Source organism: Acomys minous (assembly GCF_964271855.1).
Source record: "Acomys minous genome assembly, chromosome: 4".
Classification (NCBI taxonomy): Eukaryota; Metazoa; Chordata; class Mammalia; order Rodentia; family Muridae; genus Acomys; species Acomys minous.
Window position 1 is genome coordinate 44,782,942 of NC_140486.1, and position 144,179 is coordinate 44,927,120.

Sequence of the window (144,179 nt, forward strand, 5' to 3'; positions counted from 1 at the left end):
GACACAGGACACTGAAGCTTTGAGCTGGGTCTAACAAGAAAGTCTCCTTCCTGTGGTCTAAATTTCCATATGAGAAAATATGGAAGGAGACAATGTATGCTCTTATCCATCTTTAATGCTTATGAACCGCAGCCATGAGAAGCTTTGTATGATAGCCCTAAAGGTTTGCTAGTAGCTTACAAGTTGGTGGTAGCCAGCAGCTATCTAAGTGGACCTCAGGTCCACTAAACAGGAGGGAAATCATGCATGACACCAGAAGCCTACCTAACAACCCAGAGCTAGTGAGGGCCGTGGATCGCAGAAGAAATCTACTATTACCACCTTACCAGACCAGTATAATTGCCTTCTCATTGTTATACCACAGACAAAAGCAGCTTTCACCCTTCATCAAAGAAACCATGGTGTGTGTGTGTGTGTGTGTGTGTGTGTGTGTGTGTGTGTGTGTGTGTTTAACAACAAGCACAGCGAAAGAGACCATAAATTTGAGAAGGAATGAAGCATGGAAGTGATTGGAGGGAGGAATGGGAAGGGACATAGTAATATAATTATATTTTAATTAAAAATAAATGATTAGAACTTTAAAATAGAACTAATTTCTCTTAAACAAGTAATAAAATTCAGAGAATTAGAAGGATGAGTTATAGCCACTCCACACCAATCTTCTATAAAGTTTTAAAATGAAGGGTCTCTTTCGCATTTAGTTTTTTTCAACATTTAATGTATTGCTATTGGTAGGAATTGTGATTATACATATAAAAATTAAAAATATGAAGTATGTAACTTAGTGTACTGTAGCACCCCCCTTTCTCTTACACCGATGCCTCTATAGAATTAACCTTTGAAAAGTTATTGTTAATAAGGTGCCTAACATAGCATTAATAACAAGACTATGTAGTAAACAATTACTAAATTTGTTATATTCTTTCAATAACATTTAGGTTACTTGCTGTAGGGATAATCTGAAAGTAGACTCAGGCATTTTCATAGTTTTGATGTATTTCAAAGTAGTTCGTGCCAATTTATCCTTCCTGCATTAATGTCTGATCACAGCATTCTTTCTTCTGTCACATTGAGCTTTCCTACATAGAATCTTAGGTACAAGTTTAAAATGACTGTGAAGATTCATGCTAGGCAGTAAGTTGCAAATGTTCATCTCTGAGCTACCTTTGGGAGGCACTTGGGCTGTTACAGACAGCTGCACTTTCTTTGGGTGGCCTGAGCTTTTCCAGCATAATAGACAGCAAATTCTGAGGTCCCTTCACAAAGTAGAAATTGTGGAAATGTTGCTGATAGATGACTGATGTCATTGAGCTCATGGTAATAAAAAAAAAAACAAGAAGATACACACACACACACACACACACACACACACACACACACACACACACACACACACAGAGAGAGAGAGAGAGAGAGAGAGAGAGAGAGAGAGAGAGAGAGAGAGAGAGAGAGAGAGAGAGAAACAGACACAGAGACAGAGAGACAGAGAGAGAAAGGCCGGAAAGGAGAGATCGAGGGAAGGAGATATTCCTTTACTTTAGCCATATCTTCTCTGTGTTTGAAAGCTTATGCTGTATTTCCATTGAAAATGAGGTATTTTGACTATATATGAATGCCCATGCAGGAAATGCCCCAACAGGATAAAATAACTATCAGGCACAATAGATATCATTATTGCAAAGAATGTTAGTCTCTCTCTCTCTCTCTCTCTCTCTCTCTCTCTCTCTATATATATATATATATATATATATATATATATATATATATATATATATATATATATACACTAACTCTGACTCAACCGTAGTAAATTTTAAAATGCATGTCCAGTTTCCTGCAATTTATACAAAAATGAAACTCTTTGGGGAGATAACTCCTGAATGTCCATATGATTTCATGCTTCTATCTCAAACTTAGATCTAATGTTAGTATCAGTGCCTCATACCATCTCCAGGGGAGATGACAACAGGCTGTGCCAGCTCAGAATGAATGAGTCCCCTTGCCTGCTGTTGCCGATGGACCCCACTGTGCTTCTGCATTCAGAAATTACCACTCCTGTGATCACAAGAAATAAAAAATGTGATAAATAATTTTTTGTTCATTGAGCACCGCTTCTTAAAAATTTATGTTCAAATTTTATTAGTTAATATTTATGCCACACAGGGGTTGAATGTATGCTGTTCACCAAACATGCCATGGAAGCTAATGGAATGCATTTGACACCTGGAGATTTCAAACCAAATATTGACTTTACCCTTCTGGTCTCCTGCATTTGCTTCTCCCAGGATTTTAACATTTAGGAGTGGAGATGTATACTTGGAGGCACTACATGTTGACAGCCACACATACTAAGTGTAGAGCAGAAAGTGTAGAGCCTTTGTCTGTGAATGTCAGTTTAAAAGGCCTTGACATTGCTATTTGGATATGTACAACTTATGAGAGAATTATGGATGATACTATTTGTCTTCAAAACAAAGGAGTGTGGCCGAGGGAATACATGAAACCATCTATGTTTCACATTCATAGAAGGAATGAACATCTCAGAGTCAGCTCACTGTTCTGAGACCAACTTCTTGACTCTTTCTTCTGCAGCTGTAGTCTGCAGTAGTTGAATGTGCTGGTTTTATGGTACCCCAGGACTAAGAACATGACTTTGAACCACTCCTCTTACTTTACCTCTCCTCAGTGCCTATCTTTCCCTTGCTCTGAACCCTGATATCTCCACATCACATTAGAGAAAACACTTATTGCCTTCAGTAGCTGCATGAGGCTGGATGGTCTTGTTCAGTCTCCTCTTCTGTAGCACGTTCTGGCCCCTTCATTTTATGTCTGCTACAATGGGGTTCTTTGGAGGAAGAGAAAACCAAGCATCTACGTAATTTTAGGCTGCAGTCTGTGGAATGTCTCATTTTTCAAACTTCAGCCATTCTTTTCTTTTGGTTGAAATTGCCTTTCCTTTTTTTTAGTATTGTCTCTCCCTCCTGCATTTTTTCAACGTCTGTTTTCCCGTAGACTCCATCTCTCCTGTCCAGGTTATGACTGTTGGTTATCAGTTATAGCGATGTCACTGGCTCTAGTGTTATTTTTTAGTAAGTATCTGCACAATGCCTGTTTCACCCCTGTGGTTCCCCTTGCCCCTCCCTTGCCTGAACACTGTTTGGAGGACAAGATTGTTTCTTTTATCCACTACTATACTGTAGCACCAAGTTTTCATTCACTGAGCTATTGCCAAAACTACACACATTAAGATGTTCACTTAATTAATAAATATCTGTTAAATGGGGGGATGAGTAGAAAATACAAGGAGTTCTATCTTCTTTGCAGAGTCTAGTAGGGATCCAGGAACAGACATGACTGAGGTAACCAGAGAATGAAGAAAAGACAGACAGAAAGCTGGGATTGGGTGGTTTGGGCTCCTGGCTTAAGAAACCTTAGCCTCTTGAAAAAAGCTCAGCCTGTTTTATTATATAGAATTGAAAAGAGGAAGTAAAGCTACTGCACACTACTGAGCAAAGAGATAGGGTTATTACAGAGAGATGAAAAAAAGAAGGCAAGGTTTATGGTATAAATGAGACAGGTCTTGGTAGGACCACTTTGTGGAGGGGAACAGATTTCCTGCTGCAAATATTCAGAGAAAAAATGGTATGGATACTTTCTACACATACTATCAACACTTGCTCTTAGTCCCCTGAGGAAGGTATTTCCAGCCCTCTGATACTAACACACACACACACACACACACACACACACCTGGGGGAGGGGACACTGACATTTTTCCATGTTTCTGAGGCTAGGGCCCTTGACATGGCGGTTCGTGTAAACTTTAAACCTCTACCCAGATCTAACCAATGGGCAGAACATTCTCCACAGTTGAGTGGAGAGTGGGGTATGACTTTCATACCTACTCTGGTGCCTCATATTTGACCATGTCCCCTGGAGGGAGAGACCTGGCCGCACTCAGAGGAAGGATAGCAGGTTACCAAGAAAAGACTTGATACCCTATGAGCATATACAGGGGGAGGAAATCCCCCTCAGGAACAGTCATAGATAGGTGAGGGGAATAAGGGGAAAATGGGAGGGAGGGAAGAAGGGGAGGATACAAGGGATGGGATAACCATTGAGATGTAACAAGAATAAATTAATAAAAAATTAAAAAAAAAAAAGAACACCACTCACTCAGGGTTCCTTCTGCTCTCCACATTTCCTTCTCTGTAAAAACTTTAACACTGAAAATAATTAGAGGATAAATTAAGTTGTCTTTATAAGGGAATATTTTATCTTTTCCTAAAGATATTAGTGTATAAATAATTAAATTTGTATTTATTAATTATTTGGGAAGTTCAATATATTTTGATCACATTCACTCTCTTCCTCTCACCAACTTTCTATTCTCTTAATAATAAAAAAAAATAACCCATCAAGTCCAGTTTGTGCTGCCCATATGTTCCCGGGTATGCAACCATCCCTTAGATTATGGTTGACCTACTAGGAGTCACAACCTTAAATAAATAGACCACTAGCCTCGAGAAACTATCAGCGGCACACAGTTCCTCAGCTTTGGATGAGGGATGTGAGCTCTTGCTTGCCTCACGATGGAATGTTGATTGCATCTTCTGCAGGCAGCAGGTGCTGTGGGTCACGAGTGCAGTGGTCCTGTCATGTACAGAAGATACTGGTTATCTTCAATCCTTCCTAAGCTCTGGCACTTACACTATCTCCACCCTTTCTTCTCTGATGGCCACTGATCATTGGGGTAGGCTGTGATATAGATGCTCCATTTATCACTGATCGGTGTGTAGACATTTAATCTTTGTAATTTTATCAGTAGTGTGTTTCTGTGTAAGCCACTACAGTTTTCCATCCCTCTTTCAATAATATATTTCTTGGTAAGACCATTGCAGCAGCATATGAAACATCAAGTAAGCTAACTAGTCTATGCCTTTTAGATATTCTCTCAAGTCCAACAACTCTTTCCGTACCTCTGTCAGGAGCTGTTCTTGTTGGTTTTGAGACAGGTTTCTCTGTTTGAGTCCTGGCTGTTCTGTAACTCACTTTGTAAACCAGGCTGGCCTCAAACTCGTAGAGATCAGCCTGTCTCTGCCTCCTGAGTGCTGGGATTAAAAGCATGTGCCACAACTGCCCAGCCTTCTGTCAGTTTTTAAAACTCACTTCATTATTGTTCAATGGAATTTCTGTTTTAAATTTTTCATTATTTTTATTTTATGTACATTGGTGTTTTTGAGTGCATGTATATCTGTGAGAGGGTGTCAGATCTTCTGGAACAGAAGTTACATACAGTTGTGAGCTCCCCTGTGGGTGCTGGGAATTGAACCTGGGTCCTCTAGAAGAGCAGTCAGTGCTCTTAACTGCTGAGCCATTGCTCCAGCCTCAATAGAATGTTTCTTTCTATCACTAAATTATCATTATAGCCTGTGTACATTTTATTTTATTTCCTCAATCCCTGGATAACCTAATTAATATCAAATAGATATTTAAATTGTAATGTTATGACCAATAAGTCTCCTGGCAATCATTTATAAGAAAATCAAAATATTTATTCTAAAAGTTTATAAGAAAAACTATGCTTATTTACACTTCCAAAGTATTTTTGGCATTTTTGTCGTAGCCAGATCACCTCCTATTTCTGGATACTGATGAAAAAAAAGTATTGACCTCAGTTTAGCCTCAAATCACTCTAGTATTTTTCTTTACCAACTAAGCTTAAGTCCTTCCTAAGCTCTAAAACATCCATTTACAGATATTGATGTATTCAGAGTGACAGTCATCCCAGAGCTTTTCACACCCTTTGGTCAATGTCCTCTAAAACTCCCAAAGTCAGACTAAGAGAAAGTGTGGCCAAGCAGAATGCCAGAGCAAGGCATTAAGAGTGCTGCTGGTCTTTGCTTAGAAAGCACAGGTGTAAAGTGAAAACTACCCAAAGGCTTTCTTGTACACAGATCCATGTAAATCTGACAACATTATTGAAGCCTTGTAAGAATAGTCTTGTACCGTGCCATACAGTAATAACTTTAAGGTATCATAAACTATTTTGTCCTTGGCCCTAGACCCAAGATGTTTATTTGACTGCAACAGGAAGTTCAGAGGATTCGGATGCTTTATACAAAGTTCCATGTAGTAAATGCTAGTGCTTGGTTTGTACATCAGGGTTTATGAACATCTGAAGTACAGCCATCATCATCCTGTTTGAGTAATTGTTTCACTCACTGCTCCCCTCTCTGAACTCTGGCTTCAAACATTGCCATCAACACTCAGCTGCACCTAATTGTGATATCCTCTGCATCAGTGTCTGCACACTTACTGTGTGCTTGTTTGATTTCTCCAGTTCCATACCTCTCCTGTGATAGGACATTACTTTCAGCTATGCCATGCTCCTGCCTGAGAGTTTTATGCTAAATGGAAACAATACGGCTGATCCCCTAGGAACTGGGAGAAATCATATGGGCTTCTCTTTATGATGCAAAGGATGTTCCTAGAAACAAATTCCACACTGGGGGCTGTTTGATAAAGCTTTTATTCTATATTTTTAATCTTATATTACACTTATCTATCATTTATTTATTTATACCTATCTATGTGTATATTTATATGATACTTTGCCTCTGTCTCTTTCTGCCTGTTTATCTGTCTATATCTCTGTCTCTGTCTCTCTGTCTCTGTCTCTGTCTCTGTCTCTCTGTCTCTCTGTCTCTCTGTCTCTCTCTGTCTCTCTCTGTCTCTCTGTCTCTCTCTCTCTCTCTCTCTCTCTCTCTCTCTCTCTCTCTCTCTCTCTCTGTGTGTGTGTATGTGTGTGTAGAATGTGTGTGCATTTGGACATCTTTGTGCACATCAAAAGGCAACTTTTGGATGTCAGTTTTCTCCTTCAAACATGTGGAACTTGGGAATCAAACTGAGGACACCCAACTCAGTAGCAAAAGCAAGAACCTTTTATTCCCTGAGCCCTGGTAGAAATATTTTGAGGGACAATATAGCAAAAGGTAATTGCCAATCTAATATGTGGAATATCACAACTTTTTACCTAGTTCTTAACCTCTGTGTGATGGCTAGCTTTAGATAGATTACTGTGTTCTTTTTAAGCCTGGTTTTCCTCATCTGTAAAATAAAAATGTTATACTTCAATGACTTTCTGTGAAACTTTTTGATAAGGCATCAAGAAGTTCAATGAGCTACAAGGTTGTACTTACATACAAGGGAGCTGAACATTCAGTTCTAATAATATTGCTATTAATATTAACCTTCAATCAATGATATATTTCTGTGATTTCATTTTTTCCATGAGAAAAAGATGGGGTAGCATACGCAAAGTTTCTTATCATCTTAACTCCCTGTGAGTTTCTCTTTATGCTAATGACAAGGCTGTGTGGGATTGTCTGAGGGGGCTGTGTAGGCCAGACCTTCTAAAGTGAGAATTGAAGCCTCACTTCAAAGGGCTTCTCTGCCACACACTGTTTGCCAGTGCGCAGACTCACTGCCCACATGCGAGCTGCTTACGTCTTCAGAAAGGGATGGTGTGATTCTAGGAAAGGCGTCAGTGCAGATGGAGAAATGTCACTCTCTCTGAGTTTATGGTTCCAACAACTTTGTCTTCTGCCTGCCATAAATCAACACACAGCTGTATGCTTATCTTTGGACATTTAGTCCAAAAGGGGAGAAAATAAAGTCTATAAGCAAAATATTATCCCACTTTCTTTTAAAGTACAAATTGGCTTATTTCTCCTCCAAATATCTTGCTATACATGGGATGTAGCATACCTTGGCATTTAGCTCCTTTCTTGAGAAAGGTAGTAGAAATGGCAGTGTGATTAACAGAGGGGGAAGTGGAGTAGACATAGTCCCAGCATGACTCCTAAGATGTAGCTTTATTGAATAGCTGTGGAAGTTCCCAGAGTACTAAACGAGTCCAAGAACTTTTCACAGAGGTATTAGATATAAACACAAAGGAGGGTCTGTTTCTCTGTCTCATGACGTTTCCACAGTTCCATATTAAGCAAAGGAAAGTAAAGGAGGTCATGGGATCTCTGAGGCTGGGCTGGATTTCTCAAAACAAACAAACAAACAAACAAACAAACAAACAAGCAAAACCCCAAAACACCCAACAACCACCACCCCCACCACTTCCACATAAAACCTGTGGCAATCTCACACCATTTTACTACTAAAGTGTCCAAACTCTGAACTTCTTTTTTCTTCTGAGAAAATGATTTTTAAATGTTGACTATCTGATTTCTTTTCAGCTGTTGCGTTTTGTTAGCATTCCTTAAGACCCCACTGAAAGCTCAGTGCTTCTGCAGCACCTGAACTTCCAAGTGAAAATTTCACCTCCGTGTTAGACGTTTATGTACTTTATTGTTATGTTATTATTGAATATTTTCACTCCCATTTGATTAGAAATCACAAAATACCTATTTAGTCATGAGGAATTCAGTATTATTTGGTTTTAAGTTTGTTCATTGCTTTGAAGTACTGAATGCCCATCATGATGTTCTTCTTGTAGGTTTCTAGGACCCTCTGGATCCTTCTCTTTCCCCATTCTCCCATGCTTCTCTCACCTAGAATCCCAATAGGATGTTCTCCCCTCTGTCCCACTTTCCTGGTAAGTGAAGACTTTCATGGGACATGCCGCTTGGGCTAGTGTCCAGGTATAAGTGAGTATATACCATTTGACTTTTTTTGCTTCTGGGTTAACTTGCTCAGTATGATCAGCCAAGGACAACACCTGCAGTAAATTTTGAGTCCCTACCCAGATCTAGCCAATAGACAGGACATTTTCTGCAGTTGAGTGGAGAGTGGGATCTGACTTTCACACATACTCTAGTGCCCCATATTTGACTACATCCCCTGGATGGGGAGGCTGGTGGCACTCAGAGGAAGGATAGCAGGCTACCAAGAAGAGACTTGATACCCTATGAGCATATACAGGGGGAGGAGGTCCCCCTCAGTCACAGTCATAGAGGAGGGGAGTAAGGGGAAAATGGGAGGGAGGGAGGAATGGGAGGATACAAGGGATGGCATGACAATTGAGATGTAATATGAATAAATTAATAAGATATATTTTAAAAAGTAAACAAAAAAAGTACTGAATGCTAGATCCAGGCATGGTGGCGCATGCCTTTAATTCCAACACTCAGGGAGGCAGAGGAGGGCAGATCACTCTGAGTTCAAGGCCAGCCTGGTCTACAAAGTGAGTCCAGGACAGCAAAGGCTACACAGAGAACCCCATCTTGAAAAACCAACCAACCAACAAACAAACAAAACAAAACAAAAGAAGTACTGAATGCTTCCCAAACGTGCACCAGATGCATGAATAAACAGGTAGGATGAAGGAGTAGCACTTTCAGGAGCTGATGGAATAAATTGTGAACTCAAAAGATATATTTAAAGCCTTGTCTTTACCTACCTTCAGATGTGTGTTTAATACAGTTGAATGTGAATGTGAATGTGTGTCTATGTGTGTATGAGTCTACTTATTCCAACTTATATGCATAAGCTTTGGACATCTGCTCATTTTATTAATGTTATGTATCACACAATTCTTCATTTAAAGAATGTGATCTTAATTATTCTACAGTAACTGATTAGCAACCTCTAAAACTATGGTGGCCAATGAGACTCAGGTGACCATTACTTATTCCTCAGCTGTGGCAATTGACCCAAGCCTAAGGGAGAATTGTGTTCACTGAGGTCTAGGTATTGATCCAAGGTTGGACAAATGATACAAGTTGGAATAAGAAGACTTTTTTTCTAAGACATTAAGCAACAAAGGAGACTCTTCCTATTATAGGAAATAATAATCAATTCAAACTCACTTTTATTTGAAAACAAGAAAATTATCATCAACATTGCTATATTAAGAAAGTATCCTAATATTGTCACTTTTTCTGAATAATTGATTGCATATCAGGAACATTTTATTAGTTTAAAAACTAGTCATCTCAAGTCTTCCAAGATGGCATCAGCCAGGTAGTACCTTATTTGAGTGGCAGAAGTTCAGAGACTACAGTTCCAAAACCAGATATTGGAGACAGCACCTCAACCTCCAATCCATGATCCCACTGGGTCCTGAGCAGAAACTGAACAGACAGTAGGAGCAGAAAGAGTCCCAAGTCCAAGACGGCAAAGCCCAGCCAAAACTGAGTGCTAGGAGCACAGTGTCTGCTCTGCTGGAAACTCACTTTACAGCTGACTCCGAAATGCACAATTCATGTTCTTCCAAACTTTCCCCGCCATTATGAAGAGGATGATGGACTCCAGAGATGTGCAGATCTAGTTGATTCAAATCTACTAGCTGTCTTGAGGAGACCAACAGGACACCATTGGATCACAAAATCCCAAGAACCTAGCAGGTTCTGGGAACAAACAACCAATGTCATGGACAACCAGATGGCTAAAGGCCAGCATAAAAACACAGTCAACAAATATCAGAGCAATATAGCTTCATCAGAACACCCCACCACACAGACACACAGACACATAGACACACACAGACACACAGACACATAGACACACACATACACACACACACACACACACACACACACACACACACACACACACACACCAAACACTTATGTTTCAGTGCAGTGGAATCACAGAAAATAAGCTTAAATCTGTGTTTATGAAGATGTTAGAGACATATAAAGAGGAAATGACTAAATCTCTCAAGAAAATTCAATTAAACAAATAGAAGCCTTTAAAGAGGAAATGAAATTCCTCAAAAAATACAGAAAAATACAATAAAACAAATAAAGGCCATCAAAGACATACAGGAAGTACAATGGAGGTGAAAGAAATGAATAAAATGGTTTAAGACTTGAAAATGGAAATAGAATCAATAAAGAAAACAAACAAAGAAAATCCTGGAGATGGAAAGCGTAGAAAAGAGAACAGGAACCACAGAGGTAAGCATATCCACAGAATACAAGAGATGGAGGAGAGAATCTCAGGTGCAAAAGATAGAGTGGATGAAATTGATACATATGTCAATGAAAATATTAAACAGAAAAATTCCTCACACAAAACACTCAAGAAATCAAGGACATCATGAAAAAGAAAAAGATTTCAGTCTCCAAGGACCAGAAAATATTTTCAAGAGAATCATAGAAGAAAATTTCCCCAACCTAAAGAAAGAGATGCCTTTAAACATAAAAGACGTTTATGAGCTCCAAATAGGCTAAACCATAAAAGAAATTCCTCCTGCCAAATAACATTAAAAAATGGCTAAATCTACAGAACAAATTAAAAGTATTAAAAGAAGCAAATGAAAAAGGCCAAATGACTTATAAAGGCTGATCAACCAAAACCACACATGAATTCCCAGCAGAGACTGTGAAAGCCAGAAGCATCTGGGCAGATGTCATGCAGAAACTAAGAGACCACAGATGCCAGTTGAGACTAGTGTACCCAACAAAGCTTTAAATCACCATAAAAAAAGAAAGCAAGATATTCCATGACAAAACCAAATTTAAACAATATCTATGTACCAGACCAGTCCTTCAGAAGATATTAGAAGGAAAACTTCAACCCAATAAGGTCAATGATATCCAAGAAAACACAGGATATAAATAACTTCACAACAGGAAAACCAAAAGAATAAATAACACAAACACACTAGCACCACCAACACCACAATAAAAGGAACTACCAATCTTTGGTCACTAATATCTATCAACATCAATGGACTCAACTCTCCAATAAAAAGATACAAGCTAACAACAAGGATATATAAACAGGATTGGAATTTCCTTGAGTATCTCACCATTTAATTTGATTTTGGCTATTGGCTTGCTGTGTATAGCCTTTATTATTTTGAGAAAAGTGCATTGTATCCCTGATCTCTCTAAAACTTTAAACATGAATGGGTGTTGGATTTTATCAAATGCTTTCTCTGCATCTAAGGAGATGATCATGTGGTTTTTTATTTTCAGTTTGTTTATATAATGTATTACACTGATGGATATCCATATATTAAACCATCCCTGCATGCCTGGAATGAAGCCTACTTGGTCATGCTGAATGATATCTTTGATGTATTCTTGTATTTGTTTTGCAAGTATTTTATTTAGTATTTTTGCATCGATGTTCATAAGAGAAATTGGTCTGAAATTCTCTTTCTTTGTTGAGTCTTTGTGTGGTTTAGGTATCAATGTGACTATGGCCTCATAGAATGAATTTGGTAATGTTCCATCCATTTCTATCTTTTGGAGTAGCTTGAAGAGTATTGGTATTAGCTTGCCCTTGAAGGTCTGGTAGAATTCTGCACTGAAACTATCTGGCCCTGGGCTTTTTTTTGGTTGGGAGACTATCAATGATTGCTTCTATTTCTGTAGGGGAAATGGGACTATTTAGCTTGTTTATCTGTTCTTCACTCAACTTTGGCAAGTGAAATTCATCAAGAAAGTCGTCCATTTCCCTTAGATTTTCAAATTTTGTGGCATATATGCCTTCTGCTGCATATAGGAAACACACCTCAGAAGCAAAGATAGACATTACTTTGGAGTAAAGATCTGGTAAAATGTTTCTAAGCAAACATACCCAGGGAGCAAGCTGGAGTAGTCATCCTGATATCTAATAAAATAGACTTTAAACCAAAATTAATAAAAACAAATGGAAAAGGACACTTCATTCTCATCAAAGAAAAAATCCAGCAAGAAGACATATCAATCCTAAACATCTGTGCTCCAAATCAAGGGCGCCCACATTTGTTAAAGAAACATTGAAACTTACATTGCACATCGGTCCCCACACATTAATAGTTGGAGACTTCAACATCCCACTCTCACCAGTGGACAGATCATCAAAACAGAAACTAAGTTAAGAATTAATGGAACTAACAGAGGTTATGAATCAAATAGACCTAATGGATCTCTATAGAATTTTCACCCAAACAAAAAAGAATATGCTTTCTTCTCAGCACCAAACAGAATTTTCTCCAAAATCAGCTATAGAGTCAGTCACAAAGCAAACCATAACAGATACAAGAAAGCTGAATTAACATACTGTTCTTTACCAGATCACCATGGATTAAAGATGGATATCAACAGCAGGAGAAATAACAACATACATGGAAACTGAAAACTTCCTGCTCAATGACTACTGTGTCAGGGGAAAAAGAAAGAAATTAAAGACATCTGAAAATTCGATGAAAATGGAGGCACTACATACCCAAACTAATAGGACACCTTGAAAGTAGTGTTAAGAGAAAAGTTCATAGTACTAAGTGCCTTTATAAAGAAATTGTAAATATTCCATACTAGCAACTTCAGCTCATCTGAAATCTTTACAGAAAAAAAGCAAGCACACCCAAAAGAAGTAGACAGCAGGAAATAATCAACCTCAGGGCTGAAACCAATAAATTAGAAACAAAGAGAACAGTACAAAGGATCAAAAAAATCAAGAACTAGTTCTTTGAGAAAATCAACAAGGCAGACAAACCCATACTCTAACTAAAAGGCAGAGAGACAATATGTAAAGTAACAAAATCATAAGTGAAAAGGGGCCATAACAACAGACACTGAGGAAATCCAAAGAATCATTAGGTCTTGGCAGATTTGGGCACAAGGGCCCCGCTCAAACTAAGGCACCAGCCAAGGACAATACAGGTGGTAAACCTTAAACCCCTACCCAGATCTAGCCAATGGACAGAACACTCTTCACAGTAGAGTGGAGAGTGGGATATTACTTTCTCACATACTCTGGTGCCTCCCCTTTGACCATGTCCCCTGGAGGGGAAGACCTGGTGGCACTCAGAGGAAGGACAGCAGGTTACCAAGAAGAGGCTTGCTACCCTATGAACATATACAGGGGGAGGTAATTCCCCTCAGGAACAGTCATAGGGGAGGGGAATAAGGGGAAAATGGGAGGGAGGGAAGAATGGGAGGATACAAGGGATGGGATAACCATTGAGATGTAACAAGAATAAATTAATAAAGGAGAAAAAGAAAGAAAAAAAAGAATCATTAGGTCTTATTTCAAAAGCCTGTATTCCACAAAATTGGAAAATTGAAAGGAAATTGATGATTTCCACATACCAAAGTTAAATCAACATCAGGATAACAGTTTAAATAGTACTATAACCCCAAAGGAAGTTGAAGTAGTCATCAAAAGTTACTCAACATAAAAAGCCAATGGCCAGATGGTTTTAGTGAAAAATTCTACCAGACTTTCAAAGAAGAGCTAATAACAATATTCCTCAAAATAGAAACAAAAGAAACACTGACAAACTCATTCTATGAGGCCACAGACACCCTAATACCTAAATCATACAAAGCCTCAACAAAGAAAGAGAAATTCAGACCAATTTTACTTATGAATATTGATGCAAACATACTTAATAAAAGACTCACAAACAGAAATCCAAAAATGCATCAAATACATCATCCATGATAATAAAATTGGCTTCATCCCAGGGATGCAGGGAGGGTTAAACACACAAAATCCATCAATGTAATCCACCATATAAAAAAACTGAAAGAAAGCAACCACATGATCATTTGATAAAGGCAAAATCTACACCTCTTCATGATAAAACTCTCGGAGAGATCAAGGAAACAAGGTCCATACCTATTTGTAATAAAGGCTTATATACAGCAAGCCAATAAGCAGAATCAAATTAAAGAAATTCCACTAAAATCAGGGATGATACAAGACTGACCAGTCTTTCCATATCTCTTCAACACAGTACTAGAAGTTTTAATAACTTCTATTCAATAAGACAATGAAAACAGATCAAGGGATGCAAATTGGATAGGAAGAAGTGAAAGTATTGCTATGCACAGAGGATATGATGGTACACTTAAGTGCTCCCCAAACCCTCCAGAGAACTCCTACAACTAATAAAGAACTTCAGCAAATAGGTTGGATATGAGACTAATTTAAAATCTTGGTAGCCATTCTGCACACAACTGACAAACAGGTAGAGAAAAAAACTATGGAAGCTATATATGTCATAATAACCACTAATAATATAAAGTATATTGGTGTAACTACTGTACTTTTTGGACCATAAGACACACCGGACCATAAGATGTACCCAGTTTTTAGAGCATTAAAACAAGAAAAACAGTAAAAACAGCAATTGGACCATAAGGCGCACTCTAATAATTCCGACACAAACTTTTTGTGGGAGAAAGTGCATCTTATGGTCTGAAAAATATGGTACAACGAAGCAAACAAAAACCAAGTATGACAACAAGTATCTAGAGAAAGAAATTGAAGAAGATATCAGAAGATGGAAAGATCTCACATGCTTATGGATCAGAAGAGTCAACATAGTAAAAATGGCCATCTTACAAAAAACAATCTACATATTCAGTGCAACCCCATCAAAATACCAACATGATTCTTTATAGACCTTGAAAGGACAATTCTAAACTTGATATGGAAAAATGAAAAAGCCAGAATATCAAAGTAATCCTATACAATAAAAGAACTTCTGGTGGTATCTCCATCCCTGACTTCAAGATATTCTACAGAGCAATAGTAATAACAACTTCATGGTTCTGGCATAGAAATATACTAGTTGATCAATGGAATCATATTGAGACCCAGAAATGAACCCACCACACATATGACACCTGATTTTTTTTACAAAGGATTTAAAACCCAACAGTGGAAAAGAGACAGAATCTTCAGCAAATGGTGCTGTCTAACTGAATGTCTACATGTAGAAAAATACAAATACACCCGTATTTATTACCCTTCACAAAATTCAAGTCCAAGTGGATCAAAGACCTCAACATCAAATGAGATACACTAAATCTATTAGAAGAGAAAGTGGGGGAAGAGCCTTGAACAAGGCTCTTCTAAATCTATTAGAAGAGAAAGTGGGGGAAGAGCACAGGAACAACTTCCTGAACATCAGCAGTACAGGCTCTAAACCAACACTTAATAAATGGAACTTCATGAAACTGAAAAATCTCTGTAATGCCAAAGTCACTGTTAATAGAATGAAAGGACAATCTGTGTACTGGGAAAAGATCGTTACTAATCCTGCATCTCACAAAGGGATACTTTCCAAAATATATAAAGAACTCAAAACATTAAACACCAACAAACACAATAACCCAATTAAAAAATGGGGCACAGAGCTAAAGAGAATTCGCAACAGAGGAATCTCAAATGACCAAGAAACATTAAAGAAATGCTCAGTGTACTTAGTCATCAAGGAATTGCAAATCAAAATGATTCTCGGAGTCCATCTTACACTCTTCAGAATGGCTAACATCCAAAACTCAAGTACAGCACATGCTGGTGATGATGTAGAGAAAGGGGAATATACACCCATTACCGGTGGGAGTGCAAACTTGTATAACCACTTTTGAAATCAATCTGGCACCATCTCAGAAAACCTGGAACATCTGTACCTCAAGACCTAGCTGTACTACTTCTTGGTATATACTCAAAAGATGCTCCGCGATACAGCAAGGAAACTTACTCAACTATGCTCATAACAGCCTTATTCATAATTGCCAGAATCTGTAAACAACCTAGATGTCTCTCAACTAAAGAATAGATAAAGCAACTCTGTCCTTTTACAGAATAGAATACAAAAACAAAGAAATCACCAACATTTCAGGCAAATGGCGGAACTAGAAAAGATCATGCTGAGTAATGTAACACGGACCCTGAAAGACACATATGGTTTGTACTCACTTATAAGTGAATTTTAGTCATATAGTACAGGATCAACATACTACAATGCACAGACCCAAAGAAGATAAATAACAAGGAGTACCCAATGGAGGTTGCTTAAATCTCACTCAGAAGAGGAAATGGAATAGACAGAGGTAGTGGTTGAAGAGAGGGAAGAAGGATTGGAGAGGAAGTGCAGAGAGATATGAGGGAAGAGATCAGACCTGGGGAAAGTTGGGACAGGAGGACAGAATACCTGTAGAGAAAAAAGAAACTGTGAGTAGGGGCATCTCTGTGACAAGATGGAGACCTAACTCAGAGTAGGCTCTTGGGATGATGTGAAGGTTACTCTAGCAGAGACTCCTAGTAACAGGGACCATAGATACTGAAGAGGACTCTTCTTGACTCGACCAGACTCCTAGTAGAGAGTAGAACACAAAACCACCTACAGAAACTTTAACCCAGTATTTACCCAGCTCATTAGATATGCATGGATAAAGAAAAAACAGATAGAGCAGAGCGTGAGGGAATGTACAACTAATACCTTGCCCAAGCCAAGACCCACCCCATGGGAGAGAACCAACCCCTGACACTATTAAAGATATCCTGCTAGGCTTGCAGACAGGAGTCTAGCAGAGTTGTCCTCCGAGAGGCTCCAGCCAGCAGTGCTTTTGAAGCAGATACTGAGGCTCACAGCCAAATATTGGGCCATTTTAGGAAGTCTTATGGAAAAATTGGGGTCAGGGTAGAGAAAAAGAGCTGGAGGAGACAAGAGCTCCACAGTAAGAACAACAGAACGAACTAACCATGGCTAGAGGAGCTTGCTGAAACTGAAGCACCAACCAAGTACCATGCATGCCCTGGACCTAAGCCCCCTACACAGATGTAGCTGATGGGCATCTCAGGCTTCATGTGGGTCCTCTAGTAATGGGAGCAGGGACTGTCTCTGACATGGACTCTGTTCCTAGATTTTGATGACTTTCCCTTGTCCGGACTGCTTTGCCGGGGGAAGAGGGACATGTTCAGTCCTGATGTGACTTGATGAGCTGGGGTGGGTGGCAATGGTGGCTGAAGAATAGGGGATGGGAGATGAGAGGAAGAGAGAGTGGAACTAGGAAGAGAGGAGGGATGAGGCTATGACCAGGATGTGAAGTCAATAAACACGTAAAGAAAAAAGTCCTAGTCATCTACTGGGATAATTTGCCCATTATTTTCAAAACCTACACCTCCACATCTTCCTGGAATACCTACAGGTCATTGTCGGTGGGATTACTTTTTACACTATGCAGGATTGTCTCTTTCATTATTGTGTACTTAAGGCCTATCAACATGCCCAGTTAGGTACACATTTTTCATAAGCATAGGCATGTTTTTAATTCTTCCTATCTTATTCTCTTCTGCCTTTTGTTACCTCATTCTCTGGACACATTGTAGACTTGGTAATGGCTTTTATTACTGAACTGTGTTGTTGGTTGTAGCGCTGCCAATCAACCATGCTTTTTTCTGCTAAAGAATCTACAACTTGGAGCTGGAAAACAGTGAAGAACATTTGCTAGTCTTTGGGAGGACCCAAGTTCAGTCCCAAATACGTGCAAGCTGCTCACAACTGGCTCTCTGACTTCACGTCTAAGAAACCTAATGTCTTCTTTCGCCCCTGTGGGAAGCAGGCACACTCACATAAATACATGCCAACAAACACTCATACACACAAAACAAAATTAAATAAATCAGGACAGGCAGTGGTGGCTCTCACCTGTAATCCCAGCCCTTCAGAGGCAGTGGCAGGTAGATCTCCGAGTTTGTGGTCAGTTTGGTCTGTAGTGTGACTTCCATGACAGCTAAGGATACATAGAGAAACCTTGTCTTAGTAAAATAACACCAACATAAACCAAAAAATGTATGTAAATCTTTAAAGGGTGTGCAACTTGTCCATTTGTAGAGCTTCTCATATTCTGCATTTCATTTTCATGAAAAATCCCTACGATCAGTACTTGGTCAGTCTTCTTTTGTTTTTCCCCCATTTTACAGGTAAAGTGACAGGACGTGAAAATGTAACCAAAAGGTTAACATTCTCTCCTAAAACACCAGAACTGCAGAAGAAATTTAGCCCACCATAAACCATTTAAACAAAACACTTTAAATATCCTCATGATTGATAATGCAGCAGTGGTTAAGAAAATGTAAGAATGCTAATGGGAGATTGGGGGAATTGAGATTGTCATAAAGGCATAAGCCCCAGGAGAATCTCAACTGATAGCACACATCCATAATGGTCAGATAAATCCATACAGGGGTTTGTGTTTCTTTTCAGATATGCCCAACTTCAGCGGGAACATATCAGACCACAAGGGGAAAAACAGGAGTAGATTTTATAAAAACTAGAGTCATAAAAGGTCTGGAGTGTGCATACTTTTCTTGAATGTAATAGGAGGAAATGCAAATGTGACTCCTGATGAGTTAGCTATCTACTAAAGCCAAGGGACTGGATGATATTGAATGATGCTCAGAGAGCTCTGGGAATGGAGAGGTAGTCAGTGCAGAGCAATATCCAACACAAAAATCTCACCTGGAAGAGTGTTCTGGTTAGCTTTTTCAACTTGTCCCACACTAGAATAATTTGAGAAGAGATAGGCTCAATTGAGAAGATGCCTCTATGATATGGACCTGTAGACAAGTTCAGGGTGGCTTTTTCTTGATTATGTTTCATGTAGGACGGCCCAGGTCTATTGCTGGGCAGATGGTTCTTGGTATATAAGACAGCAATCCAAGCATGGAAAGCAAATCAGTACACATTATTTTCCTTCCTAAACCCCATTTTCTGACTTTAGTTCTTTCTCCAACCTCCTTCATGAAATACTTGAAACTCTAAGCCAACATAAACCTTCTCCTCTCCAATTTTCTTTTGGTCATGGTGGTTATCACAGCAGTAGAAAGCAAACTAGAGCAAGGGTTATTTGGAGTCACACTTGTGATTTCCAAGGTTCTCTTGAAATAATAAATTATTTAATCATTTATGAGTGAATGTAAATACACACATACACACACACACATACATGGGGGATGGTGCAGAGAGAAGAAAAACTACTATCGCCATTAGTAAGAATGAAATATAAAATATATTGTGTCAAAATTGTATTTTCTCTAGGAATGGAAAACTACAAGACAGCATGCGCTGTAAACTGGTTCACTTGGAGGAGAAGAATCCCCACACAGCTCTGTTCCATGTGGAATGTTCTACGACTAAACACACAGCCCGATTTGCAGTTATATTTACTTGCCTCAAATCTTGGATCATTGCTTACTTATCCATTCAGTCGCAGTGATCATGAGCAGGTCACTCTGTTTTCCACGTCTCATAAGCCTCATACATAAAACATATAGAAATAATACCCACAGTTCTTAGGGGTGTCTGTGAAGGTAAAAGGAATCATGTAAATGATGTATGACAGCCATAGCACACAAGAAGAGTTTTGCAAAAGTAAACTTTTACTTCTAATGTCAACGTTTGTGAATTCAGCCATAAAAGAAAATTGAAATTCTTGACATGAAATTATTATTCATTGATTTAGCAATCCAAATAGATCAGCAGCAAAATATAAAGTGAAAATAGTGGAGGGTTTTTTTATTCCAATGGGGCACTAAAAGCAAACAGTGACCTATTTCAGCACTTTAAGTGCTTTAAAAATCCTAAAATAAAAGCAACCAACTCACCATCTACAAAAGAAACAAGAAAATAATTTGCTAATGCGTTTCATTGTGTGGTTAGGACGATTCTGTTTTATGCATGTGTGCATATGTGCTTCCCTACTGGCACAAACGTGATATCAGACATCATTGTTCAAATGTTATTTGCATGAGACCAAAGCTTCAGCTAGTTATACACTTTGGGGGCATTGAATTTCTCCAGTAATGCATTCAATGTAGGCATCACCTTACAGGATGAAGTCGCAAGTTTGTATGGTCACTGTAAATCTGTCCATTTTTGGATGATGTTAAGAATAATAGAGATCACTCGATAACTAAAATGTTTTATAATGTTCAGCATTCCGCTGAATCTACAGGTGAAAAATCAGATTGAGTTGTTTGAAAGCTGACATCTAAAGAAGGAAAAAAAAATGCTATCCAGACATAGTGGTACTGGCTTATAGTTTTTGTACTTGGGATGTGGAGGCAAGAAAACCAGGACTTCAAGACCAGACTCAGCAGCATAGTAAGCTAAAGGTAAGTCTGAGCTACATGAGACTTTGTCTTAAGGAAATCCTGGAGGGAGAGATTATTTAAGTGAATATCTGTTGAGGTGGCTTCCTTATTAGCTATAACAGATGAGAGACTCATTAAGCATTAAATGAGCGTGTGTGCGAATATGTGCAGACATTGTCATGAGTACAGGTCTACTTAATCCTCAAAATAAGGCTCTGAGGTATGTGACACGGTGGTGATGAGAGAGTGTGCTTTTTGTGTCCAGTTAGGCTGGAGCTCCAGGCCTAACTCTATTGTCTTATAGCTACATAATATGGACAAAATATGCCTTCATTATACGGTGTATAAAATGAGCTTAATAAACCTGTCTTCTGAGTTTCCTCTCAGTATTTTGTAAAGCAATAAATATAAGGATCCTAGTATATTGATTTTATATGAATTTTTAAATGACCTTTAGTGCTAGTTGTTCCTCCCATATTCTCTCCTGTTCCTTGTCCTCCTGTCTCCCTCCCTACTTTCCCGTTTATGAGACTATATTCTACATACATGGCATATAGTAATTGGCCAGTAAGAGGTTGTTACTCCTGTAGTTAGCCTTTTGTGTAGCAGAGGAACCTTTGGAACAGGAAAAAGCAGAAGCTCTGAATCCAGAAGTCTTCCCTAATAGGGGTATTTACAGGGGCTGCTACAATCCTCAGGGCTACACCCACAAGCCACAATTTCAGGGAGTTTTCCTCTAGAATCCAGACAAGTGTGGATTCTGCTGTCACTCAGCATTCTGTTTCCTGATGAAAAGTCTGAGAATTACTTTCACCCCTGTGATTTGCCAGATGGCTTGAAAAAGTCAATTCAAAACCACTGCCTAACAAACACACATATCTCTTTACCTAAAGCAAGTTGGAAGATGCAAAGTGCTGATGTAAGGAATGCTATGCTTTGTCCAGCCATAGAGGGCCTCACTTCCCTATGAACTCAGCACATACACAGAAAGAGACACAGCTTGGAGATCCTCCAGGGACATTTTATAATCAGGCCACAGGATGACGTTCTTTCTCTATTTCACTTATCCCAGTTCTTAGTCCTTGCAAGGAAAGATAGGAAAGTCGTATCATGCTGAATGTCCAACCTGATTATTGTTGCAAATGCAATTAGTGTTTCCACAGTAGATCTCCTTCACACAGGCACAGGCACCTATGCTTGCTTCCATGGGGCTGATCTGAATGAAGGGGGCAGGATTAGCCACAACGTGTACAATGAAAAGTTAAAAGCCAGTCTAACAGTTAAAAAAAAAAAAACATAGCATGAGTTGTTGTACACTTAAGCAGGAGAAAAGAAATATGTATCAATTTCAGATGTAAATGGCTTTTTATTCATTGATTTCCTTTTAGGGTACTTATCTGAAGTAAATAAGTAGAAATGCACAGAGATTTATGTAAGAGAATACTCATCACAGTATTCCTGGAATAGAAGAATAGATTAAAATGTACATCAGTAGAGGATTCAGTGAGTAAATTACGGTGCGTTTGTAAGAAGCGGCACTCTATAGCCTTTGGATATAATAAAGTATTTCCACATACATTGGCAGTTGTATGATAAGTTGCAGAATTATAAATCTAATAAGTAAAAAGCACTCATCAGCATCACTGTGAACACCATTCTGTGAGAGGTATTCTCCGTAAAGCTGAACAGCACAGCTGTCCTGGCAACATCTGTTTCTATGCTTATATGCAGTTTCTTCTTTTTCTATCTGGTGCCTCTACAGACTGCATTTGTTAACACAGTCACATCGTGTTTCTTTTTTACTGAAGTTGCTACTGGAGAAGCATCAACACACTTTAGTTGCAAGAAGCTCAGAACCTATTTCGTGGTGATCTTCTCTTCCTCTGAATAATGTGAGGAAATTGGAAGCATTGCGCTGCACAGAGATGAAGATGTGTGGAGAAAGAAGGAACAAATCAGCTTGACTTCTTTTCCCTCACTCAGGCAAACTACAGTACACGCTATCCTGTGGAGCAAGTGAAAACAGCCATTCAGGCTTTGAAAGATGCTCTGATGCTAACGTGGCATTCTGCATATACCCATCAATATGAAGCCCTAGGGATATGCCTACTTGCCTCACAGGTTATCCTCTTTATGCCAAAAGTTAGCCAGTTTTCTTTGAATTTTCAAAGCAAACACTTTCAGCAAAGTGGCAGGTTACAAAATTAGTAACCACCAAATCAGTAGTCTTCCTATATACAAATGACAAGCATACTGAGGAAGCAATTGTGAAATAGTACCTTTTACAGTAGTCTCAGTAATATCTTGGAATGACTCCAACCAAGCAAATGAAAGTTTTGTGTAATAAAAACATTGAAAGATCTCAGTCTATGCTCTTGGATCATTGAGATTAGTATTTTGAGAATGGTTGTCCTAACAAAAACAATGCATAGACTCCCTATCAAAATTCCAACACAATTCTTCATAAAAATTTAAAAGAACAATATTAAACTGCATATGGAAACACAAAAATGAAGGATAGCCAAAATAATCCTGGATGATAAAAAGAACCTCTGGGGACATTACCATCCTAGATATTAAGTAACAATGTAGAGCTGTAGTAATAGAAACACCAAGGTGTTGGCATAAAAACAGACAGTCAGTGGAAGAGAATTAAAGACCTGGACCTAACTCCACACATCTGCATACACCTGATTTTTGACAAAGCAAAAAATATACCATGGAGAGCAGATGGTGCTAGCAATGCCGGACAGCTGCTCACAGAATGGTAAATAGATCCATATCTATCAACCTACACAAAGCAACTCCAAATAGATCAATGACCTTAACATAAGAGCAAACACATTCAATCTGACTGACTAAAAAGTAGAAAATACATTTTAATTCATTGGTAAATGAAAGACTCTGAACAAGACAGCAATTACTAAATGAGACCTCATAAAACTAAGTTTCCCATAGCAAAAACATGATTATTCAAGCAAAATGGCAGCTTACAAAATGGGAAATAACTGTGCCAATTATGTATTTGATAGAGGGTTACAATCTAGAATATTCAAACAACTAAAGCAAACAAAGAAAAGCAAAACAGAACAAAAACTGGAACATCGAGGAAACCAATAATGCCTTATAGAATTAAAGTTCTCAAAATATGAAACACAAATGACTGAGAAACAGTTAAAGACTTGCTCAACATCCTTGGTCACCAGGGAAATACAAATTGAAACTATTTTAAGCTTTCATTTTATCCTAGTGGGAATAACTAAGATCAATATGACAAACAGCAGCTCATGCTAGGCCAAATGGGACATTAGGAGAACAGCAATCCATTGCTAGAGGGAGTGCAAACTTGTACAACTGCAGTAGAAATCAGTAAGGGGTTTCTCAGGAAGCTGGGGATTGACCTACTCCATGATCCAGCTACACACACAGATACACAGACAGACAGACACACAAACACACAGACAGAAAGACAGATAGACAGACAGACAGACAGACAGACAGACACACACACACACACACACACACACACACACACAGGTATGAACTCTACATCTTTCTATCACAGAGAGTAGTTGCTCATCCAATTTCATTGCTAGTCTATTCTTTTTTCCCTCTTTTTAAAAATTAATTTATTGATATTACATCTCAATTGTTAGCCCTTCCCTTGTATCCTCCTATTCCTCCCTCCCTCCTGATTCCCCCCTTCTCCCCTCCCCTATGTCTGTGGTAACTTGCTATCCTTGCTCTGAGTGCCGCCAGGCCTCCCCATCCAGGGGATGTGGTCTGAAAAGGGGGCACCATAGTTCGTGTGAGAGTCAGATCTCACTTTCCACTCAACGGTGGAGAATGTCCTGTTCATCGGCTAGGTCTGGGTAGGGGTTCAAAGTTTACTGCCTATATTCTTCTTGGCTGGTGCCTTAGTTTGAGGAGGACCCCAGGACCCAGAATAGGCCTGAAAAGAAAATCTTCCTGCCACATAATAATAAAAACACAAAATATACAGAACAAAGAAAAATATTAAAAGAGGCTAGAGAAAAAGGCTGAGTAACATATGATGGCAAACCTATCAGAAGTACTCCTGATTTCTCAGCAGAAACCATGAAAGCCAGAAGGGCCTCGACAGAGGTCTTGCAAACCCTAAGAGAACACAGATGCCAGGCAAGATTACTATATCCAGCGAAACTATCAATAGCCATTGATGGAGAAAACAAGATATTCCATGACAAAAACAAATTCAAACAGTACCTAGCCACAAATCTGGCTTTACAGAAGTTACTAGAAGGCTAGTCTATTCTTAATAGCTTCTCCGGCTATTAGAAACAGCCAAGGTGTCCATCAACTGATGAACGAATGATGAAAATATGCTACATTTATACAACGGAGTATTAGTCAGCTGTTACACAAATACATTTATGGAATTTAGCGGTAAATGTATGGAACTATAAACCATCATCCTGAGTGAGGTAACCCAGGCCCAAACAGACAGATATCGCATGTTTCCTCTTATTTGTGCATGTTAGTTTTTACATTTTAAATATGTGTGTTTAATATGGAATAATCAAAATTTTTAGGTAGCTAGTGAGGGAGTAGGGGGGTTAAGAGGATCTTTCAAGGAAGCTGATTTAGAACATAGAGTTATAAAGGACAAAGGAGAATAGAAAAATTTGGTGGGGATGGACATGGGAAGGCAAGGAACAGTAAGAAATATGGAGAGGGACAACCAACACTAAAAGCCATTTAAATGGTGATATAAAAACCTACTACCATATATATAATTTAGATGGATTTACCATATAATAGAGGGGACAATGGCCCATATAAGCATCCTATGCTACTAAGTAAAACCTCCATTGCCAAGAATTGGTTACATCTTGTTGAATCATTGGCAAAAGGGTCTGCATAGAACCCTACAAATATTGCCCATGCTACTGGCTACCATCCACAATATGACAATAATGCTGTTTCTGAAGACATCACTTAAATGATCCAACATAGAGAAATCAAACATGATTAGGTGTAAAACTAGAAGCTACATCTGTACTGATTAGAGTTCATAGTTCTATCAAACCTATGATGAACAACACAGATCCTCCTGCAAGGTGCACTGGTGCAACTGTGGCGTAGGTGTTATGGAAGTAACTAGTTACATTATGATTGGACTTAAGGTCCATTCCACAATATGGAGTTCACATCTGACACTGTTAATGAGGCCGTCATTAACCAACTACTATTATTCTGCTAAATGAATACAGCAAAAAATGACTCCTAATGACGTATTGCTATACTTACAGATGAGGGTATTGATCAACCTTCATCAGAGAAGTTTCTACTTGCAGTAGATGGTGATTAACACAGAGACTCAAGTTTGCAAAGGGTAAGACACTTTCAATCACTCATCCTTAAATGAGATGTGTATATATCAAACCTCTTCAAGGTTCAATGATCTGTGAGAAGAGGAGGGAGAAAAAATTTAAAAGCCAGAAGGAGTAGATGACTCCAAGGAAATAACATTTTCCAGACACAACAAGGCTGATGCACATATAAACTCATAGAGACTGTAACTGTATTCACAAGATCTACATCCTCAAGCCATACAAAATCTCAGTACAGAGGAAAGGAAGGGAACACTGCTAACTCAGACACTATATATATCAACCATACTCGGGGGCAGACCAAGTACTCAGGAGTATTGGACAAACATAAAATGGACCCCATGATTTTTTGTGTACTTTTCTGTTGTTATTATGTTTTGTTTTGTGTGTTATTCATTTTATATTCTGGTATTTTTGTTTTGGGTTTTTTATTTGTTTATTTTTGAAAGGGAATAAGAACATGAAATTGAGTGAATAGGGAAGTGCACTTCAGAGGACTTGGAAAGAGATGAAAGAACAAGATCAAATGGTAATTTATGAAAAAAAATTAAAAGCAAAAAAATGTAAGATTGCATCACCTCTTATGAGTTTCATCATTCCCCGGTTCTTCTGAGGGACTGTTCCCTCAGTGCCGACACCTGCAGACATTTCATCCAACATGAAAAGCTAACAGTGGGATTTCAAGACATACATACTCAGATGGGTATCAGCTCGGTGAGAAGAATGAAAAATTTCCTGTGATAATAAAGTAACCAGCAACTACATAGCCTAGAGCCCAAAAGTAAATATAGGTAAAGATTTAGGTTAGGAGTTTCTGGGACAAGTTATCATTGCTTTATGTCCCTTGCAAGGCCTGAAAGTGCATACACAGGGTAGTTTCTCAAAGACTGTTTGTTCATCTTAATTGACCCAAATTACCTAATTATAATTTAATCTGAGTGTTTTGAAGTCTGTAAAGTATCACAGTATTTTCTTTTTGAACAAATGTTCAAACTATTTTGAACAAAATTAAGGCCTCACATAAGAAAACTTGGCAGCGTTAATACACATGAAGCAGCAGAAGAAGTCAAAGGGCTCCCCTTGGTTCTGGGATGGTTTCACAAAAGGGAAAAATCATCTTAGCAAGAATTCCATGGTGAGCTGAGGAACAAGTGCAGTGCTCTTTAGAGGAAGGCTTCAGTGAGCCTGAAAGATGCCAATAGATTCTGCCTGACAGGCATTCCCAAGAGAGAGTTGCCCTCACAGCCCAGCACTGCCTTTTCAAATCTGTAGGCAGTGTGACTGAAACACAAATTCTAGGACTCTCAGGAGTGAACATGACCAAAGATCCTTGGGTCACCTGACTTTTGAGGAGAGATTTAGGGAACCCTATGGCTTCCTTTGAGTACTGGCTGAGGCAAATGGGAATGTGATTTCACCTTACTCCATGCAGTTTGAATGCGTTTAGTATAATCTGTCACAAATATTCTTCTCTCCTACAAAATCATAGCTGAGGGAGCTGCCACTGATTTGAATCCCCACTGATTTGTTCTTAAACTAAAAAACAACCTTCCTCCCTATGTAAACATGTGTTTTTATTGTCAAAAGCATGAAAATTGTTATCACTGAACTGCTAAAAATAGAAAGTTTTCTGAATCCTCTCTCTCTCTCTCTCTCTCTCTCTCTCTCTCTCTCTCTCTCTCTCTCACACACACACACACACACACACACACACACACACACATCTTATGTTTCATCTTAAACATAATTTAATAGATTAAAACTATACTATAAAGCAGTTTAGTTCACCTACTGTTTTGTTAATGCTCAGTTTGTTTAAATTGAAATATTCCTTTCTGCAAGGATGAGGGAGGATCAGAAGATTAAAAATCCAACAAGATTTACAAGGTTTTGGAAGCTGTGAAGATGAGAAACTTTACAAAACCATAGAAAATTGCTGGCAAGAGGATTGTTTTCAAAGGAGCTGAATGCAAATTGCACAGAGACATCTGGAGACATATTTTTTGTGAGTCACAATCTCTGCTAAGGGGTAACTGGTACTAAATGCTTCTTTTGAGTTTACCCACCAGTAGGTAGGCTGTCATCAATGCTCCATAAGTAACCTCACTCGTGTTCCCGCAGGTAACTACAGTAGACGCATCATTTCGCCAGGTGCCCCTTATGTAGAAGAACTGCTTTGTTCTCCCATCAGTGCCTTATCTGAAGTGAGAAGTCACATGGTCACAACTCCCCAGGAAGAACAGGAGAAGTTGCTTTCAGCCTATCTCAGAATGTGTGGGTGAGAGAACTGAGGGGGAAATCTGAACTGACCAAATCTGAGGGTGATGGTCAAACCATTTGGAGTGATCATAAGACAATCTCTTAACCCCACTCATTTCTAGACCACTGACTCTTTAAAAGAACTTTTTTTTATCTCATTCATTTACAAATAGAAACTTATTTCTCAACAACAACAACAACAAGATATTCTCAAGTCCTTTAAAACTCTATCTTGAAAGACAAAATATTTCTGTTTGCAATATTTAAAAATAGTGAGTCATTCGCACAGACACACTATACAGGACAAGGATTCCACTTGGATTACTGTTCTAGGTTTCACATATAGCTGTGGAGAAATCAAATCCAATCTTTAAAAATCCATCTAGTTTTAGGAAAAATTTCTTTCAACGGAAAATTTCTTAAGCTTCTATTAGCCCAAAATTTCAAAATCTTGTAAAAATTTCAGTCTTGGAATCTTTTATTTTTTTAATTTAATTTTATTTTTTTAATTATTATTTTTTATTAATTTATTCTTGTTACATCTCAATGGTTATCCCATCCCTTGTATCCTCCCATTCTTCCCTCCCTCCTATTTTCCCCTTATTCCCCTCCCCTATGACTGTTCCTGAGGGGGATTTCCTCCCCCTGTATATACTCATAGGGTATCAAGTTTCTTCTTGGTAGCCTGCTATCCTTCCTCTGAGTGCCACCAGGTCTCCCCCTCCAGGGGACGTGGTCAAATAACTTAGGCAAATTACTACAATATTGCTTAGAAGTTAAAAGACTTGGTTTAATCAGTCTCATGGAATGGGGAAGAGGTTAATTTAAAAATAGTAGTAGATCTATTACAAGCAGATCTAGAATCCTGATAAGAATTGTCCTGTTACTCTGCGTGCAGATTGTGTTATCAAAAGCCTTTTCTTTGCCCTTCTCTGTTTAATATTCTCATGATGTGTAATGTGTAGTGCGTAGCAAATGCTCCATCAGAAGAAGAACCAAACAAGCCCAACCCTCTCGCTACCTTCTCTCTAGAGACACATCTATAGTTTCAATTGCAGACATAATAGATGACACAGGTGCTATGATGCCCACTGCTTTGGCACTGTTCTGTAAGGACCACACAAAATGAATGTCAAAATGACTAGCTCACCCAAAGACGTGAGGTGACTTTGTATAGTGGGGAGGCAGCTTGAGGTAATAAAAGGATGCTTGCCATCAAAGGCTTGGGTTCAACCTTTGGCTCTATGAAATAATAGAAGGTCTAGTCCAATTATGCCCCGACCATTAGCCACTGTTAGACCAAGTCTTCTCATCTGTAAGGAAGAGCAGTTTCTACCCCGCCCCTGAGCGTAAGGTAGAAAGAACCAGGTGAAATGATGAATAGAAAAATAGTGTATGAAAAGTTTAAATTTAAGTGAAAGTGGGAAATTTTCTTTAAAAAATAAAAAATTAATTATCTACATGTGAATATTAAGGCTACAGAAAAAGTTGGGAAATAAACATGAAGAAAAGAAAACATGGGTTCAGAGATAAAACCATAGGGATAGAAATCAATAACAACAGAGTTTTTGAGAAGCTAAAATATATTATTTGAAGATATTAATATTGTAAATGATGTGCCTTCTGGATTGAAAAAGGACATAGAAACAGCATAAATAAGCCTCGTTAGTAAAAAAACCATTGGATTGCTCAAAGTTTGAAAGTTTAATGAGGACATGTAACAAAGAATTCCAACATTAGATTTGTTCATATAAATGAAAGGAACAAACATATATAAACATACAAACTGTTACTGTTTCTGAGAGCAAAAACAATGGTTAGTCCAATGAACATGACTTTTTATTATGTTTCTTATATTATTACACATGATTAAAATAAACTACATATAGCAGGAAGAACCACAATACAGTCAGGAATTATATAAATGTTACATTCATAGTGATTTGGCTATTTGTATTTGGCAAACTTGAAGTAAACATCTTTCCTATCTTGTTAGGTCTAAATTTCTGAATGAAGATCAATATCTATCATATCTCATCTCTATTAATTTAAAACATCTATCTTGATCTAAAAACATCTTAACCTCTAACCTACTAAGTTTAATTGGAAGACTAAACTATCTGGTCTTCAAACCCATGAGAGATTTGAGAAGGAATAAAACTTCTCAATACCTGAATGAACCAGAAGTGCAGGTTGGCAGCTTCAAAAATAAAAAAAATTACTGAGACAGCTTACTGCCTGAACAGTCACCCAGCACTCTCTAAAAGTTGGAGCATCATATTCAATCTTCTAATAAAATATATCTAACATATATGCAAGACAGGAACTAATGAATACTTGCTTACCCTGTCTTGACGGAGTTCAGCCGTCAACTCTGCCTGCATCTAAGTTTGCCTATTTTTAGGCAGAATTCTGTCTGTGGCAGAAACTAGAACATTTTGCCCAGTGGCTTGTTTGCCACATTTGAAGCCAACTCCCTAAGGAGGTTCTTTGATGCTTATCATCTTCTTTGAGGCAGGCTGGGTGTTGCCTGGAGTTAACTTGTCTTGTTGTCAAAGAATCTTTAGAAGAAAATGTCTTTAAATGCCATATTCTGTGGGTCTTCGAGGCTTTGGAAGACCTTATTTAACTATTTTACCTTATATTTCTATAGAATTATATCTATCTATTAGACTTAAATTATATATTCTCATGATAAAATTAGACTAGTATTTGACATGACCATGATTTGCATCAAGATACAAAATTCAATACCATTGAATTAAAAAATAACCTTATTTGTGAGTAACAAGGCCTTGAGATGATGAGTAAATTCAATAATCTCCCTTTTGTTCTATTCTCCCTCTATATTTCTATATGCCCCTTTCTTTCTTCTCAGCTCCTATCCCCTTACCTACAAAAGAAAGATAAAGGAAAAGAGAGATGTCCTTGAGTCAAACCTAGTTTCCTCTCTGTAAAAGAGCAATAATAATTTATAACCAACTCCCACTGAAAATAATCATCTGTAGACCAAAAAAGCTAATATTATTTCATAACATATAATATTTTCAATGGGTTGTTGGCTTCATATTTATGTCATTTAGTTTAGATTCTTTTAAAATTAATTCTTCACTGATAACACACATATACATATATATGTATACATAAGTATATATTTATGTGCATACACACAACAAATATATATATACCTCAATGTTTCTTCCTTTCTTTTTTATCTTCCTTTTCTGTAGAGGGGACATATATATTTATCTTCCTACTTAAAACAGAATGAGTATGTCACAGATACTTCATGTGTGAAAATTCACAGCTGAAGTCTCACCCAAAGCAACCTACATAGAATGCTTTCTTTCGATAAGCATTAGATATTGACTTTCTCATACCCAAAATATTTCCCCAAATATTCTTAGGACCTTCCTTTTGTCCTTTAAATCACTTAAGGCTCACATCCTTCACTCCTCTTACCACAATTGTATGTGATTGCTAAGTTCTAAGTGTCAACTTGGCACAATCTACAATCACACAGGAAAAAAAGTTTGAGGGAGACATTGTGTAGATTAGGTTGGCATTAGGTGGGTGTGCCTGATAGGGATTATCATGAATAAAAGGAATACCTGCATACTGTGGATGGCAGCATTCCCCAGACAAGGGTATATAGATTACAAAACAGACAAAACAAGGTGAGAACGCTTTCATGTGTGCACCACTCACTGTTCTTTACTATATACCTGGAGCCTTCAACTTTCTGCAGTGATGGAATATATCCTGGCACTGTGAGTCTGCTAAACTCTTCCTCACTTATGTTTCTTTGCCCAGATATTCTGTTACAGCAACAGCAACTAAAATTAAGACACTATATAATAATTAAATGTGAAAGTTCTTGTTTAACATTCTTCTTTGCAGTTTGAGTATCAGTTTTGTGAGAGCAATTGTACCTGTTTCTCCTTCTAATCTGTTTTATATGTTTTTGTGTAGTACTAGGACAGCACATGGCAGGACATTTGTTAAACTATTTTGCTGTTTTCTCTAAATGGCATCTCTTTGTTATTCATTGGTTCCCTTAAGCTTTCTGATATTTCTAGGTTTCTCTGACTTTTCTCATATATTAATACCACTCATCAGGAAAGCCTTCCCAGATGTGTCCAGATGTCTCCTCTGTGTTTCTTCTCACTTCTATTTTATAGAATTTTTTATACTGTAAATTTAGTTCTGTGTGAGTTTCTGTATTTCCTACCTCTGAAACCATTGAGGATACAGACTTTGTCATCAGGCACGTATTCCCTTTTCAGCAACAAGGATAGAGTGAATGTTTGCTAAATGAACTCATGAGTTAGTAAGTTGATATGAAATTAGGCTCAAGGATATTAGATGGATCCTGGATATTTCACATTAAAATCCAGCATTTTCATGTCTTTCCATATCATTCTTCCTTCTTATTCCAGACAATGAAATCCTAGGTAATTTTCAAGCCCCTTGGCTCTCTCTTTTCCAATATCTTCTTTAATAGGCACCAGCAATAAAACCACTAGATTCAAGTTTTACCTATTACTTACTTCACCTTTTCTCACTTTGGGTAGAAATTCTAATACTATTTTTGGGCCTAAAAGTGGGATGAAAAAGGAGATGAGTAAAAAATAGTCTTGCATAATTTGCCCATGGCATAGCAAGTCTAGCATAATTGAGAACAGCCTGAGTTTTTAATGTGCTTCAAATCTCCATGAATCAGGAGGCATTTGCACTTGCATGAGTGAAAATGTCAGAGAATGATTTTGAAAGGCCCCATTTGAGGGTGAAATGTTTCTGCATCTGAAATCCATTTGACTGAGCAAACCACAGTAGTCGTAAAGGCTAAGAGGTGTTCATTTCCATAATTTCATCAATTTCTGAAAGAAGGAATAGAAAAATCCAAGCTTATAAATTTGGACATGCATAGCTCAGTAAGAATAATATATTTTAAATAATAGTTCCAACTGGCCTGAGAGAGAAAATTGACTACTGTGTGTGAGGGATTGCATGAAATCCTACCCAGGCTGGGTAATTCTAATATCTTTGAAATTAAGGCTGCTGGGTTATATCTCAAATGTTGAGGCAAGCCCCTATTTCTCTATACTGGAAAGGAACAAAACACACAGTCGAATCACTGATTTTTTTTTCTACAAAACTTTTCTAAGCATCTTTTTTACAAGCAGTAGTTTTCCAGAAATTTGGTAAACAAAGAAACTTATATAAAAATCTGTGCTTCCTTGAGTCAACATTTTAAAGAGAAGACTGATGACAAAAACAAACAAAGAGACAATGGCTATTTGATCTTTATAAACTGATAAAAATAAAACATGGAGGTTGCTAGAAAGTCTTTGGAGGGGTTTTAAATAAAATGACTGGAAAAGATTTCTCTGAGAAATCTGAGTTTGAGCAAAGAACTAGAAACTGCGAGCTACTAATGTATATTTAATAAAATACAAGGTATTGCCAGCTGGAGGAGATGCCTCATCTGGTGGTCCATTTAACCTCTCGGAGTAGTAGAAGACCTGCAAAGACTAAAGAATTATTATAAATTGAGGAATCCTAAGAAAATAGGACAATTACATGCAGTCCTGTAAGCTAGATTGTTTTCTAGGATAGGAAATGAGATCTCAATGACTAAACCAGTGACCGCTAGATAAGTCTGCAGGTCATCGGTCTACTTCAATGTTGATTTTTTAAAAATTTAGATGGCATCAATTTTATAATAAACTGATACTAGGAGAAGCTAATTGAAGGGCAACGGGGGCTTGACACTGTCTTTATAAGTCTATAATTGTCTCAAAAGAAAGTAAAACTTGATCCACACTGTCGAAGATGAGTCCACAAGACAGCAAAGAGCTTGTGAGAGAGTCTCTATGGCATGGATGGAGCATGGGAAATGTTAGTGGAGAGGAAACAGTAAGCATTGTAATCTGACATGGTGTGTAGACATCACCAGACCATTATGAAGACTTCACTCTTACTTAGTAGGACTGAATTTAGAACTTTGCAGGAAAGAAATGAAATGATATGATAGAATATTTGCCAGATTCAAATTTGCTGTTTTGGGAATGACAGGAGAAATTTCAGGGGAGAGATGATTGGGGGCTGAGCCAGTGGAAGCAAGTTAGTCATTCTACCTTATTAATTCTGTGAAACTAGAGCAACAATCAAACCTTCTCAAAAGGGGAATATGTATATATTTCCTTCTATCTGGCTTAGTATTTCTAAATAAGTTTGTCTATCATACTTACCTGTGACTCATCTTTGGTTTTTGTCTCTGGAAAAGGATGTGAGTGTACATTGGGAGCATTCTCGAGTTTTCTTCTTGTTCTAAGTAATTTTGGCCCCAATACCAATGGCACGGATTTTCCTCTTATATAGCAAAAATTAATATGATCAATTCATGTATTTATAAGATATTGAGGAATAGCTGTGTTTCACTTCTGAGTTTCCCATTAGAGCCTTTTGGGGAAATGAAAGCATATCCTCAAAGGAAAGAATAACTAATTTTTGTCTATTTGATCAGGAAAGGGATATTTAAAGTCAAACATTTCTTACCCTCTGTTTCAAGGTACCATCCTGCTCTCCAGGGAGCACATTGCATTTAGAATCATCAGTAACACCCCCAGACTCCCCTACGACATTGAGTAGGAAGGCTTTCTCCTCCCAGAAGACCTAGCAATGAGAGTATGGGGAGCTACCAGGACACAGCAATTCCTTCTCAGTGGGGACTGTATTAGAGAATGTAATCTTTTCTGGGAACTCTCCTTTGGTCCAGCTCAGATTTGTTAATGCTGTACATGGCTGGAGGCCACCAGGCCTGCCCATTTCATTTTCTCTCTTCCTCTTTTAATCCTACCCTGCCATCACATACTCATTTTAGTTTGTAGACTTCTCTGTTCAATCCTGCCTCCTTCCTCTTTATCTTTTGCAAGGCTACACCATGGATAGGCTACTTGTAGCTTTCAGGTGAAGTCAATGTCTGCTTTCTGGAAAAATCTCATATACTAACCATTCTTTCAAAAGCATCTTGCCTTACAGCCATGATTTTCACTGTTTGGAGTATGTGATATAATTTACATATTGATGTAGCTATTTCTATTTAAGAGGGTTGATGGGTCCTAACTGCAACTTTGATACAGGATTCTTTCTAACAAGACAGACCCATTAGTAGCACCCATGTTGAGCCCTTTCTACATTCCTCTCTTATGAAAAGAACACTTGCTTCTGCATGTTCAGATGTATAAACTGGTTTGACAGTAGAATAAACTCTGAAACAGCTGTGTTGATTTGCTTAAGAAGACAGTTGTAACATTAAATACATTGTTTGCAGTGTTGTGTCAGACCAATCACTGTCCAGTTGGAAGGTCAAACCAGAAAAGTTACAATGAAACCATCTAGGAGATTTTTAAAAAATGCTTTCTAAAACAAAACAAAACAACAAAAAACAACCCAGCCAGATAGTAAACATTTTCAGTTTTCTGAGTCACAAACAGTTTTTTTTCCCAGCTTCCTCTTCATTACATTTTATAATGCTTTTAATATATAAAATTCAGTGTTATCTTGAAGGTCAAACTAAAGCAATGAGCCCCATTTGGCAATGAAATTTGATAATCCATGTTCCAAACAATCCTTCCTTATGACCATAACATACATTGGGAGAGGACAAGGACAAACAGGGTGTTCTTTATATTTCATATAAACTCATAGCCTTATATGTACCATACCCTTAGCTGACCACCCTCCATATTGTAGTATGTGACCTTGTTCTTAAATTACACCACCTAACTGGCTTCCAGATATGTTTGTAGACAGCTGCCAAGAAATACCTCAGTGATTAATCAGGTAAAAACTATACGTTCCCACCCAACTCATACCTACCCTGAGATCTGTTCCAAATATTTCCTATTGTGGGTTTCAATTCCCAATCACCTCCTTCCTACTTCCTCCTTTTGGCTTTCTATTCTGTAATTAAAAATATGAAATCCAGTTAAAATATCTCTGTATGTGAGAAAAACTACTTTATAAAAGATGAGCAATTCCCAATGGTAACTAGATTAATGTAGAACAAATTATTAGACCCAAGAATCATATCCCTCTGGCTTTTAACTCAGACATGTCTTCTAAGCAACTTTACCAACTTACTACAACTGGAGCTCAGTTTCTATCTCCTTTTAGAGATTATTATTCTTACCTTCCAACTACTCTGTGGAGACAACATAAATCAATGCACATAAAAAATGCTCATGAGAGCATGTGGCATGTAGTAAGTACTTCCATATTCATCTGTGTGGTCCCCAAAACTGTCCTCCTCAGATGACAGCTCTAGGAAATGAATAGTATTTTCCAGGCAAAGTTAAACATCTCTGGGGTGAGGCACAATGATTTGTAATTCTCCAAATCATTATTACTGGCATTTATTTTCTACAACTTTCATGGGTCCCATCATACAGTGATTAAAGGAATATGATTTTCAGCTGCTTGTTGGTGGATCAGAAGTAGAATCTATACTTACAGCTACATCTGCAGTATAGCCATGAACTATCACTAGAAAAAGTTCTAAGCGTGTTCTAAGTTCATACTTGAGTAAGCATGAATATTGTAATAGCAAAATCACTCAGCTTTGAAAACCACTTTTGTTTTATTTTGTCTCTAGTATAAATATATTGGCTTCATTTCTACTTACTCTGGAAAAGATAAGGTCTTATATTTGATGCCTTTAAATAATTTTCACATACATCTTAGGGATACACAGGACTATTCAGTCTTCATAAACCTGGAGATTTGCTTCAGTAACACAGATTATTCAGTATCTTACATTAATCAAAGGCATAGGCAAGCAGCACATTAATCATAAAAGGACTTGCAACTGGAGAGATAGTTCTTTGGATCTAGAGGGGCTTCACATAACTTAATTCTGTGGGGGTGTTTAGTTCAATAAACTTACATTGACAAGTAGGTTGGTTGGGGTACTATGTATGTGGAAATTCTTCCCACACACTGTACTCCAAGCCCCAAAGGGTCTTTCATCATCGAGTTTGGGTATTTAATACATGATTCTGTGTCTCTTGGTTTTTTCTTAGTGCTTCCTGTCTTTACAAGATGGCAGGATCAGTAATCTTAAGTAGATGGTGTCCTCTGGTGATGAGCCAAATTTATAGCAGCATCTGAATAAGAAACACAGAATGGTGACAAACCCTCCTGCCTATGAAGATCAAAAAACAAAGCACAGAAAATTCAGAATAAGAAGCCTAAAAATAACCGTGTTCATGATGATTGGACTTTTTAAACCAGATAAGGGTCAATCTTGAATTAGTCTTTTTTTTTCTTCTAGTCTCACATTTCCAGATAACTCCAATTAACTACAACATGTTCAATAACCTAGAAATATGTACTGTGCTTGTTACAAACCTGCAGATTCAGGAATAATCAGTTTCCATTTACCCACAGCACATGCTAAATCTTAAAGTACTTTCAGCTAAAGTCAAAAGTAACTAATGCTTCTTGAATTCTTAGAACATTCTGCATCAGTGAAGATCTGCTGCATGATGAACATGGAGTGTGATAATTAGAGTTGCTTCTGTCACATACTTTTCCAAATTTTCCACAGGGAATTGATGAAAATCAAGACCTCATATAGAGCCAGGTAGTGGTGTCACATGCCTTTAATCCCAGCACTTGGGAGGCAGAGGTAGGTGGATCACTGTGAGTTCGAGGCCAGCGTGGTCTACAATGTGAGTCCAGGACAGCCAAGGCTATACAGGGAAACCCTGTCTAGAAAAACTAAAACAAACAAACAAACAAAAACAAAAAACAAAACAAAACAACCTCACACAGAAGGAAAATAAATGTTGGTAACTTTTTTTTTTTACATTTCTCAAGTTCCTCCTTGGAGGGAATTGTTCAGTCCTTTATTATCAAGGTGAATGTTCCCCAAATGATTGAGAATGTCATGAACACTCAAGACTGGAGATACTTTTCATTTAAGACATTTCTCTGAATATGTCAGTATTTTAATGCAATATAGGTATGAGGGAATAACTATTACATGATATTTTTAAGATATAGAGTACAAAAGTTTTAAATGTTATAAATATGAATTACACAGGATGCATACTGCCAGGATGTCAAGCAGGAAAGTGTAGTCAGCATTTGGGTTTTTTTGGAGATACTATTTTTGGCTAGGCAGACCTACTTGGTCCTTTGGGTATTTGAGGTATTTTGGGATGTTTTGATGACCCATAAAACACAGTTGCACTACTCATTTGCCATGAAGAAGTTTTCTAAGTATTATTTCCTTTCTAATATTTATGAATGATTTTTAATTTTGACAATTAGACCCCAACATTAGAAGGTAAATCTTAAAATACTGAAATTGGGACACCTTATTCTATCTTTTCACAATTAGTTTTCTATTGTTATCAGGAGTCATTTTGGGCTTTTATATGGAGGTATCCTGTGAAAACGACATGTTTTGAGTGGTATTGCTATCACACATATACCATTCTGAAATCGATGCCTTCTTACAGAATTTTGGTGGGTAGCTGAGCTTCTTGCAGCTCCTTTTCCCCCTATGTTCCCCTGTGAATAAACTTAAATGTTTGTTTTCTATGCAGCTGTCATATGATAGACATTCCAGAACGATACCAACCTTGGCTCCATATGCCTCATCTGTAACATATCATATTAAATTGATAACTAGGCATTGCCTTTGACAGTTGGAGAAAAATTAGGTCAAAACTCACACACAAAATATCCATGTGCAAGGTTGATACAACGTTTATGATTTTTTTTAATAAAAAACTTAAATATAAAATCCTAAGTCCACTGGGATGTTTTTTAACTTCTTAAAAACCATAGCAAATTGAGAGTAATTTTAAAAACATCTAAAGCCAGTTGAAAATAAGAGAATGAAGAGGAAAGAAAGGGAAATGGGAGGAAAAGAAAGGAAAGGGAAGGAGTGGGACAGAAGCGACAGAAAGGGGGAAAAACCATATAAGAGGAGACAAGAAAGGGAGGAAGAGGAGGGGGCAGAATGAGGAAAGGAGAAAGAGGAGAGGGGATAAAATAGAGGAAATGAAAGGAAAAGATGAGGAAATTTGGCTTGCTTTACTTGTCCAAAGCTATGGTGAGACTGCATAGGTATCATTGCTAATTAAGTATTAGTAGTCAGTTTTTAAGTGGGATTAGCCCTCTTCCCTCTTACAACTACCAAAAACTCCACATTCAGTCTTAGCAAGACTATTAGCTATAGCTGTAAATTGATCATATGTAAATTGTATGTCATTTGTAAATCATATGTAAATTGACACGGTTTACTTTGTATACCCTGTGAAACCATCCTTGTCTCAACCGCTTTTGTCCCTTACTAGAACATTACATTAATTTCTATCATTTCCTCCTGCCTGATAGCACTGAATTACCACTAAATGGGTGCATATTGATTACTGATTAACCATAATCTAATAGAGAGTGTAACCATTCCACTAACCACCAAAGTACTGTCAGATAACTCTTCATGGAGTCATTAGTTGGCAGACTCTGAACAACAAGATCTGTTGGCAGATGTAAAGTTCGATCCCATACTTAAGACTTAGGTTTACACTTTACATGTTTATTGATTTCTGTTTTCATAACAATATTATTTGCTTTTGCACTAGAGGTTGAAGTATATTGCTAAGTAACCAGGACAGAGATGCTGGTGGATGAGAAGATGGAAATAACTGTGCTAACCTAGGGCACATGAGAGCCATCAAGGTTTGTTGATTAAGGGGCAATTCTGGGTGAGCACTTGTACTCAGCTGTCTGGGTGGTACTTCCGGTACACAGTTATTGGTTAGCACCAGTGGGACTGGAGCTTCTTCCCATGTGAGTGTTGTCCTTGTGTACTACTGAATGCTGTGGTACTGCAGTTCAAGTCCAGCTGGAGAAGTAACAGACTTTCACATTTCAAGGTGTTGAATAGTTAGTGCCCTTTCAGGGAAAGAGGCAAGTCTAGATTTAACGGAGAAATTATAAGAGTAAGAAAATTCACTGAAAGTGGTTAGCAGAGGTCTTGGATCATTATAAATCTTACCATTTTTGAGTAATTATTTTTATTTTATGAGAGTGCTAGTTTTGGACCAGTGCAGTTAGATCTTATAATCCAGGAGAGAGGAAAATGATGGCTGAACCTCTGAACAGGTAAATTTGGAGAGAGGCCTAAAGAGGCCCAGCTTAGTGGCCAATAGTTTCGGTAGCTTGGGATGTAACATACTTGTTCCCCCTGCCCAATTTTCTGTAGAAAAACAATCCATTTTCTTGGCAGACTTACACAAATGATATATGTGTTTTGCAATCTGGTCTCATGTAATGCAGAGATTAATCTCACTTTTAGTATCAGCAGGATGTACGTATAACTCAGGCTGCACTGAATGTTTTCAGATCGCAGCTCCATAGCTCTTCCAGGTCTCTACCATGCCATGCCTCTAGGCTTCCAGGAAGTCCAATAAAACAGTCCAGCGACTACACTTTTGGAAAAGACTAATGCCTCAGAATTTTATTATGGTAACTATTTAAAGAACTATTTAAAGAACTATATCAAACGTTAACAATAATAAAAGGGCTAATAGCTATGGACTCATTTGGAAATTTTAATAATACGTCAGATGTTTGTGGTTTATATACACCATTCAATTCATGGAACTAATGAACATTCATCCAATAGTTAGTATCTTTCAGTGATATAAAGAGAGAGACAAAACTTATTGTATCAAGGAGGCCACATATCAGATGAACTATTAATGGAATTAACATGTATAAATATATATGGAGGTTGTTATGTGTTATGCCATTTAATGGAAAACACTGCAGAGAAGAGTAAGATAGTGGAAGGAAACAGAGGACTGCTGTGATATTGAAAAGGTTGGGGCAGGTTTGAGCAATGACCTAAGGAAGTTGGGTTCTGAGCCATGCAGAAGACTTGAAGGGGAACGCGTTAGGGAAAGGGAACTGTGTTCCCAGGAGATGAAGCAGTACAGGGGGCAGTCTGTTCAGTGCCCACTATATGGCTCATGTCTGGCAAGCTGTGTAAGAGGTAAAACTCGGAAGATAATGGAGTAGTGAGTCCCAGTGCACTCGGATATCAGCAGGAAAATGAGGTTTGTTTTATTACTGGAAGGAGAGACTGAGCAGGAGAATGGCAGGATCTGATTATAGAGTAGGAATATCAACTTGCTGCTATATTGAGACTTCAGAAGGAATGGATAGGGCATTCAATTCCAACCTGCTGGGTTCTGATGCTGGGATCTTAGTCACTGAGCTGAGCCACCTCCTCCACATACTTCCATTTTTACATCCTAGTAAATGCACTGGAAAAATCTACCGTGGATAAGATTTCTCTTTTCAGGTGTTCGCTGCACTCTCAACTTCCTCATTCGGGTCTTGCTTTTAATCACTGCTTTCCAACTTAGTCCAACCAAGTTTATGCTTATATATTTCTGTCTCATCCTCTGATAGAACGTATTTTTCCTTCTCTATTTCAAGTAATGACAACAATCTAGTGAAATATACAAAGGAAGATTCATCATCCTTCACTAAGCCTTACAATTACTGAGAACTGCGAACTTTTGGTCAATTTATTTGTATATATTTTATTCACGTATTAGGTAATATATATATATAACATATATAATATATATAATATATAGTAATAACTGTGATAGGAAGGTGACTTTATTGAATTTCTAATCTCATTGGCAACCCTATACTTTTGACACGATGATAGTTCCTCCATCTCTTCGTGGGTTCTTTGTGGATGTGACACGACACATCAACAACCCATCAACAGGTTCACTTCTTTACACGTCTTCCTAGGGAACATCAACCCTTACATAGATTTAAACATCATAAGGATGTTTAACTTTTAAATGTTAATGTCACAGTTATACCTGAGACTTATATATCTAATTGTATGGATTTTAATTGATGTATTCATTAGCTTAATTTACACCTTTCAGGTTAATACTAAATGGCATGCCTAAAACCTCTTGATTTTCTTTCATGATTTCTGTATCTGTGAATCTCATGTCACATATGAGGCACTACGTGCTATCACATTGCTCTAGATTTATTGACTTCTTCCCATATCCATCATCTCTAATCCCACAGCAAATCATCTTCCCTGTAGTTAACCTGAAAACCATACCAGGAAAATGACACTTCAAAGTACGCCTGGGCGAAACCTTCCTTGGTGTCAGTATTGTAATTCACCTTGACTGCAGAATTCAACACCTTTGCTGCTTTTCTCCCTGTCTTCTACTACTACCCATTACAGTCACTTTTCTTTCAGCAATCAGAACCACAGATTTCAAATTATATATCAGAAACAATAGTCACAAAAAGAAAGAGCCATGTGAGAGAGAGGAACTCCCAATTTGCCAGTGATAATAACAATGTGGCCATTTTGGAAAACAGTTGTGTAGTTCCGTCTACAATTACAGTATAAACATCATGTGACATAGTAGTCTTGCTTCTAGGTATTTACTACAGGAAAAGGAAAATCTGAATTCATGGAAAATGTATATCACTGTTTCTATCAGTCTACTTTACACTTGGGATAAAAAAAACTGTGGAAGACTTGAAGAGTGGCTGTCCTAGATCATGATTCAACAGCAATAAAGATTAAACTCAGTAATAAAAAGAAACAAAGTATGGGTACATTCAGCAATATGGATGGAGATGAGTGAATTATTCTAAGTGAGAGGAGCAAGGGTCATTGGCAACATGATTTCTTCTGCCTCTTCCTATCATGAAGGGAAAGATAGACGGATAGAAAACAGATTGACTGTGCACGAAGGAAACTCCAAAGGGTCACAGGCCTCTGAGAACTAGAGCTTCTGTATATGGTATATTGTGGTCATGAAATTAGCAGAATTTCACATTTATAATGGCAGATTGTATTGCATTTAAACTATGTTTAGTATTTATCTTAGTAAAAATAAAATAATTTACCACCCACTTAAAACCATCCAATGAATTCTCATTGGAATTAGACAAGATACAAAGGTTTGTTTCCTAGCATGTTGTCTGCCAGTCTTTGACCTGATCTTTGTGTGTGTGTGTGTGTGTGTGTGTGTGTGTGTGTGTGTGTATTTTATTGTTAATTATGTTTCTTTTTTAAGTATACATTTATATTATTACACATGAATAAAATAAACTGCATACAAAAGGAAGAACCATGAGACAATCATGAGTTATATAAATGTTACATTCATGGTGATTTGGCTATGTGTATTTGTGTAACTTGAAGTATGCATCTTCCCTATCTTGTTGGGTCTAGATTTCTGAATGAAAATCAATATCTATCATATCTCATCTCTATTAACTTAAATCATCTATCTTGATCTAAAAAAGATCTTATCCCCTAACCAACTATACTGATCTTTTTGATATAAGAAGTTACAAGCTTCTGGCAGCAGGACAACGAATTTTGTTCACTCTGTTGCAAAAATCCTTTCCAAGATTTTCCTGTGGTTTCTTATTTGATGAATTCAGTCACTCTGCAAAATGTCTGAGGTCCTTTAAACAGCATAATGTTATCTTTTTCTCTTCTTTTACTGCTTTTCAACACAAGTTGATTCTGGTTTTCTAATTAACTTCTTTAGCCACTGGTATGTAAATTCTGATAGAAAAACCTTTGCTCCATTTTGATCACTACTGTTTCTGCAAATTGGAATGGTGCCCTGAAAGGGAATGTCTGGGAATGCACACTGAATCTAATGACGAACGAACTGATGATTGTATAGGGAACTGCTGGTAACATCAGGATACCTGCGAAACAACTGTCGGTTGGCATGCATTATCATGTCTGGCTGTCATGTAGTCAACCAAAACATGGAACCATTCTCACTGAACAAGATGATTTTTTTTTAAAGACAGAGTGCTACGTGAGAAGTCTCATGGATCATGTGACAGAATAGTAGCCAATGAGCTCAGTCGATTAACTTTGGTGCAGTATCTATCTTCTTGTTGAATTCTAGGAATAAAAATCCAAGAGTAAAGTAGTTTACTTTATAGACCCAGTAAGATGAATAATAAACTAGGCTTAAAAATCTTTTGGATTGGGCAGATAACACAGTAGATAATAATGCTGTAATTGCTAATGTTGGTTATCAACTTGGACACATTTGGAATCAACTAAAACCAAAGCAGCTGCCCATAGCTATGGGATATTTTCTTGCTTGGATGTGGGAAGATCCACCTTACATATGAGCCTCATCTTCTAGTGGCAGTCTACATAAAAGAACATGGATGGCAATAGCCTTTTCTTTTTGCCTGCTTGCCCTCACCCTCCCTGGCAAGTCCATCTCTCCTGTACTGAGGCATTCCTTCTCTGATATCAGAACCTACTTCTTCAGGATTCCAGTGTGCACTGAAGACCAGCTGAGACTTCCATCCTTGTGGACTGAACAAGTACTGAGTTCTTGACCTTTGCTGTTAAGATAGCCATTATTGGAGTAGCCAGACCACAGCCTGTTGGTCACTCTAATAAATATATTTTAATATGCATATATTGCTGGCTAGTTTTATGTCAAATTGACACAAACTAGAGTTATTGGATAAAAGGGAACTTCAATTGAGAAAATGCCTCCATAAACTCTGGCTGTAAGGCATTTTCTCAGTGATTATTGGGAGGGGCAGTCCATGGTGGCTGGTTCCATCATCCCTAGGTTCTATACCAATGCAAGCTGAACAAGCCAGTAAGCAGCCCCCCTCCACCTCCTCTGTACCAAGTTCCAGTTTCCTGCCCTGTTTCAGTTCCTATCCTGACTTCCTTCAGTGTTGAAATGTAAGGCAAATAAACCCTTTCTTCCTCAACTAGATTTTGGTCATGCTGTTTCATTGTAGCAATAGTAATCCTAACTAGGTCTCTGTCTCTGTCTCTGTCTCTGTCTCTGTCTCTGTCTCTGTCTCTGTCCCTCCCTCCCTCTCTCTCTCTCTCTCTCTCTCTCTCTCTCTCTCTCTCTCTCTCTCTCACACACACACACACACACGTGTGTGTGAATGTGTAGAAGTCTTAGAACATGAATAGGCTATATACATGTGTAACCTATATATTTATTCTATCAGTTTTGTTCCTTTTAAGAACATTAAGAATTATGTATGATTACTGCTAAGCATGAGGATCTAAGTTAAAATCTTTACCATTTGCATTAATAGTTAATGTCTAGACTACCATAGAAAAAACTGAGCAACCAGGAGACACACTGAGCATTCTTGGAGCGAAAGGAGAAAGGCCAGATTGGGGGTGCATCAACAATAGAGCTTGTTGGAGAGGAATTTGGTTAACCACCTGTGACATTTCCAGTCCATGACACCAGAAATGTAAACTGAAGTGGCAGAAAACAAGCATCCAGGAAGAACAGCCCCGTTAAACAGCAGGGATGTTTCCTTTAGGTTGGACTGCTGCAAAGACAAAGATTGGAGTTCAAGCGTCACCTTCCTTAACATCTCGTTACCTCAATCTGGAATGCCATAACAGAGGGACAAAGCAGAAAAAGGAGCCATGCCAGTCGCAGCATCAAATACTAAGTGGCACTGAGAATTCGAGGTCAAGTAGCTGCAGGCCGGAGTAAAGTGTCTCCTGAGCACAGTGAGCAGCACACGAAGCAAGGAGTCACAAGGGCTTAGAAGACTCCATCCGTACAAGGTCCAAAGTCCTCAAAGTGCATCTTCACTGCTAGCAATCAGGACGGCAGACAGTTTCAGAAGGAACAGTAAGAAGAGGGAGAGATTTTTCATCTCTTGGCCTTAGAGCATGATTTTATATCATGCAATATGTTTTAAAGATGTGATTTTGGTTGTAAGTGTATACGTACATTTACAGACAATAAGATTATTTGCATCATGAATATTTACTTATTTTTAAAAAGGTTAAAACTAAAAAAAAAAAAAAAGAGAGAGAGAGAGAGAGAGAGAGAGAGAGAGAGAGAGAGAGAGAGAGAGAAAAGAAAAAACCCTAAGCCCACAAACCAACAGACAATTAAACAAACAAAAGGCCTGAAACACCTGTAATTTTGGTGCTGTAGGAGCCAGAGATAGGAGGGTTCCTGGGACTTTCAATCTGTCGACCCAGTTTCAGGGTCAAATACAGGTACTGTCTCAAGTGAATAAAGGAGAGAGTGGTAGAACATGCTACTTGATGCCCTCTTCTGGCTTCTAGATGCACATATGGGCATGCCTGCCTACACACATATCAACTCATACATACACACAAACTAAAATAAAATAAATTACATTTTTTATAAAATGAAGCCATTTGGGCATTTTTCCCCTTTAGTAATCATTTTTTTTTCTGATTCTGTAATTAGATTTCTCAGACTCAGTGATTACAGCATAATTAGGATCTAGCTAATAATGATTGTCATGTGCTCATAAGCATACAGCTAATAAGTTTAAATATTGCTGAGATGCACAGTGGTATATTTAACCATAATCATGTAAAATTAACACATCTAGAGTAATTCTAACTCAGCACTACACATTATAATCTTAGGATTCCAAACATTTCAAGAAAGCTTTGAAACAATTTTTTGACAAATGGAGAAATCCAACTTGGAGAACAATGTATATTGACATTAAAATTGGCAGAAGATACTGAAAAGAATTATCTGCAATGGGTGAATCTTGTGGGTTCACTGTGTAACCGATGGTACCAAGTGGCAAGGTTGCTATAGATAAACCTGAGTGAGGTCACGCTCTTCCTCTTTCGTGTGTACAATTGCTCAGGCACTGCTTTATTCACAGAAGGAATGAGAGGAAATGTCTGCTGGTGTGAATTATCTGAAGCTCTGAGTAAACAGCGCAACCCCAGTGCTTAGGTCTTATTGAGGATGAAGTCCTTCCACTGAACACGGAACCCTGTCCCCTCCATCCAACCAAGAGCAAATGAAAAGGCTTAAGGAACAATTGGCAGAGCATGGTGAATGCCTGTAGAAAACCCTGAGGATACTGGAGATTAAAATAATCCCATCAATAATTGCCAAAGAGTGTTCATCCCTTACTCAACCCTTAACTCGGACGCCAAGTAACTGACAGTGGCAGAAATCTCACCTATCACTATTGGATCTAGGGACAAAACCAAAAAAAAAAAAAAAAAGAACATCTTTATTTCTTCCTAAAAATTTATCCTTTGCTCCAGCCGTGAACGACTTCATTTATTAACAGGGTTACAGTGTGCTGCATAGGTTTATGTCAACTTATTATAAACTAAAGTCATCTGAGTGGAGGAACCTCAAGGAAATGCCTCTATAAGATCTGACTGTAGGCAAGCCTAAAGGGCATTTCCTTAATTGGTGATTGGGCCCAAGGCATTGTGGGCAGTGCCGTTCCTGGGCTGGTGGTCCTGGGTCTTGTAAGAAAGCAGGCTGAGCAAGCCACAAAGAATGAGCTGGTAAACAGTACTTCTCTGTGGCCTCTGCATCAGCTCCTTTCCCTCCAGGTTCTCACCCTATTTGAGATCATGTCCTGATTACCTTCAGTGATGGACTACAAATATGGAAATGTAAGCCCACACCCTTTCTTCCACAAGTTGTTTTTGATCATGATGTTAACCAAGACAATAGTATACATTGGAACAGACCCTGAAAATTATATCTAAAATAACATTTGTTTCCTAGGAAGACTTGCAAATGAACATGACGTTTTGACAGGGTTATTTGAAAGCTTGTTACTATATACATTTCTGATATTTATCCATGGAGGTGGGAGATGAGAACTAGTGGTTTTATTACTGGTGTTTGTGGTTCTATAATTTTTTTTTTTAGTGATTAAAACCATATATTTCTTTTGGTTGAAGTCAAATTTTATCCTAACTCAAAGAAGTGTTTTTGTATTTTGTAAGTTTTTGTCTACTTTGAAATCTCTCTGGGAATTAGTCTTTTAAAAATTAATTTACTACATATAAATATGTGATCAACTTTAGTAATTACTTTATAGATAACTATTTCAACTAAACTTTCAGATTAGAAATTAGAGAAAATGTTAAATTTGGATCTACAACAGTTTTAGAAAGACAGGGTCAGTATTCACTGCTGTCTAAACTGTTTATTTGTCTTAGTTACTATTCTATTGTTGTGAGGAGACACCATGACCAAAGTCAGTAACAAAAAGTGCATTTAATTAAGTGCTTGCTTCGAGTTACAGAGGATGTGTTCATTACCACCGTGGTTGGGACCACTGTTGCTATCATGCAGTCTGTGATCCTGGACCAGCAGCTGAGAGCCTAAACTCTGTCTGCAAGAAGGATGACGAAAAAGATTGGCCTAGAATGGGATTTGGAAACATTAAAGCTTAGCCCTAGTGACAGTTTCTCAAAAGAGGCCACACCTCCTAATCTTTCCCAAGCAGTTCCTCCAACTAAGGACTAAACATTCAAATACATGAACCTGTGGAGACCTTCCTCACTCAGACTACTATGGTGTCCTTCCTTTATAACAAGCTTCCACGTCTCAAAACTCAATTCTAATCACAAACTAACTAAACAACCTTTCTGCAGCTCAAGGCTACTGTTTACAGGAAAACATTACAGAACTTGGTTATCTGTCTCATGCATTCAGATTTCACACGTGTGCACATGCTCACTACAGTTAGTATAAGCTGTTTAAGAAGAGTTGAAAGCATGAAATCTATAAAGCCAGTAGCTAATAGAGTTGTAAAAAATTGAAGACACTGGCTTTAACCTCGTTTAGGTGGTCCCTGTCTTTATCTTTTCTTGTCAGGTACTTTGTCAAATTTCAACAATTTCTGAACTTCATTCTCTCTGTATCAGCACCAAAGGTCAACACCACAATTTTTTTTTAATCTCAATCAGAGTTTCAAGAAGTAGGTTGGCATATTTGATCTGTGAAAATTCTAATTCAGCGCAAAGTCAAAACTCCAATTGCTAATAGAAAAAAAATAGGATCAAAAAGATTTAAGCTAAAAGTAAATGCACAGATCTTTTCTGTAGTGAGTTTTATCCTTAGACATTCCTGAAGTAATAGAGCCGAGGAGCAGTTTGCATAATGTAACTGCTACGTGCTGTAGATAGGAGGATGGGAGCAGTGTTTGTGGATGTTCAGTGGTTCCATTTTATTCTCAGTGCATGTAGCTCACACTGAGAGCAAATGAAGAAATCTCAACGACTCTGGTTCTACTCTGCCATGTCTGGAAGCATCTTATTTTCTAAAAATTTAAATTAAAAAATATAAAGTATACTGTATTAAGCTGAATGAGAAATAGGCTTCCTGAAGGCTCTGGCATTTGAACACACAGTCTCTGATTAGTGACTATGTTTGGGATGGTCTAGGAAATGGGACTTTGCTGGGAGAAGTATGTCACTGGGGGTAGGGGGTGAGGGGAGGGTTTTGAGGTTTAAAAGCTGACTCCATTTCCAGTGCTTTCTCGGATGCATGCGTGTTCATTATGTGGACTGCCTACCACCTACTGACATGCTCTCCCTACCATTATTATTTCTGACTTTCTGGAACCATCAGCCAAAATAAACTCTCTTCTGTACATTTTCTTGATCATAGTGTTTTATCACAATGACAGAAAATTAACTAGTACAGAAGTTTATTTTTTAAAAATGTTTAATCAAAAAGGCAAAAATCCTTGTTGATGACTTCATCTCTTTTCTTTTTAAATAATTTTTAAATTTATTAATTTATTCAGATTACAACTCAATTGTTATCCCATCACTTGTATCCTCCCATTCCTCCCTCCTTCCCGCTTTCACTCTACTCCCTTACCCTAGGTCTAAGACAGAGGGGGACCTCCTTGCCCACTTTATGGTCATAGGATATCAAGTCTCATCTTGGTTGTCTGCTTATTCTTTGAGTGCCATAAGGCCTCCCCACCAAGGGGAGGTCATCAAATATGGGGCACCAGAGTTCATGTCAAAGTCAGTCCCCTCTCTCCACATAACTGTGGAAAATGTCCTGTCCATTGGCTAGATCAGAGTAGGAGTTCGATATTTACTACTTGTATTGCCCTTGGTTAGTGCAATAGTTTGAGCAGACCCTCTGGTCCCCAATCCACCCATTATGATGTTCATCTTGTAGGTTTCTAGGACCCTCTGGGTCCTTCTTTTTCCCCATCTCCTATATTTCTCTTACCTAGAGTTACAGTAGGATCTCCTCACATCTATCCTAATCTCCTGGTAAGTGAAGACTTTTGTGGGACATGCCTTTTGGGAGAGTGTCTTTTTTTTTTTCCTTTTTTTTATTTCCCTTTTTTTTTTATTAATTTATTCTTGTTACATCTCAATGGTTATCCCATCCCTTGTATCTTCCCATTCTTCCCTCCCTCCCATTTTCCCCTTATTCCCCTCCCCTATGACTGTTCCTGAGGGGGATTACCTCCCCCTGTATATGCTCATAGGGTATCAAGTCTCTTCTTGGTAACCTGCTGTCCTTCCTCTGAGTGCCACCAGGTCTCCCCCTCCAGGGGACATGGTCAAAGGTGAGGCACCAGAGTATGTGAGAAAGTCATATCCCACTCTCCACTCTACTGTGGAGAATGTTCTTTTCTTTTCTTTTTTCTTTTTTTTTCTTGTTTCTTTGTTTTAAATTAATCTATCTTCTCTGTTTTTCTGAACTAAAGTTCCTGGGAAGATTCACACTTTAACTCTCTCCTGGTCTGATTAACTGGTTAGAACTTCGATGATTGAGGAGAATTGGAATGTTTCAAGTGTAGAGCCTAATTAAAATTTATTTAGAGCTGTCTTTAGCATCTTAGTAGCCACCTCTTGCCCGTTTTGGTTACTGATCTAATATCCTGTGACTCACATGTAAAACCTTCTGTTTTTCTGCATGTCATCAAATAGTATCCTAGGTCTATCTCAGAGATTTCCTTGCTTCTTTCTAACCACCTACTTAATGTTTAATTTGCCAATGTAATTGAAGATGTCTTGATTTATGACATTCATTGTTTTGTTACTATAAAACTTTGTCAAATTGTGACCAGGTTGGAACATGGGATTTAAAGTAACTTAGTGAGTTTGTGTCCTGAAGCCATAGTTGTCTACCATTTTGGTGTTCACTAAAAATAGTCACCATACAGCCCAGTAGAACATTTGAGCTTATCTATACTATACAACTTTGATTATATATTCTATGTCTCCTCTTCTGTGATCATCCCCTAACCACCTTAATCTCCTGTGTTGACCAGTATCTAAGATTCTGGTTGTTAGCTCAGTAAGGATTTGATAATACAATGTAACTTTCCAGGACACACCTTCCACACAGACAACCAGGCGCCTTATAAGGAGGTATTGTGCCATCATTCTTCTTCATTTCTAGTCTTTGGTATCATACCAGTATCTAAAGTCTCCCCAGTCACACGGTATTGCTTTTGTTTACACTCTGGGGTTATCTAGGTGTGAGTGACCTCATCCCAAAGTCTGGGAAATAAAGGTAGGGATTTATGTGACAATCACATATTTCTAATCTTGATCCTCTTTTGGGAACGGGGAAGTGACTGCTGACTTTAAAAAGCACAAATGCCCTGGTCAACTGAAACGGCATCTTCATCCCCTAAGGGATAAACACAGTCACCAGGCTCATATCTAATCACCTTTCAAACAGCTGCATACTTCCTTTCTCCCTGGAAAACGGTTGATAATGAAGGTGAAAGGCAGCGTTTGGGATCACTGAGCTCTCTGCAGTGAGATTTAGCTGCCTTTTCATTCAAGAAATTCTGAACCCACGAATTACTTTGCATCTGAAAATTGGGTGGAAAAATCATGAAGGAGAGGGTATTATTTTTACATTGTCACTTCCACAGCTGTCAATTGAACTACAGTATATAAAGGGTGGTTTATGCAAAGTACATGGGAAGCCAACTGATGAAAAGATAGGTGGGCAAAACTTCAGGGCCATTCATTCAGCACAATCTGTGTAAGGTTAAATGTCACAAAACAGCCAGAGCCTTGCTAGCATTTATTTGGATGGGGCATTTGCTGATACTGATGGTTTGATTGGATTTTTTTTTTCAGGTTGACAGTATGGTTTGAATCAATAATATCCCTCTAGGCTTGTGATTTGAATGCTTGGTCAAAAGATGATGGTTTTGGAAAATTAGGAAGTTGGACAGAGCTGAAAGAAGTAGGTCACTGACGATGGAGCCTTGAAGAAATGTTCTCTATGTCTGCCATTTGCTTTAGTGTCTCCTTCCTGTTTGCTATAACGGAAACAGCTTGCACAGAGCATGCTGGCCCTCTACCATGATGCCCATTGTCCCTAATTCATAGAGCCAGAGAACTATTTACTTACCACTTTGAAATTTTAAGCCCAACTGAATCTTTCCTCAATTCAGTTATTTTTATCTATATTTTATCCCAGTTATACAGAAGTGACTAATATAATTGCTGAATTATCTTTTTGTTTTATTTTTTTCAAAGAAATTTCACATGTACTTCACTGCATTTTTTTCTTTTGTGTTTCTGAAATACCTTCAGGTCCTGAAGTTGGAATGTCACAAAATTTTTATTTATCTCTTTATAACTTTTTGCTTATGTGTTTCTGTAGATAGATCACAGCATTAATTTGATAAATGTATCACTTTAAGATATGTAAGACCACTTTATTTCTAATTTTGTGAGAAGTCCCTGTACCTTTTAATAGTAATCAACAACACAGATGAGCTTAGATCCGAACAGATATAGGTTTCCAATATTGATGGGCTAATGATTTGTGATTATTATGGATGAAGTTGTTTCTTCTGCCTAAACATTAGGAAAAACCAATAGTATTGGGATAATCTTTCTTTCTATCAAGTTCATAGAAAAAAGTCTGTCAAAATTTAAAATGAATGAAAGTGGAATAAAATCCACATCTCCACAATTGATCTATTATAATGGTGATATGCTCTTTGTGCAAACTTTTAAAATGAATAATTGTGCTCTGTTATACCAGTCAAGCCATTTTGCTCTGGGAAACCATTCATCAAAAATGCATATAAGTCTAAAATTCAATTATTCATCCCATATAATAAGTTAGTCTCTTGCAATTTTAATCCTGTACATTTTTCTTAGAATAAAATGTAGTTGTCACTGTAAAATATCAAATGGGCAATTCTTAACAAATGCATATGGATTTGAAATTAAACTCTGTAAAAATATATGATTAAATATGAGATATATAGAGCCAAAGTATAATTAAAATTATCATAAAAGAGAGCAGTGCATGTCTTAGGTAGACAGAAAATATTTTTATAAGTTTATTTTTTATTCACTTTACAGTCTTATCATAGGCTCCTCCCTCCTCTTCTCACAGTCCTACCCTCTCAACTTCTCAACATTTTGGTTTTTATAGGAATAAATTACTAGAGGTTTTAATAATGGCTTGTGACATACTGTTTAATAGTACATTTATTAACTTGTTGGTACTTAATTGTGCCAGCTACTAGAGCAGGCCAATGGTTATAGAGGCGCTTTATTAATAGCCTGATGTGTTAACAATTACTTGACTTTAAAATATACTCAAAGAACTAAAATATGGGATTAGATTCTGCTAGAAAATACCATATACCACAGCAGGAACTGTATAATGTAAAACAAACATGGACAAACATAACATACTGTCAGTGTTCTCAGTGAATGAATATTTTTTGAAACTGGTCAAATATTTTGCTATCAAGCAAATATTCAGTTAGAATTAAGACTGAGTCTAAGAAGTGCGGCAGCAAGTGATTATTTTCAATTTTCTATTCTGTTTGATTTAACTCTGATGCCAGTTGAACTCACTGAATAATCTGATTAATTTATAATCAAAAGCTAATTTGTTTAACGTGTATGAAATGCTGTGAACTGTTTCTGTCCTGCATTTGATTTCATGGATATATTGGTTAGTTTTTCATCATAGTAACCAAACACAGACAGAAACAGCATAAGTAACAATGAGTTTCTTGCAGATCGTGGCTTCAGAGGGTTCAGTACATTCATTTGCTTCTGTGTTTTTGGACAGGGCATCCTGAGAGCAGGAGCGTGTGCTCTTGCAGACAAGCTTCTTTTTACTGTAGAGGACTGGAGAAGAGGGATGAAGGAGGATGTGCCAAAGATAAAATACCCGCATGGAGCCATAGCTAGAAACCTCTTCCTGTAGCTAGTTCTTGCCCCTTAAAGATTCTATAGCCTCCCAAAGTAACAAGTCCTTGGTCCTCTTTGAGGACTTAAAACATGAACATGTGGGGGACATTTCTTATTTAAATAATAACCTACCCCAGGCTTCCAAAGGATCACAACAATCTCAGAATGCAAAATCAATTCATTCTATACCAAGGAATTCCAAAGCATTAATTGTTTAAACATATTTCAGAAGTCTAAATCTAATGCCTCTTCTGAATTTCAAGTCAAAATTTTAGCTATTAGATAATTATGTTTGAAAATCAAATATAATTTACATGTAATATATGAAGACGCACAGTAAATATTAAAATTCCAAAAGAAAGGAATAAGGGGAAAAAGAGAAATTTTTTAATTGTATACTCCATATATTTTTTATTAATTTATTCTTGTTACATCTCAATGGTTATCCCATCCCTTGTATCCTCCCATTCTTCCCTCCCTCACATTCTCCCCTTATTCCCCTCCCCTATGACTGTGACTGAGGGGGATTACCTCCCCCTGTATATCAAAACGAATACAAGAAAAAGAGAAAGTTTAACACTAAAATCAGACTGAAACTTGCCAGGCGACCACTGAATTCTGTAGCACCTGGGACTTGCGTCTTAATCTGAACTTAAATTACTGGCTGTAGTCCAAGTGATGTCTCTGTTAAGCTGCCTATCTCTTTATTTTCCTTAGCATATGGCCCATGATGCTGTCATCTCACACATCCTGGGTCTACATTTGAATTTTGGTTTCATCCTCATAGCTTCCTGCATTGTTGAGAACTACCAAAAGGAATGTGACCAAACTACTAATTGTCTTGCTTTCACACACTCTCTTTAGAATATTGGTAGAAGCCCTTATGATGTACATTTTTCACATAAGCAAAACCAGCATTACATTGATGGTGTCAACTTTTTTCAGCAGTATCTGAGCCCATATAATCCATTCCCGGAGTCCCAAGGGCAACTAAAACCAGGAAATGCTTCCCTGGGCCAATCTGTGTGAACAGTATACCACATCAGTGTACTTTGTTCTCAAGGGGAAGGCTTTCAAAGGAGTTTATAGAACTGAAGTCTGTCAAATTTCTGAGATATCCTCAAAGACACTTTCCTATACCCCATGTATGAACTACTTGGAGTATTTTCACTTTTACAAAATTTAGTTCTTTGACAATTTCATACTATGTATTTTCATCATATTCACACTCCTCCCCAGATTTCCCCAATATCCATATTCCCCTTACCTTCCAACAAAATTTATGTCTTCTTTCTGAAAAAAAAAATCAAGTCCAATTTGTGCCACTGATACAGTCTTGGATGTGTGGCCATCCATAGAAATTTAATCTCCCTATGAGGTGTTATGCTATCAGCTGCCAACATCTTGTCAATTAGAGGTGGAGACCCATGCTTCTCCCTTTCCCTGTGCTGTAATGTTGTCTCGCTTGAGCTTGCACAAGTCCTGCATGTGCTTTCACTACCTCTGTGAGTTCATATGTGAAACTGCTGCTCTACCCAGAGAGCATAGCTTCCTTGTCACCCACCATTTCTGTCTTTTATAATCTTTCTGCATTCACTTCTACAATGATCTCTGAACTTTGGGGGAAGGAGGTGCGGTGTAGGTTTCTCATTTAGGGCTGAGCATTCCATAGTCTCTTATTCTCTCTGCACCATTGCTAGTTTTGGTTCCCTATGGTAATCACCATATACTGCAGAACAAAGCTTCTCTGATGAGAGTTGAGAGATGTGTTGAGAGGCAGGATGATTCAAAGTTTTCTCAGAAAGCCTGAAGAAAGGAGAAAAGAAACCTAGCTATGTGTCCTTACCCAGGGGCAGATTTGGCAAGGTCAGGTTTGGGGCAGGGGCTAGGACCTTGAAGGAAGTAAAGCTTCCATCCCTGGGAATTTGGCTTTTCCCCCTAAGGAGTCTGGATTGCTCAAGTTCCAAGGCTGCTGTGTGGTCAGTGTCTGATGCCCTTGGCATATCCTGTGTTCCCTTTGTGCAACATTGCTTGGTTAGTTTCATTCTGACTTCATCACATTGTATGATAGTTTTTGCTAAAGTTGTACCACTTTTCCTTTCAGGAAAATTACACATAAGATGCTGTTCTTCTTAATAAGCTTACTTGGCATAAATCATCAGCCAGTGCAAGCTAGCTGGTCTCAGCTTTCTGCCTTTTTGCTTTTTCAATTCTAGTCCTTCAATGTTATTGAAGAATGTCCTCCTGCTCATCCAGGTCAGATATGCACTGTACTATGGATATAACAACAGTTCATTAGGACTCAGTTTAATACTCTTGCCCATTGAGCAGATAATATTGGTAAAGTCCTGCCCTAGGGCCTAGCATATGTCTAGCCATAGGTTCTTGCCCCTGATACTGATGTCAGGAGTATGGCAGGCTAGTCTCATGACATTCATACAACTGATACACTGGTGGGCATGTCTTGCCAGGCTGGTCATTACTGAAGATTGTAGAAATCACAGATGGGTGACCGTTGACTACTTGTCTCCTCTGTTATTGTATATAGCATCTTCCAGCCCTACGAGACCCTGTAAGGGATGAGGCACTCAGATCATTGCCAACTTCGTTCTCCATCTTCTATGACTCAAGGATGTTGTGTCTTCAGCTACCTGTCTTCTTTCTAGTATTTCTAATTTTTCAACCAATCGTTATCTTCTTTGTTTATAGTTTCAACATTCTTCCTTTCTGGCTACACTGCATTATTTTTTCCAATCTTTTCTGTTTCTCATTTTGATTTGAATTCTCTCCATGAGCTTATCTAATACAGCTGACAATGACCATACTGATCTTGGATATTTGCTGTCTTAAAATGTTCTTTGTTAAATCTCTGTATTATCTTTAAATTTAATGTTGTGTGATATGGACAAAAAATAAATAAATGCTTGGCCAGAATGTGACATGAATGACTGTCAGTCCAACTTCTGACATAGTTCTTATTTCCATTAAGAGCACAATCTTTATTTTCCACATTCTTATTGGTATTTGAATCTTCTGAATTCCCAACAGAACCACTCATGAAGCATACAATATTCCAGGCTTTTTCAATCTAGTATCTTTAAATCTCTAAATATTCAAAATTCTTTTCCAAAGCCAGATATGAAGGTCTAAGATACATAAGGTCAGGTGCAGGCATAGTATCAACCTCTCTGTTGCTTGGGACCAATGATTTGTATTAGCTTTTCATGTCTGTAACTAAAATAAATAACTGTAACAATTAAGAGAGAGAAGTGTGTCTGCTGATACAGGCCAGCAATCAAAGCTACAAAGGATGCTGAGATAAGAGGATTAAATGTTCCAGCCTTGTATAGGCTACAGGATGTGTACAAGGCCATTCAGGCTTTAGTGAGATTCTGCCCCAAATAAAAGCTATAAGACCAAGAGGGATGATGGTAGAATTCAGGAATAGATTGCTTGCCTAGCATAAATGTGGCTCTAAGTTTAATCCTTAAAACCACAAAAAGGTTTTATTTATATTCACTTAAATTTTTACATACAATATATTTGAACCATATTCTTTTCTCTTTCCTAACTCCTCCTGGATATTCCTCAAGTCCATACTCACCTGCATTTTTGTTATTCTACTTCCTAAAATAAAACTATAAAACAGAAAATAAAGGCTGAAAGAAAAAAAGCAATAAGACAAAAAAACCCAAACCAAACCAAACCAAAATACCAACACATAAACACACAAACACACACACACACACACACACACACACACACACACACACAGAGAGAGAGAGAGAGAGAGAGAGAGAGAGAGAGAGAGAGAGAGAGAGAGAGAGAGAGGAGAGATAGGCACACACTTTTGAACTATAGAATCTCTTTTGTATTGGACAACTGCTCCTGGCCATGGGCTGGCCATAGACCATGGTCTATGATCTAGTGAGACTCTATTGAAGAAACCTGGTTTACCCTTTCTGAGCAGGGATCACTTACTAATTGTTTCCTGATTAGGCTTAGGGTTTGTGTTTACTCCCCCTTTTCATGCTGGAGTTTAGTCTGGTTTGAACTTGGGTATTGTGTGTCCTGCCAAAATCTGTCAGTTCTTATGTTCATATGTCAGTCGTGTTGTGTCTAGATGGAACTGTTTCCTTGGAGTCATCTACCATATCTAGCTCTTACAGGGCTTCTGCCTCTACATCTGCTTAGATCCCTGAGCCTTGAGGGGAGGGGTGTGACAAAGATACCCTATTTTTGGTTGAATGTTCTGAAGTTGTTGTGGAACTCTATGTTAATTGAAGTCTACAAAGAAACTTCTTTGATGAAGGATGAGTGATGCACTTATCTATGAATATAGAGATGTGTCATTAGGAATCATTTTGTTGCCATTTTTATTTAGCAGAATAATCGTATTGGGCTTTCCCTTTGAGTTCATGACATATATGTCTCAGTTTTTTTTTTGTCAATTTAGCAGTGTAAGTATGTGCTGGTACCATTTATGCACCTATATGCATGTGTTGGGGCGTAGCAGGGAGTGACTATAGAATTCAAAAGATGATTTCAAATCCCCTGGCATTGGAGTTCTAGGTGGTTATGATGGGCTAAATGTGAGTACTTGGAATTGAACTCTGATCCTATGAAAAACCTATCTGAGCCATCTCTCTAGTTCTAGTTAATTTTGATACAATACAGTAGATTGAATGCCTGCTTTAATCAGTGTTTGATTTCTGTGAAGAGACACCATGATCATGGCAATGCTTATAAAAAGAAAGCATTTAATTTAGGGCTTGCTTACAGTTTCAGAAATTTATTCTATTTTTAGTCTGGCAAGAGGCATGGCAACACACAAGACAGACATGTTCCTGGACAAGTAGCTGAAGGTTCTACATCTGGATCTGAAGATAGCAGAGAGAGAAGAGAGAGAGAGAGAGAGAGAGAGAGAGAGAGAGAGAGAGAGAGAGAGAGAGAGAGAGATGGAGGTAATATGCCTTTGAGGGTGGAATTTAAGCTTTCCAAAACCTAGACTAATTGCAGTTAGCTCTTTCTCTGCCTCCTACTTGTGGACAATATGTAAACTTTCAACTTCTGCTCCAACACCATGTCTACATGTCTATTGTCATGTTTCCCACTAAGATGGTCATTGATTCATCCTCTGAAATTGTAACCTCTCTATATACCCTTCTATAAATTGCTGTGGTCATAGTATTTTATCACAGCAATGAAAATGTTACAAATACAAAGTATAGAAACATATATTAGCAATAAAACAAAATTGGAGATATGAAATACTTAAAATATTTTGTTAACAGAAACATTTATTCTTCATAGGTAATTAGAAGTCATTTATTCTCTAGTCTTGATTTTAGCTATTCCCATGAACTCTTTCTGGAAGACTTCACTTACTCATTAAAAAAATAATCTATAGAGGTTGACTTCTCTTTTGAACCATGGCTCTGATGTAAATTCTTTCTGATTGGAATACTTTTCTCTCTGTCTTAACTTAGAAGAAACGGATCCATATGGCTTCTCCTCAGTATCACTGTTTCTTTTTTAAGTCTGTCTGAAACTTCCACACACAGATCATCTTTGGTTATATGTTCCCACAATAGCTGGCATTTCTCACTTGTTATTAATGAGTTGAATAAACCCATAAACTAAGGGTTCACTAAAGTTAGTAGGTAGAGTTAAAAGGTAATAAACATGATTTAGACACTGGACCTTAGTCAAAGGAAAAGAATGTGATGATAAAGGAAACAAATTTGAAGCTGAAAACTTTCTGAAGTCATAGTGGCTATGACCATCTAGAGCTCTGAAAACTACTAGAAAACAAATGCATTTGTGCTGTAAACATTCTCTAACAACCAAGATTCATTTTCAGTTAGTTCCAAGCACTCTACTCGGTCCTTTCCATTTATAGTGAGTCTATGCTATAGTATTTAAGCTCTCCTGGGTCACACATCGTGGCCAAAGGCAATCACTCCATAATCTGAGCAATTGGGACCAAAAGAGAGGAAATGACAAATCAGGCTTCCTGTTTCACAGAACCACTGCTGCTCAAGAGAAACTTAAAACATTGAAAATATGCCCCCTTCAAATGTTAAGTAAAATTAGATTATCTTAAAGTAAGCTTATCTAAAGAAATACTTTTAAGCACAAAAAATAGCATTTAGTGGAGAAAACATCATTTGAAACCATAATAATATATGGAAATGAATACAGATTGAATCATAGAAATTTCAGCTATTAGCTAAAGTAATAACTCTGAAAATTACTGATGGTGATTCAAAACCTGTTAAGCATAACATTCAAAAAGTTTGACTGCAATGCATCATTGCTCGATTTTTCCTTTAATGTTCTACAAAAGACCAACAAATGGCTGCTTCTGAATGTATCCCCATGTCTAACTTTCTGTGAACACAAAATGGCCTGTCTCATCTTACTCTTCAACTGTCTTATTGAAACACAACTTCTTCTCTGTGGCCTCCAATTATCCTGCTTCTAGGAATACTTCTGTGTCTCTTTAATGAGCTTTTCTTAAAGTCTATATCATCTATGGTGGGGTCACTGATGAATCTACTGCTCCCATAGGATCGTCATTTTCCATAGTTGGCACAGAGTATGTTCTTAACACACAACATTAAATAAATACCAGCATCGCTAACATGCAAATATGTTATTTATTATGTATAAGATATTATATAAATATATAATTGTTTATATATATAAGTGTATCATATACTTAATATAATACAAAAAGGTATTCTAGCATGATGTTACATTTGCATGACAGATGATATGGTGTCAGCATCAGGGCAAGAGAGCTGTGTTGGAAGATAAGCACCCTTCTCAAACTAAAGTAGGATATACCCTTCAGTTCTGAGTAGTTGATTGTCATCCAGGAATGTAAACCCCATCTGTCCAGATTCTTAAACTTATTTGAATTTATCCAAAAACTTATCTAAGAGATGCTAAAATTTGAATCTATCCATCTATCCTAAATATATACATATGTATGTGGGTATGTGAAACCTTCTGACATTTATAAAATGGTTCAAAATATATTCTCCTGCAAGCAACAAAATCAAAACTATATGTGGATCAAATTTGAGTAGTATATCTTCTACTCAGGTCTTGGCACAGATGAATATGTCTGAACATCTACTAATAAAAGTTTTCTATCTTCCAGGAACATTGTAAGACCTGTAATGAAAGTATAAAAATTATAGCATAGGATGAACTCAGGGATGGTACCAGTCACTACTTAGTTATTGACTTATAGTTATCCCCAAGAGAGATGGACTTGTGAGACCCCTTCTACACTGGGATTTTCAATCTACAAGAAGTCTGTGCACTTTCTGTTTTACAAAGCATACCAGGTGCCTAAGGGATGTTATATAAGCACTATGCTTACTTATCAGCTGTTTAGAGGGGTCTGAGTGTTGGGTTGACAACGTGGATGGCAAACTGGCTTACTGGACATAAAATTAGTTGGCTTTTCTAACCTTACACCAAACAGAAAGAACATCAACCAAGCAGCTGCAACAACATAAGATCAATCCCATTCCTGTGATTGTGGCATCTCATGAATACTGATGGGGCACTTCACCCTACTCTTCAGCTGTTTTTAATAGCTTGGTTTAATGAAGCTCTCAATGATTGAACCAAAGCATATCAGTCTTTTGCCTCAACGTGTTTAATAAAACAAAACCAAAAAGATTAACTTTCATTAGAAGCCAACCTATAACTCTTAGAAGCTTAAGATTCATTTTGCCAGCAGCATCATGGAGATTAGACACAAAGCTGTGAAGAACTGAATGCTGTGTCTTGGGCCACTGTGGTGCATTAATAACAATTTGTCTTATTTTCCCTTTGCTATTAATCAAGCTAACCAGACAAGTGAAGGTTGGCAAAATAAATGGCTGCTATTTGCATCCTTGTAATGATAATTGTAAGGAGTTGGTGGAATGCTGCTTCAGGGTGACCACAGAAGAGATTCCAGTCAGATGACCTGATGGTTAGCCGGCAGGATGCCTGGAGAACAGGCTTACCAGGAGGTTACTTCCTCTCTATCTGAACATCCAGATCATTTTTCTCTGGTTTTGGGATGATCCAATTCATGCTCTCCGATCCTCCCATGTAGTGTGGCAATCTGTTTCCCATACTGATCGTAAGTTATGTTCATATGACTGTTGATTACTTTATAAGGTCCCTGAAGGAATAGACCTTTATGACCTAACATTTAAAAAATAAATGCCGAGTTGTTTGGAGAAAAGGACGATTATGGTATGTAGACATTTTCATGGTTGAATTGTTCAATGTAAAACTTTAAAAATTATTTTTCTATACCCTATTCCTTAATTTCTGTTTTTAACATGAGAAATGACTTAACAAGTAATGTGAGGTTGGCCTTTCTCCATCCTTGTGATGGATACTCTAATCCTGTTCACACAGTAGCTTCTTCAGTTGCTAGCACTTGAGGAAACACTTGTGTCCGTGTCTGACATCTGCTTAGGTCCTACTGCAACTTGCAGACTCGTTTCTCTGTGAAGATCTCAGGAACAAACGACGGAGGGACTACCACAAAGCTTGCTGGACAGCTCCACGGGTTACTTGGCTAACTGCACAGTAATATAAACAGAGACAATAGGAAAAAAATGGCTTTTCTTTCCACAAGTTTGGTAGTATTCTCGATACACAGTTGATGCTAGGAGCAGAAACCACACAGTTATTTAGAGAAAAATGAGCCCGTTTCAATAAAATAAAAAGTGTTATGATACTCTTACACTGCTTGGCTGTTATATAAAGCATGCTGGGGTGTTATGTTTTGTTCTCCTCACATACATCCACACATCTTCATACAAATGCACAGATAAATGGGCAATAACATTTCAATGAATAATGAATCACTGAGAACGAGAAGCCATTCAGTCTTATCTGAGATGCACAATGTATACACTGCTGGGAAGCTAGAAAATACATGAGGTTCCCACAGGATAAAATACTATTTATCTAAAAATTGAATATCAGACAAACAGCAATCATTCTAACATAAATGTGTGGTACATGCTGTAGTATGAATATGTTCTGTTTGGTGCTACATTTGTCTTAGAGACGAAGATCAAAATGACTATAAATGAAAGAGTCACATGAAGACTTGTGATGACCAAGAGAATGAAGAATAAGACAGCTGCCCACCTGTAGGATACTATGATTGTTGGTAAATGGCCCCCTCAGGCTCATAGATTTGGTCATCTAAAAGGTGTGGCCTTGTTTTGGAGAAAGTGTGTCACCATTACCAGGGGTGGCCAAGCCAATCCCAGTATCTGTTTCTGCTGCCTGCAGACCCAGATGTAGAACTCTCATCTGCTTCTCCAGCACCATGTCTGCCTGCGCACTACCATGCTCTCCAGCATGATGAGAATGGATCGAAACTCTGAAACTGTAAGCCAGTCCCAATTAATGACTTTCTTTATAAGAGTTGCCATGGTCATGGTGTCTCTGCACAGCCATAAGATGATGACTAAAATAGAGATGCTCGGTAAAGTCTACCTTCAGACACACCCCCAGGGTAAGTAGATGTCTTAGTTAGTTTGCCAGCTTGATATAATCTGAAGTGATCTTAAAGGAGGGAACATCAAATGAGAAAAAAAATGCCTATGTAAGATCCAGCTATAGGGCATTTTCTTAATTAGTGAGCAATGGGGATGGGCCCAATCCACAGTGGATGGTGCCATTCCTGGGCTTTTATAAGAAAAGCTGAGCAAGCCATGATGAGCAAGTAAATAAGCAACACTCCTTCATGGCCTCTGCATTAGCTCCTGCCTGCAGCTTCCTGCCCTGTTTATGTTCTTGTCCTGACTTCTCTCAATGATGTACTATGACATTTAAGTATAAGCTAAATAAAATCTCTCCTCCTCAACTTGCTGTGGGTTGTGGTGCTTTGTCATAGGAATAGTAACCCTAATTAAGACAGTGGCAAAAGTGTGAAATCCTGATTTTGGATCCTTTAGGAGAAAACATTTGAAAAAGCCTGAACACAAAATTATAGAACTCTCATGTTTCAAATATGTTTATCAGTCAAGTTGACTCCTTTATACCATTGAAACTTTAAGCTGATGTCTGTAATTATGGGATTTGATTTTCAATATTAACTTATATAAAACTTTCCATTGCATCAACCAGTGGTGGGTAGAAGCTTAAAATTAAATGAGCAAGAGTTTTTGCTTTTCATGCTGCCAAAATCACCGGTTTTTGACTATTAAATTTACTTGGCTTTCATTGAATTGGGAATATGGACCTTTCATAGACTGCATCTTCCAGTGAGATTTGACAAAATGGTTCTGTTATTTACGATTAGTATAGTAGCTCTATAAATTTATAACACTTCCACTTTTGAGTTAGTGTTTTCTAAATGAAGTCAGAGAGACAACGGACCATAGAGAAATTAGAATCTAGTCTACATGCAGATTCTCCTTTTATAAATCCCCCCAAAAAGGATCTTGGAGTCCTGCTTTCTAACCACAGGTGTCCCCCGCAACTCCTTTTGGCAAGGGCCTGAGTGCTGCCATGGCTAACATCTTACTGGTGACTTGAGCACCAGTGTTTGAGGACTTGGCTGGTGTATCTGTTACAACATTGGGCTGACAGAATTGTCTGCTGGGTGGCCCAGTGGTTACTTATATTGAAGAACAGAACAAGTTTTGGCATGATCAAGGTGCCAAGTCCTCTATGGCTGGTGGCAACATTCTTAGGATTTGCTTCTCCAGCCATGGTTTGGAGCCATGGATTGGTGGAAAGGAGAAATACTTGGTACAACTTTCTTCAGCCTTGGCTTTTTACTAGAGAACCACAAGTCAGTTTTACAGCTGACTGAAGGAACAACAATTCAGGGCTCTGAAAGAACACTAGAATGCCTCACATGAGAAGCAAGACCCTGGGCTATATACAAATGCTCTTGGGCCTCAGAAAACATTGTCGTACTACATAGCCTCAATCCTGAGGCACTTATGGGTGGCTTCCCTCTTCATCCTGCTTCTTGACACTTGGTGTCTGCCATAAGATCTGCCTGCTCTCATCATTCTTCAGTCTTGCCTATGTTTGCCTCTGCCGAACTATATGGGGGCACCGTTCAAGGAAGTGAATTAAATAACCTTGTGATTCTGATATGAAATAAGTGCTCTGATATTTGCATTTAAACTCCCACTTCCAAAACTAAATAGAACATTTCATAGTGATAGTTTTTAATCATTTTTCTTATAATGACCTTAAACAATAGGGAAACACTATGAGAACACGAGAAAGAAATTGCATAATACAGCGCTTTCCTATTTTAACACTTTAAATGGCACCCCTTTCCTACATTTTGGACAAAGACCCTCATATTTTGCACTGGGTTCAAAAAATCCTATATCTAGCCCTACCTAAAAGATTCTGGATTCCTGATGGTGTTGGCATTTCTATTCTGCAGAATCAACTATTTAAGAGGCAATTAACCCCTCTTTTCTGCCCTGCATAGAGCAGTTGGCAATTTAATGCTTATGTCATGAAAATATCAATTTAAAAAATAGGACATCTGCTTGAGTATTACAGACAGATGACAGTGGTCAAACAATTTTGCTGTTTTTCACCCTCCAACGTCACTGGATGGAATGCTAACCACTGTGGCACATTGCGTACCTCGTTCACTTGCACCATCCAGATACAGCATGACCTGCAGCAACGGCCTCAGAGCAAAAATGAATCAATGTGTGATTTGTAGGAAGTGATATTGCGTGGCATTAAAGGATTTCTTTAGAATCAATCATATAAACTAAGCACTTCTCCTAAAGAGGCCTTTTCTGTATTGAACTGTCAAAAGGGCAGTGTATTATCAGAATTGTTTAAGATGTAAAAGTGGAAAGAACCAAGGCATTAAGATATAATGAGCCCCTCCATCTGTCTCTAGCTGTGGGAAATCGGTTAATCACTTACCTAAGCCACCTGAATAAAAGAGAGTATGATACTACTCTCGACCATGTTGTAAATCAGTGGGGCGGTGTGCAAAGTGCCAGCAAGCTTTTCAGTTCTCTTGAATAGTGTTTTTATTTCTTTTGACAGTTTTGAATACTTATTAAGCACCTGAAATGGGCTAGTCATACCTTGCAGGCATCCATAAACAAACAAATTAAAACCCCTGTTTACAAGTAAATTATATTTTAGTATGGCCTTTGCTGTTGAAGAAATTTATAAACACACATTTTAGTAGAAGAAGTGTGTTGCGAGGCTCCTAAGCCCTGGTCACTCATCCTTTCTAGTTGTCAACTTTTGCCAGTAGGTCATCTAAGGTTGCAGGGAGGGATTCATTTTCATTGCTAATTTAATGAAAAAGCAGGAAAAGCAACGTCTCAACAGTCAGCCAATTTTTATTGAAGTAAAGTTCAAACACACACACACACACACACACACACACACACACACAGAGAGAGAGAGAGAGAGAGAGAGAGAGAGAGAGAGAGAGAGAGAGAGAGAGATGGATGCAGGGAGGAAAAGAGAGAGAGATACTCATTAAGAGACAGACCTTCTAAATGGCCAGAATGTTGAAACTTTCCTTTGTTCCCATGATATCCCTCTCCTTTGGGATTGAAGCTTCTTTGGCCTACCACAAAGGACTTGACAATCTACATAAAGACAAGCTGATTGATTCCCACCACTGATGAACAGTTTTCTGCCATATGAAAAGTCGCCCACCATGTCTTCATCTTAGGGAGAGAATGGATATTAACATATACTAATCTACCTTGAGCCTTCTTTGTTACCCTGTCTGTCTGCTTACCAGGCATCTGTCTGCCTCTGAGTCCCTCAATCAAATATTTGGAAATATTTTAAATTACATTTTATTCTTATTATCACTTTATTTGCGTTGATTTTTCAGTTTAACCAGGTACATAATCTGCGTATATGTATGCATTCCATCCAAAGTACAAAACCTACAGTATTTTCATAGATCCCTAAATATTCATTCTATTTTTTAAACATCCCACTATTCTTCCCAAAATGCCTTTGCTGAAAGTTTATTTGCTGGGAGTCAGGTTCTAAAAACCATCTGTGTGTTTGATTGTCAAGTCTCTTAACTGTTCTGAATGTATAATTTCTACAATTCTCTTTTCTGATGTTATTAATTTATTGGGAAAACTGAACCTTTGTATTATGTTTCAGGTTCTATATTTGTCCAGATCTTAAGCACTGTGGCTCTAGATGGACACTGAGTAGTTTTGTAACTTAAGAAGACTGAACATAAAAGGGGAAACCATGTTATTCGTCATCATTGCCTCTATGCTTGTGACTCACAAATCCTACTCTAGCTTGGCTTTCCCCATTGAACTGTGCATTGTTTATGCTACTTCCTACTTGGCATTTTCTTTTTACTTAAATGTCCAAAACAAAACCTAATTTATTATCTCTCTAAAACACACACCGCAGAATTCCTCATTTAATAAATGGGAAGTCTATGTTTCTACTTCTAAAATTTATCCCTATTTCATCCAAACCATACTTAAATACCTGCATGCATACATACATACATATATTTAACTTTGTTAATTTACCTGAAAATTTATAGACACTTTAGTTATTTCATATGATTCTAATTGCTTTCAGTCTTATTCAAGCCATGAACACATCACTCCTGGATTGCTGGAATAAACCCAGCCCGTCTCCTTCCCTTTGATCCTACCCCAGGTGTAAGCAATTCTAAATATAACAATGGGAATCATATGATAAAATGTTACGCCTGCGCAAGTCATGCTGCTGCTCAGTATTCGCTATTGCCTTCTCTTCTGCTCAGCATAAAAGCCAAAGTTCCTACTAAGGAGTAGCACGTGGTATGAGCCTTTCATGCCCGACCTTCCATTTGCTTGCCATCCTTCTTATACCTCTTGCTCGTCCACCGTCACTTCACCCCGACCCCTGCAGCCACACTGCTTTTTCTGCAGCTGATATATTCATGATTCTATGTGATTTTTTTTCTCTTTATGCCTGGGATGCTATCTCTTAGCTTCTGTTTTGCTGGTCCTTATTCAAACATCAATGTCTTCAACATTTCATGTCTCAGTTCCCTGCTTAGATTTTCATGTTAGCATTTGTTTCTCCACAAGGTATCTGTTTGCTGCTCTCCTCCCTTATTACAATAAAATGTCCCCAAAGAACTAAGAAGAGAAGACTTTATGTAGGTATTACTCATTAGGTAGTTTTACAGTAAACTGAATAACTGTCATTAACATCTATCGTCAACTACGATCATCATAATATTCAATATTCTCTGCTTAAAAGCAGATTTCTTTGATTTCTAGCTATCCAGAGACTAAATATTTACTGATGCATCTGCTTCTGATTTTCATTTTCCATTGTATCCTTTGCAGAAGCCAATGGACAAGATTCTTAAGACTGCTGTGTCGTCAGTTTGTTCCACCCCAGTGGCTGTTGGGGTGGGGTACCACTGCGGTGGCTCTAATTACTTCACTAGGAAATTAGTTTCTTGGTCTGCAGAATTGCTTCTGTTTCTGGTCCTCCAGGCACAAAGATACCAAGAAAACAAAGTTAATTAGGCACTTCTGAGTCTAGACATTTGCCTAAAAAACTTCAAGCCGGTAGATTTGTATTCCACCCTTAGGGATGGTAGAGCTTGATTCTGGGAGAAGTGCTGCGTAGATACCCTGGTAGAAAGTGGTGTCAATCAAGCTATCATTGGAGGCACTTCAGTAACAAAAAGGATGATCTTCCCATATCCCTGGACCAGAGCCTGCTGACTTCCTGCTCATGACTCTCACCTTTCCTGAGAGAAAATTTTCTCTGTGAACACCAAGGATTTTCATCTGCCATCAGTCTATGCCTCCAACTTGGCAAGGGCTTAAAAAATGGGAATAAAAGCTACAATATGTAGACATCAGTAGTTCTCAGTCAGGGATTAATTTTTGTCTGCAAAAGAAACTTGGCAATGTCCAGAGATATTTTTTTCATTTTTCATTGGTACAACTAGGTCATTTTTGGCATATATATGCATATATGTATACTATCTTATGCATATATGTAACCTCCTCATCAAATTTCTGAACTTATATATTATTTTTTGTGTGTCTATACAGCCTTTGCTTTTTTTTCTCCTTTATTAATTTATTCTTGTTACATCTCAATTGTTATCCCATCCCTTGTATCCTCCCATTCTTCCCTCCCTCCCATTTTCCCTAGTCCCCTCCCCTATGACTGTTCCTGAGAGGGATTACCTCCCCCTGTATATGTTCATAGGGTATCAAGTCTCTTCTTGGTAATCTGCTGTCCTTCCTCTGAGTGCCACCAGGTCTCCCCCTCCAGGGGACATGGTCAAAGGTGAGGCACCAGAGTATGTGAGAAAGTAATATCCCACTCTCCACTCAACTGTGGAGAATTTTCTGACCATTGGCTAGATCTGGGTAGGGGTTTAAGGTTTATATTAATGTTATGTACTTCAACCTTTAGTTTTTTAACCACACTTATTATTTGCTGTTACTAAGATTTACCAGTAATGTTTCCATATAAATATGTTAATATGCTATTTTCCATAAATAATTCTGTATGTACATGCACATGCATGTGTGATCCATGAAGCTGAGTTAAGATAGTGTGCTAGGTAGTATTATGTCAACCTGACACCCAAGCTAGAGGATCTGAAAGGAAAGAACCTCAGTTGAAAAATGATTCCATAATATAATTCATCAGTATATCTTAATACTGATTAAGAAATTTTCATTAGGCATCTTCTTAATTAGTGATTGATGGGGGAGGGCCCAGCCCATTGTAAATAGTGTCATCCCTGGGTTGACAGTCCTGAGTTTTATAAAAAAGCAGGCTAAGCGAGCCTTGGGAAGCAAGTCAGTAAACAGCACTGTGCCTCCATGGCGTCTGCATCAGTTCCTACCTCCAGGTCACTGCCCTATTTGAGTTCCTGCCCTGACTTCCTTTGATGATGAACAGCAATATGGAAAGGTAAGCTAAATAAACTCTCTCTTCCTTGTCTTAGTTACGTGTTCTATTCCTGTGACGAGATACCATGACCAAGGCAACTCTTCTAAAGGAAAACATTTCATTGGCGCTGGCTTTACAGTTTCAGAGGTTTAGTCCATTATCACCATGGTGGGAAGCATGGCGGCGTGCAGGTAGGCATGGTGCTGGAGTAGGAGCTGAGAGCTCTACATCTTGACTGGCAGGCAGCAGGAAGTAAACTGGACTGAGCTTCTAAGACCTCAGAGCCCGCCCCCACAGTGACGAACTTCCTCCAGCAAGGCCTCATCTACTCCAAGAAGGCCACAGCTCCTAATAATGCCGCTCCCCATGGGCCGTGCATTCAAACTTAGGAGTCTATGGGAGCCACCAACACACTCTCCAACTTGCTTTTTTTTTGGTCATGCTGCTTTGGCGCAGCAATAGTAGTTCTAAATACGACTGATAATGATTCTTTTTATATGCGGCTTCAAATTTGAATGATATGTTTTATATATACATTCAAAACTTACACACACATACCACTGTGCATTCTCATACTCAAAGATACACACATCACAGTTCACAGGCATTTTTTTTTAAGTACATAAGAAACGCTATCATCCCTCAGCTCCAGAGATAACATTAGTTTCCTATTATTCTGCCATCCTGGAAAGGTTTCTCAGTATTTGTGGCTTTTGAATTCTATTTCTCAAAACTCCGAAGGTTGTTGTGCCTTGAATTCTCAATTCGAGCGTGTGCTTCAATTGTCAAATCTTTTTTTCTAAGCACAGTAGCATACTCCTTAGGTCATCTTGTTGGGTATCTTAACTATATGTGCCCTGACATGTTATGCATTCTCAGTTTATGCTGTTGCTGTTAACTCCAGGGTTGTATACCCAAGTTCCTATGTGGGTTTTCTGCCATGTTCCTACAGAAGATTTCAAGCCTAATAGATATAAAACCTCAATTCCTGTTATGTCCCAAAAAATGCTATATCTAAAGTCTCTCAGTTAATGTTCAGATTTAAAAAAAAAATCAGGGGCTAGAGGGATTCCAAGAAGTTAAGCACACTGGTTTTTCTTCCAAAGGTCCCTGATTCAATTCTCAGCACCCACATGGTCGCTAATAACAGTTTGTAGCTCAAGTTCCTGGGGAACCATCACCATTTTCTGGCTTCTGTGGGTACCATGTTTATGGGGGTACAGAGATAAACATGCTAGCAAAACAGTCATGTACATAAACTAAAAATAAAATCAATTAAAATTACATTGATATTCAATCCATCTTTTCCTGGTGTCCCATTCTATCTGTAAGCAAATTCTGATGACTTTAAATTGACACATGTCTGTTATATGATCATTGACTACTATTTTCATTGTTCTGGGTTCAGACTACTTTCACCTTTTGTCTAAAGTACTATTCCCTGTATCACTGTTTTATCTACCAAGGTATAGACTGATGAACATCCCCCAGTATCTAATAAACTGTGAAACTATATCTATAGATACATATAAATTAGTCATCTACAAACAAGTTTTATACAAATAGAATATAATGTTTGCTCATCATAATAACTTTTTATTACTGCTCTCCCAGCTTGTCATACAATGGCTGAAACAATCCAAATTACTTTTGCTTTTTATTATGTAATATTTTTATTTCTGATTTGAGAATTCCTTACATCTATATAATGTATTTTGACCATATTCAAAAAACCCAGTACTAATCCTCATTTCTCCTCAGAATCTAAACATTTTCCCTCTCCACCACCTCCCGAAAATAATTAATAATCTACTGAGCACACTTGGAGTTGCCAATATGTACAGAGATATGTGGCCATCCACTGAGGTATAGGCAAGCTACCTGCAGCCACACTCCCAAATAAAAAATGATTCTCCCTCCCTCAGTCCCTCCAATAGTCCTCAGCTATTGGCCTCAGCTCATAAGGCCTCTCTCATGGTCTTAAAGTTAAAACACCATAACCAAAAGCAAATTGGAGAGGTTTACTTGTCTTACACTTCCACATCATTATCCATCATTCAAAGAAATCACGACAGGAATTCAAACAGGACAGGAACGTGGAGTCTGGAGCTAATGAAGAGGCCGTGGGTGATGCTGCTTAAGACTTCTTCATCACAGCTTTCTTAGTTTGCTTTCTTATAGAACCCAGGACTACCAGCCCAGGGATGGTACCACCCTCAATGGGCTGAGCCCTTCATCATCAATCATCAATTGAGAAAATGCCCTACAGGTTTGATGAGAGCCTGTTATTTATTTCCTTCTCTTTTTATTGAAAACAGATTCTTCTCTCATACAAAATATCCTGACTACAATTTCCTCTCCATCCAATACTTTTAACTCTTCCTCCTCTACTTTTCTCCAATATTCATACTCTCTTCAATTTCTCTTCAGAAAATAGCAGGCCTTCAAGAGACAATTAACGAATGCAACAACAAAGCAAGATGCAGGAAGACAAGGCAAACCACCTCATAGAGAACTGGGACAAGGCAACGCAATAAGAGGAAAAGAGTTCCAAGAGCAGGAAAAAGAGTCAGAGGCACATACACTCCCACTGTTAGGAGTCCCACAAAACCACCACACTATCAGCCATAACATGTACATAGAGGACCCAATGCAGACCCTGTGCTTGCCACGTCAGTATCTGTGAGCCCATATGGGCCCTGCTTAGTTGATTCAGTGGGCCATATTCCCCTAGTCTACACCACCTCCTCAGCCTCCTACAATCTTTTCTTCCTTTTTTTTTTCCTGCAGCGTTCATGAAGCTTTGTGTGGGGGACATGATTGAAATTCCCAATTCCTACCCTCTCTGCACAATGTCTGGATGAGGATCTCTGTAACTGAAGAAAGCCTCTCTGAAAATGACTGGACAAACATCAATCTCTGAGTACAGCCAACTAATATTAGGAGCCATTTCATTGATTCCCACCCCCCCTCTCCAGTCATGTTTAGATCTATCCTAGATCTCTGAGCCTGATCTTACAGAGACTTGTGAGATTTTCTCAATTAAGGCTCCCTTATCTCAAATGATTCCAACCTGCATCAAGTTGACATACAAATACTGACATACCCATCCATATTGAAAGTTTAAACAGCTTGCTTTTTTTGCAGGTAGCCACAGTTGTCATGAGTTCATGTGTAAAACAGCTAAGTTGTTTCCAGATGACAGCATTTCACAGATATTCTCTCATTCTCTGCTTGTTAGAATCTTTCTGCTCCCTCTCCACTGATGTTCCCTGAGGGTTAGGTGGGGGAGGATGCTATAGATAACTTCTCCACCTGAGCACTTACAGTTAATTTTTCTCAGCATTATGACTCATTACAAACCCTGGATCAAGCATTTTGCACTGTAAATGCAGCTTCTCTGACCACAGATGAGAGCAGCACAACCCTACTGTTAAAACTATAAATATTTAGAAGATAGTTCAACAATATGACACTTAGTAATATAACAGTAGTAAGTTCCTCCACAGGGTGTATGATTTTCCCACACATGGGATTTTGACCAGGTTTATTTTACCAGTCATAAAAATGCTTCCTGTGGTACCAGACACGAATCTAATCAGAAAGATAATGGTTGCCTCTTTAACTATAATGTCACTATTGCACCAGTGGCTACAATACTGGCAGGTCAGTATTGTAACATGCAGGGTTTGGTCATTGATGACTCTTTCCCCTAGCAGCGTTCATAGCACCTTCAAGTGCTATGAAAGCATGCCAGGGGGGAAATGCTTTCCTGGCAAAGTCAAGATTGATTCTCTCTCTTGTAACCAAAGAGTGTGGTATCTTTGATAATAACCCCTTGCCATTTAGTTGTGATGACAATCAAAACCAGTGGCAACAGCCTGTGTTGTTTTGGGTGCCTCTTGAGATTTCTAACTGATAATTTAGTATGGAGTTATCTTATCCTTAGCATTGAGATGGTCATTATAAGCCAAGCGTGGTGCACATACCAGTGATCCCACCACTCAGGGAGGCAGAGGCAGGAGGATCTCTGTGAGTTTGATGCTAGCCTGGTTTACAAAGCAAGTCCAGGATAGGCAAGGCTACACAGAAAAAAAAAAACCCAACAAAACAACAACAATAAAAACACAAAAACAAAAACAAAAACTTCTAAAAAAAAAAAAACAAACCAGAGGAGGGTGGAGATTGTAATTGTCATTTAATTTCCTATTCTTGTATAAGCAGCATAATCCATTCAAGATGCTTTGGTTCAAACTCCTACTTAAAATGTGCCTCTATAAATTGCTTTTCAATATAATTATAGAATTGCAGTAGATTTTCCTTAGTTTTAGTTAACCCATTGCCTACTCACTTCTTTCTTCCACCTCATTCCCTTCTTCTTGCTTGAGCCTTTAACTTTGAGCATCATACCCTGATTTCTTTTTCAGCTCTGAGTAGAGATTTTACTGTACAAAAACCAAGGGGTTTCCTGACATTTCATTTTTATGGAGGCTCTAGGGAAGAATTTATTTCTCTGATTTTTTCAGATTTTAGAAGCAATTTATGTTTGTCTATGGGTTACTTTTCTCCCTCCTTCAAGCCTAGTATTGGTGAATCTTGTTTTTCTTATAGACTACTACTTGAACCTCTGCCTGGTTATTCTTTCTCCAGTCTTAAAGACAAGTGCGTTTACTTTGAGCATACCTGGGTAACCCAGTGTTAAAACCAACAAATAATTTAACCTTTGGTTTGAACTCCATTTGAAATAGAACTTAACATAATCACAGCTTTCCATTATTAGGTACTTAAGAAAGAAGAAACATTGTTTTGATTATCACATTTATCAGAGCTTTTCCGAGTTTAATGTTATGTTTCCCTTAGTACTTGACCTTCAATGTTACATTACTAATATTATATATTAAAAAATAACCCTTCATTTGGCTGGAGAAATGACTCAGAGGTTAGGAACAATGGCTGCTTTTCCAGAGGTCCTGAGTTCAATTCTGAGAAACCACATGGTGGCTCACAACCATCTATAATGAGATCCAATGCCCCCTTTCTGGCCTGCAAGTGTACATGCAGGCAGGGCACTATATACATAATGAATAAATAAATAAATAAATAAATAAATAAATAAATCTTTAAAAAACAAACTCTTCAATGTAGAACAATTTTTAATAAATAAAGCATTGAGACTTAAACCAAAGAGATTTCTCTTGGGGTACATTCCTTCATTAAAAAAAAGATCAGATTCAACCCAAAAAAAAAATAATCATTTCAACACAGAGTTTAGTCCATGGCCAACCTTTTAGGCCTCTATTAAGACAACTGAGTAATATGTCAACACTTTTTTCTCTAATTGATTCACCTACTTTTTCATACACTTCTTTATCTCTTCCTGTCTTTTGCTAAAAGTTGTGCTGTAATAGTCAGCTGCATGTGTACTTTGCACCAAGTTTAGTTATGAGTGTATGTGATTCACTTAAGCTCACACAGTCCTTTGAGGAGGTATCATTCCTCTCTTATGGTTTATAGAAATAAGTTTAAGTTAGATGACTCACCTGCCCTATTAAAACAAGAGTGTAGAACTGAAACAAGAAATCCCTGGAAGAGGAACTGATATCCCATGGGAATCTACAAAAATAATCCTGAAGAAATGTAGGGCCTCAAAGGAGGTCTCAAGCAAAAAGAATAAAACAAAGGTTTGCAACTAACCTTTAAATTTAAAACTTTTTCATATACTATATTTTGTTCATATTTCTCCATCCCCCCCCAAATCCACCAGATCCCTCATGAAACTCCATATTCTTTCTCCTCTTTAAAAAAAAGAAATCTGTTTGCAGAGCAGGAACTATTGAGGGTTTGCTTACCCTGACTTGGCAGAGTGCGGCCGTCTACTCTGCCGGCATCTAATTTGCCCGTTTTTAGGCAGATTCTGATTGTGGCAGGAATGAGGACATTTTGCCTAGTGGCAATTAAATAAAATAAAGAAATAAAGAAATCCGAAAAAAAGATAAAGAAAAACATGAAAATCAAAGCAAACAAACTAAAAATCAAAATGCCAATACAAAAATGTGTGCCTACAAACATGGCATTTCTTTTGGGCTAGCCAACTAGTCCTTGCTATGGGGCCTGGCCCGGAGTATGGCTGAAATACCCAGTGACACTCCATCAGAAAGAGCAGCTTTGTTCTTTCCCATCAGGTATCAGCTATAAATAGCTTCCGGGCTAGAATGGGAATTTGTGTCTACTTCTTCTTGTCTGTGCTGGGATTTTGTCTGACTTGAAACCTGTGTTATGGTCTCTGTGAGTTTATATGTGCATCAGCCCTGTTGTGTCTTAATGACATTGTTTTTCTTGGAGCCATCTACCATTCTTGGTTCTTAGAATCTTTCTGTCTTCTCTTTCACATAGATCCTTGAGACTTGAGGGGAGTGTGATAAATGCATAGCATTTAGGACTGAGTGCTCCAAAGACTCTTAAGCTCTGTATATTATCTAGTTGTGGGTTTGTATGTTAATTATCATCGACTGTAAGAAGAAACTTATCTGTTGAGAGCTGAATGATGCTCTGATCTATGGATATAGCAATGTCACCAGATGTCATGTTATTGCTATGTTCATAGAAGAGTAATAATGGTAGACTTTCCCTTGTAGATCATGAACTATCTATTCTCAGGTGCTTAAACATTTCAGCAGGGTCAGGTATGGGTTCCAGTTCATAGTCTGAGCCTTAAATTGAAGTTTAAAAGTGGTTTGTTACTCCCACAACATTTGTGCTACTGTTGGAGCAGTATATCTTACAGTCACACCACTGTTATATGTCATAGGGTTTATCCTCCAGTAATGCATAAAGTACCTTTTAAGATCATGAACACTAATCAACAGCAGTAAAGCTTCTTGTTGGGCATGAACTTGATTTATTCCATGTTTGATGACATAAGTAAGAAGGGTCTTCAGCAATAGGGCCTTATGATCAATGGCACACTTTTGGCCAATGACTCAACAAGATGTAACCCATTTTTGGCACTGGAGGTTTTACTTGGTGCCATTAGATATCTATTTGGGACATTGTCTCCCCTACAATGTGGTGACTCCTTTTAAAACTTTTCATATGTGTTAATATTAGGAAGCTTTTATGGTAGTAGGTTTCCTTATAGCTTTCCAAAAGGCTTTTAAGCTGGGGTGTCTGGGTGTTAGAAAGTTTTTTTTTTTTTCAAAAAACAAGTAGTGTGGGAAAAACGAATTTCAAGTGGGCATGTTTACTGTGTTCGTTATTTGGATGAAGCATCCATTTCCAGAAATACATTTGCCAGCAATAAAATCCCCTTTAACCAGAAAAGTTACAGAGGATTATTTTAAGTGCCTACAGAGCAGAAATGACGAATCAGAGGAGCCATCCATTACATTCACTGGTAATTGGATCCAGAGTGCTGACCTTAAAAGATTGTGTTCCAATAATGCAATTATTTCCCAAAAAATCTTAATAAAAAGCACATTTCTTCTCCTCATGCTCCTCAGAGGAAAGCTACTTTAAAAGTTCCAACGAAAGACAAATGCAAAGAATGCTTGAGGTTCTAGTTACAAACCTCTTCTCTGATCTTCTCATGCTAAGAAGATGGATATAAACGGTGCTATGGGGACTAAACCATAGCTAGATGTGACAATGTAAATCATCACCATTAGTAAATGTAGTGTCAGGCTCCCATGCACTTCAGACCACTTTAAACTCACACTGTTATTTCACATTATGCCTGGATGAATATATGTAGTTTGATGTGGCAACTGGGTCAGCAGTCAAGTCAGCTCATCTTCACTGGCCCAAATCCCAGCAGGTCCTAGAGGTAGGACTCTCAGCTTCAACCTCCACCGCTTTATCCACCCTTTTAACTGAACCGGTGGACTCCTTTCTCATAACAGGCATGTGATTTTACCTTTGCCCCACCACTTGTAGGTAAGAAGATAGGCTGACTATGTATATGCACACATCACCTGTCCTTCTGCCCATGAAGGGTTTAATAGCCATATCTTTTCCCAGAAGAGAAAAACAACATGACATTTACATCTAAAAGTCTTTTCCTTCTTCAAAGACTCTGACTGGCAAAAAACACGTTCCCTTGTCTTTTATGTAGAAAGGTTGAGATCTATCCATTAAACATCTCCAGATGTGTGCAAATCCCTAGAAATTGCCTGAAATTTTTATGTATGTATGGGATAAGATGTGCTTTTTTTTTTTAAAATTGAAGAGTCTCAAATTTGCAAAGGAAAATGTTCACCATGAATGAAATTGTCCAAACGCATGATGGAAGACTGATGAAGTCTTTTCACCTCTAAAACTGAAATATTAATTCTAAATCCATTGATGTGGCAGTTTTCTTTGTTAGACACTGATGAGAACTGACATTTGCTTGACCAAAGTCAGAAACAGCTTAGAGCAAGGCTAGATATAAATAAACATACTAATAAATAAACAGCATGCACAAGTCCCAAACAAGATCAAGACAGTTAAAACCACAGCATAGAGAGGGAAAGGTAGGCATCAGTTTCCAACCCCGAGGAAGGAGCTATTGGTAACGGCAGAGAGATAGCTAGTTTTCTTTAAAAGTGTAGCTTCTGGTATGTTATCATGACCCAGTTAGTGGCCACATACTCCATACCTGTATAAGGGTAGGGTTTAGACTGGTTTAAACAAAAAGCAAAAAAAAACCAATTTTTTTTTTGCTTGCTTGCTTTTGGTGAGAGTGTTGGTTGTATATAAATGAAAGTGAGAGTAATAGGCCTGGGGGTTAAAGAGTTGTATATGATCAGAGTTCAATACTTGAAATCCTCAAACAATTGACATTAACATAACAAATAGATGACTATGCAGAAGAGCCAAAGAATAAAAAAATTTAGTTGTCTAAGGAAGGCAATTGCATTGAAATACCTCCCTAATTAATAACATAGTGTGAAGAGGACAAGGCTGCCCCAAAGAGACTAACTGTAACTTTATTTTGAGCTGGCACAGCGGCCATTGAACACTCTTTACAAGAGCTTGCCATAGCTATATACTGCAAAACTTTGTGCACTACATTTAAGATACAAGGAACCATACTTCAAGATAAAAAATGTTACAGAACTAGCGGCTAGTCTTCTTTAGAGGGTAGGTATATTCAGGAATTATTTTCAAACAGTTGAAATGTAGGTTTAATACCTAATGATAAGATCAGAATTATTTAATTCAAAACCACAGTCTCTGTTAGTGAGAAGAATAATTAATTAGCTAAACGAATACTATATTCAATAGCCTGGGGGCTCAAGTAGATGGTCTATCACTGCTAGATTGAAAGAGGTTCCAAATAGTTGAAATTTAGAATGGGAGGTAGGGATTTCCTGTTATCTCCTTATCCAAGAAGGCTCCTCTTAGCCATGAGTGGATTTCCATGTCAAGTTCTCTAATTCCACTTTGGCCCAGAGTCTGTGCTATCCAGGTATTCATTCAACTGCTACCAACTGAAGACCTTCCATGTTTAGGCTTCCAGCCTGGCTGTTGCGGTGCAGCTTCAGACCAAACAAATCTTTCTCTTCTCCATGAAGTGTAAATTCACTCCATTTATTTATTTAATTGTCCTTTTTTTTTTTTTACATAAAACTAAATGTCAATGATATGAAGACAAAGATACCCTGTACACTTTCTATTTCATTTTTTAAATAGCTATGGGACTCTAAGCGTTGTTCTATGCTTGTGTGCCACATGGAGGAATGAATCAATGAAATAAATGTTCAGAAAGGAGATTAGAGAAGTGTCAGGGATTTAGCTTATGAAGAGGCTTGCAAACCCGGTTAGGGATTTGCAAATCACCAGTATTTTAAGAAGAAAAATAGTATGGTCAAAATTTTGCTCAGAAAGTGGCTTCTAACTAACACACAAATGAAAAACTAATTTTTAAAAGGAAGGTAAGCTTACCACAGTTTTGGGATAGTAAAGAATGCTAGTTAAGCACTCGAGCCCACTGGTCCTTCCTGAGCCTCACTTTTTGGACATAACATTGCAATTAAAATATCACTCACTTTCTATTTTTGAGCATGAGTATGGTAAGGATTAAAAAGAATAAAATCCATAAGGTCCCTAATGTGAATAGTCAAATACATAGCCACCAAATATTTATCCACGTCTCAGTTTAAAAATATGCAGTGATACCAAGAAAGCAAATTTCCCTCACCCAGTACTACTGTCATTGTCATAATAATTAGCATGTGATATTTTCTTATTAGAACTATAAGTTTTTCTTTTAATTTTTATATTTTCTTTCCTAGGTTAGCATTCAGATTCAACTAGAGAAATTAAGCTTAGAAAATCTTCTGTGCTTCTCCGGCCGGTATGCAAATAAACTGGTGTGGTATGAATATTGTCTACATTCAGTTGGTTGAATGTGATGTCATGGTGTGGATTGGTTAGGTACCTGAATCCTTCCTATGGTGTTAATATCCTCAGAGTGTCTGAAGAAAGCGCAGCATCTGCATGAAATGGATTCAGTTCCTCAAATAACTCTCTCATATTTTTGAATCTTGTGAAATCAGAAGCAGAATAATATTCCAAGGCCCAAGGAGACTCTTCCTTCATCTCTGAGCCAACACATTCATAACAAAGAGTCTTGTGAAGGTGAAGAATAGGGGTAGACTGTCCCAAAGGGCCGGAACTAGAGCCCTGTGTTATATCACTGCAAAGCTTGCCAAGATGCAGTTATTAACTGAGTTGCTAAGAGAGGAGCCAATAAGTCTGAACAAATGAACAAACAAACATTTTCTGGCAATAAAGTGAAATATCAGATTTTAAAACTCAACATTTGTGGAAAGACTTAAAGATCATATATCTTTGCTTTATCATAATCAGTTTATGCCTCTATAATACATGCTTTAAGCAGTCACCTTGACACAATATAGAATCACCTGGCAAGAGAGTATTTATGATATACTGTCTGGATCAGGTTGACTGTGGCATATTCGTGAAGTATTATCTTGTCTAGGTTAATTGAATTATGTCTTTTTATGTTTCCTATTGTGATTAACACAATGAAGAATATAAAAAAGAAGAAAAGCCATGGCAGGAACTCAAGGCAAGACCCTTGAGACAGGGACTGAAGTAGAATCCATGAAGCGATGTTCTGAGCTAGCTCGCTTTTCATGAAGACGTTATCTTGCTCTTGCACGCATCCCAGGACCACTTGCCTAGGTACGTTAGTATCCATAATGCACTGGTCCCTCTAACGTTAATCATTAATTAAGGAATGCTCCCAAAGTTTTGTGTTCAGGCCAATGTGGTAGAGGCATTGTCTTAGTTGAGGTTCTCTCTAAGATGACCACAGCTTATGACGTAGTGACAAAAACTAGCACAAGTTGGTAGGATCTTCCCCCTGTAGGTGGCATCATTACCAAGCAAGAAAGCATGAGTTATATAGAAATGAAGACAGTGAGCTAAGCCCACACAAGCATGCATCCATTGCTTCCTTTTCCTAAATATGGGTGTAGTAAGACCACCTTCTCCAACCCCTGCCACTGTGAATTTCCTCAATATGACTATAACCTGAAACTTTGAGCTCTGTCTCTCCAAGTTGCTTTTGTCAGGTTATTTTGTCACAGAAATAGAAATGAAAATAAGGCAGAAGGTCCATTAGCTGTGTAGCTGCCTGACCATACTGTTTGAAATCCTTTTAAATGAGAATATTGGCAATATTTAACAATACATATGCCTGACACAGAACTTGTCTCTAGAATAAAACAACAGCAACAACAACAACAACAACAACAACAACAAACAATCAACTAACAAACCTGTTACAACTCATTAAGATAAATAACTAATAAATAAAGATAAAATAGCCAATTTTAAAATACATATATATATCCACTAACCACATAGAAACATGATCAACATCATTAGCTATCAAGGGAATGCCAAGAGAACCACAATTATATACAGCTAGAAAACCAAACAATACTGCTACTATATAATAAGTGATATCTAGAGAAGGTACTACTATAGAGTAGCGGAGCACTAGAATTTTTCTGAAAGGAGTATAAACTAATGCAGTCATCTTGACAAATAGTTTGGTAGTTTGTTACAAAGCTAAATTTGAGCTTACATAATTTGCAATTCTAATCATTGGCATTTGCACAAGACAAATGCAAACATGTCTCTACATAAAGATTTGTACAAAAATGTCTGCAACAGTTTTGTCAGAATAACCTCAAGCTGGGAACAATTCAAATAATGAACAACAAATAACTATACAAATTTTTATGTTTTCACTCAATGGAACATTATTTGGATTAAAAAAATAAACTACTAGTATGTGAGGCAATAGAAATATGTTTCATAAACATGACAAATGGGAAAGCCAAACCCAAATGATGATAAATTCTACTGTTTCTTTAAAAAATTTTAAAAATAGTACACAGATCCATAGGAACATAAGACAAAGGAAACATTGATGTGGATGAGTGATAGATTTTCCCAGAAAGGACACAGGAATCACTTTGGGAGAATCAGAAATATTTTATATTATTATATCAATAGAATTGTTGCATTTTATTTTATATGTTATCACCTAATAAATAAAATTCACACAATAAATGAATGTGTTAGGTGTTGTGGAATGAGAAGAATATAGTATACATAAGAAAAAGCATGTCAAACTAAGGGAGACCAAGAGTCATGAGGATGAATAGTTGGAAAATATATGATAGATAAGGTTGTCCTCAATGAACATAAATACTTGAAGTATATATATACATATATATTTGTGTATATATGTGTGCATATGTGTGTGTGTGTGTGTGTGTGTGTGTGTGTGTAAATTCCATTTAACAAAGATATCAAGAATATTCAGTGAATAAAGACAGTCTCTCTCTTTTCCAACTAATGACATTGAAACTTTGGGAGCATCTGTATAGAAAATCTCTCAATGTCATTAGTCATCAGGGAAATAAAAAAAATACATTACACACTCATTGGGATATCAACTATCAACTGTCAGAGATAAATTTCAGGGAGAGTCTTAGAAAGCCATTTTGGAAAACAATATAACTTTCTTCCAAATATAAAAACAGATCTACCATCTCATTCAATAGTCCCACACCTGGCTATAATAACCAAAGTAAATGAAATCTGTATCTTTAAGAGACACCTGCACCTTTATGTCCATAGCAGCATCATTAGCAATAAACAGGTCAGTGAAACCTTTGAATTTCTGTTAACAGATACATAGATAAGGATATATAATATATATATATATGATTACATATAACTTAATAGTAAAAATGAAATACTGCAATTTGGGACAATACAACTAGATTCAGAGGACACCATGCCACATGAAATAGGCACCTACAGAAAAAGTCTGTAATTTCACATGTATGTGTAATGTGAAACAATAAAACTAATAGAATCAGAAAGTGGAATTGTGACTTCAAATGTCTGAAGAGGATGCAAATGTGTCAGTCAAGGGCCATACATGTTTGGTTCTGAAAATATATTTTGAGCATCTATGTTCAACATGGTGACTATATTTGGTAATAAGTACTGTGTACTTGAAGTTTGTTGAAATTAGATTTTCAGAGTATGTTCAAAATACATAAAACCATAAGTGTGGTATGGGTGTGTTAATAACGCTGGTTGTGGCAATCATTTTTAGTGTGCACGGAAACTGAACTTACAGTTTTAGAAATAAATAAAGGTAATCAAGAAAGAGACAGAGACCAGAGCTTATACTTTTCCCTCTTCCTTTGAAATAATCTGGTTTTATTTTAAATTATTCTAGTATTTCATACATCTTATTTTAATAGTGCTTAGCCTAACTCCATGATCTAGCCCCACATTGACTCCCCTTCTTTTCTTGTCCAACTTTGTATCAGTTTTCCCCATTGATGCCAATATGTACTGCCCAAATACACATGGATGTGTGGCTTCCCACTCAAGTGTGACCAACTTATCAGGAGCAACAATTTTAGACTGAACTGACCCTTTCTCCTCTAGTAGCTATAATTGCCAATACCTCTTCAGCTACAGGTGAAAGAGTATGCCCAATTCCGTTCTACATGTTAGATTTGGTCTGTCTTGGACTTTTATAGGTTTTGTGCAGCCTATTACAGTCACCGCTAACTCCTATGTGGAACTGGCCTGCAGTGGCCAGAAGACACTTTTTCTTTGATGCTACCTACTTCTTCTGACTCATAACAGTTTTCCTTCACCATCTTCAGTCATCTCTGAGCCTGTTGAAGAGGAAATGTAGTATATATGCTCCAGTTAGGGCTAAATATTTTGTACTCTCTTGTTATCAGAACCATGACCAGCTGTGAGTCTCTGTGTTAATGATCATCTACTTCACATAGAACATTTCTGATGAGGGTCAAGTAATGACTTAATGAATTGCAATAATCACATTAAGAGTTGGTTTAATACTATGTCCATTTAGCATATACTAGTGGTAGGTTCCCTCCTGTGGTCAATAATATGTCTTTTCATAGGTTCTTGGCCCACTAATGGTTCCAGGTATGGGCTTCATCTTGTAGAGTGAGACTTAAGTCTGAACAGAAAGTGGTTGGTTATTCCGGTGATATTCATGTTGCTGTTGCATCAGTAGGCGTGTCTTATCAGCCAATCATTATTATAGCTCACATGATTCACATCTGGGTAAGATTGATCTTTTGCTGTGGTAGTATGCAGAGCACCTCCCACCCCTATGATAGCTAGCCAGTGGGGATAAAACTTTCAGATCATTTCCAACCAGCCATGGCTAATGTACTCATATTTCTTACAGGAGAAGGTAGAAATGCCACTCTCATAAACCAATATAATTCCTAACTGCATCAAAACACTTATTTTTATTTCCAAAGATAAGCAGAGTTTTCATTCATTACCCAAGAAGTTTCTTTTTACAACAAAGACTATTACAGAAAACCACAACACGTCAAAATACAGAAAACAATTGATTTTGAGAGGCCGTTTCCCAATCGATACATCTCCTGCACCTAAAGCTCAGAGGACATCATGGAGGGGAAGGAGGAGGAAGAGGAAGAGGAGGAGAAGGTGGAGGAGGAGGAGGAGGAAGTTGAGGACAGGAGGGTGAAAAGCAGAAGGAGGAGAAAAGATTATAAGATAAGGAAGTCTGTTGCAAACTGTCTCTTTTAGATATTACAGGAAAGCTACAGTCATAAACTCTCAGCAATATGGCTGCTTAAATAAAATATGAACAATGACAACACCAGTTGTCATGCCAATGTGTGTGGAGGAAATAACACAAAAACCTACCCCTTTATCAAGAGACACAGGTAATTAGAGGGTGCTGAGAGAAGACATGAGTCCCATAATGATGATTCAATCCTGTCTCCAGCTCTAAAATATATACATTCAAGCAACATCAAACGAATGCAGTAGGTTGCATTAATATGCAAAGCATAACTATATAAGCACATCTCATGCAGACACTTACACAAATATATATGCACATATATAGTGACAATAATAATTAAAGAATAAGTGGCCATGACTTTGAAAGGAAGCAGTGGGCATGGGAAAGGATGGAGGGAGTGGAAGTGAATGGTGTAATTATATTTTAATTAAATAAAATATAAGAAGGCATATATTAAGGGTACAACTTCCAAAGTTCTATTTATGAGTGCATGGTGGGACACCATTGGTTGCATTGCCACAGAGTAGAATCTGAAATTTCTTGTAATGAGTGGAATTTTTCACACTTCTCTATTCAATATTCTAAATTTTAAGTTCTTTTTCATCCCATCATTTTATTATTTCAATTTAGAATAATATATCAGGCTGCTATGAGACAGGGTTCTCCTGAGAAACAAGGTTGAGACACTGACTAAAAAGGTGATAATTCTTGAAGGTTCAAGGCATAAATCCAGCTTCTTATAATGTGAGTTGTAAGGCTGAGATAGTGGAGAAAGAATGCAAATTCCCAGGTTCAGTGTGTCAAGATTCCCAGGGAAAAGGCCAAAACATTTGCAGCTAACAAATGCCAAAACAAATTTTTAAAATGTTCATTTATGCTTCATGATCACCCTGTTCAAAGTGTGATCAATGGACCAGTAGTGCGGGCATCACAAATGTCTGTCAGATTTGTGAAACTTAGGCCCCCAGCCAGACTGATGATACAGAATCCACACTGTTGCCAATCATCATAGGGTCTATGTGCACATTAAGCTTTAACAACCATCGTCCAGAGAGATATTATGCTCACTGATAGAGAGAAAATATTTTTGAAATGCATAATGGCCAGTCTATTCTTATCATTTGAATTATCCCAGATAATGTGCCAGGAAGGTCATAGAGGATCAGAGCAAGAGAACTTTCAAATTCATGTGGTTATAGGGGTGTGACAATGGTTGGCAGCTGGGAATCTATTCCGTTGCTAGGTGTCCACCCTCGTTTTAATTCTTAAAAAACTCTACACAGACAGAATAGCGAGCCCAGTAACCTTTATATAAACCATGGCAATAAAAAAAGTTGCTAATCATGTATTATTATCATTGCACTTGTCATTGTTCTAGGTTATGTGTTTATGTTTTGAAGAGGGATATATTTCTAACGACTCACACATCACTACAACATCGTCACCATCATTTTTAATGGCTCCCTAAAAATTCTTCATGGAATTAATTTCTAGGCACAATGAATAAGACATCATAGAAACAAAAAGCTGAGCTATTTACATTTTCCCAGACAAATAGATTGAAATATAATGCATCCTTAATCATAAGTAATGTAAAACAGTGAAACTATGCACCTCTTTTTGAAAGAAAAGAGATGTTTCCCAACTTGGTTGACTCTGAGACAGAAATGGTTGAATGGCTTCTGATTTTCTTGCCAAAGTTGGAGTCAATCCTACCAACTACAAGTTGTTTAAGGAAGCTCAATTAAATTATTGAAAATTTTAAACTATTCCATCGTGCATAGAAATAGGTTTAATTTTTTTATAAATTCAAATGCTGCTTGTGAAAACTCAAACAGCTTAACAGAAAAATCAAGCTAGATCATTTTCACTTCTCTTTATGGAAACCAAGCTGGATTCAAACTCTTTTATGCACACCCAATCCTGATACCTTTTTACAAGAAAGTATTGAAACACACACACACACACACACACACACACACACACACACACACACACACACAGCAGACTCATTTTCTCTGCTTAATTTGGCAGGGAGGCAGTGTGAACGAAAACAAGAGGGTGGCAGATTGAAGACCTAAGACTACAATAGAGTGGAAAATACAGTGGATCAGGTTTGGGGATATTGACTTTTAATCCAGAGTCAGCCACAGACTTATTGTTGTAATATTGGGAATGTCTCTTTCTATTACTTAGAGAGTATTGTATAATAAAGAACTATAAACTCCCAATGTCTTAAAGCAATACGTGTTTATTTCTTACTTAAGAACCTATATACAGGTAGGTTGGAATTCGGCATCTCCAGGAAGATGTCACCTGGGCTTGTTGGGGATGTGATGATCAGTTTTCTACATACTCATCTCATTTTCTTAGAGTAAACATCGCCTAAGCCATATCCTACATGAGGCAAATGGCACAAGCTCAAAGAAACAAGCTCATCCACACATGCTCATTCAAATCTTGGGGTCATTCTCCTTAACTGATCACTGGCCAGAGTGAACATAAAAGCAAGTGGTATATTCGAGGAGGGAAAAGAAATAAATTTTGTCATCATGAAGCCAGGATATAAGTATGGATGAACAGTAATTTAATCCACAATTTTCCTAAGACGTGAGGTAGATCTACTTCAGAACCATGCTGGTTAAATTTATTTTAATTAAATATTTATCTATTTTAAGTGCGTGAATATTTTGTTTACATGTATGCATGAATACTGAGTGCTTGATTCCTAAGGAGACCAAGAGAGGACATCCGATGCCTCGGAGCTAGAGATGAAGATGATTGTAACCCAGCATGGGGGTGCTAGAAAATAAACCTGAATCCTCTGCAGGAACGGCCAGTGTTCTTAGTGGGTTATCCATCTCTCCAGCCCATATTCAGGATGCTTGTAGCTATGGACATCATTCTACAATTATAGAAGATATCCCATGAGTTTTACAGAACTATGTATAAACTACTATATATAACACTGCCCCAAAGGCTAGATTCAGTCAATTCTCATTTCAAGAACTGTAAATCAATTGTGATTACTTGAAAGGTAAGTTTTAAGTTTTAAGTCCAAAACCTACACACACACACACACACACACACACACACACACACACACACACACACACTCCAGAATTGTGACTTTTCTTGAAAGCTTGTTGGCATTGTTACCCTAATAGCTACCCCTGTAAAAAATGACACAGCTTTTTAAATTGTAACTGTGCCTTCCTTTCATAGACACTCTACTGCAATGCACTCGGAACATGCATATATTTGCATGACCCTCATGAGCAGTATTTACTTATATTCTGGGATTTCAGTTTGATTTCTGGTTCTTATTTCTTCAGAAACTGACTTGTACCCTATCTGTCAAATTAAGCAAAGAAATTATGTAACATATCTCAATTATACTTTTTCCTCATATGCAAGTAGGAAAGGATTGTGGGCGTTTTAGAGTTTCTCGGCCTGCCATCCCATAATTGTGGGAAGGCTGTGTCTGAAGGGGTGGTCAGCTTTCAGACATCTCAGGATAAGAAAGCAGTATTTTCAGAGATCGCTAGATAACTCTTCAAATGAAGACACGGTGACAGAGTTAGAACCCTGTAGCAATGTAGGTTCTGGGAATGCTCTGTTTAATATGGTTCTCAAAGGCATTAAAGACATAGAAGAAGAAGCTAAAGAAAAGGAGTTGTTTAGTTAAGCCAAATATCTGAAAGGCTTTCCTAATAATAAAAAAAGGCTTTAAACTAGCAATTTTCCCAAGAGAAAATGGAAAGACATTATTTAAAATGGAGCCAAAAGGAGTTTTTTCAATAATCCACTGCAAACAAAATTCTCACTTAAATAAGGGCTACATGATCAAGAGTAGATGTTGCTTCCTTTCCTTTCTTGTTTTCCTTCATTTATATCTCTGTTGAGTAAAAATGGATCCAGTCTTAGGATGGTCTTTAGAGGCTGATAAAATCATGCTTCATTCACATGACTTCTTCAAGTGCTTTAGTTCTATGCAGACGGTTGAAGTGTCTCAAAACTGGCCATCAAACCTGTAGCAGCCATATTTGTTAAGTGTACACACACCACACATGAATGCACAGCCATTACCTTGTGTATCGTCTGACTGTGGAGGCTTAGCCTGTCACCTCATATGCTCTATAGAATTCAGAAAAAAAATGTTTTCTGCTCCATCTCCTACACAAGTTTTTTTTTTTTACCTCTGCAAGTATTTTGGGAGAACAGTGCTTGTTACTCAATTATTTAAGACAGAGTATTTGCTGACAACTCAATATTCTATCTTTTCTTCTCTTTGAATAAGAAAGTGCAAACTGTGCAAAGGAAAATAACTGGCTTGGCATTGGGAAGGAGGAGAAAACCAGCAAACAAAGAAAATGTAAACACAAATGGCCCTATCCTCACCCACAGAATCATCCCAGGTGTTAAAGGTGACCAAAGAAAACACTCAGAAAAAGACTTTGGAGTGTTGCATCTCTCATATATATATATTCTCTCAGAGCATTGCCATAACAGCAGTGTGAAGGCCCTTGGAATCAGCTCATTGTCATAAAGAGCAAATTTGATTAGTAGCATTTAAGAGTGTGAGATGATTACGTTTGTGATAATCTGTTATTCAAATCTGTCCCACACTCATTCACTGAATCAACGTTTACCGTGCACCAGTGTTATTCTAAAGATGGAGAGACTGACATGTTTGTATATGCATGCACACTAGGTTTTCTGTTGGCAGCCCTCACCCTCCCAATTCAGTCACATCTCTTCTAGCATTTTGTATCCTTCCAGGTTCTACTTTTGGAAATCATTTGATAATATCAACTCATAGTTTGGGGAGGTTGAGAATAAAATGACAATGTGAACTGTAGTGAGGGAAGATGCAGGGAAGGAACAGATAAGTGGCTTCAGAGGGTACAGACATCTCAGAGAGCATTCTCCCTTTGTTGAAAGATGCTCAAAGATTAAGTTTGAAGAATTTGTGGCAGCCACCAGCCAGCAAATAGCATAAGTACATCCAGTAAGCCACCAGGAAAGAACATGTCAAGAAAGTCCAGCTCCAGTAAACCACAGTGAACTCTGAAGTGTTAAAGGAGTGATGAGAAACTAAGCACCGTCATGTGTGCCCATAAAGGTGCATACTGGCTGGCACAGGCACTTTTAGAGTTATTTGATCACATTACTTAAAACATTAAGTGCTAAATTACCTTATGCTTGAACAATTTCTGATCCCTCTATTTCTGCTGAAGACACTAAATAGCTTTTAATACAATACACATTCAAGTACTTATAAAAACAAACAAACAAATCTGTCTATAAAATCTCCTCATTTAAGATTACAAAAACAAATTTAAACTTGTTAAAACAAACAAATCCATTTGAATACAAAAAGGAAATCACTATGAAGATTGGACAAAGCATGGCTGTGGGCAAAGTTTACTCCTAGGACCCTAAAGATTTATGTCTCTTTCAATAATTATTCAAGTACTGAAATGTTCAAATTCTAGTGTGTTATGAAAAATGAATAACATAAATTAAGAAGCACACTTTTTGAGTACCTGCTAGGTGTCAGTTCCCTGGTCTAATATATGTGATATATAACACACATATAATTATATAATAATAATGATAGTAATAATGTTATATATTATGTATATATACTAAATATGTATACCATATATACATGCCATATATATATATATATATATATATATATATATATATATACACACCTTTTTATTAAGGTGTAGATATATTATATATTATTGTACCTTTAAAATAATGCATACACATAGCCTTTATATATAACATATATATGCCATAAATACATGTATACCTTTTATTTATAATATATATGTATACAAATATATACCTTTTGGTTGTTTTTGCAACAGCTTTGTCATGATCTATTCTTTGAAGAGTTTTCTTAGCTGTGGTGGGGCTGATTCATGTTTCCAGAAAACTAGGCTTAGACGTTTCAATAGCTCTGCAGATGGATGAATCCAAAGAGATATTTAGGACCTTTCTGTTGCAGCTGAAGCTTTATGATGCTGTTGTGTCTTCCGCACGCTGTGGCTGCACAGGAAGTATGGAGGAACATACAGGACATATGTTGACAGTGACTGACAGAGCCTCACAGTTAAAGCTTCCTCCTGACTCCAGGTGTTCACCTTATCTGTCTTTCAACATTTTCTGTTTTAATCATAAAATCTTCCCTTGAGATATAGATCTCATTACATTGGATCATTTATGTTAAAAACTTGGGAACCATCTCATAGAACTGAAAATCTCTCAGGTGCTAACACACACACACACACACACACACACACACACACACACACACACACGATAGAATATTTTATATAGATCTAAAGCATACATGTTTTCTGTATGCACAAACTTATAAAAAGCATAATTTGTAAATTTGGCACAGTAAGAAATTAACAACGGTAAAGTAGTAAATTTGAATAATTATGAAATACTGTAATACAAGGTATATGAATGATTTCTCCTTCAAACTAACCTACTTGCATTTACATTTTTCCCATCATGATGGTACAATGCTCATCTGATGTAGTGAAGAACACTCATGTTGTTCTTATTTCAGTCACGTTTTCTATTCCTGTTTATCTGTTTTCCACCTACAATGTTAACAACTCCTTCCTACTTATCATAGTAGATCTTAGCGACTTCAGCCTGCCCCATCTCTCCTCTATCCTCTCTCTCTCTCTCTCTCTCTCTCTCTCTCTCTCTCTCTCTCTCTCTCTCTCTCTCTGTTCACAGGTGTGTGTTTACTTTCTTTAAGTTGAGAGCTTTTATTTTGCCACTTAAATAATGAATTGCTTGGCCTCCTTTTTCACGTATGAATTGGCAGCATATTGCTCTTGCATTTTAGGGTGATTGTTAAGCAAAATAAGCCCTACTCTAACCCAAATGCTATATGTGATAAAGCTACTAATGTAGGGCATTTATGGAATTTCGAAGTTTCTGTCTGCTCACCTAAGGAAGTGAGAGAGACATGCGATTTATGCCGAAGCACACAGAGTTAATTAATGAAAGTGTCCTCCCCAAGTGTGTGTGGAGCCCTGGCTGAAGCATAGAAAAAACCCTAACATTCCTAACATGTCTGCTGTAATGAGTGGGACGTTGTTGTGAGCCTAACGGCCTTTGCTGGGAGGGGCTCACTTATGCACTGCAGTGTTTTCCCTAACTGCTCTGTTAGAAGCAGTTCCACATGTAAATTCATGTGCCTCATAGCTCATTGACGCATTAAATCTGCAACAAGAACTTGCATTCTTTTTATTCTATTCTATTTTAACAAGCGGCATGTTGCCTTCAGAGACACCTGAGTGCTCTGTGACGGAGCCAGTGGCACTAGTGCTAGCCAACTTTAGTTAGCTGGCGCCAGAGAATTTGTAGCCTTAGTCTTTGTTTATTCTTTAAGGTTATTTTGTTGTTGCTGTTCTCATATGCCAGTCCTGTAAGGTTTTTCACACAGCTTGCTAGACCTGTCAAGGCAGCAATTAATTTGTTGTATTAGTTATTTTTCACGATGTTGCGATAAAATACTCTGGCAAAAGCAATGCGTGCTCATTCCACAGCACAGATACTAACATTGGAATGATAAGGAGGAGGTTAGCAGGCAAAGGATGACACTTATTTATGTAGTAACGCATGCCTTTATAGAACAGAGAACAGAATGCAAGTCATGGAAGAAAAGGTTAAGGATTCAATCAAGAAAACGACAAATGTAGAAGCATTCCCACCAATGACACATGCAGGGTCTTTGGGATACCACAGAAAGAACAAATCTATGGATTATGGGGATAGAATAAAGAAAAGAACTCCAGGTCAAAGACATAGAGAATAAACTGGACAAAAGGATAAAAGAAAATTTCTCAAATCTGGGCAACTAGAGTCCTATACATGAACAAAAGGCTTGCAGAAGTTCAAATAGTCCTAACAAAGAAACTCTCCAAAACATAATTAAAACTGTAAATATATGGAACAAAGCAAGGGCATTGACAGCTACAAAAAGAAAAGGCCCTATTTTCCATAAAGGAATGTCCACAAGCATGCCAGATAGTTTCTCACTAAAAATGTTAAAAGAAAGAAGGTGTAGGAGCAAGATGTTTCAAGTTCTGAAAGCACACAGATATCAACCCAAAATACTATAATCTAGAAAAACTGTCACAATCTAAAGAGAAAGAAAAACTACAGGGATTTATGACTACCAAGCCAGCCCCAGAAATACTGGAAGGAGCACTTTGGAGTGAAAACAAGGATAATTATGTCCAGAGAGAGAAATGAGGCTTAAACAGTTGTCGTGCAAGTCAGGGCAGGAAACCAAACACTACAAAACAATAGAATTACAAAAATTAATGCCCATTTATAAATAATTACTCCTGATATTAATGCTGGAAATTCTTCACTCAAAGGAAACAAGTTAGCCTACTGGGTTAAGAAGTAAGATTCATCTTTTGTTGTCTACTACAAGCACACCTCACCTTCAAAGATAGACATCACCTCAAAATGAAACAGTGTATTCTAAATAAACAGGATGAAAAGCAAGCGGGCATCTCTATTCTAATATCTGACAAGATAGACCTTAAGTCAGAACTAATTAAAAGAGATAAAGAAACTCACTTGATCCAGACCCAGAGGACAATCTGCCATGAGTACATTACAATTCGAAGCACACATGCACCAAATTAAACTACATACTTCTGGGCTTAAATTAACAGGTTAATCCCAACACAGAATAATAGGTGACTTGATCACCCCACTTCAAGCCATGGTCAGACACCCAGACAAAATAGAGAAATAGAGAAACATTGGATTTAAGTGACATCATAGATAAAAATGGACCTGCTTAGTAACTATTGAATATTCCACCCTGTGCACAATATACAGTCACATCTGCAGCCCAAGGCTGAGTCTCTAAAATAGACCACATATCGGGACACAAGGAAAATTTCAACAAGTACAGGACAATTGATATCTTTATATCTACCTTAGTATGATGTAGTAAAGTTTAAAACCAATAGCAAAAGATACCCAGAAAAAAAAAACCCACAATCCTATGGGGATTAAACAATATATCATTAAATGATTCATGGGTTATCTAAGAAATCAAGAAGGAAATAAAAAAATTAAAACCCTGTCAGTAAGTGAAAATGAAAATAACAGATAACTAAACCTTTGGATGCAGTCCAATAGGGAGAGAAGTTCTAACAGGAAACTGCACAGCTCTAGGTGCCTGCCTAAATAAGTACCCCAGTGAATGCAAGTGCATAGTTTAATGATGCCCTTTATAGTTTGGAAAAATGAGCAAAACAAACTCAAAATATTATGTCAGGAGAAATAAGTAAAACAAAGGGAAGAAATTAATGAAATGTAAACAAATAACAAAAATCCAAAAAAAAATCAATGAAATGAAAGAATTGGTCTTTTTAAAAGATATACAAAATTAAAATCTCTTAGTCAAATTAGCCACAAGGGAGAAGGTTGAACTTAACAAAAATTAGAGTTGCAAATGTCGCCAAAATATATTAATGGATTTTTAAAAATGATAAGAACATACTAAAAACATGTATTCTATGCATTTGAAAAGGCTAAAAGAAATAAATGAATTTCCAGATGATTTAGACCTACCAACATTAAATCCAGATGTGGACAATAACTTAAACCTTTCCCTGGAGAGACACAGAGGAAAGGGAAACAGACTATTGGGATGAGACTTGATAGGCTGTGATCATATGGTAGGGGAGGAAGTCCCCTTCTGTCAGAGGTCTAGGAGAGGGAATAGTGCAAAAGAGGAAGGGAGAGTGGGAATGGAAATACAAGTTAAGGAATAACAATCAGAATATAATCTGAATAAATTATAAAAATTTAAGCATATCTATAACAATCAAGGATATCGAAGCAGTCATATAAAAACAAATCTCTGGATAAAGAAAAGCTCAGGTTAACATGGATGCACAGTAGAACTCTGCCAGACCTTCAAAATAATTCACTTTATACAAGAGAAATAGAAGGGATACTTCCAAACTTTTTTTAAAGAAGTGAATTTAACTCCTATACCAGAAGCAGATAAAGACACAAGGAAAAAAAAAAAGAACACCAACCCCAAAATGTGTTAAAACTGTTAACTTCCATCACGAGGCCACTGCACAGAGGACATATAGGTGGTGTGCTGAAAGATACAGGCATAGATGGGGATTTTCTAGACCTCCAGACCTTCATTGCTCAGAAAATAAGGCCCACAATGAACAATAGAGATCACATAAAATCAAAATGCTTCTGTCAGCCAAGAAAATGATTGACCAAGTCAAGAGGCAGCCTCAAAATTTAGAGAAAACCTTTGCCAGATATACAACCCCATATTCAGAGCATGTCAAGAGCTCAAAGAAATGTATAAGGAAAATAGCCCAATTGATAAATGGGCTATAGATCTTACCAGAGATTTCTTAAAATGAGAAGTATAATAGTTATTAAACAGTTGTAAAGTGTTTACATAATTAGTCATTAGGGAAACACAAATTAAAGCTACTTTGATTTCATCTCATTCCAGCCATAATGTCTAGCATCGAGAAACGAAATGTAAACAAATGCTGGTGATGCTGTGGGGAAATGTGAGTCCCTATTCATCGTTGGTAGGGGTGTAAAATGTTGCTGCCGCTGAGGAAATCTGCAATAGACATTCCTAAAAGAGCAAGAAATAGATCTACTGAATGGCTCAGCCATTACTCTTGGTCATGTACTCAAAGGATTCTGTATCCTATTACAGAGGTATTCCTATATTCATGTACACTGCTTCTCTATTCACAATACCTAAAGAGTGAAGTCAGCTTAGATGCTTGTTAAGAGAGGAAAGGATAATGAAAATGTGATACACATGTACAATGCAATTTAATATGTGTTCAATTAACTTGGAATATCTAATGATGCTAGGAAGCTAGAGAGGGGGAATTTGGAACACGTTACTTTGTTTTCTGTTGCTGTGTTAAAACACTGACCAAAAACAATTTGGGGAGGAAATGACATGGTTGATTTCTAGGTTATAGTCCATAATAATCAATGAAATCCAAGGCAGGAACTGAAGTAGAGACTACAGAGGGATGCTAATTACTACCTTGCCTTCTCTGGCTCACTCAGATACTGTCCTCATACAACCCAGGCCCACTGCCTAGGAACTCCACCTAGGCCCCAGCAGGATAGGATCATCCATATCAATGATTAATCAAAAGAAAATTTCTCCCACAGACATGTTCACAGTCGAATCTGGTGGCAGCAATTCTTCAATTGAATTTTTTTCCAGTTTGTCTAAGTTGACAGAAATTAAAAAGTATCTCTTCATGAACGATGTTTAATACATCATAGATGATGTAAAAGTAGAGATATAGAATACTGGGGTGGAAAGTTTTAAGCAGAATAAGCATGGGAGGATGGGAAAATAATAGAGTTAGCTAAACAACGGTGTATGTAAAGATCATATAGAACTACTATGTTGTAAACCTATCAAAATATATAAGTTAAAAAAATAAAATGAGAGGCAGCAGTAATCCAGCAGAGCCAGCAGAGGTGAGCTGTTGGCAGAACAAAACCCCCATTGTCCTGCTTCCTAAGGAGGTTCGTGTTGGGTGAGCAACATCCAGCTTACAGCCTTCTTCTCTGCTGCTGACTCCATCTGCCTGACCCATCTGGGACACTAACAGCAGAAAGCCAGCAGAAGTGAACTATACTCAGGATCAGACCACCATCATCCTCCATCCTGAGAGACCCATGTTAGGCTGAACAACTTTCAGCTTAGAGCTCTCTCCTCTGCTTACTCCTGATCTGCTGAAACCACCTGGGACAAGCCCAGCAGAGGGACCACAAAGCCTACTAACACTAAAGACAACTAGATGGCTAAAGGTAAGCATAAGAGCACAAGTAACAAAACCCAGGGCAACATGACACCACTGGAAACCAGCTATCATTCCATACCAAGCCCTGAAGATACTATCACACCTGAAGCACAAGAAAACAAGACTAGATCTGAGGTTATGAAAATGACAGAGGGCTTATAGAGGGAAGATAAATCTCTTACAGAGATACAGGAAACTAAACTCAAATGGATGAAGGAATTGAATAAATCCCTTAAAGAGATGCAGGAAAATAGAGTCAAAGGGGAGAAGGAAATCAATAAAAACTGTTTAAGACCTAAAAATGGAAATAAAGCAATAAAGAAAACACAATCTGAGGTCATCCTGGAGATGGAAAACCTAGGTAAGAGACCAGGATTACAGACACAAGCAACACCAACAGAATACTAGAGATGGAAAAGAGAATTTCAGGTATAGAAGATACAACTGAAGAAATGGATATATCAGTCAAAGAAAATGTTAAATCTAAAAAGTTCTTAACACAAAACATTCAAGAAATCTGGGATACTATGAAAAGACCAAACCTAAGAATAATAGTGCCAGAGTCTCTCTGCTCTGGCAAGATCCAGGATAAATCTGGTACTGGATACAGAATATCAGCTCACTTTATCTCTTGGGTTGCCATGTTGATAGCTCAGACAACTGATCATGATTGAAAGATGACAGTCATAGGGAAGGGGAATAAGGGGAAAATGGGAAGGAGGGAAGAATGGGAGGATACAAGGGATGGAATAACCATTGAGATGTAACAAGAATAAATTAATAAAAAAATTAAATTTAATTTAAAAAAAACCAGCGTTCCTAAAAAAAAAAAAAGAAAAGAAAGAAAGAAAGAAAGAAAAGAAAGATGAAAGAGGAGAGAGAGGCCAAGATTACTTGTCTAGTTACTGGCTGTACTGAGGCTAAGGAGGAAACTTAAAACTGGTCACTAATTTCCTGTAGCCAAGGCTATCAAAGCAGCTTCAGGCTAAAAACTGTAGGGGGTTGTGAATGGAGGCTCTTTGACCTGAGATTAGCTCCTGTGCAGGAGTAGGTCTCTGCAGAGAGCCCCATAGGCTTATGCAAACTTTGGCCTGCTAGCCCTAGAAGGCTGGTGGTAAGGCCCTGAGTCTCTTAGCTTACTTGTGAATTTACAGGAAAATAAGAAATAAGAGGAAGAGATTAAAAAAAAAAAAACTAAACCAGATATCACCAATGGACAGCTCATTTTCTAAGGTTATGGGGGGGCGTGGGGTCTGCCTCCGACATGAACTCTGTTGCCTAAAATTTCATCGCTCTCCTTTGGTGGGGAGGCCCTGTAGCACACAGAGGAAGGGGATGCAGGCTATCCAGATGAGATCTGATAGGTTGTAGTCAGATGGTGGGGGAGGAGGGGCAACCTATCAGAGTTGAAGGGGAGGGAAATAGAGTGGAAGAGGTAGGGAGGGTAGGAATGGGAAGATACAGGCAAGGGGATAACAACTGGGATGTAAGATGAATAAACTATATAATTATAGAAATTATAAATATATAAACACACACACTATATATATATATATATATATATATATATATATATATATATATATATCACAAGCATTCAAGAAAGATGAAGCTAAAAAATCTTAACTTCAATGCTATTTATTGTCTGGTTACAGTACTTTTACTTATGAGAAAAGGAATTGCCTCATAGGCAAAAAGGCCATTAATCACAAAAACAGATGAATTCTAAAATACATGTTGCATTTTTTCATTAAAATTAATCATTTCTTATATATGTACCCATTACATAAGTTCATAGTGAGTTCACAATGACAAAGGCTGACAAGGCCTAGAAGTCAGCAGGTTCTAAAAGTTCCGAGAATATATGTCTTTTCAATTAGGACTGTCCTGGCTACACATTTTCTAGCTATGCTTTAATTTATAGTGAATTTTGGACAATAATTTTTATCTGTTTTTCATTCTAAGAAATAAATTAAATTTAAAATGAAAGCATATAATGCCATAAGGTAAAAGGAATTATAACAGAACAGTTTGTGTATTTGGACATTAAAGTTTGTACTTAATTTAGACATTTCTAGGTATTCCCGCTATATTTTGTGTTCATGGGAAGTTTAAACAAACTTGACTATATTTATTGTGTATACTAGGATTGATGGTGCTGTCGGGAGTGAAGGCTTATCTGAGGCCACAAATCTGCCTCAAGGCTATCCCCTAGTGAGTCATCTGGAGGTCCACAAACATATTTATTTCAGCCATAAACTTTGTAAAATTGTTGTAGAATATCTAAAGCAATTTAACTTTTAAAATTATTTTAATAAAATCAGGAATTCCATAATCAGGAATTAATTTATCTGAACATCAGTAGATCTTCAATGTGATCCTGTAGGAAGTTTGTACAATCAGAGTGGCTAAACACCCAGAAAGTAATGGTTCACAACAATTTCAGATATTAGAGAGATGCAGCCATGCACAAATGATGGTGTCATCAGAGGTTGGAAGCAATTTTGGGATACATCACAGTACAGACCTTCCAAAATACCAGATCCCTTCTAGAGAGCTGTCATGCCTACTGAACTTCCCCAAATCAATGGCTCTTGACATCATGCCAAAGGCTGGAAGATGCTTGGGGTGTGTCATGGGACACACCTTGAAAAATACCAGATACCTTCCAGAAAACTCACATGCCTACTGAACTCCTTTAACAGAATGGTTCTTGGCATAATAGGAATAGGAAGAAGAGACTCCCAGATCTGAGACCTGGAAAATATATTCAAAAAATTATAGAAGAAAACTTACCTAATCTAAGATATGCCTACTAACATGCAAGAAGCTTACAGAACTCTAAATAGTTTGGAGCATAAAAGAAAATCCTCCTGCCACAAAATAATCAAAACATTAAATGTACAGAACAAAAGAAGAATATTAAAAAGCTGCAAAGAAAAAAGGCCAAGTAACATATAAAGGATAACCTATCAGAATTACATATGACTTTTTAACAGAGACTATGACTACCAGAAGGGCCTAGGAAGATGTCATGCAGACCCTAAGAGACCGCAGAAGTTAGCCTATACTACTATGTCAAGCCAAACTTTCAATCTCTGTAGATGGAAAAAGCAAGATATTCTATGACAAAACCAAGTTTAAATAGTACTTATCCACACATTCAGCCATACCAAAGATACTAGAAGGAAAACTCCAACCCAAGGTGACTAACTACACCCAGGAAAACACACGAAATAAATAACATCACATCAGTAAAACCAAATGAAAGGAAACACACACACACACACACACACACACACGTGCCTGTGTGCACAAGCACACACACTCATTCACTCTACCACCACCAACATCAAAATAACAGGAATTAAGAACCATTGCTCATTAATGTTGCTCAACATCAAAGGCCTCAACTCCCTAAAGAAGAGACATAGGCTAACAGAATGGATGCGAAAACATAACCATCATGCTGCTGCATACAAAAACACACTTCAACAATAAAGATAGACATTACCTCAGAGTAAAGAGTTGGGAAAGGATCTCCAAGCAAACAAACCTAAGAAACAAGCTGGAGTAGCTGTATATAGCCTTTAGTATGTTTAAATATGGGCAAGCTGACAGCCATTATCAAGTTAAATGGAGAGAAACTCAAAGCAATTTCACTATTATCATGGCTGAAAGTACCCACAGTCAGGAAACAGACTAATATAATCCAAGACCCCCACCTCATGGAATTGTGCCACCCATAGTTACTAAGAGTCCTTCAACCTCAATTAATCTAATTGAGATAATTTCGCATGGGTATACATACCTTAGTGATTTTTTTCTGGATGATTCTTGTTCTTAGAAAACTGACAATGACTATCAACTAAGACAGTGTCCAAGAACTAGGTAGTATATAAAGAATGTATAGTAAGCACCATGCAGTATATACAGCATAAATACTGAGGACTGGACATGCATATATCTTGGACAATAAGCTCTAGGCTATGTACAGCATAGATACTCAGGACAGTGAGGTTTCAGGTCTCTAGCAGGACATAGATAGCTAACATGGGATTTCATCAAATAAGTCAGAATGGTGCACAGTTCAAAACTTGAGAATTACTTATTTGTTGTCTATGAACAACTGACGCTTCACAAGGCAAGTAGTAGTTCTGAGAGAAGCTACTCTCTTTTCTTGTTTCCCCCATCCTGGAATGCCCAATATTCAAAGAATATTTACCTTTTAACATTCCTTTAAATCAAGACTTGTTTCCTTTCCATTGACAGAAGAACCGGTTAACTCAAATAGGCTTCAGTAAAAATAGTTTATCATCTCCATAATAAAATGTTTTATGAAGTTTAGGTGCATCGGGACATAGCTACTCTGGAATATCTGCCATGGTTGTTCTCTGTTGTAGTCTACCCATTTATTATATCAAAGCATCCTTTCACCACAAAATGGATGTCATACTCTGGGTTGTGTCATTTACAATGGAAAGGGGAAACTCTTCCTTCAAATAATTTTATTCAAGGACCTAGATTATCTGTGTTGGTAAGCCTACTTCTAACACACAGCTGTCTTTGTTGAACAAAATACAGTGCCCCATCACCTACCAGCTTAGAGTATGAAAAGTAGCTAGAATTCAACAAGTAAATCAATAATTATAGAACTACAAATGACAGAATAAGAGGAAAAATGTAGAATGTTATGAGGAGCACATAAAATCAAGTGTTTCAAACTTAGGATGAGTACAAACATATGCTGTCTTCTCCTTTGATGGGTTTAGTTGGCATAAAAAAGAGAAATAAGTGTCAGACAACGTATAAAGTATTATATGGCTCTAAAAGCCCTTTAAAGTTTTTAAAGATCAAATGGGCCATAAATAGCTATGAAAATTGAGAAATAAAAATTAATTAGGTTGATTTATGTCCATATATTGAATTTCTCTACCCTAAGGCTGAAAATAGATTCTCATTTGAAGACCCATTGAATATTTGTGAAACAATGACCTTCTATTATTCCTGAAGCATAATCTAAGTCAATAAATCAGGACACAGGAAAAGCAACATCATATCCTGCATTTTCTGTGATCACTGGTGTAAAGATACAAATCAATAACCTTGACAAACCACTCAAATCAGTTGGGAATTAGAATAAAATGACCACATTTGCTGAGTGCTGGCTACATACTTCATATGTGTGGTCTGCTTAGATGTTTGTTTTCATCAGCTCATCCATCCTCACAAAGACTTTATTGTCACTGCCATTTCATAGATGGCGAAGATTAAGACAGGAGAGCATAGACCATGTCCTAGTTAGAACACTAGAGGCTTCTCCATGCAGGAATTTAATCTAACAGCCTTATTATAATGTGTGTGTGTGTGTGTGTGTGTGTGTGTGTGTGTGTGTGTATGTGTGTGTGTGTGTGTGTGTGTGGTGTGTAACCTCTGCTATTCTATCTCCTTTAATTAGTTTTTATTTGAAGGAAGAATCAAAGCACAATAAAATTTATGGGAGAAAGCAATAATGTAGACTAAAAAAACTAAGAACCAAAGGAACAGGAAGTTTGATGTGAGGTTGTGTCTCCTAAACATTATACCCATGAAGTCTCACTTGTATGGTTACTCAAACATTAAAAAACATAACCATTTGCTATTTTCTTCAGTTTTACAGTAGAACAAATATGTGTGCACTGCTTTGGTAATGTATGAGGTGTTGTTTGAGTGTTCACTAGGCAGATGGCACTGGAAGTGGATTTGGCCATCCTAATTCAGACCCAGATATTTTTGTCTGAGTATCCTGTAAAGTCCCTTATCCAGAGTTAGGCTGTCCCCTTGACACTGTGGCATGGAAAGTGGGATAACATCAAGACAGCCAAGAGTAAAGGTACAATGGTGTTGGTAACAGCCAAGGAATAGACTGTTTACAACAGAAGCTATCCACGTCTATCTCATGATATACAGAATTTCATTGTAACAACAGCTAATAGAATGCTTATCCACAGAGAGAACAGAGAGGGCCCTTTGCCTAACGTTTCTAAATTGTATTCCAAGCACTGAATTTTAATGGGGTTTCCTTAGTTGTTTATGCTAGATGATACACACTTAATGTGATGATATTTTGCTGTGTATCTACTGACTCTCTTTATTTGTTACTAGCACTCATTCAAACCCTGAAATATGGCTATGGTAGATCATTCTCTGAGCTACACAATAAACAGAAAGATTTTTAGCTTGTGTTAAGTTCCTATAGGATTTGGGTGGTAACTTACAAAAGGCTCATAATGTGACAACATATATCTAGGTAATATTAATTTATTGCATTTTGCTATTCACACATTTGAATTTAGTTCTCAGAATAAAAATTGTTTATTGTTACTATGTCTGTTGTTATTGCAAAAGGAAGTAAAGTAAAAGGAAACCAGTAAGGAAAAGAAATGATAAAAAATACGAGTGGAAATATTTCTGTTATAGGATTTGTGTATGACTCTTGAGATGGGTGAATACTTTTCGAGGAGGAGAAAAAAACCTAGAAAGTTTAATAAAGTTATGAAGGTCTGAAGCAATTATTTAAAGAGTGACAAACACACATATAATAAGTTTTCACAACTTTAATTTTAGCCTGTTTTTGTATAAATATTTCACAATAGTAGTTAAAAGTACCAAACCTGAATAATTGGTCCTCTTGGTATTAAAAAACCATACTTGGAGATCTATGCTGTTGTGGTCAAAGGAATTAAAAGGGACAGTGTTGTGTTCCTTGCCTTCCAAGGTCTACTAGGTTCCAAGTGACTCTGAGACATCTCTCAAAATGCCCTGGCACCCTGGTAAGTCAAGTGTCTTCTTGTTTGGGAGGTGCCTGAGAATCCACGAGGGGGACTATAACAGTACCCAGTCTACAAAAAGGAGGGTCAACACAGTGGAAATTTTCATCAGTGCTTTCAAGAAAAATCACAGTTAAACAAGGCCTTTAACTTATTCTTAAAAGCTGGAACAAACCATTTTGACAGGAAAAAAGGAAATGGTTCATTGGTTCATTTTGGTCACCTATATGATATTGAATACTCAACAGGAAAGTATACCTAATAACTAATGTTTAGTATGGGGCTTTTTGTTTGTTTGTTTGTTTGTTTGTTTACTTTTTAGCAGTCAAAAGGTCACATTCTTTATACATTAAACTTAACTCTATATGAGATGTTATTCAGATAACTATTTCTCAGTAATGATTATTTTTCTTGATAAAGGAAATTCTGATGTATCTGGGCATCATGACCTTGACTCACGACAACCCTGTACAGCCCCATCTGTAGCCAGGACAGAGGGACCAACTATTGTTTTAGCCTAAAGCAGCAGATGATGACTAAACTTCCTTTCTCTCCTGCTCTAGAAGCCATGTTCAAGGGACTTCACATTCTTATAGCCACACAACAGCTCTCAAAATGCTGAAAGCACATCCAGGCTTTTTCACTCAAGAGTCCAACCTTGGAGGCAAGTTGAAACAGAGGAGTAAATGCTTGGTGCTCTTATAAGCACATCAAGAAATTCAAATGGACTCCTTTTGGACACTTGTCCTAACTGGTTTATTTTTTATTTTTTATCAATTTTTGTATTTGGGTGCTGTGCTTACATGTACACCTGGTGCCCAGTGAGGCCAGAAAAGAGCATCTTCTGCTTGCCGCAGGTGATGAGGGCCAAGGGGGAAGGAGAGTATTTCTCACTTGTCCACACCACGGCATGGGGGACAAGTTGTAGGGCCAGCTCTCCCATGCTCATAGCCATGGGATTTGCTCAACTTCAACTCCCACAAAGTGTGGAGGAGCCCATTCTCCAGAGTACTGCAATTGGCTAGAAGCAGTTAGCTCCCCTGCTTTCATGCCTCCTGGACCAGTTCTTCCATAATGCCCAGGTGAGATGTGGGACCAGCTCTGCACAGCCTTAAGACATCAACATGTCCCTGAGCAGCAGCCTAGACCAGAAAAGTCCGTCTGGCCTTTGGAGTTAAGAGGCTTCTGCTGTTGCAGGGCCATGGACCCAGATGTGGCCCTAGTGGTAGCAAAGGCCAGGTCTTCACCATGGTCCCAAATGGCATCACTGGCTACTCCCATCATGCTGTTCCTCAGTACCCTCGAGTCTTCAGTTCTGCCTTTATGTCTACATCCTTCTGTTTCTTTTTCTCTTCCACTTGTTCATTATTTACTTGCTCCTCTAAGCAGTATCTGGGGTCTCTGTGTGTCTGGGTTTGTCTCTGGAGTAGTCTCAGGAGTGCTATGACCCGCTGTGGTACCTGGCAAGGCTTACCTTGAGAATGATCTTCCCTCCCACTGCCACCCTTAGGCCTGCGCATTCGGGGCTGGTGGTCATCTCAGGCTAGCTCCCTGTCTGGGCCTCATGGCGCCAGTCTGGTGGTCCCAAGTCTACAGTTACAGCCTGGCTGCTCTTGGGTGTTTTTGCATTTAAAGTCTTATAAAAGTTGTCCTCAGCTTCTGTTTGGGTTGGTTCTTAAATCTTTCTATTAAGAAGATGAAGAACCCCACAGGGAATCCTCATTTCCCCCACTCCCATTCTTTCCACAATTCAGAGCAAGAAGAAAATTGCTAATAGATTTGGGTGATATTTCTGGGCCATTCTGAAAAAATAATCCTGTCCTATGCAAACACTTCATAAGATATGATTTACTTATTATAGATGGCCAAGGTTTCCCCTAGCATCATTTTCTTTAATGTACACACACACACGATTCTAACAGTAAATGAATGACTTGGCTCTCAGCACTTTTCTTTGCTATGGCTTGCTAGTTTGCAGTTTTGAAATTTATTGTAATCCACCAGGCAGAGCAGTTATCTATCTGAAATTTCTGGTAACTTGTCTGATTGCAATACTTCACATGCATTCTGAAATGCATTTCTTCATTAAGAAACCAGTTTATCAAAATAGTGTCTATTTTTACTTCTAACCTTTTTATAACATATTTTTCTTATTATTACCATTATGCTTGGCTTTAAAAACTTTTTGCCATAAATCTCAAGGAATATTTGCCTTGGATGCCTCCATTTTTCCAAACATCTACTATAATGTCTACTTCATGTGATAGTAAATGTCACAGCAATATCTTCATTTGTCTCATTTTGACACATTTCTTCCCTTTAAAATATAGCCTGCAAATATGTTCTTAAACTTTTTCCTTGATGTGGGCAAAGAACACGGTGGCCTTTAAAGTAATGCCAGCATTTCAACAGTCTTGAGATGTTTAACATACTATCTTCTTAATTATTAACACAAGAATTATAACATCAGCCAGTCATCTGTTCCTCAACAATTCTTTAAAGTTCTAGAAAATTTAGCATGCGCTGTTTCCCCCACTAAAGTGAGATTGTTACAATTTCAAACAAGCTTCCCATGCAGCTTTATCATATGTAAATTCATAGTTCACCAACCAACATAACAAGGACAATGCAGAACTTGAGAGGAATGGGTTCTGTCAGCATAGGGACATTCCAAAAGCCCCACCCCCATCACATTACTAAAAGAAACATAATCCTTTCAGGAAGCATACCGTAATATATTCATATACCATCGCAATATAAATATGCATCTAAATAAATAAGGAAGAGTAAGCCTAGACTTTGGAGACATATATTAATGAGAGATTTGTCTTCAGAATGATATCTCTTTATCATTTTAATTTGAAAGGGTATATCAACCTTATCGTTAAAAAGTCAAATAAACATTACATATATGAAGAAAAATAAAGGTTTTCATGATTGTGAATGAACTAATTTTCTACTATAATATTATTATGTTTCATAAGTAATTGGCTGTTCTGATACTGTAGAAAAGTATTTTTAAGGTTAGAAAACAAAAGTACTATAGTAATAGCAATGAAATCTGACATTTTAATGATTTAGCCCTTGATATGTGCTAACCTCTCTGGACATTAGCATATTTAATCCTAGGCACATCTATAACATTATTATCCTTATCTTGTTCCTGGGATACAGCTGAGATTGGTCCCATACTCTTGTATGTCAGGTCATGCCACATGACCCCTATGGTTACACCAAGATCCATGGTGAAGTGAACCAGCCGAAAAAAAAAATCCACATATTTTAACACTTCTGTCTGCTAAATTTAGTGAATCTGCCCAATAAAAAGAATCGGAATGAGATAAAGAGTTTAACAGAGATCAACTGAGGGTTTATCTTTGTGACAATATTTGTGAGGACAAGAGTCCTGAGTTCTTTTTTTTTTTTCATTTTTTAAATTAATTTATTCTTGTTACATCTATAGATAAGAGAAGCATGGGAGAATAGCAAAGTAGAAGGATCCAGAGGGTCCTAGAAACCTGTAAGTAGAACATTATGATAGGCAGATTTGGGCCCAGGGCTCCCGCTGAAACTAAGGCACCAGCCAAGGACAATACAGGCGGTAAACCTTAAACCCCTACCCAGATCTAGCCAATGGGCAGAACATTCTCCACAGTTGAGTGGAGAGGGGGATATTACTTTCCCACATACTCTGGTGCCTCATATTTGACCATGTCCCCTGGATGGGGAGACCTAGTGGCACTCAGAGGAAGGATAGCAGGAGTCCTGAGTTCTTAGGACAACATTTCTCTTGAACTGCATCACATTTATTTTGAGATGCAATCTGAATAAATTACTTAAATAATTTTTTTTAAATCCAATTCATATTAGCATCAAAAATGAATAATATATTTAAGAATAAACCTAAAAAGGAAGACACATTTAACATTGTAAAAGTTTGCTTCAGGAACCAGATATGTCTGCAGAGGCAGTTCTAGCAGGAAAATGAAGCCACACAGTTAGGAAAAGTGTCTCAGAACTATTTTTTTTTAAGAATTTATTTATTTATTTATTTGGTTTGTTGGTTAGTTAGTTTCTCTGTGTAGCCCTGGTTGTCCTAGACCAGGCTAGACTCAAACTCACATCAATCTGCCTACCTCTGCCTCCTGAGTGCTGGGATTAAAGGCATGGACTACCACCACCTGCCTTAGAAGAATTTTATAAATGTTATATACAGTACTTTAGGCTGGTTTTATGTCTTACTTTTCAAAACAGAAGGCTGCAATTGGATGCTATTGAGCTTGAAGAATTACTTCTGATCTGAGAAGATGTGTGGGTATATTTGTATGCACAGTCAGGAGCCATGTTTGCATATGATTGTGGGTGATACCAAAGAGTGGATGCATGTGTGACTGAACAAATTATCTATATGAATATTCAAAGTCATATTTCTTTCTTTTCTTTTTTTTTTCCTAGACAGGTTTTCTCTGTGTAGCCCTGGTTGTCCCAGACTCACTTTGTAGACCAGGCTGGCCTCGAACTCTCAGCGATCCACCTGCCTCTGCCTTCCAAGTGCTGGGATTAAAGGCGAGTGCCACCACGCCCAGCCTCAAAGTCATATTTCTGAAAGTTTCAATACAAAGACTTTTTGTGAATCCCAGCTATTAGTCTTTACCTAGAGGATACAATTAAAACATTGTATTACCTAAAGGATATACAATTGAAACAAAACAAAACAAAAAACCTTTAGTATTTCAAAGCAGAGACTTCTTTATTTCTAAAGCAAAAGTTTGCTCTGATGGAGGAGCTTCTTTTAATTTTTTTTAACAAAGGCATCAATAAAGCAGCAATAATCTCTCTTTACCACATTAGACTATAAAATGGTTTAAAATTAAGTGTCTAGAAGCAGGTAGTTCAAGCAGCCTTCAACCACAGCTTGTTGCTGACAAAGATTATGGAGACAGAATCAGATTTTGTCAAATGCCCCAAGTTGGCATTTTGGGGTTTTGTGGATGTAAAAGAATAAATGCTATAACACCTCTGTAACCTATCTGATTAAAGAGCCAACTCTTTTTATTAAAAAAAAAAAAAAACAATGTAAGAAAACAAGAGATGAAGGAAGGAAGGAAGGCCATCTTTTGGCTCACCATTTGAAGGTGTAGTCTTGCTTTTCAGGGAGAGTGTGTCAGTGAAAGCATGAGGTGTTTTATCCGCATTGTGTGTTGTCAAAAAGCAGAAAGGTGGTATTCAGACTTCTTTCTTCCTTTTTAGGAAGCTCAGTACCACAGCCCATAGATAAATACAAGCACACTCAAAGATCTTCCCTCATCAGTTAAACCTGTCAGCAACACCTTTACAGTCACACCCAGGGGTTGTATCCTAGGTGATTCTGAGTCCTGTCAAGCAAACAATCACCATTTCCCACCACAGGTGCCTTTTATCCAGATCTTAATACTTTCTAGAAGTACACTTCTCTTCTCAGTTTTCATCTGCCAGCCAGAGAATTATTTTACATCGCTAGCCCTTGGCACCCTCACTGTGGAGGAACTTTCGAAACTCCAGGAAGAGAAAAAAATTGCCTTAAATTCAGCTGTTAGTGTGGAAAGACTTGTGTCATGGGAGGCTTTGTAAAGAAAAGTGTTCTGAGAGCAAACTTCTCAAAGTAGATTTCTAGTCTTGTTCAAGGTAGCCACTTCTCTTTGCACAATGGCCATTTATTTTGTATGAGATGATATTATCTACGTAACCGGAACACACAAAAAGTATGCTATGCACTGGGCACTGAGAAGCCATTTGCTGATCATGAGTATAGTTATAGCTGAATACTGAACTATTCCAAAGCTGAGCATCTTAAAATAATGTGTCATCATTGCCTCTCCTGGTCCTGAAGGTCAGCTCGGCTCTGAGAGGCAGTTCTGCTATGGGATCCTTATCTGTTTATGGAAACAGCGAATGGGACTGATGCGAAGGTTTCCCAGGTTGTTCCTTCTTTTTACGCAGAGTCCTGGTTCTCAGTGTCCTGTGCTGTCTCCTTCTCGCCACACGCTAATTCTCCACAGACCTTGCCTCTGAACTTGGTCTTCTGTCTGATTGGTGACCTTAGGCTGACACCACTTTCATTTTTTCCTTTTTATTGAAAAATGTATTTTATACAATATAGTCCGATCATTGTTTCCCTTTCCTCGTCTCCTCTCAAATCCTCCCCTCTTCCCAACACATTCAACTCAACGCCTCATTCTCTTTTTGGAAAACAAAGAGGCAAGTAAGTCAACAAATTAACCAAACAGATTTTGAAAAGGAAAAATACAGAAAGAAAAAAACAGAAAAAAAAAGAAACAAGTAACACACACACACAGAGAGAGAGAGAGAGAGAGAGAGAGAGAGAGAGAGAGAGAGAGAGAGAGAGAAATACACAGCATAACCAATTAAAAAAAATCAGAAACCATGCTATTTGCCTGTAAGGTAAATAAATGCCCAAACAAAGCGTTATCAGACAAAACTCTTCAAATATACCACTGTTTGTTTTGAGTTGGCCATATACTGTGAAGCATGGAGCCTCCTCTAATTGTGGTTTCTATACCCAGTGAGAATCTATTGGAGAAAAGTAGTTTTTCCTTTGTGAGCAGTTGTCAATTGAAGATAGTCTATTGGTTAGGAAGGGAAGGTCATATCCACTTCCCTCTCTCTTGTGGGCACCTTACCTGGCTTCAACTTTTGTAGTCCCTCTGCATGCTGCCACACCTCTCTCGGTTCATACATGTGCCAGTTCTGTTGCATCTACCACCACCAACATCAAAAGAACAAGAATTAACAATCATTGGTCATTAATATCACACAAAATCAATGGACCCAATTTCTCAATAAAAAGGACACAGGATAACAGAATGGACTTGAAAACAGGATCCACCATTCTGCTCCATAAAAGAAACACACCTCAGCAACAAAGATATACTTACTTTAGAGAAAAATGCTAGACAAAGATTGGCTAAGCAAAAGGACCCAAGAAGCACGCTGGAATAGACATCCCAATATTTAATAAAATAGACTTTCAACCAAAATTAATCAAAAAAAGATATGGAAGGATACTTCATACTCATTGAATGAAAATTCCACTAAGATGACATCTCAGTTCTGAACATCTATGTGCCAAATACAAGGGCACCCGTATTTGTAAAAGCTTTAATAAACCTTAAACCACACATCAATCTTCACACATTAATAGTAGGAGACATCAATACCCCACTCTTACCAAAGGACAGATCAGTGAAACAAAAACTAAGCTAAGAAATAATGGCACTAAATGATGTCATGAATTAAATGGACCTAACAGACATCTACAGAACTTTTCACCCAAACACAATGGGATATACCTTCTTCTCAGCACCTCAAGGAACCATTTCCAAAACTGACCATATAGTAGGTCATAAAGCAAGCCTCAACATATACAAGAAGACTGAAATAATACCTTGTATTGTATCAGACCTCCACGGACAAAAGCTGGACCTCAAAAACAACAGAAATAACCAAATGACTACACACACATGGAATCTGAATAACTCCATACTCAGTCACAACCGGGTCAAGGAAGAAATGAAGAAAGACATTAAAGAATTCCTATAATTCAAGGAAAATGAAGGCACAAAATAGCCAAACTTATAGGACTCAGTGAAAGCAGTGCTAAAAGAAAAGTTCATAGTACTAGGAGCCTTCATAAAGAAATTGGAGAGATCTTGTACTACTGACTTAACAACATATCTGAAAGATCCAGAACAAAGAAAAGCAAACACACCCAGTAGGAGTAGATAGGAAGAAATAATCAAACTCATGGCTGAAATCAACAAATGAGAAACAAAAAGAACAATGCCAAGAATTAACAAAACCAAGAGTTGGTTCTTTGAGAAAATCAGTAAGATACACAATCCCTTATCCAAACTAAATAAAAAGCAGAGATAGGATATGCAAATTAACAAAATAAAAAATGAAAAGTGGTGCATAACAGACACCTCAGAAATCCAAGAACCATTAAGCCTTACTTCAAAAGCCTGTTTACCACAAAATAAGAAAATCTATCTGGTGCTATCTCAGAAAAATGGGAATAGGGCTTCCTCAGGACCCAGCTATTCCACTCCTTGGAATATACCCAGAAGATGCTCCAGCACACAGCAAGAAAATTTGCTCAACCATGTTCATAGCAGCCCTATTCATAATAGCCAGAACATGGAAACAGCCTAAGTGTCCCTCAGTAGAAGAATGGATAAAGAAACTGTGGTACATATACACTATGGAATACTATTCAGCTATTAAAAACAAGGAATTCCCAAAATTTGTGGATAAATGGATTGAGCTAGAAATGATCATAATGAGTGAGTTAACTCAGAAGCAGAAAGACTCAAATGGTATATATTCACTTATATCTGCATATTAGCCCAACAGGCATGTCCCATGAAAGCCTTCACTTACCAGGAAACAGAGACAGAGGAGAGGACATTCTAGTGGGACTCTAGATGTGAGATTCATGAGAGAAAGGCAAAGTAGAAGGACCCAGAGGGTCCTAGGAGCCTACAAGTAGAACATTATGATAGGCAGATTTGGGCACAGGGGTCCCACTCAAACTAGGCACCAGACAAGGACAATACAGGCGGTAAACCTTAAACCCCTACCCAGATCTAGACAATGGACAGAACACTCTCCACAGTAAAGTGGAGAGTGGGATATTACGTTCTCACACACTCTGGTTCCACACCTCTGACCATGTCCCCTGGATGGGGAGACCTGATGGCACTCAGAGGAAGGACAGCAGGTTACCAAGAAGAGACTTGATACCCTATGATCATATAGAGGGGGAGGTAATCCCCCTCAGGAACTGTCATAGGGGAGGGGAATAAGGGGAAAATGGGAGGGAGGGAAGAATGGGAGGATACAAGGGATGGGATAACCATTGAGATGTAACAAGAATAAATTAATAATAAAAAAAATGGAAAAAAAAAAAAAGAAAATCTAAATGAAATCAATGATCTTCTTGACAGATACCACTCTCCAAAGTTGAGTCAAGATCAGGCAAACAATTTATTTATTTATTTATTTATTTTGATTTCTTATCAGGCAAACAATTTAAATAGGCCAATAACCCCTAAAGAAGTAGAAGTAACGATTAAAATCTCCAAAACAAACAAAGAAACAAACAAAACAAAACAAAAACCACAAAAACAAATTAAAAAAAACAAAAAATGAAAAACCATAAAGCAAAAACACACAGGTCCTGGCAGAATTCTGCCAGACTTTCAAAGAAGAGCTAATACCAATACTTCTCAAATTATTCCACAAAATAGAAACAGAAGGAACATGGCCAAATTCACTTCATGAGGCCACAGTCACTCTCATACCTAAACCACACAAAGACTCAACAATTGAATTTCAGAACCTTATGAACCTTGATGCAAAATTACTCAATAAAATACTTGCAAGCTGAATCCAAGAACACATCAGAAACATCACCCACCATGATCAATAAGGCTGCATCCCTGGGATGCAGGGATGATTCAACATATGAAAAACTTTCAACCTAATACACCATATAATCAAACTGAAAGTAAAAACAAAAACACATGATTATTTTAGATGCTGAAAAAGCCTTTGGAAAATCCAACACCCCTTCATGATAAAAGTCATGGAGAAATCAAGCATATAAGGCCCATATCTAAACACTCTATGGACAATACACAGCAAATAGATAGGCAATGGTGAGTTCAATGTAGAGAAACTAAAAGCAATTCCACTAAAATCAAGACAAGGCTACCCACTGTCTCTATATCTGCTCAACATAGTGCTTGAATTTTTATCTGGAGCAAGAAGAGAACTAAAGAAGATCAAAGGGATACAAAAAGGAAGAAATCAAAGTATCACTATTTGCAGATGATATAATATTATACATAAGTGACCCCAAAATGCCTGCCAGAGAACTTTTCAGCTGATAAGTACCATCAGCAAAGTATCTGTATTAAAACAATTAACTTTAAAAAGTACCCATGCTATCTACAAATGATAAATGGCCTAAGAAAGAAATTAGGAGAAAATACCCTTCATAATAGTTCCAAGTAATACAAAATATCTTGCCATATTTCTAACTAAACAAGTAAAAGATATATGAGTCTTCAAAGAAAGAAATTGTAGAAAATATCAGAAGATAGAAAGATCTCTCATGCTATGGGTCAGTAGGATTAACAGTAAAATTGTCCATCTTATGAAAAGCAATCTACAGACTTAGCACAATCCCCATCAAAATTCCAACACATTTCATTATAGACCTTGAGAGATCAATTTTTAACTTATTGGAAAACAAAACAAAACAAAACAAAAAAGCTAGAATAGCTAAAAAAAATTCTGTACAAAAATAAAAAAGAGCTTCTGGAGGTATTACCATTCCTGATTTTAAGCTGTACTACAGAGCAACAGTAACAAAAACCACAGAGCTTTGTAAAAAAAAAAAGACTGTTTGAGCAGTAGAATAGGATTGAAGATCCAGAAATAAACCCACACACCTACAGGCACCTGATTTTTGAAGAAGGATTCAAAACCATACAATAGAAAAAAAATGGCATCTTCCACAAATGGTGCTGGTCTAAGAAGATGTTTACATGTAGAAAAATGTAAATAGTTCTATATTTATCACCCTGCACAAAACTAAAGTCCAAGTGGTTCAAAGACCTCAACATAACACCAGACACACTAAATCTGATAGAAGAGAAAGTGGGAGAAGAACCTTGAACTCACTGGCATAGGGAACGATTTCCTGAATAGAACACCAATAACTCAGGCTCAAAGAAAAATCCTAATGCATTAAGAAGTTCATGGAGTTTCAGGTTTAGTCAAGAGAATAAGATGAAAGGTGGTATAAAATGAGGCCGGTAAAGTAAGTAGGAGGCTGTATTCCCTGAAGGTCTTGTTAAAGTTCAATTAAAACACCTTAAAGATTTTAAGGTGAATATAGCAGGAGCAATTTTGAATCTAAAATCTTAGGCCCATTCTTCTGGAAGGCTGATGTTGTGAGATCAGCATGCTGCCAAGGATGTCAGGCAGGATGCTTACGTTGGAAGAGACACCAGGTAAATTCCTACAGAGCTAGAAAGGGAGTGTGCATCTTTAGACACAGAGGAGAAATGCAGAAGAGAAGACCTGCTGATGGCAGAGTCAGAGATGACCATAGTCTGTCATTGCTTCTCCACATTCAGTCAGAGAAACAAAGGTCCATTTGGATCTCCTTCTGTTCCTGTTTATGAGCATTGAAACCTTCAAGCTGAGAATTAAGGAGGGTAACCAGATATACAGTGAGCTCAAAAGTAAGTTCACAGTTAGAGACCCAAGTTTAAAGCCTATCAGCAAATGCATGTTGATGGGAGCTTTGTGTGTAGTTGAAGTGGGAAAGAAAGCATAGGTATGAGACCCAATGACTTTCACATACTTATGTGGCGTTTCTTTGCCCTTTTTTTGTGATTACTTCATAAAGGAAATACTTGGGTTTATAACAAATCACTCCTGTAAGGTCATTGAAGAATGAGGCCTCTGAAACTAGCCATATGTCTGTTTTCAAATCACCTATCAACCTGGGGCAATTGTTAGTCCTATGTGTCTTTATCAAAACCAAAAACAAGCAGCTGTTTTTCCACTGGCAGAGGTGAGGCATGTGAAATCTTTCCATAAGCATTGCAGATAAAAATAAGGTGAGAATTGATTTTGTTTTTATAATCTTAAAAAATAAATAAGAAAGACGCGCTGGACAAAGGCCTTATCTGATTGTGTTCATGATTGGATTTCTTGCATGTCCTCACTGACACTTGGTGCAGGCTCTATCCTTGCATCAGTCCATTCCTGCAGCATCACTGAGTTTGTTTGTGTTTATTTCCCCATTAGGACAGAAACACATGTACACATGCTGCTTCTTTCTTCAAGCATAGGGATGGGAGTTGTGTTATTCCATTTGCTGTTGAAAATGCTACTCCACGTGTTTGCCATTGTGAAAAAAGCAAAACAAGTCAATAAACAAAAAAACAAAAGCATGATGTGGAGCAGTGTCCTCTAGGCGTGGCATAGCCATTGTCCTCTTGGCCTCTCTGTAGCTATAACTTAACACCAGGAGATCCACATAAGAGTGTGTCATTAGCACTCTCTCACAGAGGAGGAATAGTTTCCCAGAAAGTATGCAAGAGACACTGTCCCTCCCAGAGTATATGTAAACTATTAGCAATTTTTATGGGGTGTCGTTTTTCTGCTAGTGGTATAGATAATAGATAGAAATAAAGATAGATGATAGAAATAAAGATAGATAGATAGAAATAAAGATAGATAGATAGATGATAGATAATAGATAAATAGAATGATAGATGACAGATATATAGATAGATAAATAATAGAATGACAGATAGATGATAGATAGATAGATGATAGATAGATAGATAGATAGATAGATAGATAGATAGATAGATGATAGATGATAGGTAGAAAGAAAGAAAAATAGATACATAGATGATAGATGGATAGATAGATAGATAGACAGATGATAGATAGAAAGACAGAAAGATAGACAGACATATGTGATTTATTGCTTTGCATTGCACAACATAGTTGGGGCAGTCCAACATGACTGTCTTCACACAGGAGATTCTGAGAACCTGATAGCTGCTCATCAGTTAGGCTAGATGCCTCAACAGTGCCTATCTTGCACTAAAGGCTTGGTGAATATGGTGAACCACTATCCTTCTGTTCCAACTGGAGCTGTCAAAGAAGCAAAATTCTGACTTCAGCAATGGGTGGCAAAAGTGGTGGCAGTGGTGGTTGTGGGGGCCACGAGGTAGACACTTCTACAGAGAGACAACAGCAAGCAATCAGACACCAAAAGCATTTTCCTTGGCCCCACTTATGTCTGAGCCACCAACAAAAGTGATGCCCACATTCAAGTTGAGTCTTCTCACTTTGATTAAACTAATAAACAAAACAGTCCATGGATTTTCTTAGGATATTCAGAGATTAATCTAATTAAATTAACTACTCTAATCTAGATCCTGGGAAATTGATCATCAATAGTAACCATAGTAGCAGCCCTATGACAACACCTTATGATGATGAGGCAGGCCAGCTCATTGACAATGGCTGTATTTTAGAGTGCTAAATAATGTAGCGCTACCCATGTACGCCCCTGCACTGAACAGTGATCTTTTAGGGAAAACGTGCTAGAACTGATGGAATCTTTTTGTGCTGCATTATACATTGTTAAGAGTTTTCTTTTTGCATCCCCTTAGCTGACTCAGCACTTTGAATTTTCTTGTAATGGTTGGGCCATGGGCCTTCAAGGATTCTGCCCAACCTTTGTGAAAAGGGTTATTATTTAGCTGACACAATGCTGTCTTATAACACTTATAGACTTTAGAAAAGCATCTGAAAGATATGAAAAGGAGTGAGAATTGAAAACCATTTCAAAGAAGGAGCAAGGTCCAGGCACAGCAAATTTCAATGTTAGGTACGATGCACCCACAAAGGTGAAGGGAGGAACCTTTATAACACCTGTGCTTGTAAATGATAAAATGATTAAGAGTTTGGATTAGGGAATGCTGAAGAGGTGGGAGAAGACTACCAACTGTCATAAGGCCATTAAAAATTACAGTGCCTATGGGTGGGCTAACTCCCTAAACATTGTTCTCTAAGGAAGCTCATGAGATCCTCCAAGTAGTGCATGGCATAGCCCTGGCATGCTGATTTCATTTTCTTTAAATATATACCTCTAAATGAGGTTGCTAGGCCATATGGTAGTTCTATTTTAAGGAACTATTATAATATTAGCTATACTGGCTTACATTCCCTCTGACACTGTGTAGGTCTCCCCTTTAATCACATCTTCCCCTAAACTTGGTAACTCTCATATTTTCAGTAATTGGCTATTCTAAAAATAATGGCACCTCGAGATTTTAATTCGATTGTTAAAAGTTCTTTACTAAGTTTGTTTAGTACATAGAGGTCATACTCTCATTTTTATGTCTTTTCACATTTAAAAAAATCCCCCAGTGAATGTATATCACTTTTACATTGACAAAGCAACTAATCTAAAAACATGGTTCCTTGAGCAAAAAACAGTTTTTCTACTATAGATTAGTATTTGAAAGGGGTCCTAATAAAGAAAGATGCCCCAAAAGACATTCAGAACAGTCCAGGCTATTTTAAACAGATAAAGGCCAAAAAAATTAATGTGCCTGAAGGGGAACAGCTGGTGGACTCGCATCAAGTCCATATTCATTATCATATATTATTGGAAACAAGATGTAGGCTTTTACCTATAAAAAATCTTAAACATTATGAAGACATTTTCAAAACATAGCTGGGTATGATGGTGTATGCACCCTGTTCTCCTGGGTATCATGTAGCATCATGAACATAGAGGTTTATAGCTGTTGAATGCTGCAAAAAATATTTTGTTAAGGAGAGGGTGACTAAATACCCCATGTTACTCTCATTTAAGTTTTTTAAGCTTTTAAAGAATCTTATTTTTTTTCATATGTGCATTACAGGAAACAAAACACAGAATGTAACAACTAAGTCACACAGCCATTGCTAAGCCATGTCTAGACTGTGTGCTAGGCTCACTAGCAACATGTGGAGGGGCAGAGGGAAGCTCCTAGGGCAAGATCTGCAGTGCTGTGCTGAGACTGACATCCTGAGAGTCCCTGGCATAGGGGTATCTCCCAGCTACTCCAGAGGAATCCATTTATTGAGTGAGAACACCCCTTCTTCCTCATATGTTAGTATATAGATCTGATGGTAAATTTAGGAATGCTGTGCTTAGTGTACTCTGTTGCTTTCTGTTTCCTTGTAAGCTGAGAACTGAAGGAATGTAGAATTTAATTATAACTCCTACTTCAGTTTAAAGAAGTTTATCAGAGCCTTCTGAAATTCTCAGTGGGGCCAAGGGAAGATCATAGGCACTGTAGCAGGGTGCCTGAAAGGAAGGTGACTAGGACAGGAAATAAAGTCACCACAGCTTTCGAGTATGGAAAGGGACATTGGTAGGAAATTCTTAACATTTTTCATTGTACTGAACTTTAATTTTGTTTTATTTTTGATTCTTATTTGATGCATGGACTCAGGTTGCTCAGCCTAGCCTGAAAACTCATTCCTACTTTGATCTCCAAGGGTTCGCACCTTCACACCCAGCTACATTTTGAAAATTTTATCATTGTGTTCAAGATTTGTTTGTAGGGAAAACCCTACATATTCTTTCTGTAAATGCATAACAATGAATAGAATCTGAGGTGAGTCTACCAACTGTTCAATCTGGACCATATTAAATCTTTTGGTCTTTATATATTTAAAATAAATTTTCCAGACTGGTCTAAATGACTTCTGGATGTCCTTCTTAATTAAAACCCATTTTCAAATATTATCACTAGAAAACTGACCTGATTCAAAAGTAAAGTATTCATTTATAGACAGTAGGATACATTTTAAGCAAAGAAATTTCTTTTTTTTTTCTGCAAAGACTTTTCTTAAGACTTTTATTCTCATTACTACTATTGTGAAAATGGCACTCACAGAGCAACAGTGTCTTCAGGCAATTCCTATGATGCACATAATTTACATATTTCATTGGCATTAGAATTACTTATGTAAGTATATATAAACTGAAACAATACCATTTCCTTTAGTTGCTTTTTAAAGTCAGTGATTTACTCTCACTAGAGAGATGGACAACTCGAAATGTAAAGACTTTAAACAAGTCACAATTCACGTTTGACTCTTGGACCCACTTGAATATCTTATGCTCTGTTACTCATCAAAAAAATTTGAGAGCTGCAACAAAAACTACCACTTATAACACAGCAGGCCTCACTACCAGCTCCTATGTGCTCAGGGTCATTGGAAAGCATGAGATGTCTCAGAGCTGATTTTTACAGTGCCACTCTCAGGAATTCCAATGGCAACAACTTAAAGTCAATCAGAGTATTGGATTCTTAGGGGATCTATGCTAAATAAAGTGCTCACAAGGCCTCCCAATCACTCAGAATCTCTGACATCTGTCTCTATTTTCCTTGGTAGAGCTGTCACTTTATACTTAAAGGTATTTCCACCATCTAGCCTTAGAACCTTTGCAATCAAGTTATTTTATGCAATTGATGACATAGTGGTCCTTAAGACACCATTTTAGGCTATTTGAAGCCTGTCTTTATTTTATCTGTGGTAGGTTTATTTTTAGTATCCTCTAAGCTGGGTTGAGTACATTTTCACTGTACTTGACAAGCTTGCTGGACTGAAAGACATCTAGCCCATGTGGAAATGTGAAAATGTCTAAATTACTTAGAAGTATTTGCTCTCAGCCAGAAATGTTCATTCTCAACAGTGTTTCTGGATCTTGTTAGCTGTTTAAAGCTCCATTGACAGGAAGAATATGTAGTGTCTTAAAATGTAGAAGATCACCCTCATTGGCTTTAGATTGGTGGGGCTTAGTCAAAGCAATAGAGTGTTTTGCATACATCTGGTAGAAAATGAATTATTTTTGCTTGGATAATGTAGTAAACACACACAAAGAGAATGGATAATGATCTGTGTCTGAAAGTATCAATATCATCTCCAACAGAGTATTTAAGGCATGTAACAACCACTTTATAAGAAACAAGAGTTAACATTTGTTAAATACTTACCGAGCACCAGGACACTGTAATACATATGCATATACACATAGATAATTCATATATGTGATTCCCACAACAGCACAGTGAATTTCCAGGTAAGCTAGACTTCAGGTGAATAAAAAAGTCATTCACAGGGAGTTTGATAATAATACCAAAGCCAAAATAGTTGACACAAGTCTACTGGCTCTATAATTGTGGTGCTCATGTATGTACTAAGTACCATCTCTAGTGATATCTTGTCACGTGTATCTGTCGATTTGTGTCTTGTTATTGTTTCCCTCAGATCCTTCTGAGGTACATTCTAAACCGCAACACCTTGGTTCTTTCACTGACTTTCCATTGGGTGGTCTTTGGGGGCAGGACAAAAAACCCTGACATCTTCATTTATTCCAGGTTGACTGTTCAAGATACACATATCTGAGACTCAGTGTGACCAACAGGTAAGTTGATATCTGAGATTACTCCAGGAGATGGGGAGTAGCATGAGAAGTCTGACACCCTGGGTTGTAATTCCACTTGGTTGGCAACTAGCTCTATGTCTACAAACCACTTCACCTGTCTGGGCTTGCATTATCCTATTCATAAAGTGATAATATCAGAACAAGTGCTCACTCTGATCTTGCAAACAATTTAAATGCATTTTCACAATATGTGGCATAATGTTCTTATTAAATAAGAGATACATTTTACTTCTCAGGTGTACCAGGACTGAGGCACAGAGGTACTTTCTTGTGACTGGTGCATATTTTCATGGACATCAAGAAGTATTCATGTCTGAGAATTTTAGAACTGACAGCAAGCACTCGCTCATATAGTTAAGCTAAGAGGTATTCATTTCCAATTTCTGTTAGCACCCCTGCAAATCTAGCCACGTGCATTCACTTGTAGCCCTCACAACTTTACTGACCTTTAAAAGAAAAGCAACTATGTCCTTGGTGGCTGTTTTCTACCTGAAATTAACTGGCCCGAGGGAAGAATCTGGCATCTACCTATGCAGATGCACATTTAGCAGCACACCATGGGATTCAAGAATTAGTTCATTTCATAAGCATATTTGGGGAGACTAGAAGACTTAGTTTTCATTTTAATATGCTGTGGCTTGTCCAGTACATTCCACACCAACGTGTTTGTTAAATGAGTGGATGTTACTTCGGCCACAAAATAAACAGCTATTGAATATTCATGTATGCTGAATGTAATCAGAGAAAGATCCAGGAATAGAAACCCAGAATGCACACTCCTACTTCCCATCTGTAACCATTAGGAGAAGAGGACCACAATACCAGCAGGGAAGCAAAGTCACTCATACAGCAACATAGATGCTATGTTCAAGTCACTGTAATAAACAAACAAACAAACAAACAAACCAAATAGACTTAGGTCCTTCTTTAGTTAGAGCAAGAAATGACTTGAAAATAGGTAATTCTGGTAATATTCGTTCAATTCATCAAGTTTCGACACGTGATAGACACCAATATAGTGATGAAAATTTTTCCCTTAAAGTTTATGTTTTATATTAGGAACAGCAAAGAAAGGATGAATATAAAATGGACAGTTTGAGAAATTATGGTAAATTCTATGCAGTGGGTTGTAACACTGAAGTGAATAGAGAAGTCTAGTGGAAGGCAATAGTTTTAAATAAAGAATTCAGAAAAGTCTTACTGAGGACATAAACTAGAGCGTAGGTAGATCTGGGGGAATAAACTAAGGAAGCATTAGTGGGAAAGTTGTTAGAGATAGGAGTCAGTGAAAAAACAATGTCTTTAAAACAGGAGAGAGAATTGAAGGAAAGAACACAGGCCAGCATAGGAAGTGTACAGAGAGTACATTTTAAGAAAGTTGAGAATTCAGGATGTCAGATTATGGCAAGCCTTTAAAGTAGAAAAGTTTTTTAACTTCAATTTCAAGTGAGGTGAAATATCAGAGAGGTCTGTGAGTAGACTGTTGAAATCTGACTTGGATTTTAAAAGTTGAGTTGAAATAAAATTACAAGTGAGATCCAACTTGAATCATTCATGTTCCGTGTCTGAAGTGCATGGTGCCTTCAGCAACCGAGATTTATTTCAATCTCTGGGAAGCAACCAAGGGTAGAGGAATCACCTGCACTGTTTGGGAGTCTCTTGAATAACACTGACCAGTGACACAAAAGAGGTCATTTCATGTTGGAATTTTCATCAGTCTATAGCTCCTGGAGAAAAGATTTTCAATCCTGATGGAAAAAAATACCCAGACTAACATATATTATATTTAACTTTAGGTAAATAGATAATTATATGACTCCTATGTCTGTTTTAGACACACTTAATAATATTTTAGCCTGTTCTCACCTTTTTATATATTAATCTCCCTTTCTCCTCCCTAATTAAACCACTTATATTTTCTCATTCAAATCATTTTATCCTATATTCTGCCTTCTATTCTTTCCCCCATGCCCCAAACATGATCCTGTTGAACTTTCCAGGTTGTTCACATCTGAGATTTGGAGTTAGAAACCAGGAATAAGAAAAAAAACCATGTGAAGACTAGCTTTCATGGTAGCAGAACATGCCATGTATGTTTCCAAGGGAGGAAAGTCACTAACAGTTCTACTCAGATGTGACACCAATGGACCACAACAACGGCCACCATGATATGACTTCTCTAATGACGCAATAGTGCCACACATACCTTCGTGGTAACAAACAGCTCTCTAATTAGACCTGAGACCCTTTCAGCAAGCCTGGCACCTGAAATTCAATCAACTGCATAAGGTTAGTGAAGTCATGGATCTTACAGGAGAACCTACAAGTTCATGTGACTAAACCAGCATAATTCCTAACTATGCTCTAAAGAGTTAGTCTTTTATCAACAGAAGACTACAGGTCTCACTCCTCATTAAAGAAATGTCTCCTTGCAAGACACGGGGGACCATTATAGAAAACAACAATTGATCAATATACAGAGAACAAATGATGATGAGCAGCCCAGCACCAACTGATAACACCTGCAACACAATTCTCATACCTCAGACCAAGGGATCATAGAGAGAAAGGGGATGGAAAGATTGTAAGAGTCTAGGGAACAGGAAGTTTGTTGTGAGATTCTGTCTCCTAAGAGTGTCAGAGAAATTACAAGCATAAAGTTTCACCAATATGACTGCTTAAACATGACCTCAACAAGGGTGATGCCAGTAGACATGGGAAATTGGAAGAGAGCCATATTATGTAACCTCAACCCTAGATAAAGAGCTATAGGGAACTAAGCAATACTGAGAGCAGGAAAAATAGTCTTTTCAAGGGATGAGCACACCAATTCCTTATTTATTACCAAGTGGTCAGGCCTAAAAAATGTATGTGTATATAAATATATATATATATACAAGTGACATCATACATACTGAGCAAAAAGTTTTGTTTATATATTTGTGAATTTAAATAAACTATTAAAGAAATAGAGACCCTAGGTTTGAGAGAGAGTAAATTGGGGTTTACTAGAAGGTATAGAGGAAGAAAAAGGAAGGAAGAAAATATTGCAATTATATTTTAATTTAAAAATTATAAAAATACAGTTACATGATGCAGGGACATGGGCAGGGGAAGGAAGTTTGAAACATCACAATGGCTGTTTATAAGTTGCTGAGGTATGAGCCTTGACAAGAGGAAGGGCTGGCTGAAAGGGGTTCAGCTTCGGGTGTGTCTCAGATGTAGAACTAAGGTGATTGTCAATTAAACTTTATTTACTGAAGTTATTTTTTGTATTATTTTCCAGTGTCAAACAATTACTGGAGAAATTTATACCTTTCAAGGCCCAAGTAATTAATGAAGGACATTCATTTAAAAATAGAAATCACTAGAAATTACATTTACTTTCCTAGGTTGTTTTTCCTGTTGCTGTGATAAAACCCTGACCCAAAGCTTTTTATATCCGTTTTTCTGTTTTTCTATTCATTGAGATAGAGCTGTCAAATAAAGTGGATAAATATATAAATTGCAATAAAATTACAATAACCAAGTTAAATAATGAACATGCATTGTAGTTTTACTTTTTTATATGGTTATGTAGATATTTAGGATTTACTCAGTAAATTTCAAGTACGAAAAATTCATTTTAGTGACCTACGTGAAGTTACATTTCTAGAATAATTCTAGTACACTTATCACAAGCTTTGGGCTTTCCCTTACTTTCCCACACCTTACACGTGCTCAGTCCCTGATATCCACCATGCTATTTTCTGAATCTGTAAGACTGTATGTCTTAAGGTCTATGTATAAGTGAGATTGTGTGGTACTGCTATTGTTCCTATGCATTCCACGCTTCACTAAGCAACAGAGCTTCTTGGGTTACTTAATGTTGCAACAAATGAAATAGGATTTATCTTTTGTGGTTGAATAATGCTGCACGGTTTATGCAGATACAACGCATTTTTTAGTTTAGCCATGGATAAATTCTAAGACTCATTTTTGTCTACTGTGAACACTGGTACAATAAACAAGGAATAAATACATTTTGTGATGATATTGGATTCATTTCTTATGGACATATTTTTGGAAGTAGAATTTTTAATTGTGTGTGTGTGTGTGTGTGTGTGTGTGTGTTTTGAAACCATTCTAATGCCATTAGATCTGTACCAATATACATTCTAATCATATACATGAGCTCCTTATTTTTCATCCTTTCTTGACTATTTACATTTTGTCTTCTTGATAGTAGTTTTTCTAACAGCATATATAAACTTACTTAGATGTTTTGATCCTGAGTGCATCTATAATTGTTATATGTTGTAGATGCTTGGTGCATATATGTATAATCTTTGAATATATTCATATGGCTGTTGTGAACTGATGAGTTTTGGTTATTTTAACAACTTGGTTTTTATAGAGAGCTTTGTTACAGGGTTTGACTTAATGTCAATTTGTCTTGTATAAATACAGTTCCATGTTATCTTTTGAGTGCAATTCTTGTGTATTATCTTTTCTATCTCTTTACTTTTAGTTTATTTGTTTCCTTGCCTCTAAAGCAAGCTTCCTGTAGGCAACATATTATATTGTTGTTTCTTTTAAAATTTACCCAGTTACACTATATCTGATGATTTGGATGTTAGTCAGTTCTCTGCTTCTTGCCTCACTTTCCGTGCCTGTCTCTCGGTCCCTGGCTCTTTCACTCTCTCCTCTCTCGCTCTTTTTTCATCTCTCCCCTCTTCCTCCATTTCTTCCTTTCCTTCTCACAGCCCCTTTCCTTTTCTTTCTTCCTTTTAGATGGCATCTTGCTATGTGGCCACGTTGTCTTCAAACTCTCCATGTAGCCTAGGCTATGGTTCTCCTGCCTCAGTCTCCCCAGTGATGGCATTAATACTATAACACACATGGATAGCTCTATTACCTTTTTCTTATCTGACTATCTTACATTTCTATCCTTCTTTTCCTTTCTTGCTCCCTTTGTCTTCCATTGATTTTGTATTAATGTCTTTCAATTAATTTCTTTTTTTCTTTTGTTTATCTTCTATAGATTCTGTAGGCATTTTCTTTGGAAATACCACAAGTTTTGAATGAGAGAATTATTATTATATTATATATTTATATATTTGTAATATATTGAAAATATATATTTTAATATTTTATTAATTTATTCACATTACATCTAAATTGTTATCCCATCCTATGTATCCTCCCATTCCTCCCTTCCTCCCATTTTCCCCATACTGCCCTCCCCTAAGTCTGTGACTAAGGAGGACCTCCACCCCATGTATATGCTCATAGGGTATCAAGTCTCTTCTTGGTAGGCTGCTCTCCTTCCTCTGAGTGCCACCAGGCCTCCCAATCAAGGGGACATGGTCAAAAATGGGGCATCAGAGTTCGTGTGAAAGTCAGTCCCCACTCTCCACTCAGTGGTGGAGAATGTCCTGTCCATCAGCTAGATCTGGGTAGCGGTTCGAAGTTTACTTCCCGTATTGTCCTTGGCTGGTGCCATAGTTTAAGCAGGACCCCTGGGCCCGGATCCGCCCATCATAATGTTCTTCAACCACATATAAAACTCCTACACATAGGCTTGCCTCCTTACACTTGATTTGTGTTATTAATATCCCAATATATTTATTTGTAGTGAATCTTTTCATTTATTTTATGCTTATTTCAATACTTTCATTCCTTAACATTCTTTGCTTTGTGTGTGTGTGTGTGTGTGTGTGTGTGTGTTGTTGTTGTTGTTGTTGTTGTTGTTTTTGCTGCTGTTTGTTTTTTTTCCAGGATAGAGTTTCTCTGTGCACTATCCCTGTCTGTCCTGGACTCACTTGTAGACCAGGTTGTCAAACTCACAGACATCTGCCTGCCTCTGCCTCCCAAGTGCTGGAACTAAAGGTGTAAAAGCCACCACGCCCAACTCATTTCCGAACTTTTATTTTAGAAAGTAATTTTCCCACTATCATTGCAATAATAAGTCATTTATTTGTTCATATATTAACCTTTACCTGTGGATTTGTGCTTACCGATGACATCCTTTTGCTACTTTGTGTCCTTTAATTTCAATTAGAATATTGTTTTTTAATGATTTTACTAAGGTAAATCTGCTCTTGAATTCTCTCAGCTTTAGTTAATCTGAGAGTATTTTTTTTCCTCTTTTACATTTCTGAGGACACCTTTCCCACCTATAGTAACTGTGTTGTTGGTTGTTGTTGTTGCTAAATTTTATTTTAGTACTGTGAAAATATTATCCATTGCCTTATATCCTACATGATTTCTGGTAATAAAATTCTTATACTGTGGGAAAACTTTTCCCATTGGTGAGTTAAAAGTTCTCCTCAGCTTTGAAATTTAATGACTTAATTCTGTGTCTCTCAACCTGGTTTGTTTGCTTTTCAGGCTCATCTTATTCCCTGTTCTGTTCTTCAGATCTTCTGCCTAGATGTCCCATTTTGTCTCTAGGTTTCTAGAAGTTGAGTAAAACTGATACTTCTTTCTCCTTCTTCTAGAATACCTGTAATGATTCATTCATTTAATGATGTCAACCCAGAACCCTTACTTTTTTATTCTTTTAACTTCTTAATTTTTTTCCACACTGGATTGTCTCTAATGACCTTTTTAAAATTTACTGACATTTTTTTTTCCTTTGGCTTGAGTTAGTACATTGTTCAACCATCCTAAAGTTTTTCATGTTGATTCTTCAGTTTCAAAACTTGAAGTCTATGGTTTTTAGTTCTTTATTGAAACTTCTTACTTTCCCTTGAAATGTCCTCACTTCTTACTTTCCCTTGAAATGTTCTCACTGTCTAAAATATACATATTTAGTGCAGTCTCTTTGAATTCTCTCTCAGGAAGGTTAGAGTTTGCTTATTTTGGCTACTTTGGAATACAATTTCCTATATCTCCAGTGTCCATATCTCTGTGTTATGGCCTTTATATTAGAAAAACCTCAGAAACTTGCTAACACTAACCAGCACCCTTTTCCTCCTAGATAACTAGTTCTTTATACTCCTAAATATTTAAGTCCTGCCAAGACTCCAACAGTGACAGGAGAAATGCCATCCCTCTGAGGAATACCCAGAGAAGTTGAAATTTTGTATACAACTATTTTCTGAAAGGAAAAACAAGATGCAGGGAACATCCCTCTTGATAACATGGCACTATATGAGAGGTGAGGATTTTTTTTGAAAAGGTATCTTGAGTTTCTTTACTTACCACATATCTCTTGCTTCATTTTTACTTAGAATGTTTTTAAATTAAACTCCATATTTCTCTGAGAAAACTAGTATTTCCTTGTGTTTCTATTCTATTCTCGTTCTGACAGAGTACCTGAGAGTAAGTTGCCAATGGACACATTTTATTTACCACTTAGAATATTAATATTACTGCAGAGAACATTAGGTTATGAGCCTAATTTGTGAGAAGTGAGGAGAGAGAGAGAGAGAGAGAGAGAGAGAGAGAGAGAGAGAGAGAGAGAGAGAGAGAGAAATAGTCTTTTAATTAATTCTTTTTATGGAGAAATTTTGTAAACTATTTATAGTCCAAGACAATTCTTCTTTGTCTAAACAAGAGAATCCATAAAGTTAGGCATACCTTCGGATGAATAATATGATTTTTAAAAATGTCTTTACTTTCCTAAAAAACGGAGCTATAAAACACTTCATCCGGTTCCCATCAAGTCCCTGGGATTTCTGCGTCTCTCCCCACATCTCTTTTCACTGTCTCTACATTGACAACTTGAAGTCAGACATGAGACAAGCATCTACACCATGGAAATTGACCCATGTTACAGAACAGAACTTCTTTTGGATAAATGGGTTAGTAGACATTTACTAGTACAAAATAAACCTAAATCTGCCTTGGGAATATCGAACTCGGAATCATCTCCCCAGGCAGATTCTGAGATGATTTCCATGTAGAACGTGAACGTACAATGTGCTTTAGTTTCTGTTGCCTCATCACTTGGCCCACCTAGACCCTTGCTGAAGTATGAGACAGAGAACCTGTCTTTTCTGTCAGAAGCCAGCTTTAAAGATGACCAACAGCTTGACATTTTAGCTGCAGATCATTTATCCCAGATTACCTGCTCTAATTGATCCAGAGTAAGATGCTAAACAACTAGGACTTAGACCCCAGAAATTCACTGCATCATTTTAACTAACCAAGCCTGATTTTAGATCCCTTCTTGTCTGTTTCTTCTCTTAGATGTAGTAGTAAAAGCTTCTGTGGCAGTTGCTTTCTATCCTGGGTCTCTGGCTGTCTTTGGAATTCCCCTGTGCCCCCAACTCCCACAGCATGCTTTGATTAGTCTTGTTTTGGAAACTGAACAAGTAGGCCCCATTTTCAGTGGCAATTGTCCCTCAAATTTCTAGAGAAATTCACTGGAGGTCAACACATGTGAGGAAGGCGTTGGGGTGGGCTTGGGAAGAGAGGATCTGGTTAGGACTTAGTTCTAAGGAAGCCTTTGGTCAAACCTAGGAGATGGAAATGCACATGCATAACTGTGTCCTTTAAAGTAAATAGCTATGGTTTGCATTTCCCTAATGACTAAAGACACTGAGCATTTCCTTAAGTGTTTCTCAGCCATTCGATATTCCTCTGTTGAGAATTCTCTGTTTAGTTCTGAGCCCCATTTCTCCATTGGGTTATTTAGTTTGGTGGTGTTTAATTTTTTGAATTCTTTATATATTTTGGATATTAGACCTTTGTCAGATATAGAGTTGCTGAAGGAAGATCTTTTCCCAGTCTGTAGGTGTGAGAGGCCGCGCTCACATTCGCCATTACAAGATGGTGCTGACATCCTGTGTCCCATGCTGATAAAACAACTAATCTGCGCATGTGCAAAGGGATTTTCCACTTGTTGTGCTCTGCCTCTCCCGTGGCGTCATCTCGCCCGATGAGCAACAGCCAATCAGGGACTGACACATCCTAAGCGGAGGACAGTTTCCTATATAAGGGATGGGTTTCTGCTGTTTGGGGTCTCCATTTTACTTGCTGTAAGCTTATGCTCTCCCTCTCAAGATGCATTAAAGCTTTACTGCAGAAGGATCCTGTGTGTGTGTGCAGTGTCGTTCTTGCTGGCGAGACGGTAACGCAAGCCACATGTAGGCAGTCCCTTTGTTCTCTTGACAGTGTCTCCTGCCTTACAGAAGCTTGTCAGCCTGAGGTCCCATTTATTAATTGTTGACCTTAAGGCCTGGGCTGTTGGTGTTCTGTTCAGGAAGTAGTCTCCTGTGCCAATGTGTTCCAGGCTCTTCCCCACTTTTTCTTCTAACTGATTTAGTGTCTCTGGTTTTATGTTGAGGTCTTTGATCCACTTGGACTTGAGTTTTGTGCATGGTCAAAATTTGGGTCCTATTGCATTTTTCTACATGTAGACATGCAGTTAGACCAGCACCATTTGTACAATAGTAAACATCGAACCCCTACTCTGATCTACCCAATGGACAGAACATTCCCCACAATTATGTGGAGAGTAGGAACTGAATGCTAGTGCTCCATATTTGACAACCTCCCCTCGAAGGGAGGCCTGGTGGCACTCAAAAAAAGAATAAGCAGGATACAAATATAAGACTTAATAGCCTATGACCATATAGTGGGGGAGGAGGTCCCCCTTGGTCATAGAGCTAGGGGAGGGGAATAGGGTGAGAGCAAGAGAGAGGGAGGAATGGGAGGATACAAGTGATGGAATGGCAATTGAGTTGTAATCTGAATAAGTTAATAAAATTTAAAAAAAAAACAATGCACAGGGGAAAAAATAAAGTAAGGAGCTAATCTTTCACAACTCTACACTGATCAAGATAGGATGTGCTCAGATTTTAGCAAGGCAAGTTGACCTTGGGTTTTCCAGAAGCCCTTTGACTGAGGCTGTTACTTAGAGAGACTCTCTTAAGTGCTGTGAGCAGATGAAATGGATGCCCTGGTTCTGAATGAATGCAGTAGATATGAACCCCTGCAGACATTACAAAATAGGAAGAAAAAAGCCACTTGGAAGATGCTGCCCTGCTTATATCATTCCCGAGTTTCCTGAGCCAGGCTCTATCACCAGAGAGAATAGATGACATGTAGGAAACAATGCTAAAAGTTCATGCCAAAGCACGATCAGAAATATCCTTTTGGTCCTGGCAGGAAAAATAAATGCAGAAGTAAATTAGTCATTTATAACTTTGCAAAAACCCAACACCCTGTAAAGATTTATCAACTAGACTGTGAAAATAAAAAAAAATTGACTGTTATGGACAAAGCAATTAAAAATAAAAATGGGTACTGTTGAAGTCCAAATAACACAAGCTTCAAGGGTAAAAAGGTCTGTTACAGTTTCTGTGCCCCTCTCATTTTTCATGGCTCTGGAGATTTCAGATTAATTTGAAATTGGTGGCCAGATGAAAAGTATATAGTTTAATTTAAAGTTTGCTTAATGCTAGCAGAATTCTGACCAAACTGTTACCCCTATCACTCTCCTCAGGTATTGAGACAATATGCACACTACAGGACATTTAAAAGACATCACAGGGGAGCTAAAAGTCTACTGGGTTATTTAGCACTTCCCCCAATACAGAACCAGAGAGAAGAAACAACCAGAAGTAAATGGGTCCTTATAATGTTACTTGCATATATGTTTTCAGGGCTGACTATTTGTTACTGAATAACCAACTGGTGTGTTCTTCCCTGGGGAAGATGACCTCTGCCTCTCCTAGGTTTCTTAAGTTGCCTGTAGTTTTATTTGTGTAGGACCGAGGCCTCGTGGGCTTTACTCCCACCTAATTCAGCAAGCTCATTGGTGTAATCCTTGTTTAACTCTTGGGCAGTCATGTTGGTGACCTTTATGGTATGGCTCCTGATGCTGCTAAGAGACACAGTCTCACAGCAAACATCCCGATCCTCTGGATTTTTACAATTTTTTTACCTCTTCTCTTCTGAAATGTACCCCAAGCTTTAGGTGTAGGAGAGTGTCTTGGAGACATACCCACTAGAAGTGGACGCTTACAACTCTGCAGTTTAATTGGATGTGGGTTTCTGTAGTGATCTCTGTCTATTACAAAAAGTAGTATCCTTTAATTAAAAAAAAACTTATCAGGTTAAGTAGAAATAACATGCAACAGAGATTTCATAAAAATTCAGTGAAGCTGCCTCAGAGGTGCACAGGGAACCCAGTCAAACAGACTGAAAGAAAAATAGCTCCACATAAAATATAAATGTGTATAACCACAGGGACCCTAACTAGATCCCTTAGAACCCTGCACATCTGGTCTCAGGCCCTGGGAATTCAAGCCATAATTTCATTGATTAATAACAGCTAACATATTCTAAGCATGGACTATGGATTGGACTGTCTCCATATTTCTTTTAAAATCTTCACAGCAGTCCTTTCATAGCCTACTTGTATTTTTCACTTAAACTTTCAAAGATGAAGCTCTTGACAGTTAAATAGTCTGAGGTATGAGCTTGTAAGCTGAGTAGGACAGACCAGTCATTCTAAGTACAGCCTGAAAGTCAGTTCGCTCTGCCATTCATTACGTAGTCCTTAGGGACGTGTTTATTATTGCTCGGAGGATCTGCAAGAAAGCAGATATTGATTTCAACCTTGAAAACCTGGTTAGAATTGGGTTTTCAAAATGTAGTTGAGGAGTACGTCTGCACAAAACCACAGCTCTCAAATGCTACAGTGCATCCTGGGTAAGCACACATCCCTGTGCAGGGGTTATTAGAAGCTAATGCTGGGGCAAGGTTCAGGAGCTCTAAATTGGTACTCACTATACAAACAAAACACAAGTCTTCTCGTGCACGTAGGATGTGTTCACTCTGTGTTTAGAAGGATGGCTGTGTTGTCACTGTACTGACCAGAATGGTGGGCACTGTGGACCTGTAGACCACTGAGGAAGCAGGACCAGGTGTAAAAATCAGCAAAGCTGGTGCAATGCAGCTTGTTCAGGAGACAGAACTGGTTGTACAGACTGACCTGAAGAGACAGGAAATGAAGACTTGCTTGCATACGTAAGGAATCATATAGCGAGGCCATTATGTTGACCCAGCTGGCACCACTCAAAACCAGAATCCCAGATCCTCCTTTTGAAGCTAGCTACCCCATCTTTAGGTTAACGTCCTGAAGAAGTTTCATATGTAAAAATCCCTATGAAGCTACACTTTAACGACCATGTTATGCAAGAAAGATCATTAGAACATTGTCGTGATAGCATTGGCCCTCCACGGGGAAAGCAGTCACTGGCTTGGCTCTCATGGTGTCTGGAACATGGTGAATAGGCAGTGGATATTTGTCTATCTTCTGATTATGTCTCAATACGTATCCAATTTTTTTTAAATCTTAATTACTGTGGTTTAAAACTAAAGAAAAAGTCTGACTCACAGTCTAAGAGACAAAGACTCTTTTTTTCGGGGAAGACAAGGAAGAAACAGAGTTCCTGAATCCTGTGGATCCTGAAGGCTGTCTTCCTTCACTAGAGTCTTCTAGTGCCTTCTCCAGACTCTTACTGACATTCAAGATGGGAAGGTGTGGAGGAGGCAGCTTCCTATCTCAACTGTTGAGCATCTCTGGGTTGTGTATCTAACCCCTAATGCAGATCAACCAGTAGTAGATGGAGAGATCGTGGTTGCTCTCACAGAAGTTCTGTTGAGTCTGAACCAACATCATGGAAGTAGATCCATATGTCCACCTTCCGGGGAGCCCTAAATTCTGGTTTCATGTCATCAAAGTACTCTGGAGATCACACAAGTGTCCTAGGAACAATAGAGGGAAATTTAAAGGGGCCAGGTCCTAATCTCTTCAAAGCTTGGACTATATTAAGAACAGTTGGGACAACTTCCCTATGAGAACATGCCTCCGGCAAAGGATCTCCTTCATCCCTGTTCAGAAGAGGAGAAGAGGAAACACAGAAAAAAGTACCTGGTGCAGACCCCGAATTCCTACTTTATGGATGTTAAAATGCCCATGATGCCATGAAATCACCACAGTCTGTAGCCAGGCACAAATGGTAGTCTTGTGTTTTGGCTGCGCCACTGTTCTCTGTGATTACCTGAATCATGATGAGGGGGAAATCACCCTAATAAACATATTTTTTGGGATAAAAATAAAAAGAATAGTTAGTGATGCTTTTGAGCATGGGTATGCCTCTAGACATCCTAAATGAACATACAAATTGTAAATACTTGCAATGAAGGATTGTGATATAGCAAGGCTAATCCTGACACTGAGAAATTGAGCTGCTATACAAGATAAATGTCTGTAGAAGAAACAGCTTACCTATTTTTTAAGTGTGACTTCCTTGGCCTGGGACAGATATAGTCTGAGTTTCCTGCTCTGTTAATCTCATGAGAAAATATGCATCATCTCTGATCACATTTCGAGAAAAGGAGATATCAGGAGGTTCTTAAACTGATTCTTTTTCAGGAAGTTTCCCTGCTGTGCTAGACTCCATCTAACCACCTTTATTTTTCCCCTCTTGTATAGTTTCTATATAAGCTTTTTTTTTATAGAGCTCAGGGGGCATCTCTGATCCTTAGGCTATTTGTATGTCCTGCAATAACCTTTCTACAGCCTATAATTTATTATGTCTTCATAATTTGAGCCATAGTAAATGACCCTACACAAGCACTATCAAGCTCCCTGTTATAATCAGTCACTATGCTCCATTCATTTGGTTCATAGACTGTATCACATTCTATGATTATTTTTACACAGAGAGATTTACTTATTTATTGTCTTGCACATTACGCTAAACTTCACTTTTGTGTGTCTGATTATAGCTTCATTCATAATACCTAGGGCAAAAATAGAGCCTTGACTCTTTAATTTTTGTCAGTTTGACACAAGCTAAAGTCATCTTGGAGGAGCAACTGCAGTGGAGGAATAGTTGCCATCAGAGGGGGATGTGGGTATGTCCATGGGAAAATTGCAATTAATGTTTGATGTAGAAGGATCAAGCCCAGAGTTAGTGGTAACAGCCCTGGGCGAGGTGGTTCATAGTTGTATAAGAAAGCAAGCCGAGCAACCACGGAAAGCCAGAAATAGTAGTGTTCCTCCACAGTCTCTGCTTTAATATCAGGTTTCAGGATCTTGGCTTGATTTGCCCTTTTGGATTCCTTTGATCTTTGTACGTTAACCACCTGTAAGCCAAAGAAACACTTTCCCCTCCAAGTTGCTTTTGGACAGTGTTTTATCACAGCAACCCAAACCAATCTAAGACAAGACCATTTAGCAAACATTAAGTATTTCACAGTGAAATGACTACAATTTAATTTTATTTGAGGGGAGTCTTTACTAAGAAACCTGTAAGTATGAACTGATGATTTTGGAGCAATCAAGTTCACTTTGTACAGATATCCCAACTACACACAGCAGTGCCACTTGCATGTTTTGCCTGATGATAGTCTGTGGAGCAGAATGGAGTGGAGTGCTGGTCAGTCTTGATTGCGCCCTTGACTTTTCAGCCACTGCTTTCTGAGCCCACCTTACACTTTCAGGATAGCCTGGTTATTCCTTTCCTTTTCAAGCACTTTTGGAAAAAGAAAAAGTAGTTTGAAGGCCTAGTGAGTTCTAAAAGATCAAATAAGCGGTACTCCATTTTCAACCTAAGTGGTTTCATTTCAGGTCTCCTTAATCAGTGATTCTCAGGCTTGGGGTGTGTGACCTTTCTGGGGGTCACATATAAGATATCCTGCGTATCCAATAGCCATAGTGCAATTCATAACAATATTGGAATTCCAGTTATAAAGTAGCAATAAAGTAATTTAATTGTCAGATGTTACCACAACATGAGGAACTGTATTAAAGAGTCACAGCATTGGGAAGGTTGAAAAACCTTAAATGTATCTTTGGCATCTCTTTGCTCTGCACATAACCCCCAAAGAGGCATTACCTCTGTTCTTACAAAGACAACAAACAAACAAACAAACAAACATTGTTATTTTATTTTTAACTCCTTCCGACTTCATGTAATCATACCTTGGTTCTCCTACCTATCACTGACCTAGTCAAGCAAGGTCACTGAGGATAAAGCTTACTTAAATGATATTATTACCTGACCGATAAATTCAGATATTGCCCTGTTCCTTCTTTGCTCCCCCTGAAGCAATCAATCCTCTCTCAGGGGATTTGTATAGATAATCTACATGTAGCTGATATTTCATGGTGTAATATGGTGTAATTTGTCTTCGCTCAGTCATTCTCTTTTCTCTGCAGTGTAGTGGCAGGTCAACTCTTTTCTATATTTTTAAATAACCTAAAAACTGTTCAAGTAAAGATCTTAGAGAATACAGTCTATGGATTCACATGGCACTTATTTCTTTTTTTTAAATCTCCTACTTCCAGTAAGAATCTATCTCGACAAATGAACTATAAATTCAAACTTGAGTCAAGACTGTTGACTGCTTTGCCATAAACTAACCTAGACAAACTGAGGAAGGCACTCCTACTTGGTTGTTAAATTTTTGCTTCGTTAAATTTTATTTTGGGTTCATTGACAGGCTTAAATGGATTGTCCTTAAGTCGTCTATTAAAAAAACAAAAACAAAAACCCACCTTACTCTGTCCATTGACTTTGTGGGAAAGTAATTCCAGAGTTTAATATGAAAGAGGTTTCCCCTTGCTTTTCTCATAAATTATACATGTCACTGAAAGGAAACTGGTGAAGACTCTCAGGAGAGGCACACTCAATAGGCATGCACAAAATGTGTTCTACCATTTGGTTAAACTTCTGATTTTATGCTAAATCCTTAAATTTAATTTTCTAATTAATATCTAAAACTTGGCCATGCACAAACTGACACAATATTAAGAGTAGCTTTTATGGTGTTTAAGTTTCCTTTTTTCTCTTTTTTTACTCATTCATATTAAGGGCAAATTTTCAAATAAAGCACATTATTTAGCCATAAATGAGATAGGAGACTAAAACGAAGGCTGTTGCGCTTGGCAGGGCATTCCATTTTGCCATTTCTCTTTGGTGGTCCTGCGACAAGAGAACTGAAACTTTTACAAAGGAAATTTCCATCATATTTACAAGAGTACTTTCAGTTTATTACATTTGCCCAACATTCCTTGTACCCTGGGTCTTAAATCTCATTCTCTGAACTCAAAAATGTTCATCACTGTAAAGGTCATTAATTTTAATTAAATGGATTTTTATTATTACAAGAAAATGAGATTTAGTCTCACTAACTTTCATTAAATAAAGCAAATTAAAATTTATAGTACATTTCTAGATGTACCTAGAATCTGAGGACAAAAAAAAAAAAAAAAAAAAAAAAAAAGGTGCTTGCTGAGCTGGAATTTTGGGCTGGTTTTACTTCAGTTGCAACCTAACATGAGAGGATAGCGCTAAAGACAGCATCAAGTGTGCAGGTTGTGCTAGCATGCCTCATGGGCTACAGTCACAGTTTGTGTCTGTAAGTCTGGACAACACAGGAAGCCCTTCTTGTGTGTGTCAGCAGTTTTAGAGTGGTTTACTAGAAAGAGTACGCATGCTAGATGCGAATATGTGTAGTTATAACTCACTGGTTGCTATTTACTAGCTTTTACTTTAGGTCTCAGTTTTCTTATCTTTCGTGTGGAGACATTGAATTCCTTACTAAGGTCTGTGACCTCATCAGTTCCAGGAAACTGGCCAGGTTCCAGTACAGGAAGGATTTCCCTTCAATGGAGCAGACTTTAAATCCAATTAGTTAACTGGTGGGTTTCCACTGGCAAATGAGTGCCACTCACTGCACCTTTATGCTTATCTTATCACGGTGACAGTTTTCATGGTTCATATGCACTTCAGCTGCGTAGGACTGTTTAATTGCTTTCCTGCCTTGGAAGCTTTCATAGTATTTTCTGGAACCATGGAAGTTAAGTCACAAGAAAAAGTCTTTCAGTTCAGATCTTGTCTGAGTTATATGCCCTAAGTGTGTTGTGTCTTCTTCAATAAGACATGTACACTTATACACACTGTGTACAACTTTAGGTAAATATAAAGAATATGATTCCTTAAAACTTTATCTAACAACTTTGGCATTATGACCTTTCTTGCCTCCTTTATTTACCTGCCTCGCTCTTCCCTAGTTGTTGCTCCCTTCCCAAGTTTCCATATCCTGTTTCATATCACCTGTATCCTGCTATTCCCCTCCCAAGCCTCCCACACCCCAATAGTCCTGTTAAAGTCCCATGGTTTCTGAGATTATTCCACGTTGTATATTCACAGTTGATGATCTGAAGCCACAAACTACAGATGAGGCAGACCATGCAGCATTTACATTTCTGAATCCAGGTCACCTCACTCGATGTAATCTTTTCTAAGTCAATCTGTTTGCCCGGCATACTTCATGATTTTGTTTTGCTTTGGCTGAATGATGTTCAGCTGTGCACACCTACAACATTTCCAATATCCCTTCATCTGTCGGAGGACGACCGCCACTTTGCCAGATCGGCAATATTTCTCACTATATTCTCAATCTTACTCTTTTACCCACAGAAAAGTGTAGCTACCACCACTCACCAAAGAAGACTTTCTTGACAGCAAATGGAAAGAGTCACAGAAAATAACAACAATACGGAGATCAACGAATTGTGTAGAACCCAGCCTTAACAGGCGCATCTACATCCCAGCTCCTGCATCTATGACTCAGGAAACATCATGGAAGAATGCTCAGAATACCAGACGAGACAGAGCCCCGAGTCCACCTTGAGATACTTTCTCCTAGAAATAGATACATAAAATGAGTAGAACATTAGCAACACCTATTGATTTGCCATCTGTGCATCAATGTATAATATTTGTAATATTAATTCATAATTATTTTCTGTTACTGAAATAGCTCATCTTTCATTTATGACTATTTATTTTCATTATATCTGTCTCTTTTAATCTATCAAAAGTTGGATTTTTTTTTCTGCTGAGAAACATCTCAATTGTGTTAACTTTTCTGTTCTTTTTATTTTCTCAGTTTTGTTTATATTCATCTCTTTATTATTTCTTCACTTCTGCTAGTTTTTCATTTATGCTGTTCTTTACTCAGTTTCTTGAAGCATGGTGTTAGAAGATCTTCTTTGTTTCCACAGTAGATACTTCAGACTACCCACTTTTATTTAGTATTGCTTTTCCTGAATAGTATATGCTTTGGCCTGTTGTAGCTTTATTAGGTAAAAATATTTTTTAAATCTATATTGCTTTCCTGTTTAACCCAATAGTTGCTCAAAATTATTTCTTTTTTTCAAAACTATTTCTTTTAATCTCTATAAAATTATTATGATTTTTAAAAATTTTCTGTCACTGCTTTTTAATTATATTTTATTATGGTCAGAAATTTTATCTTAAATTTGTTAGTGGTTTTGTGATCCTGTGTTACAATGTTTTCAGTTTTCTTGAGAAGAATGCGTTTTCATCTACTATTATATTTTATATGCGTATTTACATAGTGGATTCTAATCATTCTCACCCTCTACCATCTTTCTCCCACCTTGCCATCTGTTTTCCTATCTTCAGGCTCTTTTGCCACATCCCTTTATTTTTATTTTGTTTTGTGACCTGCTGAGTTTAAGGAGAGCACCAGCATGAGCATGGGTACGTAATGATCTTGTATTTCTTCCACAAAATATGTCCTGATACATCACTCTCTGCTTTTATTTATCTGAGAAATTATATTCCCTTCATTAATGAAAGATGGACTTTTTAGATTTAGTTTTTGGTAGTCCCTCCTCAGGTACTGTGACTGAGCCCACTCTCTAGCAGGCAGAATTCATCACGAAAACAAAGTAACAAAGAAACAAAGGTCAACAATATCGAAGGTGCTTTCAGAGATATATCAAGTCCTTTTTATGTCGCTGCTTTCAATATTCACTTTCGTAGCAGTTACATCCATACAACACACAAGAGATTCCTCCTACACACGCTAATTTTTATTTTTGACAATTTGTTAATAATTTGTCCTGGTGAGTTTCAGAAGTAATCTAATTTAGTGTATTTTGGGCTTCTTGGGTCTTTTTGTCTGTTTCCTTCTCTACAGTTGTGAATTTGTCAGTCATTCTGTCCTTGGTTGTGCCCACTGTCTCTCTTCACCTCTCTTCTCTCCTTACTTTGCTTATGTGCATTTTCTTTTAATTGATGCTATTCCTGATTTCATAAGCTAGCATTATTTATTATTATTATTATTATTATTATTATTATTATTATTAGTAGTAGTAGTAGTAGTAGTAGTAGTAGTAGTAGTAATCATGATTTTTTTCCCTCTTTTTTGGTCCTCCAGTGAGTGGTCCCTGAGTTTGACGATCTTTCCTTCTGCTTAATCAATCCCCTTGCTGAAACATTTGTTTGGGATTTTAGTTCAGTCATTGCCTCAACAACTGAATGCTTTGTTTAGTGCTTTTTTATTTTCTCTTTTCTCAGAATCCTACTTATTCATCATCTCTTTACCTCAATGATCACAGTTATGACTTTCACTTTGAATTCTTAGTTGTGTTCATCATTTCATTTCATTACTTTAATTTTTTTTTCTTCTAGTCCTAGAGATTTTACCCTCCACTTCCTTTAATGTCTGGCTTTGTGTCTATCTATTAGTTTGAAGCCCATCTTCCCAGTCTTCACACCCTAACTTTTCATAGAACACGTTACTCGTCAACCAACATGGCACAGACTGTGGGAGCTTCTCACGGCCTGTCTTCGTCCATTCGACATGGCTCTTCTCGGTGGCTTCCAGATTAGATTATGCAACTTCCTGTCTTTACCTGGAAAAAGTGAAGTAAGATCCAGTCCTTTAGCAACTAGTGAAGTCCAAGTGTTAGGTGATGTGTGGTCAGACTCCTTTCCTCCCCAGGGAGAAGGATGAGTTGGCATGTGTGGTGATACAGCATTACAAAAATATCTCTTACATTCAAAGAGACTTGAGCTTTGGCTGGAACTCACAGGCAGTTACTAATATACCTGGAGGTCACTTAAGACTAATATCCTACTGTGTACTTTGTTTATTAAGCCTGACTGTTTATTAAGCAACAGCCAACCTTAATTGCCTTAGATTCCCTATGTAATCAACACACTAGAAGCTAATGCAATGTATAGATATAATCTTAAAATATGTACTTTTCCATGCCCCTGGCCAGGAGAGCAAAGCATGTGTGTGGGGTGTGTGTGTGTATGTGTAGGGTGTGTGTGTGTGTGTGTGTGTGTGTGTGTGTGTGTGTGTGTGTGTGTGTCTGTTATCGTAGTCATCTGTTGAAAGCAACAATTTTTTAAATAAAGCAACCTTGTAAAGTGAATATCCACCATAAAGACTGGAAGTGTAATGTGGAGTTTGCTTGGTATCATTTGTTTGTTTGTCTTTTATCTGGGTCAGTTAAAATCAGTAAAGTTTCATCCCCTGTAAGACTCTGTTAACGATTTCTGTAAAGAATCCCTCAGTGCTTCCCCAATCAATGTTTTTTTTGCCATGTTAATAAATAGAAGCAAAAGCCCCTTTTAAGGTAACACTCAGAGACACACGCCGACACACAGATGCAGACACAGGGCTAGACGAGAAAGCACTCAGGCAGGCACGAATTCAGACTCATATAGCAGATTACAGACTGGAACAATGGAAGACACGGGGAGAGGGAGGGAGAGAATTCAACTCTGGACTTGCTTTTGGTAAGATTACCCCAAGGGGGGACGTGCTTTTAATTTCTTTTTCTTAATACTAGATTGACATGTTTTGGGCACTGTGGGGTTCTTACTGATGCAGTCAACCAACGCTGTCATCTATAACCTACTCTTTCTATTGAGCCAAGGACCACAAGCTTTGCCAAGTGTCTCCACATTCGCATCAGGCTCATTTTTTTTTTCTGTCTGTTACTCTCAGGGTTTTAACGAATGTCTGGGGACAGGCACTAGGAGTAGAAATCCATTCTTCATGTAGCAAGCAGAAATGTCATGGGAAAAGGAATGCAAAACAACCCCTTCTACAAATAAATTATCTATGGCTTATTTTCTCCATTGAAGGAAGCCATGGGGAAGAATTGCAGCTGAAAGCATCCACTTGCCATTTGAATTCCCGAGAAACCATTAATTTTCTCCCCATCATCTTTAGAAGATAGATAAGATGGAAGCCAGAATATCAGCTGGCATTTAGAATGGGGATATTTGGTGTGCAACCTCATGCCTACATTGAATCTGGGAGCTAGGCTTTCTGTATGGAATAAGGTATGAAGGGATTAGAGGAAAAGCGTTTACTCATTCAAAACTGCCACATTGCTCTCTTTCTTTTCAGGGGGACTAGAAAATTCCTGTTCCTAGCAGCTTGGGCAATTTATTTTACAGCCTCTTCCATGGTAGCTGAGAAGATCAAGTTACTATTAACATAATCTAACTTCTCTCCCAACCCATGGCCCTACTCCCAGAGTAAGACCTGTAGGTATATTGTAAAGTCCTCACCTGGCCACTCAAATTTTCAGAGATGAAAGGTCACCTCCCTCTTCAGGAAGTGGGGTAGTAGCTAAAATGGAAGTTGTGTGTGCAGTGTGCCTCTTCCAATAGCTGATCGTAGCTTGCATTTCTCTACCTGCTCACTGTACTGAGGTCAGGAGAAGCGCACTCATTGCAGCTGAGCCTGTTTAAACTGTTCTGTTGAACCACAGTGCCTGTAATTTCTCCAGGAAGCAAGTTTGTAGTCAGTCTCCTGAGTAGTAGTGATAAATTTGGGCCATTAGATGTATGCTCCAGAACTTTCTTTCCTCAGAGAGACATTTAGAGAAGATTGGTTCTCCCAGTCATGTTGCTCTGTGCTGGAGCAAGCCTTGTAGGGCCAGCATGTCACAACTTTTTTTGTCCATTGCTAAATGGGAACTTTCTTAGCTATATGATACACACGGAATCTTTCAGCTGGATTCTGAAAGCTTCTCAGAGGACTTGCTCAGTGCATGGCAGTGCGTCTACCGAGTGGTAGGTAATAAAAGAGTCTCTGGCCACAGATTCTGTCATCTGCTGTTATCTGCAGTTCTCTGACAACAGGAGGAGGTAAACGATTTTAGAATCAATAAGTTCCACAGTATGCAATTGATTTAATAGCTGAATTGGTCCTACTAGGCTTAGAAAGACACTGCGGCCGCTGTAGCCCTCATCACTACAGCAGACACACATCCTAAGTGAAATAAACGTGTGTCAAGAATATGGATCACATATGACCCAGGTTTGCAACTGTAACAGCCTGTGTCTCTTTCAAATGGATCACTTTGCTTCTGTGGCATGAAAGTCGCTAAGTTCACTTCTGATGTGAATCCCATCTTCACTGAAATTATCTATAGCTTATGTCAATAGCTATTATTATCTAATAAATAATAAATATTATGATACAATTCTGTTTTAATGTTCATCCATCTTATATGAGTTATATACACATGTTTACAGTTTTTATCATTATTGTTTTTAAAAAGTACAGTGAATGTTTTTTGGGTTTTGTTTTGATTTGGGGAGGCTTTTTGTTTGTTTGTTTTTGTTTTGTTTTGTTTTTGGTTGCTTCTGTATTTCTAAAATCTGTAATATAACCTAGTTCATTTGAATCAATTTTGTGAAGAAGCATAGTGAAAAATCATTGATTGTTTTGTAGAAAATAATCCCATTGTTTTGTTTACACCACTGATTTCTCTGGAGTAATAAATACACAGAATCTATATTGGTTTAAAGGAGAATTATTTGTGTGCTCTAAAGCTGACATGAAATGATGCTGTAAATGACTGA